The sequence below is a fragment of the Hippocampus zosterae genome, chromosome 14 (genome assembly GCF_025434085.1).
Source record: "Hippocampus zosterae strain Florida chromosome 14, ASM2543408v3, whole genome shotgun sequence".
NCBI classification, from domain to species: Eukaryota; Metazoa; Chordata; class Actinopteri; order Syngnathiformes; family Syngnathidae; genus Hippocampus; species Hippocampus zosterae.
Window position 1 is genome coordinate 115,901 of NC_067464.1, and position 131,371 is coordinate 247,271.

The 131,371-nt window shown below is 57.8% G+C and overlaps 14 protein-coding genes and 1 long non-coding RNA gene across 27 annotated transcripts; 4 read left to right on the forward strand and 11 right to left on the reverse strand.

Annotated features, from left to right (window-relative positions):
- Nucleotides 1-3,239: 3,239 nt before the first annotated feature.
- On the reverse strand, nucleotides 3,240-14,579 carry LOC127615019 (serine/threonine-protein phosphatase 2A 56 kDa regulatory subunit epsilon isoform). Of its 3 annotated transcripts, none has more exons than XM_052086518.1 (14): nucleotides 13,921-14,579; nucleotides 8,296-8,459; nucleotides 6,415-6,611; nucleotides 6,246-6,347; nucleotides 6,071-6,163; nucleotides 5,721-5,851; nucleotides 5,559-5,618; nucleotides 5,220-5,328; nucleotides 5,087-5,140; nucleotides 4,810-4,860; nucleotides 4,613-4,732; nucleotides 4,418-4,545; nucleotides 3,964-4,065; nucleotides 3,240-3,653 (listed from the first exon to the last, which is right to left on the reverse strand). In XM_052086518.1, exons 1-14 carry the CDS (start codon nucleotides 13,947-13,949, stop codon nucleotides 3,554-3,556), a joined length of 1,440 nt encoding a protein of 479 aa, XP_051942478.1. In that variant the 5' UTR covers nucleotides 13,950-14,579; the 3' UTR covers nucleotides 3,240-3,553. The 3 variants fall into 3 exon arrangements, with proteins under 3 accessions (XP_051942478.1, XP_051942477.1, XP_051942476.1); XM_052086517.1 differs by lacking the exon at nucleotides 13,921-14,579 and adding an exon at nucleotides 10,317-10,504 and having other exon boundaries at nucleotides 8,296-8,456; XM_052086516.1 differs by lacking the exon at nucleotides 13,921-14,579 and adding an exon at nucleotides 10,317-10,504.
- Nucleotides 14,580-15,587: 1,008 nt separating this feature from the next.
- wdr89 (WD repeat domain 89) lies at nucleotides 15,588-18,442 on the reverse strand. Its single transcript, XM_052086527.1, has 3 exons — nucleotides 18,300-18,442; nucleotides 17,018-17,408; nucleotides 15,588-16,888 (listed from the first exon to the last, which is right to left on the reverse strand). The coding sequence occupies exons 2-3, from the start codon at nucleotides 17,390-17,392 to the stop codon at nucleotides 16,181-16,183; spliced, it is 1,083 nt and encodes a 360-aa protein (XP_051942487.1). The 5' UTR covers nucleotides 17,393-17,408; nucleotides 18,300-18,442; the 3' UTR covers nucleotides 15,588-16,180.
- A 479-nt stretch (nucleotides 18,443-18,921) lies between these two features.
- Nucleotides 18,922-22,015, reverse strand: LOC127615023 (sphingosine-1-phosphate phosphatase 1-like). Of its 2 annotated transcripts, XM_052086525.1 has the most exons (3): nucleotides 21,060-22,006; nucleotides 20,366-20,455; nucleotides 19,067-20,185 (listed from the first exon to the last, which is right to left on the reverse strand). In XM_052086525.1, the coding sequence occupies exons 1-3, from the start codon at nucleotides 21,540-21,542 to the stop codon at nucleotides 19,628-19,630; spliced, it is 1,131 nt and encodes a 376-aa protein (XP_051942485.1). In that variant the 5' UTR covers nucleotides 21,543-22,006; the 3' UTR covers nucleotides 19,067-19,627. The 2 variants fall into 2 exon arrangements, with proteins under 2 accessions (XP_051942486.1, XP_051942485.1); XM_052086526.1 differs by lacking the exon at nucleotides 20,366-20,455 and having other exon boundaries at nucleotides 18,922-20,185; nucleotides 21,060-22,015.
- Nucleotides 22,016-22,365: 350 nt separating this feature from the next.
- Nucleotides 22,366-26,221, reverse strand: nubpl (nucleotide binding protein-like). Of its 5 annotated transcripts, XM_052086520.1 has the most exons (11): nucleotides 25,887-26,221; nucleotides 25,499-25,643; nucleotides 25,387-25,421; nucleotides 24,647-24,737; nucleotides 24,205-24,244; nucleotides 24,018-24,108; nucleotides 23,639-23,732; nucleotides 23,438-23,523; nucleotides 23,224-23,344; nucleotides 23,043-23,125; nucleotides 22,366-22,952 (listed from the first exon to the last, which is right to left on the reverse strand). In XM_052086520.1, the coding sequence occupies exons 1-11, from the start codon at nucleotides 26,013-26,015 to the stop codon at nucleotides 22,890-22,892; spliced, it is 978 nt and encodes a 325-aa protein (XP_051942480.1). In that variant the 5' UTR covers nucleotides 26,016-26,221; the 3' UTR covers nucleotides 22,366-22,889. The 5 variants fall into 5 exon arrangements, with proteins under 5 accessions (XP_051942480.1, XP_051942481.1, XP_051942482.1 ...); XM_052086521.1 differs by lacking the exon at nucleotides 25,387-25,421 and having other exon boundaries at nucleotides 25,887-26,216; XM_052086522.1 differs by lacking the exons at nucleotides 24,205-24,244; nucleotides 25,499-25,643; nucleotides 25,887-26,221 and having other exon boundaries at nucleotides 25,387-25,427.
- A 44-nt stretch (nucleotides 26,222-26,265) lies between these two features.
- Nucleotides 26,266-27,174, forward strand: dtd2 (D-aminoacyl-tRNA deacylase 2). The gene is made up of 3 exons (XM_052086530.1): nucleotides 26,266-26,442; nucleotides 26,685-26,754; nucleotides 26,833-27,174. The coding sequence occupies exons 1-3, from the start codon at nucleotides 26,326-26,328 to the stop codon at nucleotides 27,123-27,125; spliced, it is 480 nt and encodes a 159-aa protein (XP_051942490.1). The 5' UTR covers nucleotides 26,266-26,325; the 3' UTR covers nucleotides 27,126-27,174.
- A 194-nt stretch (nucleotides 27,175-27,368) lies between these two features.
- On the reverse strand, nucleotides 27,369-30,301 carry im:7136021 (uncharacterized). Its single transcript, XM_052086519.1, has 4 exons — nucleotides 29,327-30,301; nucleotides 28,919-29,119; nucleotides 28,376-28,586; nucleotides 27,369-28,059 (listed from the first exon to the last, which is right to left on the reverse strand). The coding sequence occupies exons 1-4, from the start codon at nucleotides 30,021-30,023 to the stop codon at nucleotides 27,807-27,809; spliced, it is 1,362 nt and encodes a 453-aa protein (XP_051942479.1). The 5' UTR covers nucleotides 30,024-30,301; the 3' UTR covers nucleotides 27,369-27,806.
- A 380-nt stretch (nucleotides 30,302-30,681) lies between these two features.
- On the reverse strand, nucleotides 30,682-32,054 carry yipf6 (Yip1 domain family, member 6). Its single transcript, XM_052086529.1, has 2 exons — nucleotides 31,494-32,054; nucleotides 30,682-31,380 (listed from the first exon to the last, which is right to left on the reverse strand). The coding sequence occupies exons 1-2, from the start codon at nucleotides 31,827-31,829 to the stop codon at nucleotides 31,033-31,035; spliced, it is 684 nt and encodes a 227-aa protein (XP_051942489.1). The 5' UTR covers nucleotides 31,830-32,054; the 3' UTR covers nucleotides 30,682-31,032.
- Nucleotides 32,055-32,444: 390 nt separating this feature from the next.
- On the reverse strand, nucleotides 32,445-37,770 carry syt16 (synaptotagmin XVI). 5 transcript variants are annotated; one of them, XM_052086511.1, is made up of 6 exons: nucleotides 37,562-37,770; nucleotides 35,564-35,803; nucleotides 34,822-35,004; nucleotides 34,152-34,369; nucleotides 33,095-33,848; nucleotides 32,445-32,924 (listed from the first exon to the last, which is right to left on the reverse strand). In XM_052086511.1, the coding sequence occupies exons 1-6, from the start codon at nucleotides 37,572-37,574 to the stop codon at nucleotides 32,611-32,613; spliced, it is 1,722 nt and encodes a 573-aa protein (XP_051942471.1). In that variant the 5' UTR covers nucleotides 37,575-37,770; the 3' UTR covers nucleotides 32,445-32,610. The 5 variants fall into 5 exon arrangements, with proteins under 5 accessions (XP_051942471.1, XP_051942473.1, XP_051942472.1 ...); XM_052086513.1 differs by having other exon boundaries at nucleotides 35,564-35,740; nucleotides 37,562-37,768; XM_052086512.1 differs by lacking the exon at nucleotides 37,562-37,770 and adding an exon at nucleotides 36,221-36,340 and having other exon boundaries at nucleotides 35,564-35,740.
- Nucleotides 37,771-38,163: 393 nt separating this feature from the next.
- Nucleotides 38,164-41,338, reverse strand: snapc1b (small nuclear RNA activating complex, polypeptide 1b). Its single transcript, XM_052086528.1, has 10 exons — nucleotides 41,025-41,338; nucleotides 40,443-40,599; nucleotides 40,221-40,361; nucleotides 39,633-39,737; nucleotides 39,404-39,565; nucleotides 39,262-39,315; nucleotides 38,920-38,982; nucleotides 38,698-38,833; nucleotides 38,438-38,512; nucleotides 38,164-38,368 (listed from the first exon to the last, which is right to left on the reverse strand). Exons 1-10 carry the CDS (start codon nucleotides 41,162-41,164, stop codon nucleotides 38,340-38,342), a joined length of 1,062 nt encoding a protein of 353 aa, XP_051942488.1. The 5' UTR covers nucleotides 41,165-41,338; the 3' UTR covers nucleotides 38,164-38,339.
- A 2,811-nt stretch (nucleotides 41,339-44,149) lies between these two features.
- Nucleotides 44,150-53,708, reverse strand: arhgap5 (Rho GTPase activating protein 5). Its single transcript, XM_052086509.1, has 7 exons — nucleotides 53,397-53,708; nucleotides 46,917-50,766; nucleotides 45,617-45,770; nucleotides 45,445-45,522; nucleotides 45,022-45,153; nucleotides 44,688-44,793; nucleotides 44,150-44,621 (listed from the first exon to the last, which is right to left on the reverse strand). Exons 2-7 carry the CDS (start codon nucleotides 50,640-50,642, stop codon nucleotides 44,297-44,299), a joined length of 4,521 nt encoding a protein of 1,506 aa, XP_051942469.1. The 5' UTR covers nucleotides 50,643-50,766; nucleotides 53,397-53,708; the 3' UTR covers nucleotides 44,150-44,296.
- A 1,676-nt stretch (nucleotides 53,709-55,384) lies between these two features.
- On the forward strand, nucleotides 55,385-82,693 carry akap6 (A kinase (PRKA) anchor protein 6). Its single transcript, XM_052086717.1, is given in 21 exon segments — nucleotides 55,385-55,669; nucleotides 59,128-59,326; nucleotides 59,531-59,708; nucleotides 62,072-62,181; nucleotides 62,269-62,422; nucleotides 62,514-63,095; nucleotides 63,179-63,378; nucleotides 63,381-63,564; nucleotides 63,642-64,097; nucleotides 64,694-64,816; nucleotides 66,252-66,354; nucleotides 66,665-66,816; nucleotides 71,348-71,445; nucleotides 71,590-71,647; nucleotides 74,062-74,250; nucleotides 76,491-76,574; nucleotides 76,657-76,797; nucleotides 77,238-79,169; nucleotides 79,461-80,333; nucleotides 81,277-81,345; nucleotides 82,227-82,693. Coding segments are annotated over 20 exon segments (5,865 nt in total). The 5' UTR covers nucleotides 55,385-55,669; nucleotides 59,128-59,189; the 3' UTR covers nucleotides 82,269-82,693.
- LOC127615030 (uncharacterized) lies at nucleotides 81,352-81,747 on the forward strand. Its single transcript, XR_007966787.1, has 2 exons — nucleotides 81,352-81,535; nucleotides 81,572-81,747. It is a non-coding gene; the product is annotated as an uncharacterized LOC127615030 (long non-coding RNA).
- A 3,567-nt stretch (nucleotides 82,694-86,260) lies between the features above and the next one.
- On the forward strand, nucleotides 86,261-119,287 carry LOC127614109 (neuronal PAS domain-containing protein 3). Of its 2 annotated transcripts, none has more exons than XM_052085257.1 (12): nucleotides 86,261-86,719; nucleotides 96,735-96,836; nucleotides 97,823-98,067; nucleotides 103,687-103,769; nucleotides 108,472-108,561; nucleotides 111,484-111,679; nucleotides 113,015-113,133; nucleotides 113,197-113,390; nucleotides 114,146-114,252; nucleotides 115,835-115,982; nucleotides 116,293-116,408; nucleotides 116,522-119,287. In XM_052085257.1, exons 1-12 carry the CDS (start codon nucleotides 86,550-86,552, stop codon nucleotides 117,823-117,825), a joined length of 2,874 nt encoding a protein of 957 aa, XP_051941217.1. In that variant the 5' UTR covers nucleotides 86,261-86,549; the 3' UTR covers nucleotides 117,826-119,287. The 2 variants fall into 2 exon arrangements, with proteins under 2 accessions (XP_051941217.1, XP_051941218.1); XM_052085258.1 differs by lacking the exon at nucleotides 86,261-86,719 and adding an exon at nucleotides 88,851-89,412.
- A 2,703-nt stretch (nucleotides 119,288-121,990) lies between these two features.
- sptssa (serine palmitoyltransferase, small subunit A) lies at nucleotides 121,991-123,053 on the reverse strand. The gene is made up of 2 exons (XM_052085261.1): nucleotides 122,873-123,053; nucleotides 121,991-122,386 (listed from the first exon to the last, which is right to left on the reverse strand). Exons 1-2 carry the CDS (start codon nucleotides 122,973-122,975, stop codon nucleotides 122,283-122,285), a joined length of 207 nt encoding a protein of 68 aa, XP_051941221.1. The 5' UTR covers nucleotides 122,976-123,053; the 3' UTR covers nucleotides 121,991-122,282.
- A 282-nt stretch (nucleotides 123,054-123,335) lies between these two features.
- Nucleotides 123,336-125,230, reverse strand: eapp (e2f-associated phosphoprotein). Its single transcript, XM_052085260.1, has 6 exons — nucleotides 125,058-125,230; nucleotides 124,651-124,832; nucleotides 124,468-124,569; nucleotides 124,246-124,345; nucleotides 124,045-124,170; nucleotides 123,336-123,976 (listed from the first exon to the last, which is right to left on the reverse strand). The coding sequence occupies exons 1-6, from the start codon at nucleotides 125,126-125,128 to the stop codon at nucleotides 123,709-123,711; spliced, it is 849 nt and encodes a 282-aa protein (XP_051941220.1). The 5' UTR covers nucleotides 125,129-125,230; the 3' UTR covers nucleotides 123,336-123,708.
- Between the last annotated feature and the right edge of the window lie 6,141 nt (nucleotides 125,231-131,371).

Below are 131,371 nucleotides of genomic sequence, written 5' to 3' on the forward strand. Positions count from 1 at the left end.
CGGGTGGCACTGCGCCTGCAGCTGCGCACCTGTTGCTCATTGCGTCGTGACTTGTCCGTATGAAAACGACTGCCGGTCATCGTCTGTTCTGTCGTGCTTCTGTTACTCTTAACTTTTTGCTTCACTCGTGGTTTTGGTTTGCTCTTTGGGTTGAGGATTTGGTTTTCTCTGTGTCCGAATACAATTTGTCAACTTGGCACCGCTCCTTCCTCACGCGCGCTTTTTTCTGGGCCCCCGCCCCACCTCCTCGGATCGGCGACGGCCGGTAGGCCGATGTCCAGCGGCGACCGCGCGACGCCCCGCCCAAGGAAAAGCGCTCCCATACTCACCGCGCCTTGCCTCGAGAGCGCCGCAGGTCCGACGGCGTCCCGTTTGCGAGGTGGCGTTGGAGCCCAAAAAGCAGGCAGGAGGGAGGAGCGGGGTGTACTTGAAGTGTCAAGTGAAGTGTCTTGAGAAAACAGAAGGAATCCCAAATAACAAACCAAAACCATGGCAGAAACGCAACGAAAAACTCTCAAGAAGCAAAACACGACAGTGGCCGAGAGCAACAATGAGCGCGGGGGCTGCGAGTCCTTTGAAAGCACTAATGAGCTCGTCGGCAACACGTGTGCAGCTGCAAGGGGAGCCCTGCAGCGCCACCTGCTGGTCCCCAAAGCCAATCACGACAGACGCCGGCGAACTCCTCCGGACGGACAAGTCGAGCGCAACGTCGGCGCGGCCCGTCTTTCCACAACGCGGTCGTCATGGCGGAAGTCCGCAACGGAAGCCACATTCGACACGCATGCAGGCACCCGAGCCGCTGGCGTTGTCGCGGTACGGCGAGCCGGCGCTCGGGGCCGGCCGGTACGGCCAACTGTCCGTCCCGATGCCGTTGCCGGCCTCGTCGATCGCCTCGTGGTCGCTGATGCGGCTTCCCACGCACACGCACGCACCCTGGGGGTGGGGGGGGGGGGCGACCGCTCTCTCCCGGAGAGAATGTTACATCACCTTTGAGTTGTTTTCGAGCCATGCCAGTGCACGTGTCTGTGTGGGCGTTGTTGCCATTTTTAAATAACCGCGTAGAGCAGGGCTGAAATGTCAGAAGGAAAAAAAACAAACCAAAAAAAGCCCAAGAAGAATCTCGCTAGTTCACGTCACGCCTCTCGTCGGCACGCGCGCACTTGGCAGGCGTTTTGGCAAAGGCTGCGGTGCCAAGCAGCTAAAAAGATTGCGGCGTGACCACGGGACGCCCTCCCCGCAACCACACGCAGACCGGAACAGATTTGACTTTGGAGTCTGGCGAGCGATCCTCCATCAAGCGTCTCCAGTTGGTCCAAAATGCTGCTGCCCACCTCCTAACTGGAGCTCGTAGGAGGGAGCGCGTCACTCCTGCTCTGGCTCATTGAACAGATCCTCCGATTTGTTTTCAAATCTTGAAATGAACTCGCCCCGACTTTGGCCTCTCAGAGCCCGTGCCCGCTGTCCGCGGCCTGCGAACCGGACACTATTCGGGTTAGCGAGCAGTAAACGCAGGCTCGGACAGGACGGAGCCTTTTCTTCTGCCGCTTCTCGGGCTAGTGTTGCGGCGTCTCGCGCGGTTGATCCGACAAAGACGGACGGGCGCGGCTGACCTATGTTTAAAATTCTTTCAAGGCGGCGACGAGCTACCGAGTGCCACTCCCTCCCGGTGGAAGCTCACTTGCAAACGGAACCGAAAAGCCAGAGAATCGCGCGGGGTGTCGTCGCAACGAGCGGGTCTTAAGAGGGGCCCACGAGCTCAAGGCTAACGCGATGGCCAAAATGCCAGTGAGGCACAAAGACAATCGACAGTTGCGATTTGACAACCTGCCAAGCAAGCGAGATCGTTGAAGGCGCCGCAGGCGGATAAAGTAGCCCGCCGGCCACCCGCTTCATCGTCATCCACCGAGCGGCAACGACGGCAAAGGTACCGCAAGCCGAACGTGCCCCGGCGTAGGCTCAAGGGAGCGGTGCCCCCTGCTGGCCGAGCGGCCGCACGCAGGGGATGGGAGAAGTGCTGCCGCTGACGTTCATTTCAGAGGGGAAGAGCCCATTTGAGATGCGCGGCGTGGACTTTTGGCTCCCTACGGCGCCGCGTGGCTTCGCCGTACGGGTGGCCAAAGGGAGAGCCGGACCGGGCGCCTGCTCGACCTTTTCCAAGGCGTTGATGATGTCGGAGGGCAGGCGGGAGAGCGGCTCGATGACGAACCAGGTCTTCGGGTCGTTGGCGCCGATGAGCCGGGGGTCGGAGAGCACCTGGCCGCCGGGCCCCGCCAAGGTGGTGTGGAAGTTGAGCACCGCGTCCGCCGGGAAGACGGCGTCCGGCCGGACACCCCCAAAAAAGAAATAAAGAGGCGGCAGTCCGCCGTGTCCAAACGGTACCGTGCACAATATAAGCCTGGAAGAACAACATTTTACGCTCTTATATTTGATTGTGAATGTCACGTCAGCCTCGTGCGGACTGCGCGAGCACGAAAATCACTCACAATTGTCGTGAACAAAAAAACGACAAGCGGACCGTCTTTCCTGGCGCCAACAACTTTGAATTCGACATTCGGCGTGTGAAAGGGAGACGCGGACTCACCGCCGGACCTTCTCCAGTAAAGTGTTCTGCGGCGCCACCAGACCTCGTTTGCCGCCGGCCACGCTGGCGTCCTCCGCTCGCGGTCCTTCTCGCTGCTCGGGAGCCTTCCCGGCGTCCAAGTTCGTGCGACGCGCGCATAATCAATAAGAGAGGGAGGGCGGGGGGGAGGAGCGAGCGAGCGAGCGCCTGACCTCCCGCTAGGCTCTCTGGCGACATCAAGAGGCCGACTCGAGCCAACCGAAGGCACGCAGAAAAACGGAGACGGCGAGATGAAGAAGTCCAAAGAGAGAGAGAGAGAGAGGAATCAAACAGCTCCACGTCCCGGCGTGAGTTGCGGGCGCCCTCGGGTGGACCAAACGGGTAGCGCACTTGGCATCCCCAAACTCATCATGTGGCGCCCAATTGAAGTGCCGCAGGGGAGGCCCGTGTGCAAGTGGAGAAACGGGAGGCTCGCAATAATTTTCTACAAGGGCCCCGTTCTTCTACAAGGGCACGGACGGGCCCTTTTCTCAGAAGAAGCCGTCAAAGAAGTTGAAGGAGTAGAAGCCGAGCGAGGTCCGGCCGAGGACGTCGCAAAGTGCGCCAAACGCAACAAAGGTCCAAATATTTGGCTTTGTTTCAAGTGCCGCCCCACGCCAGTCATTTTCTTTTTCTTTCATCTTTTTTTTTTATTGTTATTGTTTCGTTTTTTTTTCCCGTCCGTTTGTAATAATATCAGTTGAAGGGAAAAAGAAAAAAAAATATTTACAGTGTTGAAAGCATGAAAACAGACGTGATGATGAATCTATTGGAAAGTAATCGCACGAACACAAGGAAAAAAAAAAACATAAGAAAAAGAAAAACAATTTAAGAGACCAGCGGCGGCGTTCCCCATCCAAAGCGCGGACGCCGCCGGCCGGACTTTACCGGGGTGGGGGAGGGGTCGAATCTTAGGGGGCGTTTAGGGCCGATGTGAGGGCGTCGCGAGGAGCGTTAAGTGGGGATGACGCCGTCGCTCCGTAGGCCTCGCTTCAGCTCCAAGTCCTCCAGCTTCTTCCACAGCTCCTCGCGCTCCTTCTCCTTCTTCTTCTCCCTGCGGCACAACAAAGTGCAACGTCAGCGCTCGGCTTCCGAGCGGGCAAATGCGACGTCTCGTCGCACGCTTTGCGCGTCCTTCTCGCTTCAATTTCTGCGGAGGGAGGGAGGGAGGCCGGCCGGCGTGAAAACGCAGACGCGCCTCCAAAGCGTCACTTTGTATGGCGTCAAAGGAAGCCGTCACGGCTCCCTTTGACGCCATGGCTTTCGTAGCTTTGGACGACCGATCCATAAAACAGATGAGAAAAGCGACGGCTTCCCGCCCACCCGAATCCCAGGCGGGGACTTTCAAGGAGAAGGTTTCTTACCGCTGGCGGTCCGACTTGTACGTGGCGGTGAGTTCGTCGAACAAAGTACTGTTCATCTCCATGAAGGCTTTCAGCACGTTGTACACCAGCGCCACGATAGCCCTGAGGAACACCACACGGCGGTCAACGGCGGGAGTCTCCAGATGCTCGCGGTGCAAACGCAACAATCGCTAAGCCATCGTGGGGTGGGGGGGGGCAACTTCTGCAGAGCTGCTCTTTCAAATCGGTTGCGGAGGGAGAGCTCCGAAAGATGCGGGCGAGCGGCGCTCCGGGACCGGAATTTGCCAGCCCCCCGGCCTCGGCCGGCCTCGGGCAGAAAAAGGCTCGGCGGCCTTGCCCCCGTTTGCCCGGCGACTGCGAACTCGGCGACCGAGGAGGACGCGGCCTTCCGGTCGTTAGCGTTTCCGACGAGTTAGCGAGCGAGGGAGAAAAGAGGAGCGTGCGCTTGGCTCACGGGTTCCAGTGCTCTTTGGAGATGCGGTAGAGGCTGGCGAACATGATGGGCAGGATGACGCTGGAGTTCTCCTCAATCAGGCTCATGATGTACTCGTTGTTCCAGTAGTAGAGCGCCCGCTCGGCCACCTGCGCAAGAGCGGCGCCGTCACAACTCCCGAGCGCGCCGTCGTCCGCGTCCCCGGCGGCGGCGTACCTGGAAGTGCGGGCTGGACACGCATCTGGAAATCTGTTTGAAGAGCGGCTCCTGGATCTTGACGAACTGGGTGGGCTCGATCACGTCCAGGATCTCCTCCAGCTCGCCCAGAAACATCACCTGGCGCCGGGGGGGGGGCAAAGGCCTCAAGCGGCGGCGGCGACCACAACGAGCGAGAGAAGAAGCGTGCGGCTCACCTCTTTTTGACTGCAAGTTTTGGGCCAGAACTTGAGTAATCCTCGGATGACCTGAACAAACACAATTCCGTCAGGGTCGGTTCACCTTCCTCAAGTCTCGCGGAGGCGGGGGGGCACGAGTGCGCAAGGGAGGCGCCGGCGCGCTCAACATGGCTGACGTCGACAATCCGGCGATTCAAATGTGGCTAAAGGTTTGCAAACCTCCGATGTGACTTTGTAAAGCCGATTCGGATGCGTGTCAATTGGCCGAGAGGTCGACGGGAGGCGGCGTACTCACCGGTTCCGTTAAGGTGGGGTCTTTCTCCAGGAACTGTACAATGCAATACGCCAACTGCACAAAAGAAAGGAGACGAGCGCTGGAGTCGCGAGTCGGAAGACGAGGGCGGCCGGCCGCGGGGGCGGGCGCTCACCTGCGCGTGGAAGAGCGACAGGCTGCGGACCGTGTGGAGCGGGATCAACACTTTGACCAGGAACTGTTTATGCTCCGCCTTCAGCGGCAGGGCGAAACCATTGATTATACTGCGCGCACACACACACAAGCACAAAACAAAGCGCCGTTAATTTGGCTGATGATGGTGGCCCGTTGAAGACGCGTCAACACGAGGCACAGCGGAGAAAGACGGCCTTCAAGGCCCCCCCCCCCCTTTTGCGAAAAGGCAAGCCGACAGCACAAAGTCCGACAAAGCCGCTCTTGCCCGACTCGAAAAAGCGGTCCAAAAGCGGAGCTGAGCTTCTCTGCGTCCACGTACCTGCCCAGGATCTCCAGCAATTCCGCCACCCCGTTGAAGTGCTCCGTCTCATAAACAAAACTGCGGTGGGGGGGACAGAAAAGAAAAAGGGCGGGCTTCAAACGCCGACAACATTTCACGGCTGAAAGTCATCGAGTGCGACACACAAAAGCCGGCGCTGACCGTAGAAAAATATTATTGATCTGTTTTCGTATAAAAGCCCTCAGTCCCAGGAATTTGCCGTAGATTCTATGCAGAACCGTCTTCAGGTAGTCTCGCTCCCGAGGGTCCTCGCTGTCAAACAGCTCCAGGAGCTGGGGGGGGCAAAGGCAAACATTAGGCCGGCACGGCAAGTCAGCCTCCGAGCAAGCTTTTCTGCGCAGAAAGCAACGGCGGGCGTTCTTTTTGCAATTTCTGCAACTGTCATGGGCGTGACAACGCTCGACAAAGGCATCGGGAATTCTGGCTTCTCCCGTTGTGGTCACGAAAAAGTAGGCGAGGATGCGTGAGGGTGTGAAGGTGTGCGGGCGCACCTGCAGGACAAACTTCTGGTCTATGTACTTTTTGGCAATGCTGGGCTGGAACTCCTGACTTTCCAAGAAGCGAATGAAGAACTCGTACACCAACTGAGGACAAGGAGCAAGGACAAGGCCGACGGCCGTCAGCGGGAGACAAACGGCGGCTTCCCCCCCCCCCGTGAGCGCTCACCTGTAAGTGAGGCCAGGACGCCTCCAGCGTGGGCTCGTCCTCTTCGGGGTCAAACTCGTTGCTGTCGCTCGGCGGGAGGGTCCGAAAAATGTTGTGAGACACCTGAAGCCCAACGGGGAAAGGCGTGAGGCCCCCCGAGGCGCGGATGGGGGGTCGGCGGCGCACTCACCATCTTGACCACTTCGGGGTAGGCCTGCTCCGTCAGGTAGCCGCGGCTGACGGTGACGTAGTCCACCAGCTCGTTGAGCGTGGAGCGCTTGTACTCCTTCATTTTCAGGTCCGACAGCGTGTCCATGAAGTCGAAGACGGTGCAGCACTGCTGCAGCTTCTTCAGGAACAGCTCCGGCTGCTCCGGGGCCGGCACGTCTGCGCGCCCACAAAGCCGCCCATCAAGCAAAGCACTTCGTGGTCCCCTCGCCGTTTCTGCCGTCCTCGCTCGTCGCTCACAAACCCACTCGGCGCACACTAACCGCGGGCTCGTCGCCATACGGAAACGGGGGGGGCGCATCTTCATCGCTCAACTCGCCCGATATACGCCGACAGAAAAGCCAACGCTTACTCGTCTCATCACGCCAGCTAACGCGCGGGTAAAAGTCAGAAGAAAGGAAAAATCACAGACGACGATCAAAAGAATTGCGCGTTGCAGCCCGGGATAAAGCCTGACCTTTTCCTTCTCCTTTTCAAAAAGCGGAGCGGTCGGGGGGGGTTGGTGAGAAACGCTAAATGTCAACAAAGGGCCGTCGGGCGCTCCAAGCGCAGCGTCGGGCGCCGCCGGGGCTTGAGGACGCGTCGACGGGACCCATGCCCCGACCCCCCACCCCCGGTTGCCACGGAGACCGTGCCGCCGGCCAATCGAGTCGAGCGAAATCCTTCGATGGATTTCCATAGTTTGGGAAGGAGTGAGCGCCGCGCTTTCAAGAATTTGCCAAAGAGCCTTGCCGGATGGACGTCGGACTTGCGGGGGCGCCTCTTCTCCCGGAGCACCAAAAAAAAAACAAAAAAAAAAAACAAACTGTTCTCTCTCCCGTTGAGACGGCAGCCGCGAGCGAGGAAGCGTCTCGGTGCCGTTTGAAGGTTTACGAGCGACGGGCTAACTTTAACTTGCCCCGACAGCCACCTCCAGCCCCCGACGCCGTCGCTCCTCCGCCGGCACCGCCGGCACCGGCGGCGGAGAGGAAACGCGCGGGTGAGCGCGGCCGACGCGTTTGGCGGCGCGCCTCGCCGCGCCTTGTTTGGAGCAAGCGTCGTCGCCGGGAAAACGTAAAGCGACACCCCGCGGCTCGGGTTTCTCCCGGGGCGGGTGGTGGGCTCCGGCGGTCAAACGGGGCGGGCGTCTCGCCGGGGCTATTTTTGAGGGCCTCCGTTTGAACCCAATGACCGGGAAGCTCGGACGCAAGGCCGCCTCAAACGGGCGCCGTCGTCCTTCCACCGCGGAGCTGCCGGCAAAGGGAAAGCGAGGGGACGACGCTCCGCAACGTCTCGACGGAGTGCAATTCCGAGATGAGAGTTTTCGGGGGCGGGCAGGGGGAGTCGGCCGCCGAGCTCCCGGCCAGGCGGGGTCAATTGCACCCTTGTCGTTAGCTCTGCTTTTTCATTTGAGTTCCAGCAACGCCAAAAGTGCACCCGGGACTCGTTTCGGGGACGTTGGCTGCAACTTCCGAATCCATTTGCAGCGACGGACTTTTGGGAAGATTGTGAACGCGACGAGATCGGGCAGCCCGATCGGAGCGCTTCAAATAATCGGCCAAACGGCCATTTGTGGAGCCCGCCCGCTTACGGCTCTTTGTCACGCTAATCGCATCCCGTCTATTACGCACGTATCGGCATGATGTATCGCTATCAAATGATGAGAAGGTCATTTCTATTGGGCTGCTGTTCGGCCAAGCAAATCCTCATTTTTACAGGCAATGCAACTCGTCACCTTTGTCAATTTGAAAAGAACTTGAAAAAAAGGGGGCAAAAAAATTCTTATTGCATCCCTAAGCTTGCAGCGGTGCGAGGAGATGGCCCAGCAAGCCGCATACGTGCGGGGGCGGCGGCGGCGGCTTACCTTTGAGCAGCGGCAACGGCGTGAGCTCGATGGGTTTGCCCTGAGAGCGGAACTGGGACGAGCTCTGCGAGCGCTTCTGCTTGGCCTTCCTGACAGACTTGCGGGAAAATCCGTCCACTTTGTCCACGGATGGAGGCGCGGTGGCTGCCGAGGACATAGCCCTGCTGGGGGAAACAAGGGCCGCACGCGTCACCGGCATGCGCGGAGGCCACGCGCGCACACAAACGCCGCAACACAACACGACACGACACGAGCACGCATCCTCTTGTCGCGCCTCAAACCCAAACCGCCGAGTCATCCGACACCACGGCCCGACGGTCGCAACCGTGAAAGCTCTCCAGGAAGTCCACGAGCAAGGCCCACGGGGCGCCAGGAGCTTCAAAAGGGACCGGAACCTCACCGGAGGTCAACGGGCGCCAAGACGTGCCGACTTCAAACGGGTCGGCCGCACCCGGCCCGTTGCGAGGTCCCATGTCGGGAAGCAAACGGCAAAGGTGGCAGACGGAACGTCGTTCTGCTTCGCAACTGCCCGTGAAGACGCCATTGCTGAGAAGCTTTGCATTCACGCGAGCAAATGGTGCGCTCTCCCTCATTCGCGCACTCGCAAACGACAGCGACGCCTTCAAGAACGAAGAAGGTCACAACGAGCAGAGCGGCTGTGATTGGTGAGCTTGGTGGGAGCCCATTCGAGACGACAACAGCACCGGGGCTCAGTTCAAGGAATGCTCAACTCGACTCAAGGGTATTTCTAGAGCACTTTCAAACGGCCGTCGCTGCGAACAGAGTGCAGGTAGCACATCTGCAACAAGAAAGCACCAAAAGAGATCAAGTCTGTTCTGTGGTGCGTTTAGGATTTGACTTGATCCAGCTGCAGCTGTTGTGAAAGCGCTCCATCGATCAGCACGTTTTGAATTGTAAGTCACTTGTACGAGGCGCCCCGCCCCGGCAGTTGCGGGCGCGACCTCGACCAATCAGAGCACCGGCGGATTTATCCCGTCAGCCGATTGGCCGCGCATCATGGCAGCCTCACCCGGCAGTTTCTCGTCTTGCGTCTTGTCGCGTCGTTGATCGTCTCGTATACGATAGCTTCGTGTTGTGTTGCCAATCGCGGGTGGGTGGGGGGGGGGGGGGGTTTGACCTCGAACTTCTTTTGATGAGTTACAAGTCCACTCGTTTTTTAAAAATTTTTGGGGGGGGGTTGACGCGTTCACAGGAAGGAAAAGGAGACAAGCTGAACGGCATAGCGCGAGCCATCGCCGTGTTTTTCTCCAACGGAAAGAGCCGAGCGGCATCGTCGGCGCCTCCGGCACAAGGGTCTCCGGGTGAAGCTCGAGCCCGCCTTCTACGCCTCTCTCGAGAGAATGGTCGGGACGGTCTGTCCGAGGTTTGAGACCATTCGAGTCCAAATGTTGACAAAACGGCTGTCGGCTTCCCGTGCACCGAATGAGGTCAAAACGCGGAGCGGGAATGCGCAACGCACGCCTAGGGAGGATAATTCTCTCGGAAAAAGTCACCTACGTCGGGGGCGGTCCGGATGGTAGCCCCCGCAAACGGGGTCCCCGGATCGGCGCGTTTGGCTCAAGTCAGGCGGCGTTGCCGAGGAGGACGGCGCGTGTGACATCGCCTTCAATCTGGGATTAGCTGGCGAGGCGCCCGGCTGACGTCTTCCCAATCAAAGATCCAAACATAGCGGCCGCCCCAAGCGCCGCTAATCGGCGCGCGATGCGCGTCGCCGCGGTAACGGCGGGCCGCCACGCGCCGTTCTCCTTTCCCGCCCGCCCTCGTCTGACGCTCGGGAAAAACAAAGTGGCCCTCATCGATACAAACAAGATGCTGACTCATCAAAGACTGCCAATGATGTGGCGGCGGCAGCGACGACAATGGTGACGGCGGCGGCGGCCATTTTGCCACCCGTTCCAAAACACCCCGGGGGCTCGTCCGTCGGCCGGCGCGCACAAACGGGTCCCTCCCCGATCGTCCCGCTCAAGGCCACCGCGTCGTCCGCCGGGGCCCAGCCTCACCTGGGCGGCGGAGGGGCGGCGCCCTCCCCGTGTACGACCATCCGTCCCTCGCTGTCTCCCCGCCCAAATGGACAAGCGCGACACGGCAGAAGAAAGAAGAGCTAGACGGAGAGGACCGGCGCGGGACGATGCGGGCGGGAGCCTTCGCCTCCTCGGCCTCTTACATAAGCAGCCTGACTGACGACATCCGCGCAAGCTCGCTGCCGGCGGGAGGGGGGGAGGAGGAGGAGGGGCCGGGGAGGGATTACGCCGGGAGAGGAAGGGAGGGGAGGAGGCTCGTCCGTGTACGGAAAGAGAGCGAGGAAGGACAGAAAGGAAGGAGAGCGCAAGAGCGAGGAAGAGCGAGGGCCGCTCCAACGGGAAGTCGACGGCTGCACGCACAAATTCAAACGACGGCTGCAGCTAACGCTGATTGGAAGAACCGAACAACCTGGGGGCAAGCAGGGGGGGGATCACTAACTTCCATCCCAGAATGCATTTTTCCCCATTATAGTTGAATTTCTTGCTTTTTTTTTTAAATCAACAAACCAGTTGAAAATCGTTTTCAATTTTTTCTAAAAAACAGCCTGGTTTTCACCTGGTTTTGCAAATGACAACGCGGCCAAAAAGAAGTAAACTTATTTTAGGACCTTCAACGTTTGGACGAAAGGGACATTTGCACTTCATTGTGGACATTTTGTGACATTTGAGTCAAAGGCCCCGACCGACTGCGTGACCGTTGACGAGTGAGCGCGCTTGACTTCTTTATCCCCACAAATGCACATTTGGACGAGCGAATGGAGGTTTTCACGACGGTCGGACCACCGAACGCATTTTCACTTTCCATTATTTCCGACGGGAGGCGATGTCATTCGACTCGATGTATTTGATTGACAAACACTGGCGACGATGTCGCCAATGCCCCGTTTTCCGACACAGTCATATTCGGCAGTGAGTGAATTTTGGGGGGGTTTTAATCGAAGCGCAAAAGCACCGCGGTGCAGTTCCGAAGCGGACATTTGGAGCACAACGGCCTGTTTTGACCGACAATTGGAGAGCCAGTACACGTAGGGCAAGTTTGAAGAACAGCAAAACGCCCTGGTTTCAAATTTGCAGATTTTTCCGCTCACTGAAAAATGGTGACCCCCGCCTTCTTTGCATCTTAACTCACTCCGTCCGTGCCAGCCATTTTTAGGCCCACCTCGACTGGAACATTTGAAAAATCATAGAGCGGGGACTGAATGTCGACATGGGCGCCCGCGACGCACGCCCACTGCACTGATAAGCGGGCAGCAGTTAGTCATAAACGGCAAAGAGCGCAGAGACTTTGAATGTTCAACTCGCGTCGCCAGGCTGCTCCTCTGCCAACGCTCCAAAAGTCAAGCGCAAACTTTGACGCTGCGCCACACGTGATAGGGGTGTGCCCGCGCGCACACGGGAAATAGCCCCTTGGAGCCACGGTAGGCCGCTGCTGTCGTATGCAGACTGCCTCAGCGGCAGGCCTGTCGCCACAACGTATTTTTCCATTTGCTCAAAGAATCGATGCTCGCCATCAATGCCATCCTGGTCTTGATTTCCTCGAGACCGGACAAAAGTGGCCTTCATGAGAAAGCGTTCCTTAAGACGGAAACCAAAGGGAACAGATTCAGCGAGAACTGCAGATGCCCCGCAACCGAGCCCTGTGGAACACCGCACGACAGAGGGGAAGTTTGTGACTCAGAATGAGGACGGTACAACTTGCCGACTCTGCGGTTAGGGCGTGACCCGGTAAGCTAACCGTTTACAACACGGATCCAGGTGGCAGTTTTCAGATAGATTTTGGCTATCCGGCTTGATCAAAATGTCATCACTAAAATATCGGAGGACCGCTTCCTTCAAAATGTACCGAAAATGATGTCAAATCTCAGGGTGCCAATCGTCGTTGATGGACAGCTATCGGCCGGACACACGCGTCACAATATCGGCATCGTAGGCCGAGTTTGCTAGCGGTACGAAGGCCTTATGAAGCGATTATCCGTTTAGGTTTAAAAAAAGATCTTCCCGTTCAAACTTTTTAGCTATTTGTGGGACGCACTCAGTCGCCGAGCCGCGCTCTTCCCTGTGCACTTCGAGTGTCGACGTAAGCGCCGCGTTCCATCTGTAGCTGCGATGCGTGAAGCACCTCGGCACGTCCAAGCCGCGTCCTCTCACCGCGACTGAAATTCTCAAAAGAGTAAGTACGTGAGTTGCGATACTCGGAGGCCTCTGACAAAACTTCTCATTCTTCAAATCCATAAGCGCAGTTGTCTGACACACTTTGTCAAGCGAGTACAGAACTCCTTCTACTTCTACCAATCATAAGATGAGAAAACCTTTATTTGTCTCACAAAGGAGAAATACCCCATTTATAGCGCCAAACTTATGAAAAGGAGAAGTACAAAACGTATCGAAATAAATATAACATATAAGCGTACTAAAAATGGGCGAGTGGGGGAGAGTCCGGGTTTTCAGGTCTGTCTATTCATATTCAATAGCCTGATAGCAGTCGGCAGGAACGAGCGGGAGGAAGATTATGAAACCCCGATTCAAGCCTCCCCGCACCCCGCAAAACTAAATCGACCGCATCAAAACGGCGGCATGAAATTGGTGCATTTTCACATCTTTTACAGAGTCTTTCGGTGGCGGGCGCGTGTTCTGGAAGTGTGTTCTGCTCTTGGCTTTTGAGGGATGACATGAGATTTTGGCCTCGCGACGTCTGCTTTGGGACGGCCGGTGAACACCATTATTGTATTGACATGATTTGCGGCGCTCTACACGCACCGTGCGCCCAAAACGGTTGCGTGCATGGCTGACTTTTATCCCGTCACGTGTGGGCTCTGTAAGGGGTAAACAGTTTTCTTGGAAGATTGCTATCTCTTCCCTGTGTGTGTGCCAGGCCTGACTGCCAGAAGACATATTCCCAACGTCCCCTGGCTGCAATCTTCGATCGGTTTACTTTGACTAGTAATACTCGAGCTGCGTGCCAGGCCGAGCGCTCAACTTGCAACCATTTGCTTCGACAAGAACAAAATGTGTCAATGACGTCCCTTGCAACTGAAACAAAGGGTTCCAGAGTGAAAAGTGTAGACGAAGGACGTTGTACAGTACACGCTTGCACGTTTCCTGCTCCAAAATCCGGAATTGTTGTTGTCGAGTTTTCCACATGGATGAGCGGATTGCAGCCGCGTTCTTTTCGGCTCTTTCCGGCCCCTATCGGGCCTGCCGATGCTCCAACCCTCCAAATTTGACAGCTAGCCCTTAGCCACTGAGCACGGTTAGCCTCCCGTTTAGCCGCTTGACAGACCGGGCCTCCGTCGGCCACGAGCGAGTCGCTTTCCACGCGCGGACAAGACCTCCCCGTGGCGCCGGGAAGCTTTGACCACTAACAGTGACGGCCAATGTCATCCGAGTTGAAATTCGGCTGCTTTCTGGCAGCTAGACTAAGCGAATCTGAGCAGTTGGGTGCTTAGCTGGCTAGCTAGCCAGCCGTCATCAAGCTAGCACGCCGCGTTCCCCGGGCAAGAAAACGACAACAACATGAAAATACGGACCAACACATGAAATACAAATCAAGTCATTGAGGTTCTGCGGAGCCGAAACACTTTACCTGGGCGGGTTCGGACGGTCACCCATCATCCCAGACGTAAAAACCGAAGCGGAGCTAAGCTGCTAGCGATAGCTGACACACTGACGGAGGGTGTGGGGGTGGGGGGCGACTCAAGCCCAGGCTGGACGCGCCGTCCCGAGTCCTGACAAGCCGCCGTTAGCTCCACTGGGGGGCGAAGGTGGTGGTAGTGGTGTGGAGGGGGAGGAGGAGGAGGGGAGGTACTTTACCTTGATCCTCTGCGCTTCGCAACGGAGACGGCGACGAGGAGTTATCCTATGTTTGGGAATCTAGCGGGTGGGGGGGGCGGCTAAATTGCGGGGCTACCTCCAGCTCGATGCGAGCAGCCTTTCCCGAGCGGTGGAAGAGGAATGAGGCAGCTTGTCGGCCTGCGACGGCGGTTCTCCTTCCGAGCGAATAGCCCCCTCAAAGTGCCATGAAGAATATTGCTTTTACATTCCTCGTCCCTCCGCTGCCGACGATGATTATGGTCGTGGTGGGGTTATTCCAACTCCCGCTCCTGCTGTTGACGCTCACGTCCGGCTGCGGGTGTTCTTCTTCTCTGGAGTCGCAATCCTGGTTGCCTGCCTGCCTGCCTGCCTGCCTGCCAGCCTGCTATTGCTCCGCACCTATTGTCAACACCACCGCTCACACCACACAAGCACACGAACGTGCTCGGCAGCTCCCGCCGCGCCCATTGGTCACGCCGGGCGACAACCGCCATTGTGATTGGACGAAAAGCGCGTCAGTCAGATTGAGGGGCGGGGCCGGTCTGTGACGTCATTGGCTCAGCCGGGCTGCACTCACTGGTTGACTGACTGTTCTTTTTTTTGTATTTGTATTGATGACTACAATTGCTTATTATTTACTACTATTTTATCTTCTACATTTTGGAATTTTAAAAAATGGTTGCGACGGGCGATTGCGCAGATTCCGGTTGGATTTCGTCGTACGTCGGTCACACGAAGGCGTGGTCAGGTTGTGACGTCTCAATCCGGCGGAGAAACCAGCAGCAATGAAGACGGAAAAGCATTTTGACGCAAACGGAAAGGACGGTTCCTTTTCGCTCGACATTTGTCGCTCCGGAATGAGGACAAACCTGTCCGCGGCGGCCCTGCCCCGTGCCCTCGCCCAGCCGCCGTCCTTCTCGAGCCTCAGAGCTGCTAGCGTTAGCCGCCCGATTAAACGATCGCGTCAGTAACCCACATTGTATGTAATCGTACTTGCTGCAATGCTTTGGCGTGCATCATTCCCGCTGGCGAACTCGATTCTGCAGGTGTGCCACGGCCGCGGGCGTTCTCACTGGGTGGTTATGAAGGGAAAGCATCACTCGCTGGTCACTTCATTAGGAACACTATTCATCCTCCTGTCCGTCTGGGCAAAAGGCTGGCTGCCAGGGTGCTGCTTGACAAAAGACGTATTGCGATCGCGTTGCTGCACGGTCAGGACACTTGTTGCCGAACCACGACCAGACGCACTCGAGCATGTTAACACCTCTCCATTCATCACCAGAACTTATTGTTCATTTTAATCAGACCAATGGAATGCTCGCTGTTCATGCGAGTCATATTTTTAATCCGCTGCCAAGAGCCACTGATACGAGTTCCAGACCAATGAGCCGAGATGGGCATTGAGACATGTGGAGATGCATTTGAAAAAGATCCACTCGGTTCAAATTCAAACATTTTATTTTGTTGAGTCTGACTCGTTCCGTTTGTCAACGGCTTTCAAAACTTCAAAAGTTCAGTCGAGTCTGAATTTTGAGTTGAAGCTTCCTTTTCTGTGTAGCATTGCTCTCATTCCGGTCTTGGGGGAGCGCAAGTTTATTCCAGCAGACCTTTAAGCGCGAGACAGGGTACACCCTGGACCGGTTGCCAGCCAATGACCGTGGACAGCGGGCCAAAAAGCATTCACATGGATGGCCAAGAAAGAGTCTTCAATGACAACCAAAGTATTTTTCCGGTCAGAAAGGTGGAAAGAATCAGAAAAGCCCACTCGGGGATTCCTGACCACATCGAAATGAGAAAATGACACAAAGTCAACGTGATCGAAGGCAAGTGCCATGCGGAGTTCCTCACAGGTCAATCCTCAGGCCACTTCTACTCACTGCGTGGAAAAAAATATCAGCCAGTTATGCGTCACCGTGTGAACGTGCCCAATTTTCTCCACAGTTGAAACGTTTTAAAAGTTTGATCGAGTACTCGCAAGTTAAAATAGCATTTAAAAAGTAACCGAAGTACATTTATCTTGCGATGGTGGCCCATTAGTGGATTTGTACTTTTTCACGTGGCTTCCATTTGAGCTCTAAGCCAGGCGAATTATCGTTGTCCTCCTCCCGCCCCGGTTTCCACAGCAACAGCTGCGCATCCTCCCCGCCGGTGACCAGCGCCTCGCGGGCCTCGTCCCACACGAAGCACCTGACGGTGGCGGCGTGTCCCCCGCGGAGGACGGCCAGGAGACGCAGCCCATCGCCGTCGCACTCCATCAGCTGGACGTCGGCGGCTTTGTCCCCGCCCACCACCAGCAGCTTGCCCGCCGCCTCCAGCCAGGCTCCGCCCACCAGGTAATCCAAACCCCGGCCGCCCGGCATCGGCTCCAGGCCGCGCACGTCCGGGCAACTGAAGACGGCGAGCGGTCGCTCGGTGTCCAGCCGGCGCAGGTCCCACAGCCGCAGCCCCTCGTCATGGCCGACGCACAGGAGGCGGCTGCCGTCGGCCGCCGCCCAGCACACGGACGCCACCGACGAGTCGCCGTTGCAGGTGCAGAGCAGCGCCTCCTCCTCTGTGCCGCGGCGCAGGTCAAACACGTTGACCAGTCCGTCGGTGGAGCCCGACGCCAGACGGTCTTTGTCACGCGGGTGGAAGCGCACCTGCGTGATGTCGTCACTGTGCGACTCGGAGTAGGCGCCCAGCGGGGCCGCGCCTGGCTTCCTGCTGTCCCAGAACACCAACAGACTCTCTTCGTCATTCATCTGAGCCGCGTCGGCGGGCCGGAAACACAAGAGACCGGGAGAAAAATCAACCCGCAACGCAGCCAAGGCATTTTGCAAAAACTGCATTGGCACTCATTGGTACGCGGGACTGTCGGACCGTATACCGACCGAAGTCCCGGCGCAGAGCAGCGAGTCGTCGCAGCTCAGGTCGAAGCTGCAGAAGCTGTGCGTCGGGTCGGCACGGAACAGCTGGGCCGCGGCGCCGGGGCGACGGACGTCCCACGCCCGGACCGTCCCGTCCTCGGATGCCGAGTAGAGGAGGTTGGGCCGCGCGCGAGCGAAGGTCACCCCGCACATGCGGCCGCTGTGCCCGCGATACTCGCCCACCGGACGCAGCGTGACCCGGTCGCGGAGCCGCAGCGCCAGGTCGGAACACGACGCGGCCAAGGCGTCGCCGGCCGGGTGCAGCGCCACGTCCAGGACGTAGATGGGCTCGCCGGGAACGCCGCCGCATGGCGCCGGGCAGCCCGCAAACTTCTTCATGCTGGTCTCGTGGCTCCTGAAAGGCAAGACTTGAAAGCTGAGGCCGGGTTCACAATGGATTGGTCTCTTGTCGGCCGAATCAAAGGAAGGCAGCCCACAAAGGAAGAACGACGGGCAATAATGCACACAAACTCAAACAAATTGTCAACAAAGATCCACAAATGAAAACAAAAAAGACAACAAATATATGATTTTTTTTCAACAATGGATGAAACATTCACAGATTTGTTTCATATTCAACAACGGAAACTAAAGTTTGGTTGTCTTTTGACAACTGAACATGGAAGAAAGTACCAAAAAAAAAAAAATCGGGTAGTTCGATACCAGAGCAAGTATTGAACTCTTGAGTACTACCGATACCACTAAAGAAAAAATCCCCTCAAAATGTATGACAGATGTGTTCACAAGAGCATGGCATTTTCCCTTAAAATGGCATAAAAGCATGAGCCATTTTCGATTCTTCTCATTTCTACTTCCTGATAGTCGATACTAGTACACTACAGGCAGATTCCTGTACTAGTATCGACTGCCCTCTTGTGGCCGTTTTACAATCAGGAGCTACAAATTAGAAGTGCAGTATAGAAAAGTCTTCAATTTGTTCAATTTTAAGGAAAATGCGGAAAAGGAAATTTTATGCATCAACAACACGTATCGAAATTCAAAGATCAAACACTGCGGCGGGGGAAATGACAACAGAAAAAAAACAACCGAATTACGTATTCGAGTGACTCGGGTTTAAGAGTTCAGAGGTCAGGGTTCGTTCGCTTCGGCACTTAACGTTTTATTTTTGGAGTTCAACTTGAGGCCGAACAAAACGACACACTCGTGCCCAGTCGTTCATCGGTTCGCCTCGTCGACCCCTTCGACAAACGCAGATTGTTTCTCGCCCGCACAAACTCCAACCCACCTTGTGGTCTCTTGCACTCGTAAGAAGAAGAAGAAGAAACACCGACGACGAGAGCTCCAGCACAAACCAACCAAGAGGTGTTTTTCAAGGCGTAAAATGCGCACGGAGGGCGACGGTGTTTCTCATTAATCGGAAGTAAGGGAAACACGAACGTACAAAGGTTCCGCATGAGAAACAGCGTCAAAAATCAGAGGTGAGGTGATTTCAGTGCCGCGTTTGTTCGTAAATAGCTTGGAGAATGAAACGAAAAATCCGGAGGCGTTCCGCGCGATTTCATCCAGCGCCTGTACGCTTCGATTTCAAACGCGCGTCTTCATTTGGGGGATTTCAGCCTCAGCGTTGCTGGAAGCGATCACATTTCAAATTCGCTGGCGCTCGATGACGTCATTCCGTCCTCTGATTGGATCGGTCAGAGCAAAGCGAAACTGCTGAAAGATACAAATTCATTCATCCAGTAAAAAAGAAAGAGAAGCCAGGGTACATTTTCAACAAAAGTGGAAAAAAGGTCAAAATAAAAAGGTGCTGAAAGCAACATTTGCAATTACCGTCTTGTGTTTTGAATTTGATGTAGTTGTCACGTACTGTCTCTTTTCCGTCTCTTTTTCCGTCCACAGCGTGCACGCGCACGGCCAAGACGAGAGCTGAACCGGCTCGATGGGGATTTGGCGCGTCACAACCAGCCTGTGAGACGGCCTGCCTTCAAGTGCCTCTTTGTCAGCCTCGAGTAAGCGCGCGGCAAGACGGCAGAATGACACGTTGGGAACCAGACTCTTCCTTGCGCCACGTCCGAGGACATTTTTATTTCCGCTTGACATGCGACGGGCAACTCTCACGTCGCCGTTAACAATGAATCCAATTTGCAACCACAAAAGTGATCAAATGAATCCACAAATATTTGTGATCTTTGTTTCCAAATTGTCCGATTTCAGTCCGGCGCCAGCCATTTCTGTCGCGCTGCGCGAAGGCAGAGTGATGAGCGAGGCGCTCTTTCGAAAGAAGACGTTTTGCCAACTTCTCAAGCGACTTTGGAAAACATCCATCAAGGTGGTTGCCAACCGAGACGGAAGCGTGGAACTTTTCATTTGCTTACGCGATGAACCGCAAGAAATCACCGATTATGTGCCATCTCACGGGTGGTCCTTCACAGGAAAAAGTAAAGAGGCGGCTCAGTGGTGAGTCCCCCCCCCCCCTCGGCCATCCATCCAAACAAACAACAGACAAGGTGACTTGTGTCCGTTTCCGGCTCACATGCAAAGGGAAGGCGGGAGCCCCCCCGCAGGCGCGCAACGGAAGCGCATCTGAAGGAAGGCGGGCCGGGCCGGCGGACGTCAGGAGAGGCGCAGGAAGCGGAAGAGCAGCGGGGCCAGGAAGAGCACGTTGAAGCCCACGGCGGCGTAGACCACGTAGCGGTAGGGCAGCTCCAGCCGGGCGCCGCGGCGGGCGCGCCGCACCTCGCGCTCGGGCACGGCCCAGACGCGGCGCAGCGCCGGCGCCACCAGCGCCTTCATCAGCGCCCGCGTGGCCACCAGCACCAGCACGCCGGCCCCCCAGCGGAGGGCCGCCGCCGCCGCCGCCGGGCCGGCGGCCGCCAGCGGGGGCGGCGCCAGCGGCAGGCGCTCGGGCGGCGGGTCGGGCAGCAGGCCCAGCAGCCGGTTGACGCGCGAGCCCAGCGCCACGCCGGCGCCCGAGCCCAGGATCTGCGCCGTGTCGGCGCGCGACGTGCTCCAGCCGTCCAGCGCGAAGGACAGCAGGCCCAGGCCGGCCGGCAAGGCCGCCGCCGCCGCCGGCGCGTAGGCGCCCGTCAGCACAAACTCGTCCACGGCGTCTAAGGCCGGCAGCAGGAAGAGCAGGATCAGCGCGCTGTACAGCACGCCCGCCATCACGTCCTGCCCACAGCAGCGTCAAACGCGTCAGGAGGGACGCGCCGCGCCGCGCCGCGCTGCGCAGCGCCGCGCCACTTTTCTCCCGCCGGCCCGATTGTGGGCCATCATCGGATGCGGAATGTCGGCTCCGTTTGCGGCGATGCGGCCGTGCCTCGCGTGTAATGCGTGCGTGCGTCTTCTTACCAGAAGCGAGTGCATGCCCATGTAGATGCGGCTGACGCACACCAGCAGACACCAGCACACGGCCAACGCCAGGCCCAGACTCAGCGAGTACTGCCAAACACAACACAACACAACGCCGCGTGACTCGCCGACGTCAAACACGTGTACGCGCACGCCAAGCCACGCCACGCGCGCGGAAACGCCGGGACACACGTCGAGGTCGAAGTCGAGCGAGGAAGCGTCAGGGAGCTCAAAGTCTGACGCGCACGCGCCGTCACCTTGCGCCTCATCTCCCGCGAAGGCCAAAGGTCATCCCGCTGCTCGCGGTCGAGTCCAAGCGGGCCCCCGCGCCAAGAGCGAGTATGCGGGCTCCACGTTGCGCGAGTCAGTCGCTCGGCTTTGTGCCGCGTCTTGGGGCTCCTCGCGCGGGTGACGCCCCCCGGTCACCTGCTTTTGCGTCACGTGCGCCGCGCCGCTTCAAATGTTCAACGAGCAACAGCCGAAGCTTCTCGTGCCGCTTCGTGGCCGCGGGTGCCGATGAGCCGCCCGCAAAGCCGCCCGTGCGGGTCAGCCGGCGCGTAAATCTTGCCCGCGGATTTTGCTGAGCGGAAGATGAAAGTCCAAGTCACGCGCGCGAGTAAGTTGTGTTAGTTCGCACTTTGCGTCCGTTCGGTGTGCCATCGAGTTCGACTTCAGGTCGCGAGTCGCTCGTTACCTGCCAGCGGCCGCGGGTGAGGAAGAAGAGCGCGAAGGGGATGGCGGTGCCGGACATGGCGTGCGTGGAGGGCATGCCGTACTCGCAGTCGTAGAACATCTCCACCTTGACGACGGGCGGCGAGGCGGGTCGCGACCAGCGCAGCACGTCCTTGGTGCACTGGCCCAGGTACATGACGCACACCCACACCATGATCAGCCGCCGGCTCACCAGCGCGTCCACGTTCCACAGCAGGAAGGGGAAGAAGCTCAAGTAGAAGGGCTCGTTGCCCAGCTCCGCGCCCAGCGTGAACAAGTAGTAGAGGAAGCGGTTCTCCGCCACGAACTCCTGGCCCGCGTCGTCCGTCAGCGAGTTGCGGCGCAGCGGCCTGCGAGAAGCGCCCGAGAAGCCTCCGCGCACGCCGCAAAGGCGCTGGAAGCGGGCGACCAGGTGGGGGTCCCGCAGGAAGCGGAACAGCTCGGCCAGGCGGCCGCGGCTCCCCATGTCGCGCGGAGACGCGAGCCTCGGGCTAGTCTCGGCCTCGCTACTCGCAAAGTCCAAAAGTCCGCTTTCGCCGTCTCGGAAGGAAGAGACCAGCGCGTAAGTCGCAAATTTTTGGGATCAACTCGCTCGAGTGCGAGCCTCGAGGCCCCGCCCCCTCGCTTCCTTCCGCCTTTCTCGGACGCCTTCCAGGACCGCCGTCAAACACGAAGCTCTCGCTTCGCTCGGTCACCCGGGCGAGGAAAAACGTCCCACAAAATGGGAGGCCCGCACAAAGGCCACCGCGGTGCCTCACGTACACAAACACGACGCTCCGGTCGCACGACGGCCGCACTTTGCGGAACAAACGCTCGGAGCGAGTTACTCCATGTCCGTGAATGCAACGCGGGCTCCGCCCAGCGCTGACAAAGTCCGAATGCGGCGGCGGCCGGCGGCAGAATCCAAAGGTCAAAAGGGCATCGACTTACGACGCTCAGACGTGCGTGTAGTTTTGGCACCTTTGCCGTCCACGTCGGCTCGTAGCCGCCCTTACAAATGATTAGGATTCCCCTTACGAAGCAACAAAAACTCGTACGACGCCGCACATCACGCTTCATCGATCCCACCGTACGCAGCTACGAAAAAAACGATATACGATTGAGGATGACTTTTGCCGGTTTGCCGTGCCAGCCGTAGCGATCGACGGCGCCATTGTCGTTGGCTACCGGCAGGTGAGAGCATCTGGTGTTGAGCCAAAATGCTCTTTGCCAGAATGTTTTTTTCTTTCCGTATAAAAGTTGTCATACGCCTTACATGATTTCAAATGATTAAAAAAAAAAACGACAGGTATGTGATGATATGAGACGGCCCGATTCCAGTCAGCGCGCCCGGATTCTCCAAGGTGCTCTCGCCGCGCCGTCCCGCCTCGAAGCGCGGTAGCCACGAGTCGTTGCGCATTTGAGCAAAATAGCGAGGAAACGGGCAACAAAAAGTCTTCTGGAGCAGGAACAGGCTTTTCATGCTTTTATAGCGTACGGCATGTGACGCTTTCAAATCATCGACGAGCGAGTGCTGTTGCGTACCGACATCAAAAGCGTGGGAAGAATGACTTGCTGCATCCTCTCTCGCAGAAGAGGAAAGAACTAACACCTGGCTGGCAGGGGGGGAATGATTGGTCCTTGATGCTAAAAAGTCCTCAATGCTAATAGCATTGTTCAATGCCATCAGAAGTGACGGCGGCGTGCGACTTTGGAATTCTGGCAAGAAGTCACTTGGGCAGGCCGCAAAAATCCACGCGACGGCTCAAATGTGGCGCTCCCAAACGAGGACGCCATTTGGAGAAAAGCAGCGGGACGAGCCGCTCCGAGGCCGTCACGCGGCCAGCTCGTCCAGCCGGCGGACGACGGCGCTCGCCAGGTTCAAGTAGGACAGCGCCTGGACAAAGAGCCGGAGGAAATTACACAAAGGCTTCCAACAATGGCCGCCCCACGGCCGCGCGCAGGCAAAGAAAAGGAGAAGAAGCACCTGTGGGCTGCCGGGCGAAGACACGACGACGGGCTCGCCTCTGTCGGACGTTTGCCTGATCTGGACGTGAAGAGGGACGTCGCCTGAGAGCAGACGGGCACAGGCGCACCCGTTCATGTCCACGTTTCGCTCCAAACCAGATCCGCCGGCCGCGCCAGAGGTGGCAATGGATGGGCCGTACCTAATAAAGCGACCCCCAGCGAGTCCGCCAGGCGCCTGGCGCCGTCCGAGCCGAAGATGGCCGTCTGCTGGCCGCACTTGGGGCACTCGAACGTGCTCATGTTTTGCACCAGGCCCAGAACCTGCAGACACGCACGCGCGTAGCGTAGCGCATGCGTGACGAGCGACCCGCCGATGTTGCACAAAATGATCCCGCCCCCGCCCCGAGCTTTTACCGGCACGTTGACTTTGCGAAACATTTGGGCTCCTCTGCTAGCGTCCAGCAGGGCGACGTCCTGAGGCGTGGTCACGATCACGGCACCTGCGGGCGAGGCGCACGAAAAGCGGCGACGCGGCCCCGGCAGATTGGCGGGTCAGGAGGACGTGGCCCGGGGTGTGTAGACTTTTAAAAAGGAGAATTGCCGGGCCGTGCTAACCTGCTATGGGGATGCTCTGCGTGATGGTCAGCTGCACGTCGCCCGTGCCGGGAGGCATGTCGACCACCAGGTAGTCCAGAGAGCCCCACTCCACCTACACACCCCCCCCCCCCCCCAGGCGTGCTTAAAGTGCCTCTAAAACATGCACGCACACGTACTTGTGTGCACACCAGGGTTGGAAATGAAGGCCCAAAGCTCATGCGGGATATGAAAACAAAGAAAAAGCACTGGAATTTGACTCGGCGTTTGCCTTCTAAAATGTAAACAGTGCTTTGTTTTTTGAAAGCATTTTTTTCCCCGCTTGATCTCGGACGACCCCGGTGCGCACGCATGCGGTACACGGGCGCGCGCAGCCAGGAAGGAAGCGGCCCGCCGGAACCTGTCTGAGCAGCTTGTCCAAAGCCGACATGACCATGAGGCCCCTCCACACGATGGGGGCGTCGTCGTCCACCAGGAAGCCCATCGACATGCTGGCGGGACAGGAGAGCGCGTGAGAAACGCCACCGGCTCAATGGCAAAAGGTATGCAGAGCTGCGCTGGCGGCATATTTTCAATCAAATACTCACCAAGGAACGCCGTAGTTGGTCAGTGGGAGCATGCGATTGTCTGGACGTACAAAAGAAAACAAAAAAATCTAATAAAATCTCACGCGGGTTTTCGGACACGGATGAAAATGAAATCCCAATTTATGTGTATATGTCTGTGCGTGTGTGTGTATGGATAGACAGAGCGAGCTCGCTTGATCATTTGCAACAGTAGAGATTGAGAGCTTGCTGGATCCAGTAGCTAGCTAGCTCCACGGATGTATACAGAAGCTAGCTAGCTAGCTAGCTACATAGAGTCGGCTAGATCCAGGAGTTAGCTAGCTACATAGAGACGTAGGAAAATAGTTGGCTCGCTAGCTACATAGACAGACAGCTAGCTAGCTAGCGAGCCAAGACGGACAGACAAGATCGACGGCTCGCTAGATGGATGGCCGCGTCATTCTTCTTTGTGCCGCCGTATTACCTTCAGTGAGCTGCGGGTTTCCCTTCAGGTTCATCATCTTGGGAAGGGACGGCCCATAGACGTCAGCGTCCAGCAGCCCCACCGCCTTGGACTGAAAGTACAAAAGGCATCGAGGAGAACCGCGGGGAGCGCTTCTGCAACTCTTCCCCACTTGCGCAACATTTTCTGGGCTCCGCCTCGAAGGAACAATGTGCAAAAAGCAAATGACAGCGCTCACGCCACAATTGTACTCGTCTTGTGGCACGAGCATCGATAGCTTGCCGTGAACATCTCGGGTCGCGACTTGGAGCTTTCACTCCATGGCTCGTTTTCATCTCGTATCTGCCGTACGCGCCGGCAGCGCCGGAGTAGGAACGGCTTTGAAGGGCTTTGTCACGCGCGGATTCTAGCGACGGTACATTTGTTCCCTTCGCCCTTTTTTGACATTTTCCATCATCTGCCTTTTCCTTTTCCAATCTTTGCGCTGAAAATTGCTTGCTGTGGTCCAAAAATAGCCCACTGGGGCTTTTCCCATGAATAATTGGCATTTGGATTACGGCAGTGATCCGACGAATTCATTGTGATGATCATTTAGGACATCGGTGTATTGCTTATTTATGCATGTATTTTGTTCCAAAACACTTGATAGCGCCGCAGCGGGCATCAATTGTTTGCCGGCCGGCCGATCCGTGGCAAAGCGCGGCGGCGGTTTGCGTGTGGCGGCCAGAAGTCCCTTCAACTTGATGGGAGGGCTTCCTCACCGGCTGGTTGGCCATCAACGCCAGCGCCAGGTTGACTTTGGAGGAACAAGAGGAAGAGACGTCGGTGCGACGAAGGCGGCGCCCGGCCGCTGAAGATGCGGCGCTGGCGTACCTGCGGTGGTGGACTTCCCCACGCCGCCTTTGCCCGAAGCCACCAGAAGCACCTGGCGGACGCCCGCGATGGCCTTTCGCTTGGGGAGCCCTCGAGCCATCTGCTGCTTCTGACGCTGCGCCAGGGCCTCTGCGTCCAACGCCCTCTACCACGACAACAAGACCTCAGACAACCCCTTCGGGCGTAAGCGTAAAGACCGCGCAAAAGCGTCATTTGATCATTGCTCGTCAAACTAGCCGAGCGTCAACGGACAACCTATCGACCGTTACTTTGGGGTTTACATGGTGCCACTTCCGGCGTGGTCGTTATGAAAAACGGCGACTTGACGTCGCTCGGCAAACTGAACACAAAGCAAACGGCGTCTGAAGAGACGTCCCGAACTACTTACGTGCCGGCGTGTCAAGTGCAAACAGCGGGCAAAGGCGGCTTTCATTTGCGGCCCGCCTCGAAGAAGCACCGATGTGGCGGCGCGCGTTTCCAGGAAACAACAAAGTCCGCCGCGAGCGAAGAGCGCCATGTTTGAGGAGCTGCTCGGGTTGAGCCCTTGAGGCGCGTCAATGTTGCGCGAAACGCCAATTGCGACGCGTTTTCGACAAAACAAGAGACGCGCGGTTAGTTTTGGAACGATGACCGTGAAAAGAGGAAGCGGAGCAAGAATTTGAAGTATGCGGCCGACGGATATTTCACGCAGCAAAGATCCCGACGACGAAAGACGAGCGCAACTTTGAGCTTCTTCAACTTTGAGCATCCGCGGTGACGTCACAGGAAGGGCGCGAGCCCTCCAACGTTGTCAACATTTTCACTTCGCCGAAGCGGGTCCGCTTTCGATGGCCGACGGCGGCGGTTGTGCGACTCCGGTGGCCCGCGCGGTTCTGCAGCAATGTTTGCAGGCGAGGCTGCAGGTGAAGCCGCAGGACGAGCACCAGCAAGCTCAGTGGGTTCAGGTCAGCGCGACAATCCCCCTTCCTTGAGATCCGAAAAGCCTCTCTCAAAGTAAAGCGGCTTCCTTTTCATTGAAAACGAAAGTGACTCCCATTAACTTCCTCGGGGGGGGGGGGGGGGGGGGGGGCTTGGAAGGTGCCTTGCTCCACATACGCAGGCAGCCGTCCAACTTCCATTGGACATTCGGGAGGCTTTCCGGCGTGTCGGAAAACACGCCGACACATTTTGTGACGTGTGCTTGCAGATCGAAAGAGGCATGGTGCTCTACGTTTGTTTTTTGAAAGGCGCCACGGAAGACATCCTTCCCAAGATGGGTGAGTTGAGGCGGGGGAACCGCGGCACGTTTGCTCAACCGCCAACAACCGCTCAAAAGAATGTCTTTTTCGGTCAAGTTTCCGCGCTGCTGAACGTGCGCGTGTGCGAGGCTGCGTCCGGGAAGATGGTTTCGCTGGCCGAGCTCCCGGGCAGCCTCCTGGTGGTCCCTCAAGCCACGCTGGGGGGCAAAGCCAAGGGCAAGGCCATGCAGTACCACCACAACGTGGCCAAGGAGGACGGAATGCGACTCTACGAGCGCTTTGTGGATCTGTCGGCGGCCGGCGTCGCCGTGGAACACGGCACGTACGGCAACCGGCAGGTCCTCCACATCCAAACCAACGGACCGTACACGCACCTCATGGAGTTTTGAATGCCCCCCACCCCATTGTGTCACCCGATTAAAATGAATGAATCAACCAGATGCGCGTCACCGACTCTTTGCTTGACTCACGAGGTCGTCCGAGATGACCGCATGCCGACCATCATCAGTGGCCCGGTGGCGGCCCCGAGCGCCTGGGTTTAGGCACCCACGTGGACCCAACGAGCGGACCGAGACCCGCTTTTGCAGGCGGTCTCGGCGCTGTTGGCTGAAAAGGAAGCAGCGACCACAAAAATGCATCATCAACCGATTTCATTTGTTCGCAGCAACAACACCAACAGCTAAATTGTTCCACGTCGGCAGTTTCCATCCAAATTGTTCCATGTCGGCACCGCGCTTGCCTTCAGGAAGTTAGTTCAAGTGGCCCGCATCATGATTAGACACTTGACAGCAAGCACTTCCTCTGAAGGAATGTCAGGTTAACTCGTTCACTCCCAAAGACGTTTTTCAACGTCTTTTCAGACTTGGTCTAGAATCAAGTTAAGAGTCTTCACACTAGAAAGCGGAATCCGGCGTCCCGCCGCCCAATCGGCCGTCTCGACACGTCCTTCGGTGCGCCGTCCCGCCTCGTTTTGTCCGACCCGAACACCTTGGTCCCAGCCGGGCGCACGGCGCCTTGAGGTGTCGGGGGGAGCTCGGGTTAGCTTTGGGCAAAGTTCTGCCGAGCTCCCGTCAGTCCCCCTCCCAGACGCAGTTACACTCTCTGAGCGGGTTACGGCGGCGCATGGCCGTCACCACGGTGATGCGGTTGGCCGACAGGCGCACCAGCTGGTCGATGAGCTCCCGGACGCAGGGGCTGGGCCACGGGTGGCCGTTCAGGTAGTCCCTCAGGATGAAAGAGCGCTCCACCAGGAGCTCCAGCCGCTCCAGGTGACGAAGACGCTGCAGGCTCAGGAGGTCCTTCTCGGGCTCGCGGCGGAAGAACCTGGGTGGGGGGCGGGGGGAGGCGGCATCAGCATCATCGGCAGCATCGATCCTGTCCCCGACCTCGGTTTTCCCGCCCTACCTGCCGTTATTCCACGGTAGCCCGCCTTGCCATTTACTCGTCTCGGCTCTCCATCTTATCCTGCGCCGACCTCGCGGGCCCGCCTCGCATTATCCCGTCCCCTGTCTCGCCAGATCTTCCCGCCCGGCCTCGTCCTAGCCTACCTTCCCTCGTCCCTAACTTGTCTCGCGTCTTGACTTGTGTGCGTATGAGAGGCTGCGTCGCGAGTGGTCCTCCGCATGGGACCGGCACTCACCGTATGCGCAGCGTCCGCAGTTGAGGGAACAACATGGGGATGCGTCGGCACAGGCTTCCGCTGGAGCGGTTCTGCTCAATGTCCAGGTGCTCCAGGGCCAGAACTTTGGGCGCGATGGAGTCCAAATCCTTCAGCGTGATGGCCACGCGCAGCGTCAGCCGCGTGACGCTCGCCGGGATGCTGTTGGTGTACAGCGACAGGGAGTTGCCGCCTGCCCAGAGGACGGCGTTAGAGCGTATTATATGGCTCGCACCGAAAGAGTCCCGTTTGTGGCCGCCGAACAATATGACGGCTTGAAATCAAGTGATGCAATCTAACGCTTCGAGTTCATCCGTTTTTGTTTTGCTTTCACATGTAGGAGATTGAAAAAAAAATAAAAAATAGTCGGGTGGCTGTACACATGGACAGAAATGGAGACAGATTGATGAAAGGCGTGAAAAGACAAAAACGAACACTACAGTACGGTCCTTTTTTTTCACTTCAAGTTTTGGTCAAGTGCGATTTCTTGTCGAGAAGCAAGTTTTCCGTCGGCGGGGGACTCACCCACGATGCTGAGCGTCTCCAGGCGCATGAGCGGCGCCAGCCAGGACGCCAGGCGACAGTCCAGCCCGTCGCGGATGTAGCGGTAGTGCACCGTGAGCGAGCGCAGCGACGTCAAACTCCTCAGCGCGTCGTAGGGCAGGATGGTCTCGGGGTAGTCCACCAGCTCCAAACTGCTCAGGGCCGGACCCCCGTACTGAGAGCCTGAACGGGACGGACGGCCGCATAAGCAATTTACCCCCGCCGCCGCATTTCTACCGATCGGAGACGGGACGCCGATTTGGGCGTCCGGACGCGCTCGTCGCCAAGAGTTGAACGCGCGTTCGACGGCGAGGACGATTCCTTACGTCGGCCGCTCGGCATATGAAACGGCTCGAAAACGCAATCGTCCGAGAAATCGGCTCAACCTACTGGGGCGCCGCGGGTCCGGCGGGCTGAGGTAGTCGTCGGGCAGGGGCTCGCCCCTCATGCCCCACGAGAGGTGCGCCAGCTTGGGCAGGCCGGTCATCATGCGGTGGAAGTCGTCGCGGGGCACCGGGCGCGCCCGGTCCAGGCCGCAGCCCTCTCCCTGCTGGTGGAAGAGCAGGTAGCGCAGGTTGCCCAGGGCGGCCAGGCCGCGGACGAAGTCGGCGGCGGAGCGCAGGCGCACGTTGCACACGCTCAGGTGGGTGAGCCGGGCGCTCAGGTGCGCGCTCAGGCTCGGGCCCAGCATGGGCTCGGACCAGGCGGCGTCGCGCACGGCCAGCTCGCGCAAGTCGTCGAAGCGCAGCAGGTGGTCCAGGTACTTCTGCTTGTAGACGCGGCCGCCGTTGACGAAGGCCACGGCGCTGAGCGAAGGCAGGAACTTGACCAGGCGCCGCCACTCCTTGCGGCGCAGGTGGCGCACGGCCACGCGGGTCAGCTTGCGCCGGCGCAGCGTGTCCCAGAAGCCGAAGGTGTAGCGCCGCAGGTCGGACAGCGCCACCGCCCGGCCCCGCCACAGGTAAGGGTGGTCGGCCAGCAGGCGCAGGGCTCGGCACGAGCAGCGCACCGCCTGCATGTCGGCGGGGCCCAGGAAGTTCAGCACCGACACCCACAGCTCCGGAGGCAGCGGCGGGAGCTCCGACATGGCGGGCGGCCGAGGCGCGGTGCGGCGCGGCGGGCCGTCGGCTACGACCGCCGCATTCGCCGGCCGCTTAACACCGCCGACGGGTGGCCTCGGCGGGCGCCGCGCTCGTCTCCTGCCGCTCGGACGTCACCGCCGCCCTCGTCATTTTTGCTTTTCTTTTTTTTCTGAACGCTGGCTGTCGGCGTTGGAAGCGAACGCGACGTACGTACGCTACGATCGCTTTTGTCTTCCTTCTCCGCCCAGCGAGACGACGACGTGCGTCACTTCCGGCGACGCTGCCAATCATCAGGTGCCTTTTTTTCCTTCTTCTTCTTCTTCCTCAGCGAGAGCGGCGGTAAGCTCAACGAACGAGCGCATCAGCGCCCCTGGCGCCACCTGGTTAAATCGTACACTATTTTTTTTTAGTCCTTTCAAACAGCGGCAGCTGTAGCAAAGCGCTTAACAAAACAGTTAAGATAAAATAAAATAATAAACACAAAACACGGACAGTCGTGCAGTCCTAACCAGTTTTCCGTCACACGCTTTGTGTTTGAAGCAGTTTGAGATGAAAGAGGACAGAATCAAAGTGCTGGCACCAGTCCACAAAGTCCTCCCGCTCGTCCCCCGCTGTAATGACGGTGGCAGTTTGGAATAGGAGAATATTACTCAAAGTCTGACATCACATGTCCAGGTTTGTTTTAATCACACCAAAAATATGCTTCGATCGTAGACAAGAGAAGAAAAACAAGCAAAACGGACACCGTTGTCGTCCTCGATCCCACAAACACGTGGCGCTTAAAGCGCTTTCAGGGCAAACGTAGCCCTCGTGTTCACCTGCTGTCCGATGTGCTTTCTGGAACATACTCTTACAAAAAAAAACTCTTGGAGACACCCACGCACACGAGAGCAAAGGAGAAACGGCAGCTTTTCGTTTGCTGCTCGAGAAACAAACCCGAGTCTGGCAGAGGACGTTTGTCGTGTCCGACAAGCTTTTTGCGAGTAACAAACGATCAGCTTTGGCCCCCTTTCTCTACGCCGCCGGCGAGAAGGTGAGGATCATCCAGGCGATGACAAAGTAGAAGAGGAAGACGGGGTAGACCGCCAGGCCCTTGCGGTTGGGCGGCTGGCTGCCGGCCAGGAAGGCGGACGAGGCGAAGGCGGACCAGCCGAAGGAAGCCGCCACCGCCGTCAGGCGCGCGGCGAAGCCCGCGGCGCCCAACTTGCCCAGCAGGACCAGGCGGCACACCACCATGGCCGCCGTCAGCGGCAGGATGCAGTAGCCCAGCACGCACAGACTCTGGAAGAAGGAGATGGTGCCGCCCAGGAGCTTGGAGTTGAGCGTGATGACGATGGAGCCGAACCACGCGATGACGAACACCTGCCGAAAACATACGCGGCCGTCGTCAGCATCCCCGCGTCTCCCCCCCGCCAATACCCAGTTTGGCGTTGACCTAAGGGCCTAACAAGAGGCCGACGACGTTGCGGGCCTACCTCGGCGAACTGCGGCCCCCCTTGGTCGCCGGAGCGGGGCGCCGCGCCGCCCTGGAGGAGCAGCGCCAGGGTGACGCAGAGCAGCAGCGGGCCCCACAGGTCCCAGTCCCGAAGCAGCTCCGAATTCTGCTTGGGATACAGGACGTGCACGAACTTCTTGGCCACGGCGCGCAAGTCCCTCAGGATGGTCTCCTTCACCGGCTCGTCCAGCGTCGAGAGTTCGTCGTCGTCCGACGGCGTCGCGCGCACCGGCACGGAGATGTCGCCCTCCACGGGGGTGTCCTCCGGGACGGAGACCGACGCCAGGCCGGCGAACGGGCGGCTGGCGTCCGCCATTTTGCCGCGGGCGGAAAACGCCACAGGAGCGACTGCGACTCGACTCGATTCGCTCGGCTCTTCTTCTTCGCGTCGGGTTCAACGACGCAAAATGTCAAGCGACTGATATAGAATTCCAATACGAGCGACTTGTCCTACTCTCCGACGGCTCCACGTCAGCCGGAGATTGTTTACTTCCGCGTCCTGTTGAAAGCCCTTTCTTCTTCTTCTTTTTCCCTGTTTCATTTGAATGGCGCTCACGCGGAATACCGCCACCTAGCGGACTATAATGGGAGCCAGCGCGTCAACGTTGTTACGTGACCGAGCTGGATCTGTCAACACGAAATACATTCCGTCTTGACAAACGAATGTTGAACTAAATAAGCATAGAAACAGTGATATCGGTTCGCTGCCTCCACTGATTTATTTGACCTCCTTATTATTAGCGCCATTGAATACATCACAAAGACAAGAGATTGAACTTTCAAAGCGTATAAACGTGATTGTTTTTAGAAAATAAACATGAACTGAGTAGGCGTGAAAGCCACGGTCGCCGACGAGCGCCGCCATTTTCAAGCGCGCATCCGACGACATCGAGGTCCGGAGATGTGGCCGGGGTATCCCGGCGGAACCGGCAAAAGGAATCGAGCGGCCCTGCGATTCAGAGGAAAATCTCATTCGGATTCATTTTCATCACAACACGCGGCTGCTACCGACTTTCAAAAAAAAAAACAACAACAAAGAAAAACTGGATTCTCGTGAGAGAGCAAAGTTGCGGTTTGCGTCCGGAGCAAAGCCGGCGTCAGGCCTCCAGCAGGACGTGCCACCTGCACACTTGAGTCCCACGCGCCTCCTTCATGTCCCTCCAGTGGAGGCGCTCCTCCTCGCCGCTGCTGTTCTGGCCCAGGGCCGCCCAGCCGATCATCTCCTTGCGCTTGAGGCCGCGCCGGCCGTACACGCAGGCCACGAGCGTGACGTCCGACAGCTGGAAGAGGGCCACCTGGAAGACGAAGGTCTCCTTGTACACCGGGTTGGGCTGAGCGCGCCGCAGCGACGTCTTGCAGCGGGAGATCTCCCGCCCCACCGAGTTGAGCAGCGTCAGCCGGGCGTACGTGTCTGAGGCGCCGGCGGGCGAGGGGAACCACGTCGGAGACCGGGCCGCCGAAGGACATGGGGGGGGGGGGAAGGACAGGAGATGTGACGACGGGCGCCACGAAGAACGCCGGCACCGGGCACGGCCCGATCGTCGGCTCTTAACGGTGCGATTAGTTTGAGTAAGCGAGTACCCGGGGGTTTGCCGGCGGCCATGTTGCGGAAGCGGCTCCCCTTGACGATCTCCACTGACATCCTCCCGGTGGCGGCGCTGTAGGACAGGCCCATCAGGAGCTCGGGGGCGTCGGCGCCGCGCGCCAGCGAGGACGCGTCGTCGCCGGCCAGGCTGCGCTCCGAGTCGTCCGCGCTCTGGCGAGAACAAAAGTCGGGAGCCCGCGGGAACGCCGACGACGCGGAGCGAAGGCGACGAGAAGCGCCCGTCGCGCCGGCGACCATGACGTCGCCGCCGCCGGGCGCCAGCGCCAGAAGCACGTCGACGGATCCTCCGGCCCGGTCCACGCCGGCCAGGGGCAGAACCTTCTCGCCCATCATCCGGCGCCGGGACATCCTGCCCTCCAGGGCGTACATGCGGAAGCGCAGCGCCGACGCCGCCAGCCGGGAGGCCTCCACGCGCGTCAGGGTGAAGGTCTGGCCGAAGGCGAGCGCCGCCGCCGCCGCCGGCCCGCCGTCGGGACCCGGGCCCGGCCGCCTGAGCGAAGTCTTGTGTTTCTGCTTCTTGGCCGGCAGGAGGACCACGTGCACCTGCCAGGCGTCCGCCCCGCTGCGCCGCCGGTCGGGAAGATCTCGCGCCGACACCACGGTGACCAGGAGCTTCTCGCCGGCCGCCCGGTACTGCAGGGAGACCAGCAGGTCACAGCACTTGGAGACGGGGCGCAGAGCGAGCGGGCCGGTCGGCGGCGGGGGGGCGGCGTCGCTGGGGCGGGGCTCCTGGATCGGAGACAAAGATGGGAGGGAGGGCGGCGACGTTCTTCTTGGCTGGGCCCTTGCGTTATTTGTTGCCTTGCCTGAGTGCTCCTTTGATTGGACTATTAAACTTGGATTGACATTTAGGGTTTTTTTCTGATGAATTGAGTTAGACTGTAAAAAGACTGTAAAAAGTTTTTTTTTTGGGGGGGGGGTCTGATTTCGAAAATAGAAACGACTGACACGTATGGCAACAATATGGGCCCGGCCGAGCAGAAGACGGGATCGTTTCCCAGTTGAGGAAATCGAAGCGGAAGCACGCAGTACCTGAGACGTCCACGCGGGGGAGCCCACGCCATTTGGCAGGCGCCCCGCCTCCAGGTCCTCCGAGGCGACGCTCGTGATTGGCGGGAGGCCGACGGAGGGGGCGGGACTCTCTTGCGTGACCGCCCCCGAAGGCCGCTCCGGTGCCGAGGGCCCCTCCTCCGGCTCATTAGGGAGTTCGCGTCGATTGGTCGCCTCCGTGACTGCCGGCGGGAAATCGTCTGGAAGCAGATTTTCACCATTTTGTTGATGAGGCCATTCAGCTCAGTTACGTAATCCCTCCCACCCGGCAAGAGGAAGAGGAAGAGCTACGGACATCGGCACAACGCAATCACGGTTATTTGATGACAGTGGTGTGAAGTGTTTGCCCCAATGTACCTACAAAAAAATTGCGGGGGGGGGGGGCGGCGTCAAACTTAAATGACTAAATGAAGTCAAAGTCCTTCCTGCTGGAAAACTGCTCAATGTGGCTGAATGAGAACAATCGCGCAAGGAGGAGCGGGCCCAAATTCAACCGGCGGCGTGTGAAAGACTCGCTGCTAGTGATGGCGAACGCTCGATTGCAGTTGTTGCTGCCGAGGGCGGCGATTAGGTTTCGGGGGCAAAACGGTCCCTATTTGCGCCCAGATGCGGATCGGCGACCGGTCCGCGGCTCGTTCGGTCGCGGGCGTACCTTGGCGGTGGGACAGGCCAGCGCCGGGCGGCTTGTCGCGGCGGCGTCCCCCGGCGCCTCCGGGCGGCTGCTCCCCGCGCAAACTTTGCGCCCGCGACACCGAGATCTCGAACTGCTTCATCACCCGGTTGTCGCTGTCCGAGGAAGATGGGCCGCCGTCGTCCTCCGCGCCGCGGCTCCTGACTGGACGCGCACAAAACACGCGCTAAAAATGAGGGCGCCCGGCCGTCGATCCGCTTCCGATCCGGCACCCGGAGGACGTCGCGTCCCTTTCAAACGTTTGGCGAGCCAAACAAAGTTTTGTTTGTTTAAGCGGCTCATGAGCTAACAGCTCGCGTCTTGTTTGAGGTGCGACCGGAGCGGCGTGTTTGCTTCCAACTCTCGGTTGACTTTTTCAACGTATTCGGGGCGGCTCCCACGCCCGCTTTTCCACGGCAACGAAGGGCCTTCAAAATGGGCCAAAACTTCCTTTCAATTTTCACCAAAGGGCACATTGGCGCAGCGGGGCCAAGTGCACGATTGGGAGTCGGGACCTAACACGATTTTGGGCCCGACGTATGATCGGCCACCTGGGGCCGTCCGGTGCGGCGCCCCCAAAGTGACCCCTCGCGAGTCCATGGGGGTCAGCGCACCCGGTAATCATCCGGTCTCTGGAGAGTTGCCGGGCAAGGCACGAAGAGCTACTAGCATCGCAGAAGCCAAACGATGGCTACTCCGTGGATGTGCGGAGGGGTGGTCTCACCGAGGCCCTGCCGGAGCCCCGGCGAGCGCCGGTTCCGGGAGCGCCGGCTCCGCTCCAGACACGGAGCTCCGCCCACTCTGGAGAAGCACAGCATCTTGTTGATGAAGAGGAAGACCAGCGCCAGGGCAGCGATGAACACGCCCACCGCCGACAGGAAGCCCACCGCCTCCGCCGAGACTGCTCGCGGGAGGAAGAGGGGGCACACAAGCACGCACCGATCAGACCACACCAACGGACAACCTACACACAAACGCCACCACGACAACAGCAACAACAAACGCTCGGTAAGTGTCGGACTTGAAAAGGGGCAGGCAGGGGGGGGACAGAAAAACTTTTTCAGCTCGGAAAAAAAAGTCCAAGTCGCGAAAACCGGAAAAAAACAAGAAGAAGAAGCGAGAAGGTGAAATCGGAACCTCGGCAAATCGCGAGCCGCGTGAACAAACGCTATTGGCGCACGCGCTGGCCACTTGGGGGCAGCGCAGTGTCACGAGCGCACGGCTCCCGCAACTCGAATGAGAACCGAAGAAAGTCAAAGGGGATTCCACAGCGACTTTGGCGATGTTTCGAAAAACGATTCTTGCCTTGGCAAAATGTCCCCACCGACTTTGAGCGCGGGCGGAGATTCGGAAGGTCACGTGATCATCAGGCTCCACCTACTTGTGAAATCTGATGCCGTGGTGGAATTGGGCGCCGCGCCCATGTCTCCTCCTCCTCCTCCTTCACAACTTTTGTTGTGAAGAACAACAAAAGTTGCCTCCTGGTCTTCAAGTTCTCCTCCTTTTCCTCAACTTCTCCCTGGCGGACTCGGGCTCCTTCTCCTCTTCTCCGGCTGCTCATCTGTCGTCTGCCGCGCGGCCGAGGAGGAGGGCGTGGCCGGCGGGCGCCCGTACGTCACTCGCCGCAGGCCGCTTCGTGAGCAAACAGGAGCCGAGAAGGACTTGAAACCAGCGAGCGCAGAACAAACAGGAGCGCGCCCGAAGCCTTTTTCCTATGGGCCAGACAGGAAGCGGCTCCGGAAAGAGCCAATCAGACGGCGGAGGAGGAAGCCGAGGAGGTGCGGGAGCTTGGGCGGGAAGGCGCTCCCAAGCCTTTGCGCGCCTCATTTGGGACACGTCCCGGCCATGACCACTTTGTCACCTTCGTCGATCCCTGGCACAGAACGGTTTGGACGGAGGATGATAAGTTTTTTGAGGGGGGGGGGACAGATTAAGTCGAGAACGGAAGTGGGTTTTCGTCCGTCCCTTTCATCGCCCCTCAGCGGCCCAAGTCTGTGGCGTCGGGAGGCAACGTAACAAGGCCGCGGTGGAGCACCACTGCCACCCTGTGTACAGTCACAGAACATCACAAAGTGCCTACCGACGCCCATTTTGCCAACGAGCAATCCAGCCGCTAAAGAAAGCCGGCCGTGCGGTACCTCGCCGGACTCAAGAAGGCGGGCTCTGTATATGTCACTTCGACAGGAGACGACGCTTTTTTTCTGAACACAAATGGGGACGCAAGCGCTACACGCGGGCAAGACGCTCACTGCTCACGGGCACATTTGCTTTATCCACTGCGAAGAGCAGCTCATATGACTGCGGCATCGCACGTCACTTGCAGTCGTCGTCGTCGTCCAATTGTTTTTCTCGCTGCGCTCTTTATCTTGCTTCTTGCAGAGCAGCCGGGGGACATCCGAAACACGGGCGAAAAGCGCAATCCTCAAACGGCCATTTTCTTCCGTTTGGAGTTGGGAAACCAATCGCACGGCTGCGTGCGGCTGCAGCCAAAATGAACGGTTGGACAGATTGCACGGAGAAGACGACTCTCTGGGCAATCACGAAACACGTGGCTGTCGAGTCCATCTCTTTTTGGCATGTCAGTCGCCTGGCGATTGAGGCGCTCTTCGGAGCCTCCAAACAATCAAACGCTCAAGCGGGTGCGCGTCAACGTCGCGGCCGTCGAGAGGCCCGGCGGAGACGAGCGCGGCTCCTTCCCGCTGCTCGGCGGCTGGCTACTTACTGTCGGGGGCCATGGCGGCGACGGGCGAGCGGGCGGGCGAGAGGCTGCGACTCCGGTCTCCCCGGGTCACACTCCTCGGGAGAGAAGCGACATCCGGGACTTTCCGGCGCGGGCCGCACACCCGGAAGTGTCGAGCAACCGCGACGCCTTCACGGGCCCTGGAAAAGGACAGCTTCCCAGCCTTCACCTGAGAAGTCCAAACAGCCGCTGCTTCGAGCGCCGCAGCCCCCCCACCCCACCAAAAAAAATAAAAGCTTGCGGTGTGATACGGTATCACAATACATGCGAAACACAGCGCAATAACGCTCTGTTTGTCGCCGTGTTTTCCACAACAAGTGACGTTTAACATGGTTCGCAATGCAAGTTGAAAAAAAAAAGTGACAAGTGGGGCTTGGCTTCCTTCCCACTTTGTGACGGTGTGGCGGGAGTGGTTGCGGCGTGCGCGGTCGGAGTGTCGTCTGCCTTCGGCCCAAAGTCGACGAGGACAGGCGAGGACGGAGCGCCTGGAGCATCATCAGGCCATCTGAAAAGGAAACGAGGAGCTCGCTGCCACAATGGATCAGGCCCTAATGGGGGCCTTCACATGCTCTTGCCCTGTTGGGTTTTGTCCAGCGGCCTTTTTAATGTACGAGAAACAGGACAAAACACAACGGCTGCGGCTCAAGGAATCATTCAAATGCTTCCGTCAGAGAGAAAAGCGGACGACGGAGGGCGATTTTCAGGCCGGAAGCTCGTCACCGGCGGCCGCGTGTCTTCAAACACGGGCCGGGCGGCAAAGTCACTCTCCCGCGCTCTCGTCTTTCGGGGCTGAAAAGACAAGCGAGGTGCGTCAGAGGACGGACGCCGAGGCCAGGGCGAGCGAGACGGCGGCCATACCTCGCCGCCCGCCGCGATCCAGCGCCGTCAGATGGTGGATGCGAGTGGACATGGCGGCTTCTTTGCTCATGTCACCTGATGGGACGGAGCAGCCAGACGGAGCGTCAGACAAAGCCTCCAGGACGCGCCGTGCTTTGGCACCCCGAGGTCGGCCCTTCGCGGACTTTGTAAAAAAGCTCTTTGGCCGGCCGCCGCACGATTGCATTTTCTACATCGGATGCGAGTGATCGATTGGTTGGTTGCTAGGGGGCGGGGCTTACCTAGGATGCAAAGATTCTCAGCGGTCCTGGCTTTCAGCGACGCTTTGCCGGACTTGCCGCGTGCTTTTGAGAGGGCGGGGCCCGACTCCTCGCCGGCGTTCACTTCCACCTGCCGATGGCGGCGAGACTTGGGCGTCTCCCCGCGCAAACACCACGGGAGCCATTATTCAAACGCAGCCAGTTGAAAAACGCCAAAAGGGGACGACGAAGGCCGCGACATACCTCGGCGGCTTGACCGTACGCTTTGGACTTGATGGACGACAGCAGCTGAGCTCTGGCGGAACTCTGAACACATCGACGACACAAAAGTCAAATTATGGCGAGAGAGCGCGGCGCGGCGCCGCCCCGAGATCCGAGCGACCCCACCTTTCCGGTCAACGGCGCTTGCCCGAAGGAAGCCTCGGCCGCGGCTCTCCTTCAAGCCAACGGCGCCGCACTCGCTAAAGTACGTGTGGCCGAAACGTTTCAGCCGGGAGCGGCGCCGACTTTGGTTTGCTCCACCGTCGGGTCGCTCGTATCCGACGGCGACGGCGCCGGCAAGTCAACAAACATCAGGTGGCCCACCTCTGCGCGTGAAGACGTTCCCTCGCCGTGGCCCTGGTCCTCATCGCTCTCTTCCTGACAAAACCCCCCCGCAACCAGTTAGGGCGCAATGGAAAGGATGGACACGTCCCGTCCTCCGCCCACGCGCGTCGGTCGGGACAACCTGTCGCTTCCTCTTCTGCCAGCCGTGGAAATTGGCCAGGTGCCCTCGAAGCTGCGCCGGCAGGTTGCGGCGGATCAGGGCCACGCCCAGGCGCTCGCGCTGCGCTTCCGAGTAGACGGAAGACTTGAGCTTGCCGTACAGGTGGTGGATGTTGGACAGCTCCTGAAACCGGAGCAGAGCTTTGGACGCCGTCACGCCAAAAGCGGGCCGCCGCGGGAGCGCCGCTCACCTCCACGGCGTCTCGGCCCACCAGCTCCTGGGGGCCGCGCGCCCTGGCCACGAAGCGCTTGCACAGCCGAGAACGGGCCTCCTCCTTGCTCCTCTTGAACGTCAGCTGCCGGCGCAAAGAGCAAATGCAAAGGCGTCAGACGCTTGAAGAGCCGCCGGGCGGGCCGCTCCAACTCGGCGCTTAGCTTTCGCCAAGGGGAGGACAGAAAAAAAGAAAAAACGCCATGTCTTTTGCTGGCGTCTCCGAAACGCTTTTCCCCGTTCATAAGTGGACGTCGTCAACGCTGGGCTTGTGAAGCCCTTTGAGAGAAAGCGATTCAATTGGACTCGACTCCAAAAGGCCCAGCGAGAATTCAACGCAAGACGGAGCCGGATGACGGACGGCAACGCACTCCACTTTGGAGTCCGCCGATCCTCCATCAAGCGTCTCCAGTTGGCCCCAAACGCCGCCTCTCGACCGCCTCACTCCTACCCTGGCTCAATTTAGAGTCCTTCTGAAGGTTCTCCCATTCGTTTTCACATCTTGAAACGGCCGGCCCGGTGCCTCGGGTTTGCGGACTTTGGAAGCGCTCTCTTGCGTTGCGCTCACCAATGATGGCATGGCGGTGAAGTGGAAGGCTTTGCGGAAGAGCAGCTGACGCAGGAGGAAGACGGCGTCCAGATGCTGTGCTCCCACGGCGTCCTTCTCAAAGGCCAGCACGTCCTCCCAGTCCTTCAGCGCCATGCGGATCTGAAACAGTCAGAAATAAAACCCCCAAGTTTTCCACCTCAAGCGTGTGTGTGTGAGCCGGGTCGGGCCGGCGACGCTCACCGGCACGCGCGGCGAGGCCGTCTGGCAGTGGTAGAGGCCGTGGAGCAGGTAAAGTCCTCCCGCTCGGATCTGGAAGCTGAACGGGGGAAGGAAGTAGACGGCGGCCGCGTCCAACGCCGCCCGGCTGAAGGCTCGCTTCTCGCGACCTGCGGTGCCGCTGAAACGCCACTCGATCAATCAATTGGCCTCAACAACATCAAAGCCCAAAACAGGACCCCGTTTCAATATTGACGCTCCAGATATTGATTCTGTTTCGGGTCAAATCCGTCCAAATCTGTCCAGTATTGTATTCCGAGGTAAAAGCAAACACTTGCAAATGTCTTCCAGTGAAGAAAAAAAACCACGATGATAATCAGAGGACGAATCGGGGTAGATTTGCCGGCGAGACGTCGAAATCGGACGAGTTGGACAAAATGCGGTTTTGAAACGATTAAGCGGTTCTCAAAACATTTGTCCGTGAACTTGATTGGAGATGAGCGAGTAGCAATACCGCATCGCTATCAGTGAACAAACGTTGCTTAACGCCCGGACGACGTTTGGACGCGAGATGACCCGTCCGCGTGCTTTTAAGAGTGAACTTACAAACAGATCTGTCCAAACTTCATTTCCCTCCAGATTTGGGAGAAAACTTCAAAGCGAACCGAGTCCGTTTGTTGGAAGCGAGCGAGCAGCTCTTCGCAATCCGAGCGAACGTGTTGGTTCCACGACGATTTCGTCTTCATATTGCAACTAAAAAAAGTCACCCGACTATGTAACTATGTCCTCGAGGGTGGATTCTTTTCTGGATCCCTCTTTAAGATCGCTTGTTTCTTTGCGGCGCTCTGCGACGTTGACTCAACGACACACGCCAGGGCGTCCCTTTTCTATGACGTCACCGGCAGGCTGCGCGGAGTCGTTCGCGGCGCTCGGAAAACACAGCTTTCCTCGATGCGTCAACAGTCTGCGAGCGCGTTTGCCCCGACGTCAATGCTTCCGCGCAAAGAACAATCAATCACGTGACACCATTTGAGCCGCGTCGGATTCGTTCCTTGAAGGACGACGGAGAAATCTCAAGTCAAGTACGACTTTATGTTGAAAATTCATCCATCTCAACCAGACGTGACGTTGTTTCCCACCAGTTTGTGACTGGGTCAAAATCCGACTCATTGTGCCTAACGGCAGATTTATTCAGAACCGCAGAGCAAACTTCAACTCCTCTTTGTTGCCGTTCGTTCTTCGTTGCAGGGTCACTCTCTGCGGGGGTGATAAAGAATATGCGCACCGGCTGTAGGTGATCTCTGCTAGCGCGCAGCACTCCGATATCAAATTTGCACTCAGTTGGAAAACTCCAGAGCGGAGTCATGGTACAGTATTTCAAGCCACCGGCGGATTCGGAACGTCGTCGCGGAAATCGCTTCATGTTGCAGAAGAACAACTTGGGGAGGGCAACAAACAACAGTGGTCGTGTTCTGAAAACAAGTTTATTTGGAAAGAGGATAAACCTTTTGGGAGTTTCCAGCATTTTGTCTGCCGGCTGAAAATAGAAAGCGGGTGGCGCGAGGCGACCCGACTGGCAAGTAGACGAGCCTTTTTTGTTTTGTTTGTTTCCCGGTTGAGCGGCCGCTAAAAGTTGATTGGCCGACGTCCCAGAAGCTCACGGCCACAATCCAGTCGCCAAGGTTTTGTCCCTCGAATGCCTTTGGAAGAAAAGGGCCGCGCTCATCGACGCCCAACAAAGTTTGCTTGGTGAAGCAGCGAGCTTTATTCCTGCGCACATTGCTACATGTTCCCTTTGCTTCCAGTTGTCCACTCCGTCCATTCAAGAGTGCGTTGGTTTGGTTCCAGGTGCCAGCAGCTTGCTCGCACGACGCCAAGACGTCACCGAGGTGGCGCGGACGCGCGTCCGGACCGCCGACGTTCGCTCGTTCGTCACCCGCTCGCAAACATTCCGCGCTTTGACGCAAGCGCCGACTTCACTCCGAGTCTCGGCTCGCTCACACGCACGCATGCGCTCGGGGCGGACCGCAAGCAGGCGCCCGTCCACATTTGAGTTCGGGTTTGGCTTGCGCCCAAACTCCCAACATCGGCGTCCACAAAGTGCTCGTTGCCGACGGCCGGCGCGCGGCACCCCCCCGCCCCGAAACCCAAATTCTCTCCGCAATTGAGGAGATGCACGCGCTTTCACATTTCGATACGGTCGGCGGATATATTGGGAACGGATCGCCGCGCAGGCCCGCTTCCGATTCAGGTAGAATTGAGTCCCTCCGATTGAGTTTCCGCTGGGCCCCCCGACTCGCCTTCCGCAGCTGCACCGACCTCGCCAGCGATTCTCTGATAAACACGCATTTGCTCTATTTGGAAAAGAAACCAAAAGCTACTTCAGCAGGGGAAAAAGAAACAAGAACTTCCCCAAGAACTGAATTCCCGGCGAGAACGCTATCGAACGCTCCTTTTGTTTTTTTTGTTTTTTGTTGTCGTCGTCGTTCACGAGGAGACATGCAGACGTCGTGTGCGGGTGCGGTTTGTCCGTTTGTCCCTTTTCCCGGGCGGGATGTCGCGTTTCCCCTCGCAAATCCGCAGACGGGCACGCGCGCTCGAAATGAAGACGGCAAGAGAGAAAAGCCGTGGAAAAGCCGCCCGGCCGCTCCGAGTGACGATGAGGCAGATGAGGCTTCTGTGCAGAAATGTGACGACCTTGAGGAAGACGGGCTGGCTTTTTTTTTTTCCTTTTTCTTTTCCCCCAACCATCGAAGTGGGCGGACGTCGCCGGATGACAAGTCACATAGTTGACCCTTGACCCGAGTCCAAAAAAGAGGCGTTTGGCATCGTTCTCCTCAATGAAGCGCCTTGGCAACATTTTCCATCAGCAGTCCAACCCACCCCCCAAAAAGGGAACTCATTTTCTTGGTTAAAAAAAAAAAAAAAGTAATTTTCAAATTTTAGCTGCGGAAAAAAGGGAATTGAAAAGCAGGCCACAGGAATGATTTGCCGTGAAACATTTCATTGGTGTCGGGGTGCAACGGCGAACGGACGATCATGTGAACCGGCATCGACTTTGTTTGAGATGTCCAAATGTCAGCATCGCAGCCTCTCAATGGTCAAGCTGCCATTTTTGCAATCATCCGTGAAAGCGTTAAAGGCCCCCCATCCCTAAAAACCGCAAAACCCAAGAACTGCATCTGAATTTGTGATTTTGTTCAAGCGCGCTCCCTGCCAGAGTGCATTTGACGTTTGCCGACCTCCTCACATGGTCAAGGACGGCTTCTTTGATGGCGCTACGTTTGGCTCTTCACTGAACATTCATCGGGCAAGCCGCCTCAAAACGCGCTCGTAATCTTTGGCATTCGACTCGGCACCACTCGGATTTGTTCTTGGTTTGGCCGATCGCTGGGTGCTTACGATCGTCTTTCTTACCGACTTGCTTGACTCTTTGTTGTACATGTTCATTGCTCCATGTACTTTGTATACGCTCGAGTTATTCTTGATCTTTGATTTGAAATGTACTTTTTTATTTTCCCAACGTCTGAGAATATGAAACGCACTCGTTCCGAATGGAGGCCAGGCCTCCTTGAAAACACCCGGCCGGGGCCCGCTACGCTATTTCAATCAAAAAAAAAATTCCAGGATGTCAAAAGTTGTGCGGTGATGATTGCATAATTTTTGGGGGGGGGAACAAATTCACATTTTTGGGTCGCAAAACTAACCGAGTGCCCTTTTGTGACGCGGAGCGAGTCGAGGAGCCCGATTTTTGCAAAAGTAGGACTTTGTGGCCATTTTTGGGCATCACTCCCGCAGCCTGTTGTTCAATATGCAGCAAAAAAGGAAACGCGGCCGACTTTTCGGGCGGCCTTTGTGGGGGCGGAGGAGGGCGCGGCTCAAACCAGAGGCTCGGGCGGCAGCGCGCGCTGGATCTGTTGCGGCTGCAGGGGGGGCGGCAGCTGCAGGGGCAGCAGGGCCTCCACCATGTCGCGGCAGGGGTGCGGCGGGGGCCCGCCGGCGCCGGCGCCGTCGTGGCGGACGGCGTCGCCGCCGTGGAAGAAGAAGTCGCTCTGCACGATGAAGGTCTCCACCACGGCCTGGTTGAGCTTGGTGCTGGACAGCGTGTCTTTGTTCTCAAAGTCGGGCCGCATCAGGGTGGGCCAGAAGCAGATGGACAAGTTGTCGGCCGTCATCAGCGTGCTCTTGCTGTGCTGGCTCACCCTGCCAACGAGCCGCCGTCAGCCGTCGGGGCGCTCGTCCCGCCCGCGCGTGCGTTTTGCGCCTTACCTGTTGAGGTGCGTGATGATGTACTTGAAGACGTGATAGTTGACGGAGGGAAACTTGTTGACGATTTCCTTCAGCACGTGCAGACGCTCGGCGTAGTCCGCCAGTCCTGCGGCCAAACACGCCAAAGTCACGTTAGCATTAGCACTCGTTGACCCCCCCCCCCCCCCCGCCCCCACCAAACAAAAAAATTAACGAGTTTCGCCAACCACGCCAAAACTCCCTGACAAAACTGTTCAAACACTTCAAATTCAAAAAACATTTGACGATAAAAAAAAAAAAAACCCAACAAGTCAAACTTGGGAGATGTCGGGTAAAAGTTTGGCTGCGTTCTTACTTGCGGCCTGGACGAGTTCGGGATGGAGCGCGTAGGGGATGAGCGGGTCGGGCAGGTCGGCAAAGAAAGCCTTGAGAGCGCCGGCCGCCGCGTTGATGGCCACGTCCAGCGCCAGCAGGTCCACGCTGGGGTCTGCGCACGCAAAGGCGCCGCGTCAACGCAAAGGACGCTTGGCGGGCCACACGCGTACGAGGACGGACTCCGAGAGCAGACGCTTGCGCGCCACCGGAGGTTTGGATAGGTCCAGAGCGGGGGTGGGGGGGGGGCGGATGCCGGGAAAGGGAGCGGGTGGAAGAGTGTCAAGGGAAGACGACTTTTCCGGGGAGTGAAAGGAGGCAAACGAGAAGACAAAAGGGAAGCAGAGCGCGCGCACGGCGGGACAGGCGCGAGCCCCCCCCCTCCAAAGGCGCATGCGCGTGTCACCTTGGTCAAACTGCTTCTGGATGTTGTCCTGGTCCGTCTTGTTGCCACTGACGCGGTACAGGCCTTCCGTGGTCAAACCTGCCGACACACGCGCGGCGGCAAACGTGAAGCGCGAGCCACGCACATCTCAGTGGCAAAAAGGGAAAAAGGTCCGGTGGCGGGGGGGGCTCACCTGTGCGCTCGATGTAGTCGACGCACTTCTCGATGAAGAGCGGGATGGGCCGCTCGGGGCAGACCAAGTTGTGCAGCGGCACGCCAAAGTAGTTGCTCTCCCACGTTCGCCGCGTGGGCGGGTACAGCGGCTTGGGCGCCTTCGACGATTTGGCCTGCACGCCAACGACAAGGAAAAAGCTGCTGTGAGTGACGGCGCCTCTCGGTGGCGCTCGGTGGCACTGCCAATCTGATGAAATGAACCACAAGTGACGACGCCGTCACGTTTGGGTGGCCTTCCTTGCAACAAGTGCCTGGAGCCTTTCAATGTATTGGGTTCGGGTCCGCTGACTAAGACCCCCCCCCCCCGCCTCAATCAAGTCCTGTGTTGTTTTGGCTCATTCATTGGCTTGTGGCTTCGATGCGGCTTCGCCTGATGAGCACAGACTTCACTCGGCTGCCAAGACTTATCGTGACCGACGGGAGCAAAGGAGGAAGGCGAAGGAGCGAAGGCAATGACGTCAAGCCCACTTGGAATGTGGGACCAAGAAAAAAAAAAGAAGAAGGGCGGCACGGGGGAGGAAACGTTTGGGAAGAGGCGCATCAAAGGAAAGCAAGAAAAGATTGAAGACACCGAGGAATGCTCAAAACGTTGGAGGAGGACGACGACGATGGCAGCGGAGAGAAAGAGCAAAGCAAACCGGGAGCGGATCCCCCCCCGCCAACTCTTTGCTAACGCCCACAACGCAAGACATCTTTGATGGCGGGCACCCCGACATTTTTCGGAGCGATTCTTCAATCAATGATTTGACCGACGAGTCCAATGATCATTACACGCATAAATTCCGCATTGGAGTTGAGATGAAAATCCGACTTATTGGAAGCCGCTTCACGCCGGTTCCAAACTCGGGCTGCAAATAGCAATTATTTCAATCGTCTCTTGATGATTTTTTCCCCCCCCAATTTTGGATATTCAAAAAAATAAATATATATATATATATATATATTTTAATTGACAGTTACCCGGCGACACGCCTTGCCCCAGCTTTTGTGTCCAAGTGTCCGTTGGAAATTGCAACTGCGGACGCCAAGCGTCCGTTAGCGCGCCACGACTGCGCTAGCATTGCGATTCGGAGAGCGGCGGAAGCGACCGCGGCAACGGCCGACGCGGCGCTAAAGCGGTCTCGCTTGACGCGAGCAGAGCGGGTTTCCCCGCAATGCTGCTCATTCACGGCGCGCCTCATCTCGCCGACCTTTGTCCTATTCGCCGATCCCGAGATCAGCAGCCGGAAAAGGCGAGCGACGGTACGCCGGGGACTCACCTTCTTGGGTTCCTTGGGCGTCTTGGGCGTCTTCTTCTTCTTCATCTTCTTGTCTTCCTGCTCGGGGTCGGAGGTGACGGCGGGGTTGTCGATGCCGCCCTTCCAAGGGTCGGCGGGGGACAGCAGGGGGTCCTCCTCGCCGCCCCGATGGGCCCGCCCCTTCTTCTTCTTCTGCAGGGCGGGGCCGCTCTCCTCGCCGTCGCTGTCCGAGTGGAAGCGCCTTTGGTAGGCCTTGGTCTTGCTGAAGAGGATTTTGGAGCGGTGCTTGTACTTGGTGGGCCTGGGCGCGGTCCGGGCCTTGCGCTCGTATCCGTTCTCGTCCTCCGCTCCCCCGCCCGGGCCCGACGAGTCGCGGAACTTGAGCGGGCGGTCGCGCGCGTCGTCCGGCTCGGCGTAAACGTCGTCGGGCCGGAAGGCCCCGCTCCTGAGCAAGGCGTCGGCGGGGTCGGCGTAGCCGTCCGAAGCCTCGGCGTCGTCGGCGTGCCCGCGCGGCGGCACCGGCCGCCGGTTGCCCCGCATTCCGGCCTCGATGGTTTTCAGCAGGTTGGGGTCCAGCTTTTTCACGCCGGGCCTGGGGAGCGCCGGCTTGGGCCGAACGGGCGGCGGCACTTTGTGGTTGCGCTCGTGGTCGGCGGCGGGCGCGCCGCCGTGGAGCGGGTACTCGTTGCCCTCGGGGTCCACGCGGTACTTGGCGCGCTCGCTGGGCGCGGGAAGGAGCCGAACGTCGTCGCCGATGGGGCTGTACGGCGGCGGCGCTTCGTTGTCGTCGTCCGACTCCGGGTAGTAGGCGTCGTAGGCCGGAGAGCGGGCGAGCGGGGAGCTGCGCGAAAGCTCCGGGCCGGCCCCCGCCCGCTCCCTGGACGCGCCGTCCGACCAGAAGGCGCTCTCCACGTCGGCCTTCTTCTCCAGCGCTTCGTTGAAGAAGGGCGTGAAGACCTCCGTCTGCCGGTGGTACTGCGACAGCGAGTAGAGCGCCGTGAATTTGGCGGCGATCTCGGTGGCGATGCGCTCGCCTTCCGTCATCAGCTCCTTGACGCCGTCGTCTTCAAAGAAGTCGGCCTGGCTGTCGGTGACGGCCACCATCTGCACGGGGATCACGTCCCGCACCTCGGCCAGGAAGGCGCGAAGCGTGGCCAGGGAGGCCTTGCGCTTGGCCGAGTAGACCAGGATGTAGCCGTGCACCAGCTCGTCCCTGCGCACGCCGATGGCCGAGTGGTAGGAGAGGACGCTGACCCGGATCCGCCGGCGGCCGGCTCCCACCATCTTGTCCAGGAGCAGCGCGTTGGGCCGGCCCGGCCCGTCGGCGCCGCAGCGGCGCGACTCCAGGAAGGGCGAGAGGATGAGCTCGGCGCCGAAGGGGTCCCAGCACACGGCGCACATGACCACGCGCAGGTCGGCCTCCGACGAGGCGTCCCTGACGAAGGGCGGCGGCGGCGGCGCGGCGGGAGCGTCCGAATTCTGCCGCGGCCCGTCCAGGACGGCCCGCAGGCCCTGCTTGACCTGCGCCTCGCTGAACTTGCGCGCAAAGGCGGCCGAGGGCGCGTCCACGTAGGTGCACTGCAGCTTGTTGGCCAGCCGCTGGCCCTGGTGCCGCAGGATGGGCACGTTCTTGCACACGCCGTCCCTCTGGTTGGCCAGGATGAGGACGAAGGGGAGGGGGGGGGCAAACGTCTCCCCCCGGCCCTGGGCCATCTCGGCCCGGATCCTGCCCACGCAGTCGCCCACGCAGTTGAGCGACTCGCTGGAGTCGAAGACGCAGAAGCAGCCGTGCGGCTTGAAGGTGGCCAGCCAGGTGTGGCTGAAGAGCAGCGTGGAGTTGACGTCCACGGCCAGAAGCTCCAGCTCGTAGATGCTGCCGTCCAGGGCGTACTCGTCGTCGGTGGACTGCGCCCGGATCTCGTTGGCCAGTTCCTGCGGGAGGCCCTCCCTCCCCAGGAGGCAGAGGTTGACCTTGTCCACGTCGGCGCCGCCGTAGCGCCGGAGCTCGGGCTCCCGCCGGAGCAGCCGGTCGGCCAGGACCTGCTCCACCTTCAGGTCCACGCAGTCCTGGCCGCTCAGGCAGGTCTCCTTGGTGGGATGGTAGACGAAGCCGATGTGCTTGAGGAGGAGGGACTCGCGGTCCGGCGCCAGTCTCTGCAGCGCCCGGTAGCGGGGCTCCTCGCTCAGCACGCCGTGGATTTCGCTCATCTTGTCGCAGCTGGGCGTGGCGTTCAGGTCCAAGTCGTAGAAGAGCTCGGCGTGCTCGAAGAGCATTTCCTGGAAGTCCTCCTTGGCCCGCTCCACCATCTCCCGCTGGTGCCGCGCGTACACGTCCCGCCGGTCCGCCTCGCCCGGGACGCCGTGGGCCTCGTCCTCGGGCAGCAGGCAGGCCACCTCCTCCCAAGGCTGCCCGGCGCCGATGAAGTGAAGGCGCTCCAGCGTTTTCTTGAAGCGCTCCTTGGCGTCCAGCCGCCGCTTCTCCGACTGCAGGTGCCGCACGTGGTCGCGGAAAACGCGCTCGCCGTCGGCCGTGGCCAGCAGGTCAAAGGGGATGCGGCGGTCGCTGCCGTCGGCGTGCTCCGAGGCGTCCCAGGGCGTCCGCTCCAGCACCACGAACCAGCAGTGGAAATCGGGGCGCCGGCGGATCAGGCTCTGCGCCTCGGCCCAGGTCAGGTGCTCCACCTCGTCCAAGCGGCTCAGGAGGTTGTTGAGGGTCTTGGGCAGGGTGGCCAGGTACTCCTCCCGCCTCCTGGCCACGTGCTCCTGCTTGAGCTGCGCCATGTGCTTGGTCAGCATGCCGCGGGCCTTCCTGGAGCCCTCCAGGGCCACAAAGTCCTCGTAGTCGGGGTTGCCCCTCATGCCGGCCAGCGCCCCTTTGCAGGTGGCGCGGTGGTCTCTCACCAGCTGCGCCGTGAGCTTCTCGAAGCGCTCCGTCGCCGAGGCCACCAGCTGCCTCTGGACTTTGCAGGCCTCGGCGTAGGGGAGCATCTTGGGCTTGGCCCGGCTTTTGTCCAGCTGCTGCAGGAGGGCGTTGAAGCAGAGCTCCACGTTGACGTTGGCGCGCGCCGAGGTCTCGGCCAGGACCAGGTTCTTCTTGCCGGCCACGAAGGCGTGCAGGTCCCTCAGGTGCTGCTCCACCGGGTCGTCGCACTTGGTGGCGGCGACCACCACGGGCTTCTTGGACTTGGCGATTTGCGAGTAGAGCCCGTTGACGAACTTCATCTGGTCGTCAAACTTGCGGTTGCAGCCCTTGCCGACGTCCACGCACAGCACGAAGGCGTCCACGTTCAGCTTGCCGTCGGGCATCTGCTTCTGCTCAAAGTCCTGCTCCAGGCCCAGCTGGTCGGTGCAGATGTACATGAGCTTCTCGGCCGACTGCAGCTTGGCGCTGGCCGCCCGCTTGGCGTACTGCTGCATGTTGGTGCTGCGGTGCGCCTGGAAGGTCTGGTCGTCGATGAACTCCGTCTGCTCCACCACTTGCACTTTGCAGTCGGCTCCCTCGTCCCCTCGGTGGGGGACTTCGCCCCAGTACAGGAAGTGGTCGTTGTTGACCACGCGGCCCCCAAAGTCGATGGTGCTCAGCACCGACGTGTGCTCCGAGTAGTAGTCGTCGGCGTGCGGTCGCACGTAGCGGTTGCAAAGGCACGACTTGCCCACGCCGCAGTTGCCCTTGTCTTTCTCCGTCCCGGAGAGGCCCACCACGCTGACGGCGAACGTCGGCGGCCGCGCGTCCTTGTTCTTGGCCATGGTCTTAGATCCCGGCGCTCATCGCCCACTCGCTCGCTGCCGGGAGATCATTGCCGGCGCCCGCTCCCTCCTTCCTGTCCGATCTCGCGGGAGGCGGCCGACGATTCCCCCTCCTATCACCTGCCTGCAAGACAAAGCGCGCACCGTTACGCTCGCAAACAATTAGCCGCTTGCGCCGCTAGCCGGCAAGACCGGCGCCTTTTCCAGCCAATCGTGGCCCCTTCCTGTCCCCGGTGGGATGTTCCAAACGGCTGTTTGATGAGCTCATCAAACACCCATTTTTTTTTGGGGGGGGGCATCCGTCCCAGCTTTTTTGGAGCATGTTGAAGCCACAAAATCGGACGTTCCTGATGATTTGCTTTTGCTCAAAACAATCACGTTTGTCCGTTTGAACACCTTGTCTGTGTAAATCCATTAAAAAAAAAGCCCTCTTTTCAAATATTGATTTTTACATATCCGAAATTGCATTTAACCCTTTCAGCAAATGTCCTTGTAAGGAGGGGGGAGGGGAAAGAAGAGAATTGCATCAAGGCAAAGAGAGTGACTCGCACCGGGTCAAATTCCCCCGCCGCCGCGTCGAAAAAGAAGCGCTTTGGAGGCAGATAAAAATGGCAGGCAAATGCGGCCCTTGGACAATCGCCGACCTAGAAACCATTTTGCTCGGCTGCCAGCATCAAAGGCAGAAACAGGCGGACGGCTCCGCTTGCCGCAACGTAAAGCGCATCAAGCGCACGTTCTGGCAACAAATGGTCACACTCCCCAAAATGAGGCCCTTTGCATCCGTCGGGGTGCGGCGGGCGAGAGGCGCCCGTGTGTGCAAAATCGCCACTCGCAGGCGCAGGAAATGAGAGCTTTCCAAAGGGGGACCATGGGCACCTTCCAAAGCGCCCCCATTTCCGGCGAAGCTCTTGAAAGGGCAGAGGGCCAACAAGTTCCCGTCTTCTCAATCTTAGGGTGGGCTTCACTACGCGATATAGACATCATCGCAATATTTGATCATGTCCATTTCAAATATGAAGAATGAATAATATCAAAGAACTGAAGAACCAAAGCCGCACCCGTTTTTTGGGCTGAAGATACACAACAAGGTGCAGCAAAGGTGCCTGGCATTTGCATTTGAACCGTGTCGCCGGCAAACGGTCCGGCGGGTTTGCAAAAACAAACTCCCGGGCTTTCGCCTCGCCGACGACGCCGTTCATGGCGGCAGGTATTTGTTTCGTTCTTTCCACGGGCGTGTCGTTGACTTTGGCTCCAGCCAGCCAGCCGCATGCGCCAACACGTCGCTCATTCATTTCCCCGCCGAGCGGCTCCTCGGAGCGAACAAAAATGCCGACGACGAGAAAATGACGGCGCCTATGGTTTCTGGTCCGGTATGAGGCCGCGACATTCCTGTAGCGTGGCGACCGGCGGCGCATTCCCGACTCTGGGGATGCGCTTCGTTCGCGGACGTCATCCAAACTTCTTGGCCGCATCGGGCCCAAAGACGTGTCGGCGGCCTCACCCGCCCGCCATCCGGACTACTCTCTAAAATCCGGATCTGCACGGCGGTCAAAACCAAATTTGCAAGACTGTGCTGTCAAGAGGATGCGACGCCTCCAACGTCGTACGCGACACTTGACGTCCCCACCGGGCCCCCGCCCGCGGCTCGCAACTTCCAACTGTTGACCGAGGCCGGATACACGCTGTACACGGGGGACTATCGGGCCGCTTTTGTGCCCCGTCCCGACCGAGGACGCCAAACGGCCGACGATATCGTGTCTCATAAGATGAACCCGATGTCGGTGACTTGGACGCTTCGACGGCATTTGAGCGCCTGACGTGGACCGAATCGAGCTCGCCAAGGCACACGTTGGCTTTGTATCCGGGTTCTCCATATCGGAATTCACTCATTCCGATAAAATTCCGCAAGCTGCCCTCGGAAGGGACACTTTCATGCGGCCACGGGCAAACCGGCAGTGCCGGAGGGGGCAGTCGGTATTAAGACGAATCTTAATACACGTGTGGCCCCGCGCTGCAACCAGCAAGTCCTCTTTGTGGCCCTGCCTTTGCGGCTTGGATCTCCCGGTTCAAAGTGGAAGTGACCAAAGGTCCACTTTCCTGGAATGCAGCATTCCTTGCGGTTCCAGTTGCGGCGTCCGTCCACCTAACGAAGGGCAGTGGCTGCGAATAGCCCACAAAGCCAACGGTGGACGGGGGGGACTCTGTGCGAGGTCGCCGACGTGCAGAACAAAGTTTGCCGAGCGACTGCCACGATATTTTGGAATGCTGGTCGAGGTGTGCCAATGTGGGGAGTTGCTAAACTCGAGCAGCCGATAATGCGTCAAAGCCCCGCGGACGAGCTTCCACGTCCCGCTTCGCTTGGTTGCCAAAGGCAGGAAGAAGCAGAAAACGCCACCCAAACCCTTTCCCTCGCCAAGTTGGGAAAACAAACCAGGGGCAGGCGGGCTCCTTCCCAAGCGTTGGCGACCGGCTAACGTTAGCGAGGCGCGAGCTGCTAGCCTCGTTAGCTTAGCCGAAGCCCAGGCAGCGACGGCCAGCTCGTCGGGGCTCGTTTCGTCGCATTTCGGCGAGCCCGACGCGACCGCCGCCGCCGCCGCCGCGACGACCACGACCACCTCGGCGGCGACGCGCGGACGACGTCGAGCCGCTCCTCGCGAAGCCTCCTCTCGGTCATTTTCGGGAGGTTCGTCGGGGAGCTCGGAGCTTTCTGAGCATAATTCCAGCCCGGAGACGTTCCCGCGGTTCCGTACCCACCTAGCAGGAAGAACAACATGGTCGCTCCAGCGTCCTCCTCGTCGGGAGCGTCTCCGCCTTGAAAAGCACAAAAGACGAGAGTGGCAAAACTCCGCGAGGAAACGCGTCCACGGGCCACTCGATCCACGTCCGGCGCTGCCCACCCGGGGGCAATGACGTGTGTCGGGGGCAGCTCTCGCTCGCTTTCTCGCTCGACCGGCCCGGCTCTTGCTGTTGCTGCGACTGGCCTCGAAAGATAACACGGGGGACGTGCGAGACGTCAACGGGGCTCCCTCGACGCAGCAGTAATGGCGACTCTCTCTCTCTCTCTCTCTCTCTCTCTCTCTCTCTCTTTCTCTCCCTCCCCCTCCCTCCCTCTCTGTCCTTCACGTCCCCTCCCCTTTTCCTTTCTCTCGTTTCTCTTTCAATGTTTCTCATTCCCTGACTCTTTCCTTCTATCTTCTGAATCAGTCTTTCTCTCTCGCCCCTCTCCCTCCTCTCACTTTCTCATCCCCTCTCCTCTTACTTTCTGTCTATCATTCTTTTTTTCTCTCTCCCCTTCCCCCCCTGCCTTTGATTCTTTCTCACATTCTCCCTCTGTTCTCTCACGCTCCTTTTCTCATTTCCTCCTTTCCTTATCACCGTTTCTCTGCGACTCAGTCTTACGGCTCGCTGAGGGGCTCTTCAAAAACTTGGAAACACGCACTCGACAATCATCACCCATTTTTATCTCGAATCACATTTCCAATGGCTGCAGTGCAAAAAAATAAATAAAAATGGTCATGTTAAAATAGATGAAACTGTCATTTATGTTGCTTGTCGTCCTCCATGTTTGTTATTTTCTAAACCCTATGAAACAGGAGCCTCATGTAAGTTCCAGACTGGCATCAAATCTCCACTTTGAGGCGGTTTGAACATGTCGGGGGAAATGGACCAATGTAGAGGCCAAGTTTCATATTTGAAGCGAGTTGACACACTGTGGGAGTTGCTAGACCAGGGAAGGCCAACTTGCAGGCGGGCTGCACTTTGAGTGGCACTTCGATTACCCCCCCCCCCCCCCATGACCAGCTTGGCGGTGGGCGTGCTGCGCTTGATGTCAAGAACCTTCGCCATTGGCAAGATTGTTTGATGAAGCTCCCCGTGCAGCGAAATGATGCAAGCACAAACCAGCGGCCCTCGCTCACTTCCTGTCATGGAATTATGTTTGCCCCCCCCCCCTCCCTGCTGGAAATGTGTTAATGATGTCAAATGGGACTGGATTTCAAAGGGGGGAATTTTGCTCACCGGGGAATCGAAGAAGGAGACACTTGTTTGCGCACTCCCGCGCCTGCCAATCGTGATGAAAGGAACGAGAATTTGAAAAACAAAAACAAAGCGCGATGGAAAAACATCCTTTGTCTTTCTTTGGTTTGTGATTATTTACTTTATAATTAAATCCACAAATGAATTATGATTTCATTATTAACAACTAATTAAGATAAGAAAACCTTTATTAGTCTCGCGATGGAGAAATTCCCAATTCACAGCAGCAAAGTTATGAAAGGAAGAAGGAGAAGAAGAAAATCTAGGAGCTGCTGGAAAGGCAGCCACTCTGGCGGCGCCATTTTCAAGTCAAAAGAACACGACACATAGGACACAGACAGTCGTGCAATCGTCACCAATTTTCTGCAAATTCTACACACAGATAAAGTAAAAAGGAATGTTATTGTTTTGCGTCATAGCCCCCCCCCCCCCCACCGTGCCATGCCACGTTTGTTCTTTTTCAAAATACAAACGTGGCCAAAAAGTTTCTGTAGATGTCATGTTGTGCAGTAGCAGTGGCAGCTGCGGCAGGGGGCGCTACTCTTGTCCAAGATGAAGGAGGAGGATGATGGGTCCTGTTCTGTACCGCACCCCCAGCTCCCTCCTCCCCACGGAGTGGCACGCCGCACCCTGCCAGCCAATCAGAGCGCGGTCCCGCCCTCTCCATCCCATCCTCTTGGGTTACCGAGGCAACGGGCGCCCCCGTCTCTCCCCCCGCCTCCCCGCTGGTGTTTTCCATCCTGAAGGTGCCGCATCATTGCTAAGTGTAGCGTTAGCATAAGCGTCGCGGCCGGTGGCGCCGCAGTTGGACTGACCCGATCGCCAAGGGAGGCGCCTCCCTCCTCCTCCTCCTCCTCCTCCTCCTCCTCCGTCCGTCCGTCCGTCCCTCCTTCCTTCACCCTCCATCCATCTCATCCTTGCGTCCCACCGCAGACGAGCGTTACTTGACTTCTGGGTGAACGGCGAAGAGCGAGGAGCCGACAGCAGATGCGGTACGTACGCGTCGTCCGGCGTATTGCCGCGTGCGCGATGGTGCCTTCAGGAGCTGGAGGAAAAAGCGCAAATCAAGCTTGCGACGGCGGTCGGGGCAAAAGCGACGGCAGGCCAAGGGTGGGGTGACGCGCTCCCTTTTTCTTCCGCCGGCTTTGTTCCGGGCCGACGCCTGGTGGGTGCGGCCCGATCCTTTGCAAAAGTTTTGCCCGCGTGCCTCCCGGCAACGCCCCGGCTCCTCCCCCGAGGCCGGATGGCGTCCGTCGCTCCGAGCGGCCTCCAAATCCTTCGGAGCGTGTCGGGATCAGGTTAGGTTGGTCGACTGGGCGAAGGGTGGGGTCGAGGGCTCCGGAGCGAGGTTCTCACACTCGACAAAAAGCAACCGGATGCCCGCGACCCAAATTGAAAGCACACTTTTCTTGACCGAACTGAACCCCGACGAAAAACAATGTGCTTTAAAAATGAAAGGGCATAGCCCGACCCCCGCCGCCAGGTGCCCCAAAAGCGCTCGGGAATCCTCACGTTGCCGAGACTGCGTCGTGCGTTTCTAAAACCACCGACAGCTGCAAAAAGCAAAACCTTTGTTTTCATCTTTGCCGATTCATTTCCTCCATTCGAAAGGCGGCGATTTCGGGGTCGCGTTACGTCCGTACGGAAGAGGGATGAGGGTTGTCTTTTGTGCCTCACCCGAAAACCCGACTGAAAGGATACGAAAACCAAAATCAATTGCGCCGAGAACAAATTCAAAGCGAGGATGCTGCATTCGTGTCACTTCCTAAGAAAATGGGGCGGGATGAGATTCCAAGTGGTATTGAGAGCACTCAATTGGGAAAGCCGAGCGGTGTCGCGACTCCATGTGAGCGGGGGGCCTTTGGGGTTGACCTGGGACTGCTCACCAGGCATCACCTCACCTCACCTCAACTCAGGTGTATTTGTCGTGCACTTTAGAACAACCTCCCGCTGTACACAAAGTGCTGTACACGAAGCAAATAACAACAAGACAACAATAAACAAATGACAAAGACGGCAGAAAGCACAAAAACAGTCACACTAAGATCAAGTCTGAGTCATGCTGAGTCGTGGAATACAAATGAGCTTTGAGATGACGACGCCCCCGAGTGTTCGCCGGTCACGCCCACAGAGCTGCCGAAATCATTCGATGTGATTGAAGTCGATTTTGAACGTGTCAGGAAAATGGACAAAACGAAAGCTAGCGCGCTGTAAATAGCCCAAACGATGACCCCGCTCGTCCGGAAAGGAAAGCAGTGCGGCGGCCAAGAATTGGATGGCGTCGTGGCACGACTAAGCCGAGCCTCCGCCGCCACTTACGTTTCAGCTCATTCTCCCATAGGCTAGGATGCTAGTTAGCCTAGCCTGGTCCAGCATCAGTCTTTTGTTTTGGTAACACTGCTCGCAACAAATGTTGCTTGGAAACTCATTTGGTTGCTCTGAATGTTGCTGCTGGTGACTTTCAGCGCGGTCCCCATCAGTCGGGGGGCGCCCGACGTTTGGTCGTGTTCCGTCGTTGAAATCTGTGTTGCCATTGAAGAGAAAATTAGCGGTTGGCCTAAAAGCGCAAACAAAAAGCCACCTGATATGACAAAGGTCTAATAACAGACCGGCGCCTTTCAATCCCCGAGCTCAATGCTAATTAGCAACAATGTGGTGGCGCGTCAACCCTTTCGGCAGCGGACCGCAAACAGAACACGTAGAGCAGACACCAAAAGAGTACTTGGTCACTCTGCGTTGAACGACAAATTTTGTGGCGGACCGATGAGCCCGGACAGGCGTCGGTATGAATCAGTCGCTTCGGTTTTAGGGGTGCGCAGTAGCCAATCATATTGGAGCGGCTGAGATGGGGCGCGGGGGTTCCCGAGATTCATAACAGGCTGCACTGCCCCCACGCGGCCAAGATGAGCGCGGCACAAGGAGCAGCATTCCATGACATTCTATTGATTTGACGTCATTCCTACGCTGTTTTTATCTAGCGCAATTTGATGGGGGGGGGGGGGGGGGGCGCGCCCTAAGACAAATGCAACAATCATTCTTGTCGTCTTTGAAAACGTATTCCCGGTGTTTGGAATAGATTCGCTCTCTCCGGGCGTGTTGAGACACATCATCCCGACATGATTACGGGCATCCTTCGTGGCCGTCGTTGTTGCATTATTCACCGTGTGAATAATGCAGTCTTGCTTCTCGCACGTGTGAACGTGCGGAAGCACCGATGACGCAACCGTTGTTTGGAGTGCGTCATGGAACCATGCAGATGAGACTTGAACCAATAATGAGGATGGCAAAAGCAAGACTATATTGACAATAGCCATGAGAAAAGGTGCCAAATGACATCCAAGTGGAGGTCAGCCGCCGGCGGGCGTGTCCGAGACAAAACGGCAAGTTCAGTGGAGCAAAGGTCAAGACGGAGGACACAAAATGGCTGCCGTCACTCTGTTTACTTGCCGCTGCGTTGGAAACTGCCGAGTAGAGAAGCAAGTGTCTTCCACGACACGGATTGATAGAAGTCACGTTTGTCTCCGCCGCATTGGAGCGAAAATGGCCATTTCGAGGTCCAGTGTTTTCTGTGAAGTGAGGGCCATCTAGTGGCGAAGCGATAGAGTGCAACGCCTTGGGCTCCGAGCGCCCGCGCGCCAAATGAGCGGCAACGTTTGAGCCTGACTGCAGGCAAAATGTCCTCCCAAAGCTTTTCTCCGAGTGGCTCGAGCGACGGGCTCGGCGGAGGGCGGTCAATTTACGCAGGCCACAGACATCACGTTGAGGTACGGCGGTCATCAAGTTTGTCGTCTTCGACTATCCGTAGCAGAAACATGGCGGCGCAACGTGGCGGCCTGTCCTCGGGCAGGCAGGCATTCAGGCAGGATCGCCCTTTGTCTTGTCGTTCGCCATCACTTCGCCTCCAATTGCATGACAGGAACATGACGTCGATGTGATCAAACATTTTTGAACTGGACAGGGAGTGTTGGAAAGAAGAAAGCAACCGATTCTGACACCCTCCCTTTATCCATCAGCGCTCAATATTCTCGCCAATGTGGTGTGATGCTCTTTTGGGAGGAAACTTGACTTCGTCGTTGCTGCATTCTTCCCAAAGTACGACCCCACAGTTGTGAAGGCTCAAGTTAGGTCGTCACTCCACGGCCATATTCAAGCTCGAGGGAAACCTGTGTTGTTTTCCCGAGTGTGTGTGTGTGTGTGTGTGTGTGTGTGTGTGTGTGTGGACTATTGTCTTTTGTTGTTTTGCGATGAGGTCACGGCGATGTCATGCTGTGTCCTGAGCCTGGGGGGTGACAAGAAGGCTTCTTTTTCACTCATTTGAGTGAGCTGACATGGAAAGGTACGACCCGATGTGTCCACCATGTCGTCGTGCCTCGTCATGCCTTGCCTTGCTCGGGGGGGGTCTGCCCTACTTGTCACGCTGACTCACCATTGCTCATTTGTGTCGGCGCAGGCCCCGCCCATGAGCGCCAGCCACCGCTGCCAGTCACCAGTCACCGCTTCCTCTCTGTCACCATGAGTGCCATGGCCTTGTCTCCATTGAGCCCCGAGCCGCCGTGCCCCGCGCCCGATCTGGAGCAGGGGGTGGCGCCGTTAGCGAGACCTGCAAAGAGAAGAATGACGACGCCGGCGGCCGACGACGTCGCCCACAGGTGAACAAAACGAAAGGATGGCGATGATGTGGTGATGACGATAAAATGGGAGGCGATGATGATGAAAATGAAGACGATGTAGCGATGAAGATGATGAGCATGACAATGACGATGCAGATGAAGGTGGAGGTCGTGCCTCGCGCGGCGGGATGCGGTTGTAGGTCGTGACGACGATGCCGCTGACCCCGCCCCTTTCTTCCCCAGGGCCAACGAGAGGCGCCCGCCGCCGGTGCAGGCGTGCGCCGACTGGCAGGTGCTGCTCCACCTGCCGCAAACGGAGGCGTGGCTTCGCGCCAGCGGCGCCCGGGTGACGCGACTGACGAGCTCGGTGGCCCAGGACGCCGACAACAGACACGTGGACACGCACTTGTTGCAGCTCAAGGTAAACCACTGAAGCGCCGCTCAGTGGCATATCCAGCCCGTTCGGAAATGCTTTGTCCATTCTAGCCATTCCTTCCTTTTTTTGGTCGTTTTTCCGGAACGTTCGTCCCATTCGTCGTTTTTGGAGACGACAAATCGAAACGCCTTCTCGACAGTCACTCGCCATTCAGTGTGCAAATGATTCGCGGCCAATTTCCCAGCATGCCTCGCTCCACTCGGGGCCATCCTTTCATGTCCGTCGGTCCGTCTGCGGCATTTCTTTCGCTCGCCTCCGTTGTTCAAGGTCCGTCGCCTTCGATTTGAGGGCGATTCGTGGAGAAATGACTCGGTGTGGAGAGGAAATCATCGGCGGGACGCGTCCCAATCCAAACGGTCCCATTGAAAGTGACCGTTTGCTGCCTCCTGGTGGCGAAAAGTCAGAAATGAGCATGGCATTTTATTTGGCTTCTGCGCTCCCTATTCTTGGATAACATGGTTGTTTGATTCCTACGTTGCTGTGGTGGCCTTCTTTTTGTTGAGTTGCTTAAGATTCATCCATTGCGCCGCCCGGTGGTCATTTGCTGAAATTACAACGGAGAGGCATTTTTCAACATGGAAGCCAAGCTCACGGAGTTTGAACCCCACTTTACTCGTGCGTGGGTCCAAGTGCTTAGGACAAAGTCAAAAGCGCGCTGAGCCGAACGGAGCGCCCCCCCCCCCCCCGGGTTGTTTTTGTCCTCATCGCACCCGGTGCACGTCGTCGGGCATCCGTCGACGTGTATGCGTGCCGAAGGAAGATGGCGGGGCGCTCTTTCGTGTGGCATCTTGCCTCTTTGTGACCTTCACTGCTGTGTGTGTGTGTGTGCGTGCGCGCCGGAATGCGTTGGGCAGTTCTAACAGCTGCGCGAGGAAAGTCGCGACTGCTCGAGGGCGAGGCCGCGATGATGTCACTGCGGCCGCCACGTCCGGAATGCACCACGTGACACCCAAACGGCAAGGAATGGCTTCTGGCCTTCACTTCCTCACCTTGCCTTCCTCACAACTCACCAAAATCGGCAAGCGCGTGCGCGTGTGCGTTTGTCTGAGTGTGAGAGAAATTCACAGTGGTGTGCTCCAACAAAGTGTGTGCGTGTGTGTTTGTGTGTTGTTGCAAAGTGTTTGTTTGCATGCGTGAGGGGTGCTCGGGTGAGACGGGTCCCAAAATAACTCGCAACTGTTGCCCCCCCCCCCCCCCCCCCCAACCCCCCACCACCACACGCACCCAATGGAAACGGAGTAAGCAGGTCAACGTGCACGCGCACGCACACACCGCCACACATCGGTTGACATAGTCCGAGCGGGTGTGCGGCGGCTGTGTGGAACTTTGCGACGTCGCGGCAGCTTCTCGTTTTTGAAGACGCTCAAAGAAACGCGCTCGAGGTAAGAAGTTCGACGTCGCGCGCGTGAGACCGCAACATTGTTGACCCAGTTGGAAGGGACGTGTTGACCTGGCCTTGTTGCTATGATGTCACGGGAGCGCGGTTGCTATGGTTACGCTGCCTTTAGGGAGCGTGGTTGCAAAGACCGATGCCGTTGGCCTTGATTGACCCCACAAACTTTTGGAAATTGCGAGACACAACATGATTTGTGTTGATTCCATTGCTTCTTGTGTGTGTGTGTGGGGGGGGGGGATCTGCCCGACACCCCTCACAATCACATTGGGACCAGTCTGCGGGCCGCCGGTCGACTTGAACGTCGCCGCCTCTTGTTTCAGAAAGGCGATCCGACGGATGGCAGGACTTTGAAGCTTATTGGCCGAAATGGCCGCCGTGCCCGCCGTGCCCGCCGTGCGAATGAGAGTGCGTGCGTGTGGATGCAAATGGTAGAGAACGTGCCAGAGTGCAAGTGTGGGAGACGCCAGGGGCGTGTGTGTGTGTGTGTGTGTGTGTGTGCGCCCGTGCGCAGCTAGCGTCCGTCAGATGTAAGCTCCTCCAAATGAGTTGCGATGGCAAAGGCCGCCTCGCTGCTCCTTGGATGGGATGCGTGTTGATTTGCATATGAAAGTGGTCTGCGCGCCGGCAAGGATCAGAAAGACGCCACGTCGCCGTTTGATGACCCAACCGCGTCATTCCCGACTCCCCGTCGGGCGCTCGCAGACGTCCCAGCGGGTCCTTATTGCCGTTTGGTCTCCGCCGCATTGACGTGAAAGAGTGGGGGGGGGGGGGGTCGATTCCCTGGGGGCGGAAGACGCACAAGGCTTTGATGCGACAGGTCGCAAGTCACTCGGCGCTTCCGTTTGATGCCGGCAGAACTTCCAAAGTCGTCCATTCAGGACAAATACCCCCCCCCCCCCCTAAAAGGTGGTGCAACATTTAGCAAGACTTTGGCGTTTGCGCGCTCCCTCAGGACATCTGCGAGGACATCTCGGACCACGTGGAGCAGATCCACGCTCTTCTGGAGACGGAGTTGTCCCTCAAGCTTCTGTCCTACTCGGTCAACGTCATCGTGGACATCAGGTGAGCGACGGCACCCGAAGGCCTCTCCTCTCCCCTTGCCCCCCCCCCCGCGCCTTTTCGACCGTGCGCGTGTGTTTGCCCGCTCAGGACGGTGCAGCTCCTGTGGCACCAGCTGAGGGTTTCGGTCCTGGTTCTGAAGGAGCGTCTCCTTCGCGGCCTGCAGGACCCCAACGGAAATTTCACCGGGCGGACCGACATCCTGCAGGCCTTCACCCGGGACCCGGACCCGGACCCAAACCAGGTAGAAGCCAAATTCCGAGGAGGCGGCTAGCCAGCTTCCGCCGCAGCTTCCTCCCAACTCAGCGCCCCGCCCACTTGCTCTCGTCCTTCAGACTCGCCGACTGGACACCCTGACCGAAGTGGACGAGCGCGGCCGGCTGACCATTCGCTGCAGTCGGGACTATTTCTCTCTGGACTGCGGCATCACCGCCTACGAACTGAGCGACTACAGTCCCGGCGAGGAGCCAGAGACCGGGGGAAATCGCGACGCCCCGACGGCGGACTCGCAAGGGAAGCGGGAATCGCGAGAAGGCCGGCGCGCCGTCCTGTCCGAAGGCCGTCCCGACTCGGGAGACGGCCCGGCGACCAATCAAAACGAGCTGGCAAAGCGTTCTCTGTCGGCCGACGGCCGCGACGTGGCGCCGTCGCTCCCGAAGAGAGTCGCTCTGATCTCGGACCACGAGGCGGAGGACAACCGGGGGGTCTCTGATCTGCCAATCCGGGCCCGACCCAACCGCAGCCGCCCCGCCGACCTGGTCCACCCCCTCGCGGAGGATCTTCTCATGGAAGATCCTCTCATGGGGGATCCTCCGGCGGAGGGTCATCTCGCGGGCCCTGCGTACCGCTCCAATTTCTGGTTGGAGCTGGACTCCCTTTGCCCGGAAAACACTTCAGAAGCCATCCGCGAGCGGAAGGTTGGTCCGGCGTCCACGGTGAAGCCTGCGCTCGCGTTTGTGATTGGAAGCCAAGCGCCCCCTTTGCGTTGATCTCCGTCCAGCAGGTCGCGAACGCCGGCAACGTCCCAGAAGGTCCCGCCGTGGCAAGCGGGAGTCCTTTCGGCGACGGGGACTCTGACTCGTCGGCGGCGTCCCCCGCCGGATATGGGGGCCCGTCCTCAGACCCGGATGCCAGCGGGGAGGATTCGGACCCCCGACCGGCCGCCGGCAAGGGCAAGATGCTCTCCTGGCCCGGGAAGCAGAAAGCGCAGGAGGTGAGCGATGGTTTGTTTTGGCCCGGGCCCTTCTTCTGACATCCTCTCCTTGGCGGCAGGCCGGCCCGGAGCGGCAGCGCTGGTACGGCTCGGAGGACTTCCTGGCGCTCCCCGCTCAGATCCGCGAGAGCGAGTCTTTGGCCATCAACCTGGAGAGTCTGGCTCGGGCGCTGGTGGGTGGACTTTGCTGTCTCGTTGCAGCCCTCCGTGGGCTCTTTCCCATCCTCGGCTTATGTTCTCCTCGTCGCAGCGACCCGGCGGGGAGGACCTTTGCCCCGAGGCTTTGCAGGACGTGGATGACTGGGATCTGACTGAGCTCAACCAGGACAACTGGGATTCTGCGGAGAGCGGGGACGACGCGCCGGTAGGTTTCTCTTGCTTTGAGCCGCTCGCCGCTGCGCGCAAACGAAACAAAATTGGTTCCGGGAAGCGATGGCAACCCCCCCCCCCCCATCTCCTCCAGGTTCCAATGGGGCGGGACCCCCCGGGCCGCCTCAGCCCCGCCTCCTCCGGCGACGCAGCCCGCTCGTCGGATGAAAGTATCGAGTGCGGCCGGCTGAGCGAGCCGCTGTCCGAAGAAGCGGCGCAGGGCCTCCCGGAGCCCGCGGCGCCCCCGCTGGACAGATGCGGCAGTGCCACTCTGCTGCGGCAGCTTCTGGAGGACTTTGACCAGGACAAAGATCCCGATGTGTGGAGCAAGTTGGAGGTAAAAACACAACCGGGGTGGGCTCACGTACTCTGTGTTTTGTCGTAATCCACGTTGTGTTTCTATTTTTCATATTTTTGTCTTTTTGGAAGCATAGTTTTTCCATTGAGGGCAAAAATCAGGATTGACGAACAGAACACAGAAATCCGTTTTGAAATGTTGATCTTTGAAGCCGCTTCTAAAGAGCAAATGGAAGGCAAAGCATTGGGATGGAAATCAAACAAGGCAAACAAATCAAGCTCCTTGGCATCCGTTCCAATTTTCAAGTCTGCCAGCAGGTGGCACTGTGTCTCCATGGCCTCTTCTCTTTGGCGGCTTTCCTTCAGGCGTCAAATGGCAAAGTGCTTTTTTTTTTGTTGCCGACGGCCCGATGCTTCTGGATTGGCTCGCTCTTGATCTTTTCTAGCAGTGTTCATCCAACAGCAACTTTTGGTTCACTTTGAATTGAGTTTTTTTTTTCCCCTTGAGTCCACTCGGAGCTCCAAATGGGCCCTCGCTGTCCCGCTGAGCGCAGCGGCCGGCTTGTCCTTTGCGAGCGTCGGCGAATGGGACGCTTGGAAATTTCGCGTTGACGTTTGCGCTTTGGCCGCTCGCAGAAGTTGGTGGGGCAGCTGGACGGATTCATCGGCTGGCTGCAGGGGGCGCTGGAGAGCACCGGCGACTGGACGCCGCCCGAGGCCAACTTGGACGCGCTCAAGCTGTACCTGGACACCCACCTGGTCAGTCCGCACGCACGCACGCACGCACGCGCCAAAATTGGATTCATTTCTCTCCAAATGCGATCATGTTTACAATTTGTATGCCGCGCTTGTTTTTGGGCGTGCGCTCATCTTCCAATTGCGCTTTCCTTCTCGTTCTCTTTGTCGTGACCTTTTCTCCATCTTGCCTTTCTTCCTTTTTTTCATCTCGTCATCTTTTCCCTCCTTTGCTTGCATTTGCTAATCGCTTCTTTCCCCTCCACTTTTCTTCTCGGCCCGTCACGTTCCTTCGCCTTCTGTTGTTTTTTTAATGGCACGTTTGATCCGCCTCTTTATATACCGCCTCAACCGCCTTCCCCACGCGAACACCGCGCACTGCTGTCTCTCTCGATTTCACTCTGTCCTCATTTGTCGGGGAAAAAAAAGAAAATAAATCAAACAACAATCAGCTGCGAGCATATGGCCGCTCATGGCCCCCCCGAACGCACGCGCACCCAAGGTGCAGTGAGACGCGACATCAACATGCACCATTGTAAACACTCGCACGCGCACCGAAAAACAGATTGGATTTGCATTCTTTAGAGAAAATATATACAAGCCGGCCCTGTTTTAAGCACACACACACGCACGCACGCAGGGCTATTATCATATATTTGCATGTTCCTGGACAGACTTTGAAATGAGCATCTCTATCTCCCAACAGAACATCACCCCCCACCCCACATCTTATTTAGCCGTGTGTGTGTGTGCGCATGTGTTTTTCCCTGCCGCGCACGAGCGTTTGCCGCGCGCGCCCAGGTAAGGCCGAGTCGGAAGTCGTCCCTCGCCCGCCAAGAAAGGCGGAGGATGAAAGAGCGTAGCGTAGCATAGCGTAGCGCGAGCAGGCTAAAGGCGCTTTGGAGCAGTTTGCTCCCCGACCCCGGCTGCGCGCGTGTGCGTGTGCGCGTCTGATAGTCACACTTGTACTTTGTAGTCATTAGCCGGCGCCGGCCCGCTTAATTGCGTGTCGGCTGACGGATGCGCACTTGTCGAGCGGGGGCCTTTCATGGCGCGCCGATTGCTTTCCCCTCCCGTCGCGCTCGTCTTGATGCCGATCGCGACTTCCTCTCGATGATTTTGAATTGCCTCTGTTCAAAGTGCAGCGCACCGAAGCGCCACGATATCGGCGTGCCCGGACAGCGACGGGAAGTACGCGCCGCTGGGGTCGACCAGAACGGAATCTTCCCACGCGGCGGCCCGATTCCGACGGAGGCGTTCATCCGAAAAACTTGAACGGAAAGGCCTTCGCTCCAAACACTTTGATGGAATTTGTCCATGCTAACATGCTCACGCTAAAGGCTAAAGCACGGGCGGCCCCATGCTTCTCGTCCGTCCCGGGGGCCGCAGGCCGTTGCGCTTTGTCGAGCTGTCATTGCAGACGGCGCAAGCCCTGACCACGCGTGCGCTTGTGTTGCAGGCGTTCAAACTCAACGTGGAGCGCCACAACGCGCTGAAAGAGAGCATCGTGGAGGACGCAACGGCGCTCCTCGCCATGGTGCCCGCCCACGCCCAGCAATCAGGTACGCCCGCTCGCAACCACCAGCGCTGTTTTGGTGAACGAGGTGACCTTGATGGCGTTTGGCGGTCGAACGAACGCCATGGAACGCGTTTGAGCTCGGACAGTGACAGCGCGGACGTTTCATTGGGCCGGACGCGCCCGTTGTTGCGCGGCGTTGAAGTCGGACAGGGAAAGCAGAAATGGGATGGGCCGCAAATATGAGCAGGAAAACAAAAAGTCGGCCCGCACGTGCCGACTTTGCTCCTGACTTCCTCCGTGGCCCGCATGGACTTTCGATCCGCTGTTGACGCGTTGGCGCTTGTCGCCTTCAGGACTGCGCGACATCCTCCGGATGGTCTCGGGCCAGTGGGAGCAACTGCGGCTTCAGATCCGCCGCCAGCACGCGTGGATGCTGCGCGCCCTGCGCCTCATCCGCGCGCGCCTCCTCCTGCCCGCCGAGGGGCCTCCGCCGGAGCGCCCGCAGGTAAGAAGGCCGTCGCCTTCCTGCCGCTCGCCATTCCGGAATGTCCCTTGCCATGCCGCTTCCACGACCCGCGCGCCTAATTAGCGCCTGCGCGAGGGCTTGAACGCGGCCGGAGCTGTAACGGCTCACGCGAGGAGCAGCGGCCTCCATTCCTTGGAGTTCCTCGCCGCCGTCCGTCCGCAGAAAGTAGCGACGCATCCGATTTGCTCGGTGGGTTCCTCCCTCGATCCGCAGCTCGCCTTTGAGCTTCCCTCGTCTTCCTCCCGGCGCCGTCGGTCGCGCGGAGGGCCCATTCATGTAAATGTCAGGAAATATCACAGCCGGGGTTGCGGGATTAGCCGGCGACGAGGAGACGCGGCAAATACAACGCTCTGACAAGACCCCCGGCGCGGGGATTAGGCGGGATGCGCGCACGCACGCGCACACCTTGCGCCGTCGCGAGGCGCGGCGCCGCACGCTGAAGATTTGCTGCGCCCGTGCCAGGATTGCCAAGCGACGCGCGTCTCGTGTTTTGCGGGCAAAGGTTGCCGGGAGCCGCGCCAAGACCGGCGTCGTCGCCCGCTGTCATATTTAGCGGCTTAGCGGGATTTGAAGGAGCTCCGGTTTGCCCGGGCTCATCGACGCCGGGAAAAGGGCGGCGGGCGCCGTTCTGAACGTGGCCAATGTCCCGCCGACGCCGCGCTCTGAAAACACGCGCCCTTTGCCTTCCCAGCATCCTCGACAGCTTTTGGGGAAAAAAAAAAAAGGTTCACGCGCCCAAGTAATGGCCGCCTCGCCTTTATGACGGTCGAGACGGAATCCGGAGACTCGCATCAAAGTTTGGACAAAACTATTTCAAAAACAAGTCGCGCGTGATGGAGCGCACGTTTAGTTGTTGCGAATCTTCCACAAAAAAAACCAACAAAGAAACTGTTCGGACACAGACATTTTGGAGGCGGAGCAACCCGACGGCAAAGGTGACGCTGCAACACGACGTGCTTGCGATGGAAAAGGCTTGCATCCTATTTCCTTCTTACCGGTTGCCACTCTCATGAAACACGCGCGCGCTTCTCATGTGATTTTCTGCAAGGGAGCAACCTCCCCCAGGGAAAGAAAGAGGGCGGGCGGCCTCGGCTCTTGGCGAGCGCACCTCACGTCACGCGTGGTGCCGCCGTCGAGCGTGGCGCCCATTCGGGGCCTCTTTTTCCACGCCGGCGTTTGCAGGGGGAGGAGGAAGGGAAATTTGGAGGTAAAAGCCGATAAGTCGGCCCCCGCCGGGCGCCGCGCCGAGTGCTTCTTATCGGGGCGGCTGCCGGAGACAGCTTGTTGGCCTCGGGCTTCCATTTCACCCCACGGACCGCGGCGAGCGCCGCCTCCCAGAGACGGACGGCGAAAGAGGGGAGAGAGACGGGAAGGAAGCGCCGCCGCTTGTTGGCAAAAAACAAAAAGAAGAGGAAAGGCAAGCTTTGATTCCAGTCCCCCCCCCCCCACTCAACTGTAAATATATATATATAATGTACAGTTGAGTGAAGTATCCACCTGAAAGTTGACTTTGTAGTGAGGATGAGGAGGAAAGAGCATAAACAGTCTTTCCATGTCGCTGGGCCTGCGACTCATTTAAATAATGTCCCGAGGTTATTACAATCTATTAAAAACGAGAAAAAAAAGCCCCGTTGGACGCCCGCCTGATACCCGCAACCACCAATCACACACCGGCACCTGACTTTCCATAATTTAAGATTAAAAGCGCAGCTCGGCGTTGCCGTTAATCCGCGTTGAAGTCGCGGTCATTTGGCGCCGCGCGTGCGGCCGCCGCCGGCGCACGCCATGCATTAAACATCATGTTCAAAGCATGTCGCGCAAACAAACTTGCCAGTTTGGGGGAAGCGCCTTTTTCCGCTTGACTCTTTCCCTGCAAACTCTCAAAAAGTCCTTGAGTTGACTTGTCATCTCCGCAGATGCAAAACTCAACCAATCATTGAGATTTGTTGACCCCCCTCCCTTCCTCCCACCTCAGACGGAATCTGCGGTTTGACTTCTATTGGGCTGACGGAACCTTTTGTGTTAGCCTCGCATGCTCCGAGTCGCCGCCCGCCCCGCTGTCGCGTGGTGTTCCGCAGGGCTCAATTGCGGGGCCTCTGCTGTTCTCCGCGAGAGGATAAAGCGGATCAAAAAATGGGCGGATCAATGGATGGATATCGATCATACGAGTAAATCAATTGCAAACAAACTTGTCAGCCGAAATGTCACTTTTGTGACATTTGTTCTTGATTGAATGTTCCCCCCCCCCCCCAACTATTTGGGCCGTAAAGGGACTAAATGAGAAATGCAAATGTGGCGATGGGAAATAATGAGGGCCGCGTGCCGCCGGCAGGTATTAGCATGCCGCGGCTCTCCCGAAGCTCAGCCGCAAAGTCAATTTCTTGAATCGACTGTACGTACATTTCAATCTAAAGTTGCGAGGGAGCGCGCGTTTGCCGACGGCGGCGTGACGCGCTCAATTTTCTGATGGGCGGGAGTCTTTGCTCTTTTGGTGTTGTCACATTTTTCCTCAAATTTAATTACGTGGATTTTCTCCCCCTGCGATGTGTCGCTCCGACTCATTAAAACATGTCGCACTTTGATGAAAGTTGCCAAGCTCAGTCCACAAATGAAGTTTACTCCCCCCCCCCTAATCAAACGCCGCCAAAATGTTTCGTTTAAACCAAAGTCCGGGCACTCTGACTGAAATGAAAATTCAAGAAGAAGCGGCTTGAGCTCCAGCTCGCGCAGAGGCGCTTCCCCGACGGATAAATAAACGGCGCTGCCAAAAGATGAGACCTTTCTCCTTTCTGACATCGACTTCAAGAACCGAGCCGTACTTGCCGGGGTCGTTTTGATCGGACGTACTTTCGGCTCGGCCCGGAGAAAATGTCGCCGGTGCTCCTCGATTCGGAGCATAGTCATTTATTTGGGGGGTGGGGGGGCGAGTCGCAGCCGTTGCGCGGTAGCATCTCAAGCGGTGCTCATCGGGGCTCTGACCGGGGGCCGACCTCTGCGCTTATGAGCCCGGCAGAAGCATCGTTAGCGTGGAGCTAGCTTAGCGTCTGTAAAGATGCTTTGCGATGGGCCCCGGGCGACCTCTCCTGCTCCTTTTCAATGTCACCGGCGCGGCAGATATCCGCCGAGCGTGGCGATAGCGAACGCGCCAGCCACTTTATTTACTGTTTATTCTGCACTTCATCAGCGGCAATCGGCCGCGAGCGCAACGCACCGCTGACCACGCCGCCGGTGTGTGCGCGCCTGCGACGGGGGACCGTGTCTGTGCCTCTGTCGGAAACCTCGTTAAATATTCATTGACAATTATTCCGCTTTGACCGGAGCGTTTGATGAGGAAGATGAGCAAGACGCCGCCGCCGAGGACGTGAACAAGAAAGAGCAGATGACAAACAAGAAGCCGGGACCTCGGTCTGGAAATTTGGATGAGCGACCAAAGGTCCAAAGTAATGGCCGGGGAGGGGGGAGGAAAAAAAAGCATTTGCCTCCTCTGTCGCACCGATGGAAGCTTGAAGGACAGATGGGCCACCAATTAAGAATGGATGAATGATGCTCCGATGAATTTTGGTGAAAGGCTCCATCGCATTTCCGCTACAAATCCTTCACCCCCCCCCCCTCACACACACACACAGTGAGTTTTGTGTGTGTGTCCTCATTATTTCCTAATTAGCCTGCATGTTAATTAGCATGGTGGCTAATGTTAATTAGCTCCATTAATGGGAGGCGCCGCAGCACCTGAAAACCCCCACCGACGCCACCTCGCCCACTCCCGACACGTCTTCATCTCAAACGCGGTGCGGCAGCTAGCCTAGCGTCCAGCAAACGACGTCGTCACGCGCTAGACGCCGCTCGCGGCGTTTCGCGGCCGGGCGCGGCCTTTTATTTCCAACGCGCCTCCGAGCGTTGCGCTTGGACGTCCGCCGAACCAATGTATGCGGGCGCGCGTTTCAAGCACGCGAGCGAGTGTTTTCCTTGCAGGGCACGCCCGTCCGCAAATGATTGCGCCTCGGCGTTTTGTTTATTAGCTCCCTGATTGAGGCGCTCTGTCTCCAGCAGATTGGATGACCTTTCCGCCGACGCCGCTAAGTAGACGAGACGGCCGAGCGCTTTTAGCCGCGCGCCGTTTGTACCCGCAAGCCTCATCTGCATACAGTTTGGACGCAATTACGCGCGAGCGGCGCCGAGTGGCCCGGGTACCATCGCGAGACGCGGCGTGAGGCGCGTGAAGGAGAGCGCCGCTCGCTCTGACCCCATTTCTTCCGCGGAATGCGATTGGTGCGAAAGGTGCGGGAGAGGGGCGGGACTGGGCCGGAGTGCGGCATTCACGCTTCATCTCCAATAAGCTCATCGCCGGCGTTGGTGCCCCCCGCCCCCGCAGTAGAAAAGCTTCCAAATAGGCTTGCGATCACCCTCTGGCGCCCGCAAGTGGCGCCGCGACGGGGTGTGTGTGGGGGGGGGGGGTGAGGTCACCCGTCACCGTGGCCCCGCTCACAAACTCTGCCGCGCTCCCCCGCAGGCGGAGCCCCCGTCCAGTCTCTGGGACGCCTGTCAAGACGCCCTCCAGGAGATGGCCGCCGAGCTGGGCGGCCTGCGCGACCTCTCGCCCGCCGACAGGTAGGACCGCCCGTCGCCGGCCACGCCATTTGGGCTTGTGAAGAAGTGAAGAAGTCACTGAGTGAGTGAGTGAGTGAGTGAGTGTGCGCGGTGTTTGATGTCGTCGTGCGCACTGACATTCCCGACTTTTGGTCCCGCCTTCAGGCCACGGGACTTTGAGCCAGCGCCCGAGGAGACGATCGGCTGGGAACGGCAACCCCGGGTAAGAGCGCCCTCCTCCGCTCGCCCCCGCCCGCCGCCTTTGCGCATTTGAACGGCCGACGAGATGGCGCGCGACGACAACGCAAGTCCACACTCGCCTTTGCGTCCATTTGTCCGCGTTGTTTTCCGTTCCTTGCGGGGGCACGGCCGCGCCGGCGCGGTGACTAATTCCCGGCGCGACACGCTCACCTGGCCTGCGAATTATTGATAAGTGTAAAGATGAAGCTAATTTCTCCAAAGGAGCCTCGCTCAAATATTCATCCGCGTATGAATATTCACCAGGCCCATCAATTTTCCATGAGGGGGGAATCGCGCGTCTCCGTCTTCCTCGTCTTCTCTGGCCCCCTTTTTCGATGCGTTTGCCGCGCCGTAAAATATTGATGGGGCCCGAGGTCGCCCATCTCGCCTTCGCGGCGGCCGGCGGCGCCGTCGCTCCATCGCCGCCGGCGTCTGGCGGGAAAAGGGTTTGCGGCGCCGCTCCTCGGGAAAGGAAGCCTCTGTCCGGCTCGGGAGGTCGGCCCTTTGGGGGGGGGCGACGCCGTTCCCCCTTCTGGTCATTTGGAATGTCGACAAAGAGCCTCCGAAGACGTCGGAGGTACATCGACATCGTGAACGTCGGCCACCCGGAAGTGCGGCCGTACGCGTCCGTCGGCGAGCCTTCGCTCGTTGCCTTGACTACGTCCTGAAGTGAGCTAACGGGGGGGGGGGGCACGCATGGACTGTTGGCGATTGGCATCTCCTTTATTGACCCGCAGGCTTTCCCTCTCTGTGTGTGCGCGTGCGTGCGTCTTTTGTGAGTGCTGCGTGCGCGTTTGCGTGTGAGCGGAAAAGAACCTGGCAGTGTTGCGCTGAAATGCTGGGGGGGAGACTCGCCCCCGTAACCATAGCAACGGTGCCAGCCAACAAAACTTTGTGCGCCTCTTGGCAGTCTTGGGCTCTACTGTTTATTGTGGCCTTCCGCTTTTCAACTGTGGAGGGTCGGGGGAAGAAGGGGGTGGGGGCGCACACGAGTGCGGGTGTGCGTGTGGACACCGGCGACTTTGTGGTTCGTGAACGGTGGTGTAAATCTCGGCCCGGTTCAATGGAGTAAAGAGGCCGAAAGGGAAAAAAGTGCCTTGTGGGAGAACGAGTGAGGAAGAAGAAGATATGAAAAAGATGGCCGTTCTTGGGCTTTTCGAGATTTGCTTGCATTGTGTCCCCGCTTGATGAAATTGGACGGAAGTAAACGAAGACGACCTGCAAAACGCTTTCAAGACAAATCAAGGAGTGGCGGCCTGGAGAGAGTTTAGTGTCCAAAGGGCAAAGGCTTCGGAGCGGCTGGCAAAAGCCAGGAGCAGCGCCGCCGACGCCTTTTGAGCGGCAAATTGACCTTTGTTGGGCCAGCGGTTTGCAAAAAAGAGCGTGTCCCCTCGCTTCATCATGGCGCCACCTTTGACTGGCCCGCTCGGCGTCCTCGCCTTCCGCTCGCCGGCATATGGCGGCGGTGCCGGCGCTCGTTTGTTTCACCGAGTCCCTAACGATGTCTGATGACGCTCGTCCAGATGCCGAGAGGCAGCGTTGACGCGTGATGAGGCGCCTCGTGCCTCAGGGGTGGGGGTGGGGGGGAACCTCTGGCCTTGCGCTCGTACCTTCTCACCGCGACGCAGGGGGTCGGCCTGCACGGACAGTGGCCGGATCGCGTCAGGAGGGCCGCTGTTAGCATCGGCCGTTAACGTCGACCGTTAGCGTCGGCCGTCGCGCAGCGTACTTGAGCGAGGTGAGGCTCGAGCGGCAAAGTGTGCTTCCAGGCGTTTGTCTGCCGCTAAGGCGCTGGTCCCCGAGGGCGGAGACGAGACGCGCGCAGATGGCGTTTGCCACGGTGGCTCTGGCGGAGACTCGCCGTTTGTTTCGTCTCAGGAACAAAGCGCGCAGGAACAAATTGGTGACTTGTACCCTCCCGCGTCACGATTGGCAGCCCCCCTCATTTCCTCTAACCCACTGGCTCGCACGCTCCGGAACGGGCACGAGACGTACTTTCTGGTCCGCCGTGACCGACCCCAGCGGCGCACGGACGCACACGTCGCCGGGCCACTTTCAGGATCCTTTTTTGGGGTTTTTGATCACACGAAATGTGGCTGGAGCTTCTCAAAGATGACAACTTTGTTGACAGACAGCAAGTGGTCAGGACGCCTCCTCCCTCCTTTGGGCTGTTTTGACCCTCAACCGAAACCCGCGCTTGAGGGCGTCGCCCGACTTTTGTTTCATCCTGAAAGCCCCAAATTGGACTTTTCAACTGTTTCTCCGCCGCCTTTGAGCGGTCCAAACACGAGCTCCGAGCTTGAGGCCGTACCCGCAAATGGAAACGAAGTCCAAAGTGATGTGGCGATTTTGCAAAACGCCGTGTTCTTTTGCCGTCGTCGCGCGTCTGATGATTGACCGGCGCCGCCGCCGGCATCTCTCCGCACGCAGGACGGCGCCGTGCCGCCAAGCGGGGACGTCCCCGAGCGCCTGCGGGCCGGCGTGGAGGAGCTGAAGGCGTGGCTGCGACGCACCGAGCTCCTCATCCACGACGCGTGCCTGCGACGGCCGCGTCGCGACTCCCGCCGGCAGCTGGCCAGCTTCAAGGTAGGCGCGGCCTTCCTCGCGACCTCACTTCCCTCCCTCACTTACGGCACGCGTCCGGTCGCCACCCCCTTCGTACGATCCCCGAGAAACCTTTTGCGCTCCTGCTACAGTCATCCTCCATATCCACGGACGCGATATGGAGGATCCTTGACATGGATTGCGGGCTTGAACAGCCAACAAAGCGCCGCAAGGCAAACAAACTTTGACGTCTGGAGCTCGTCGACACTAAATCATCAATAAAGCCGCGCGGCGGCGACGGCGTGCTGAGCATCCGACGAACACGGGCGAAGGACGTACGGAGGCAGGAAGGAAGGAAGGAAGGAAGGAAGGAGCGTCGCCGCGGGGCGCTAACGGGGTTTTAATCAGCTGGCGCCGAACAACGGCTAGCGCCCCTGATTAGCCGCTCAAGCCGATGAATGCAAATGAGCAAGCAAATGCGCCACAAATGCGCGTCACACAACAAACGGGCAAGTCAGAAACGAGTCCCTCGCTGGGGCGACGAGGGAAAGGCCCAAAGTGGCGACACCCCGGATGCTCCCGCGCACGTTGCCTCGTAACATTTGAAGAAAACAGCATCGCTCACTCTTCTGCGTCACCTGCTCAACGGGAAAACTTTTTTTTCTCATTTCCTCTGGAAGATGCCCTCTCACACACACAACCACGCTAGCCCCCTCCCCCCAGGCCCCTCTGCTAGCTTTTAATTGAATTAGCGCTCAGATAGCATGTTACCACGCCACGCTCCTCCGGTGGGCCCCGGGCATCCCGCGACTCCAAATACTGTGTGCGTATGTGGTGGGGGCACACAGCCAAAATTAAGCCATTCTCTCACACTCTGTCTCACACACACACTCAAGCGCATAGACAGCAAGTGGATCTTTCTGGAAGATTGAACTTTGCTTCGTTTGCAAGAAGTGTGACAGCAAACTGTGTGTTTGCAAAATGGTGCTTCCACATTGATTTCGTGTCCTTTCTGCCTTTCCTCCATTTTGCCTTTGATTCAGTCCTTCCTTCCTTCCTTCCTTCCTTCCTTCTTTTCTTCGTTCGTTCCTTCCTTCCTTCCTTCCTGCCTGCCTGCCTGCCTGCCTGCCTGCCTGCCTGCCTGCCTTCCTTCCTTCCTCCCTTCCTTCCCTCCTCCCTCCGTGCCTTCCTTCCTTCCTTCCTTCCTTCCTTCCTTCCTTCCTTCCTTCCTTCCTTCCTTCCTTCCTGCCTTCCTTCCTTCCTCCCTTCCTTCCCTCCTCCCTCCGTGCCTTCCTTCCTTCCTTCCTTCCTTCCTTCCTTCCTTCCTTCCTTCCTTCCTTCCTTCCTTCCTTCCTTCCTTCCTTCCTCCCTCCCTCCCTCCCTCCCTCCCTCCCTTCCTTCCCTCCTCCCTCCGTGCCTTCCTTCCTTCCTTCCTTCCTTCCTTCCTTCCTCCCTTCCTCCCTCCCTCCCTCCCTCCCTCCCTCCCTTCCTTCCCTCCTCCCTCCGTGCCTTCCTTCCTTCCTTCCTTCCTTCCTTCCCTCCCTCCCTTCCTTCCTTCCTTCCTTCCTTCCTTCCTTCCTTCCTTCCTTCCTTCCTCCCTCCCTCCCTCCCTCCCTCCCTTCCATCCTTCCTTCTTTTTTCCTTCGTTCCTTCTTTTCTTCTTTCTTTTCTTCCTTCGTTCCTTCCTCCTTCCCTCCCTTCCTTCCTTCCTGCCTGCCTTCCTTCCTTCCTTCCTTCCTTCATCCCTCCCTGCCTTCCTTCCTTCCTTCCTTGCTTCTTTTTTCCTTCCTTCCTTCTTTTCTTCCTTCGTTCCTTCCTCCTTCCCTCCCTTCCTTCCTTCCTTCCTTCCTCCCTCCCTGCCTGCCCGCCTTCCTTCCTTCCTTCCTTCCTTCCTTCCTTCCTTCATCCCTCCCTTCCTTCCTTCCTTCCTTCCTTCCTTCCTTCCTTCCTTCCTTCCTTCCTTCCTTCCTCCCTTCCCTCCTTCCTTCCTGCCTGCCTTCCTCCCTTCCTTCCTCCCTCCCTGCCTGCCTGCCTGCCTTCCTTCCTTCCTCCCTCCCTGCCTTCCTTCCTTCCTTCCTTCCTTCCTTCCTTTGCCTTGATTTTCCCGCGGGCAGCCTTGCTTGCCCGGCGTTTGCCGCTGCCGATGCCGCTCGCGCGGAACCTTCGGTGCGGTTGCGACGGTCAAGCGATGAGCGTTGGGCCCGTCGCGCGGCGCTTTTCCGAAAAGGGAGCACGGGGCAAGGGGGGGGCGGAGTAACCGTGTCGCCGTCTTGCGTCCGCAGACTTTGTGCTCGGACGTGCGGGCCCGGCGCCGCGGCGTCTCCCGGCTTCTGAAACTTTGCCGGCGGCTCCTCCGGCAGAAGCAGGTGGGGGAGCCCCGAGTCGGGACGGGTTAGTCGACCCGGCGCCGACCCGTCCGACGCTGACGCGCGTTTGTTTTGAGTGCAGCCGGGCCCCGGGGCGGAGCCGGAGCCGGACGGCGAGGACCTGCGGCTGCTCTCCATCAACCTGGAGCGGAGGTGGGAGGCCGTGCTCATGCAGACGCTGCACTGGCGCAACAGACTCAAGAGGGAGCTGGGAGAGCGCACGGTGGGCCCCCCGTTTGTCCTCAATCACCACCGCAAAACAGTTTGCAATTTTCGCTAACACCTAAGCACATTCTCGGAAGGTTTTCGCCACATCGCGCCTTTGCATCCGCGCGGAACAATTCATCGGCTTGGAATGGCGCCACGCCCCTTTGGTCTTGTCCGCGCCATGTCGCGGCACTTCACAAAAACAAACTCTGAAATGGCCGTTGCCGTTTGGTGCGTGACGTCCGCCTCGCGGAATGACGTCCCACCGAGCTGCGGGGGAAATCCAGACATTTCGCTAGACATGATTGAGCGCTCGTGGGGATTTCGTTCTTCTCCGGCCCGTTCGAGCCGTGTCACGCGCCGATGCCGGCCGGCTGAGTTGGGGGGGACGACGGAATGAAAGCAAACAGCGGCGGCGGAGCGAACCGAAAGGAAACGCTTTTGTCTCGTCCGCAGGCCGCGGGGAACTTTGCGCCGTCGGGCCGGCGGCGCCCCGAGCGTGCGAGCCCCGTCCCAGCTCCCTCGACGACCTCGCCTCCGGATGACTGCTGGGAATGGGACGAGACCGACATGACTCCGGCGGAAGAGCCCCCGCCCGACCTGACGCACGACCTCCCCTGCTCCGTCGACCCAGCGTACGCCGCCCATCACGCCCTCCGGTCGCACGGCGCTCCGGAGCTTCCCCGGCCGACCGAGAGGAAGCGGCGCGCCCTGCGGAAAAGTCCCAGTCGGGACTCCACCTTCTCCTCCGCCGAGTCCCTCCCGGACCTCCTGGGCGGGCTGACGGAGGGGCCGCCCCGGCGGCGGGGGGGCGGCGGCGGACGTCGCTCCGGGAGCGAAAGCGGAATCGTGAGCGACGCCGGAGATGGCGACGCGATACCGCGCCGCGGGAGGCGCGCCGACGAAGGGGAGGGGGCGGAGCCTGTCCCACCCATCCGACAAGGCGCAGAGGAAGAAGGGGAGCCGTTGAGCCCGGAGGAAGCCGGCGCAGAGAGGCCGGAGATCTCTGAGAAGGATCAGGACGACCGCGCGGACGTCCGTCCGGCCGGCTTTCTTGTCCGCCGGCCTTGGGATCACGTCGCCGGCCCCGCCCCCGGCCCCGTCTCGTCCCCGGGCTCTTCTCTGGAGTCACTCCTGTCGCCGGGCCGCGAGCTGTTCTCCTTCCCGGCCGTCGGCCGCGACCCGCTCAGCCCGCCGGAGCCACGCCGGGGTGCGGGGTCGCGAGGAGAGCTGAGCACCAGAACCCTGGATCTCCTCAAGCGTCTGGAGAACATTCGGAGCCCCCCGGCCTCCGAGATGACTCGCAGTCTCTCCGACAGCACGCTTCGCGGCGGATCTCCCCTCCGCCCGGGCGGCGCCCAAGACTCGTCGGCGGGTTCCGAAGACCCGGCCGGGCTCCCGAAGCGCGGGAAACTGCCAGCGGGCGGCGGCGGGCGCCAAGACGAGGCGGACGGCGTCAGCTTGAGCATGGTGGTCAACGTCTCCCGCGCTTCCGCCTGCACCGACGACGAGGACGACAGCGACCTGCTGTCCTCCTCCACCCTCACCCTCAGCGAGGAGGAGATGGGAGTCCGGGAGGAGGACGAGGAGTTTTGCGTGCCGCCTTTGGACCCCATGAAGGAGGAGCCCCGGGCCCGGGCGCCGCATCCTCGCACCTCCAGGACCCCAGTGGGACTCTGGGACGAACTGCGGTGCGGGAGCGACCCCGAGCGAGGACGCCTCCTCCACTCCAGCCCGCAAGGCCACGAGGAGGAAGAGGAGGAAGAGGAGGAGAGCTTCATCGGCCGGTTTGCGGACGACCTGGAGAACGGAAATGCGGAGCCGAGCGGCTCGAGAGATGCGGACGACGAGCTCCTGCGAGAGGAGTCGGCCGTGTTGGCCGAGAGGGGAGAGCCCCGAGCTCTCGGCAACAAAGGACTTGGGGACTCCTTTGACTTCACGGCGGCCGAGGAGGACGTCGAGCCGCTTGCGTCTCGGGCGCCGACCGCCGCCTCCTCCTTAGTGGGGCAGCTTCAAGGCGAGTTACCCTGCCGGGGTGCCTCGCCCTCCGGCGGCAGGAAGGCCATCACCGTCCGGGAGAGCTTCAAGTTCTCCTCGCTGGTGACGGAAGAGAGCAGGAGCAAACTGCGGGACAAACGTTCCTGCCTGCCCGGCAAAAAGTGGAAGGGCTCCCACGCTTCCCCGTGCCGGCACCGCCAGCCCCCCTCCGCCCCCTCGCCCCCCTCGCCTCAGGCCAAGGAGGCCGTGCATGACTTTGTGATGGAAATCCTGGACTTGACCGCCGAGGCCCGCCGGAGCAAAGAGATTCCCGGACCGGAGCCCCCGTCGGGCAGCGGGAGGTCCGACGCCCAGCGAGGCCCCGCCTCCTTCCGGCATATCAGAGCGAAGGTAGCGTGCTCGCGAGCACCCGCGCGTGCGTACACAAAAATATCCACCGCATATCCAATCGAAGAAAAATCTGGCTTCCTAAAACTTGCCAATAAACGCTCGCCTTGGAACAAATGATCAACGGCCAAACGAGCCATCCTACAAATCGGCGATATTTTCAATTAGCGGCTACAAAGTTTTGCTTGCCGCGTGGGTGGGGGGGGCAGCAGCAGGTGGGCCATTTCCTCGAATCAAATGGAGGGCGTCTGATGGCGAATACGTGAGCTTTGTGTCCTTTTGTGCCGTCTGCAGGTGGCGCAACATTCCCATCAGCCCTTGCACCTGCGCAAAGGCGACTTCTACGCCTACTTGTCCCTCTCGTCCCACGACAGCGACTGCGGCGAAGTCGCTCGCTGCGCCGAGGACAAGAGCGCCGCGCCGGCGCCGTACCTCCTCCCCGCCGCCGCCGCCGCCCGCGCCCCGCCTTTGGAATCGGCCGACCCCGCCCCCTCGCTCAGCCCGGACGTCCGGGACGAGGAGACGCTCTTCCCCGCCTGCGCGGAGGAGGTCTACCCGGGGCCCCCGCTGCGCTACGGCCTGCCGCCCGCCCGGTACGCCTTCTCCAAAGCCCTCCCGGAGAAGGGGGCCCGGCTCCCAGACCCCGAGGAGGTCCCGAGCGTCACGTCGGCCCGAGACGAAGCCGAGGTCCCCGAAGTGGAGGGCCCGCCACCCGTCCGCGGGGCGGCCTCGGCCGTCCGGGAGCCTCCCCGCGGCTCCGTCGAAGGCGAGGCCGCGGGCCGGCGCCTCGGGGGCTGCGCTGCGCCGGGGGGGCGGGAGGAGGCGCGCGGTCTTGAGGCTCCCTCTTATCTTAATCCCCGGCCGCGCGTCGCCTTGATAGACTCCTCGCCGGCTCAATGTTTGGCAGATACGAAAACGCCGCCATCCAATATTGCCGCCGTAATGACCAAGATAAGTGGCGGCGGCGGCGCCACAAATCCCTCAAAAGAGCCGCCCGCCTTCGCCGCCTCCGCCGCACGGATGAATCCCCAAATGAACCGCGGGCCGATCAAAGAGGCCGATAGGGCGCCGGGCGTGGCGCGTGGCGCCAAGCGGCCCGAAGGCGGGCCGGCGGCGGGGCCGCGGCCACGGGAAGCCAAGAGGAGCGCGCCGGCAAGGAAGAAGCAGGTTGGTGCCCCCCACCCCCCCCCCCCCCCCCCGCCCCCGCGGAGCCGTTTTCAAGCCGCCCAAATCTCCCCTCGTTCGAACGCGACATGTTAAAGGGGCCTTTGAAGGTTCGCCGTGGGCCGACCCCGATGGCTTGTTGCCCATTTCCGAGCGGAGGCCGCCTCGTTTCTTTGGGCAAATGTAACTCGGCAAAGACGCGACACCTCAAGGATTGCCACTCGAGCACTTTTGCTGACTGCCACGTGCGCCGTCGCCCCTTGGACGCTTCCAAATCACGTCCAATCCAATCGAGCTGCGACACGGACGTGTCCGCACAGCGTGCAGGTTTACGGCCATTTTGGGGCTCGGCATTTGACCCCGCGGGCCTCCGTCCGACGCAAATTCTTGCTCTTTGTGGGGCCGACCCACAAAGAGCAAAATTCTGCTGGATCCACTGAATTCTTACCATGACTTTTATTCAAGCCTCGTATCCCCCCCGCAACCCACACCGACACCCGCCAACCCCCTGAGGTGTGAATGCAAGGTGGGATTTGCAGACGTCTCACTTTCGGGTCCAGGGAACAACATCAGCATAATTACTATCAGTCGCATTTGATTAGGATTCATCAGCCTTGAATTAGCGCGTTTGCCCCCCCCCCCCCCACTTTTTCTATTTCCTCATGCAAATCAGCGCGCAGCCTTGCTAGCGCCGCGCTTTAGCCACTTTTAGCACTTTTGACTCCAGTCGCGCGCGGCGCCGCATAGCAATGAGCCGCTCCTTCGAGCTTCCGGCTTTCGGTCGCGGTGCCGGAACGCAAAGACGACAAAAGGACGCTTGCGCCACAAAGAAAGCCATGGCGAGGCCGCATCGACGTCGGCGTGTTCTTCGACGGCCCGAATAATTGCCGCCTTTGGAAAAGTCACTTTGCAGTTGAGTTGGGAACGATTTGTCTTTGTCTGGCAGGCGACGGCCGTCGATCCAAACGACAAGGCGGCGCGGGGGCACAGCCGCGTCTCGCTCCGGCCAATGAGGGTAGGTCTTCCGTCACGCTCGTCTTGGGATGGCGGGAGGCGGGCGACGCCCCCAACCGGTCGCCGGTCAAAGGCCGAGCAGACAATTCCGTATTTGTCATCGCGCTCTTAGTCCACTCTGTTTTTCGTCACCGCAAATGAAATACAACAACCCTGTGTGTGTGTGTGTGAGTGTGTGTGTGTGTGTGTGTGTGCGTGCGCGTGTGCGTGCGCATGCGCACTCGTAGCTGGCCTATGGGCTCCTCCAGGGCGATGCAAACCTTCGTGCCCCCACGCTAGACACGCACACGCACAGCCCTCAGGGCAGGGCATACCAGTCCTGATGACGCTCTGACAGCCCAACAGCTGCAGCCTGTTGTTGTTTCAACACACACACACACACACACACACACGCCGCCATGACGACACATGGATGCCTAGATCCGGTGCTGACCCCCACGGGGCATCCCGCTGCGGCCCACCTGTTCGCGCACACTCGCAGGCTCAATTAAAGCGATGGGCAAAGCAGCTCGCGATGTGCTCTGTGACCCACACAGCAAAAGGTCCACGGGCGTGAGCAGAAAAAGCATACACACACACACACACACACACGCAGCGGAGAGAAGGCGGAGGTCCGCTTACTTGATGCTCTCACAGGCCAGTGGAAGTAGCGCCAAGGTCACAGCGCACGCAGACAGGCATAGATTCTTTATCCTCTGCGAAGAAAGGCCTTCTCTTCAATGCCGTTCCCACTGGACGTTTGCATGGTGTCCGAGATTTGCAAAAAACAAACAAACCGGTGAGCAGAGTGGGCGAGCGGCATGGGGAAAACCTCCCGAAGCGGGGGCCTCTCCCCAGTCAGGGTGGCGCCGCATTCACTTCTTCCTTTCTTGTCCCCTCCAGACGGGGCCCGCGGGAGCCGCCGCCATCCGGGTCCATCCGTGAGGGAAGGTCGCCGTCGTCGTGGTCGCGAGAAACGGCCGACGGACCGCCGCGTGGCTGCTGAACGAGAAGAAGAAGAAAGGCAGAGAAGAGACGTGACAAAAGTGGAAGAAGAAGAAGATGAATGAAGTCGAATGAGGAGGAAAGTCGACCCAGCCGGATGTCAGTTTGCTTGGAACAAAAAGAAAAGAAAAAGACGCTGTTGTTGTCGCCATCTTATCCCGGGAGAGGCTCGCTTGGCTATGCAAATCCTTGAGAACCATTCAGAAGTCTTGTTGCCTGCTCTTTGTTGTTGTTGTTGTTGTTTTTTGGGGATGGAGGGTGCAGGGGGGGGGGCGCCCCGTCATGGAGCGCGCATGCTCGGCTTTGTTTTCATGTGGAAAGTCAAGCTAGGCTCATGTCACCATGGAAATAAATCAATGCCAATATTTGTTCGTGTGTGTGGTGGTGTTGCATTAGCGCTAAGCTTTATAAAACCAAAACGGTCTTCTTGTTGGTTTTTTGTTTTCAATTTGAGAATGTAGGCTACAGTCCGCATGAAAACGCGGCGAGATCTTTGCGACTTTGGCGAGGAGTCAACAGAGTGTTCACGTTTGACTTGATTCTAATTACGGGAGTCAGTCAGAAATGTTTGCGTCTCGTCCACGTTGCCGCCTCCTCGATTGGAGTGCAAACGGATTTTGCCCCCGTCGTCCGCCATGATGACGTCGTCCACAAATAGGATGAAAATGCTCGCGGAAAAGATTGAAAAGACATCTTTTGACGGGCTCTTCGTGCTGATTGAAGGAGCGACCAAAAGCGACGCTTCCTTCCGCAAATGATCCATCAAACCTGAGAAGAAGACAATCGCGGCATCATCGGCCATCTTTTCAGATGCTGTTTTGTTGTGTCATCACACACACACACACACACACAAAGGCATTTCTTTCCAAACATAGATTGGCTGGCTGTTGTCTTTTCCGCAGGTGATTGGCTCAAAAATACTGCGGACAGACCGGCAGATGAAAGATATAAAGATATAAATAAAGGAAGGGTTGTCCCAGCGGGGCGCAAACAGGAAGTGACTGGAAAGCAGGTGAAGCTTGGGTCTTGTTTCCTCCCTTTTTTTTAAACAACTTCCTGTGCGAGCGCCGCTCGTCCTTCAACCTGGTGGAAGTCCAATGGGCACAATCCCAAGTTTTGCAAGTTTTCAAGAACGCGCTTAGCGTTGAGCGCCGGTATTCACGTCTGTTGGCAACAACTTGCTCATGCACTTTATGAGGACCGTCGACGGTGTTTGGCTGAGTCCAGCTAGTGTTAGGCGAGAGTTAGCTTCGCATTAGCATTAGCATTAGCAATAGCCTGAGGTTGTTCATATCTGCCGGCATTGCTAAGAGCAGCTACGCAGAAGACAGACAAAACCAAAAGTCAAGAAGCTCCGTTAGCTGTCGGCGTTTGGACCGTTTCCTCGCCGACGGACCAAGCGACACACCCGCAACCTCCAGACTCTGCCGGACAGAAGGTCAGAGTTCACCTTCTTGGCGCGCGCGTGTGTTTTGAGCGCTCCGAGGGAGGCCTACGGTGAACGCGGCGGTGGCCGTTGTTGTTGTTGTGTCGGGATCAAAGTGGGAGGCGGGCCGCGTCTGGGCGTTTTTGCGCGCGTGCCCCGAATGGAAAGGCGGCGCCCTGGCGGGTAACGACCTCCCGCAGGCGCCGTGAAAATCCTTCCCCCCGCGTGATGAATGCTGAAAGCGCTCGCTGGCTATTTGATTGTGATTCGGGGCGCTTCATGAAGGCCCCCAAAATGAAAGGCCACCACGACTCCCGAAGCGGCGTCCGATTTTCCAAATGGGCAAATGGGCCCGCGGGTGGCTTCCGCGTCAACAACCCAAAAATCCGGTTGGCCCGGTCGCGTCCTTGCCCGGGTCATCGAAAAAGAAATTCAGCGAGTGGCCTCCAATCGGCTTGGATCGCCGACCGTGACTCGCCGCATCTACGTTGAAAGTTCTCTGATGGAGGGGGTCCAAAGCCTCGGCCCCAACGCCGCATTTGGCTCATGGCTTTTTGCGGGTGCTCCGACGCATCGCGGGCACCGTAATTAAGCCGGCCGATCGGAGCGTCGGCGGCGGCCGTCCCGAGACATTTCAAAAGCAATTTGACATCCCCGCGGAAAAGCGCCGCGTCCGGAAGGTCCCGAAAAGCGGCAAGTGGAGATGACGGCGCCGTCCCAGCCGCCATCAATCATCGCGAGCGGGACAGACGCGCGCGGGGAGACAAACACGCCGCTTGATGTCTATTATCAATCACTGGCATATTGAGGGGGGGCCGCGCCGCCGACGAAGACGCCGATTTGCGTGCGCGGGTGCGGCGCTCGGATAAGAGACGGCACCTCAGCCGTCGCCGCGCCTAATTCCCGGGAGCACTTCATTCATCACTCGCGGCCGAGGAGGCGTCGGCGGCCGGGCCTCCGCTCCCGTCCCAACTTTGACCTCCGACCTCATCCGTCAAGCCGCCAAATCTTCAGCCAATTTGGACGCCGCGCTCGGGCCGGCGTTTGATTTGCAGCTCGTCCCGCGCTCGCCCTCGTCGTCACGGTAACGCCACCGGACATCTTCATCGTTGTCAGCGGCAGAAATGGAATACTCACAGGGGGGGGGGGGAGGAGGGGCAACGTGTTGGAGCACAGTCAGTCGCTTGTGTGACTGACGGCGGTTGCGACTGAATTGAAGCGCTGGGTGAATGCGACGTTGGGAGCACCTTGAGTTTGCGGGCGTCGTCCGATTGGCCGCTCGCCGAATCGGTTACGATGTCATCCATCAAGTTGGATGGGCGCGGAACACTTTGGGACTTGGCGTTCGCGCGCTTCCTTCACGTTTGGGAGCTCAGACGATATTTTTCCCGAGCCATACCAGGACGACTGTTCCTCTTTGAGCGGTCGCCGATACCAGCCGTCCTCTCTCACTCATGTGGTTTCCCTCAACTTGCACGAAACGAATGTGAATGGTCTCTTTCCAAATGCCGCAAGCGTGCCGATAGCGATAGCGATAGCGTGGCCTTCTTCTGCGGTATCGGTAGTGGCGACGGCGGGAGCAGCTTTTGTGGCCCTTTCAGGATCAGGAAGGTCACGGAAAGCGAGGATGGGCCGGGCGGGGCGACGTCGTGACATCATTTGCTTTGGGACCAACAGGTGGCACTGTAGGGCTCGCCCCCCACCCTCCCCGCAGCTGCACACCTGTCGGTCGTTATCTCATTAGGAGTTGTAGAAAAGGACTCCCGCCCGACCACTCGGCGTCGGTTCATTGTTTGTGCTTTGCCGCTGTTGTTGGAATGCTACGGGCATGTTTTGGTCATGTTAGTTTTTCTTGCCTTTGGTTTTGTGTTTTAATACAATTCATCAAGTACAAGCTGCTTTTTGGGCTCCACCATCACCTCGCAACGTGACACGTCAGCCCGTTACAAAGTGAGTACTCGACAGCAACTGCCCCCAAAAAAACAACCTACCTTTGCCATGTGTAGCACAAAGGTCACGCGACATCTCATGACTTGCATACGTCGCAAGTCCCCCCCCCACACCCCCACAATGTGATTTCCACCCCTCTTCCTCAAAGACGGGAGCTGGTCTCGAAATGACCGGGCCCAAAATGCAATTTGGGCCTGCAGCATGAGCCCAAATGTTGCTTTGCAAAGTCAAAGCGGATGTCTTATTTTGAAAAGATGCGTCATGGCCCCGCTCTCTGGGGCGACCGGACCTTTACTTTTGACAGAGCAATTTGTGACCAATTGGGGGAGGGGCAGGTTGAGTGGTTTGATGCGTCACAACTCGCCGACCATGCGACTCGCGTCCGTCGGTTCTGACCAGAAAGGATTTTGTCTCGCCCGGACGCAGTCCTCGCCGTTGCGATCTTGCGGCCCTTTCAAAATAAGAGCAGAGCTCTGAATTCAATCTCGACGTCGAGCGCGACCGGCGCTGCGTCGGACGCGCGCTTCCGCGCGCGTTCCCGGCGACATTCCTCCACTGGCGCGCGCCGCGGAGACTCGCGGCTGGCAGGCGGACCGGCGGCCACTCGGCGGGGGGAGGATGGCCGCGCACGAGGCGCTCCGGTCCAAAGAGCATCCGCGCCTCGTTGCTCCTTTCTCGGCCGGCCACTCCGCGAGGCACTTTTGCTTTGGCTTCGGCGCTCGTTCTCGGACCGAGAGCGCGGTCCGGACTTCCGGAGCTCCATCGGAAGGTTAACGAGGAGGAGGAGGAGGAAGAAGCGGCAGCAAAACGAGAGAGGAGGAGAGGAAGAAGGAGGCGGCGGCGCCATGATCCGGATCTTCCCGGACTTCAGCGTGCAGGTGACGGCGTCGGCTGCCGGCGGGGCAGGGGCGGCGATGCTGAGCGGAGCCCCGCCGGGGCGCGCGCCGGTCCCGGGGGCGACCGACGCGAGCCCGCAGAGCGCGCAGGGACTTGGACTCGCGGGCTACCAGCAAAGGTAAGGGCGCGCGGCGCTATGGCGACCTGTGGCTCCAACGCTCCAAGTCCACTCCGCTTTCGGAGAGCAACTTGCGGACGAGCCCGTCCTCGTCCTCCTTCCTTCTCCGGGCAGAGACGCACCCGCGGAGAGCGCAGGTGGCCGCGGCCGTTTGGCAAATGTGAGGGTGACGCGAAATCCTGGGACGTCGCGCGTCACTCGGGTCCTATCGGCGGCGGGGGGTGGGGGGTGGTAAAGGTGCCAGCGCGACCGATCCAAGTCCGCGACTGCAATGGGGTGGCGCGGCAGCGGCGTGTCCCGCGCGAAGAGCGACTCGGACTCGCTCTTTGCGCCTTGGCAAGCGCAAGCGGCAGACTGACCGTGTCCCTTCTCTCCTTTGGTCTTGGCTTTGTGCTCCTACCCCCCCTCCCCCGCCGGATGCGGCACTTCCATCCTTCGACACTCGCTCGCCCCTCGCGTGCTGCCAGTGGTTGCTTGGAGGGGCCCGGGGTTCGTTGTTCTCTTTTTTGGGGTGACGCACGAGCACCCGCGCACGCGGCCACACTCGCTGAGGTAGTCCCAAGACGAGAGTGTCTCTCTCATCAAGTGCAACAGCTTGTTTTTTTTTTTCAGCGGGGGCGCTGTCATTATTTCATTGCCTCAAAGCGGAGCAGTTTTGCCGCTTGGCGAGTCCCGTGCGATGGAGCACCCCCCCCCCCCCCTCATTGAGCTCGGGTCCTTTCGCAAAGACCAGCAAGCTTGAGGGTCCCGCGCATTCTCCTCGCTGTTCCCAGCACTGCACTTTGGTGGACCGAGATGTCCCATGTTGTTGCTGAGATGTGTTGTGACCACTCATCTCGTTTGGGGGGGTCGCTGCCCAGAGTGCTGCGACCAGCGCAGGCACAACTGTTGCCTTTGCAGCTCCTCTCTCTCTCTCTCGTGTTCCTTCTTTCTGATATTTTTGATATCCTTTGCTCCTTCTCCATCTTGTGGGTGCCGCGCCATCTCAGGGAGGCGTTTCCCATTTTGACCTTGGGGTTTCCCAACAGATGTTTCGCTCGACGACACCCGTCACCCGCTTACGGCCTTCCCTGTAACCCGTGTGGCTTTTCTCCCGGTACTGCGCTTTCCTCCCACGTGGAGCGGTCGGGGACGTCTGGTTTGGACATGCGGCACCAATGATCAATGATGTCCTTTTATTGAAAAAGTCCTACTGAGCGTTTTAGACTCCATTTTCCATTTCAGTCCAAACGTCATTGCATTAAAAGAATAAAATCGGGAGCGCTCGATTCATCGTCTCGGGGAGCGACGTCAATCATGTTTCGGGGATGACAAATTAATGGATCGTTTCATCCGCGTCAACGCCGTCGCCGATTGGGTAGAAGGCGACGAGGGAGCGCTCGATGTCCATGTCGGATGACGCGTTTGGTCGCGACTGGGCAGTTGGCGGCGAGGGAAGGAATCCCAACGTCGTCGCTCGATTCTTCGTTCCAAAATCATGATTCACCAGCCACGAGACGGCGGTGGGGGGGTTGTTTGTTGGCGGTCGAGTTTGGCCTGCTTTCCGCTTTCTGTTTTCGTATTTGTTTAGGCGGCGTGCCTTTGACCTTGAGGGGTCATTGGGCGAAAGAGCCGGCGGAAGCCTCTTCGTGACGCTAGGCTAGGCTACGCTAACAATGAGATGACGCGTTTACCGACGAGCGCTCGCCACAAAGGCGTTTTTCAACGGGAGAGGCCTGAGCTCGGCAGCCATTTTCCTTGGCAAATGAACTGAAGCAGAATTCACAAGATGGAGCATCTTCACCGTTTTGTTTGCGGCGAATCGCCCTTTGACGCCGGAGCAAAAAAGCCAAGCGTGCCGCTCGCTCGTCGTCCAAACGTCATTTGAGCTCACCAACAGCTTGGAGAGGAAAACTTCGGGAGTCGTGCGCGTGCGCGTGAGATTGACGAGGTGGTGAGTGGCCCATGCGCGCCCCCGCCCCCATTCCCGATTCCCCCCCCAACCCCCCCACCTCGTGCCGACATCGGATGCAACCTGGAAGACGCGACCGGGAGGGAATTCGACACGAGGCGCTCAGCCACGCACGCGCATTGCACATGCATTGAGGCGGTTTGTCATTTTTTTTATTTTTGCGCGCGCGCGCGCAGCGGCGTGTGTGCTGCACGCAGGCGGGAGAGAAAATACGCCGCCGCCGCCGCCGGAGGAGGAGGAGGAGGAGGACACCGAGGCGGACACGCCGCTGCCCGACTGCCCACCGGGGGTGTCGTCCTCTCGGACGCCTTTTCTTCTTCTTCTTCTCCTCCTTTTTCGGAGAGGGGCGGGGGAGGGAGGTGTTGTTTTTTTTTCCTTGATCGTTCTCGTCGTCCGGATTGCAGCGCGTGGGAGGAGTCGAGGCGAGCTCGGAGCTCCGCCGCGGCCGGCATCGAGGAGGCGCCTCGCGGACGTCGGAGGCGCCTGGCGGGGGTCCCCCCCGGTCGCGTTCGGCATGCGGCCCGCCGAACGTCCCCTTTGGAGCGCGCGCGCGCGCGCCCGGACGTGGCTTTGTCTCGCGCGGCCGCCGCCGTGACGCATTGGCGCTGCCGCCGACGCCTGAGAGGAGAAGCTTGAGCGGCCAGAGCCCCCTTTTGCTCCAGCCGCCCCCCCCCCCCCCCCGCCGCGGGAACATGGCGCCCACCAAGGCCAGCATCCAGCACGAGCACGCGCGCAAACAACGGTAAGCCGCGCGCGTGGCGGCGGTGTTTCGACGTGACGCTCGCTTGAGCCGAGCGACGGTGTCGCGCGGACGCGCCCGCGCGCCCTCGCTCAATCATGCGTAAAGTTTGAGGGCGGCCCTCGTCGCCGCCTTGTCAATTGGAAACAAGTGCGGCCGCCGCCCCCGCCGCTCCGACTTGTCACTTGTTGCTGCCGCCTTAAGGTGACGCTCATGACGCTTCTCGTTCTTCAAGCGCCTGTTGACGTCACAACGAGACTCGGAAAGGCGCTTCGACGGCCAATTGCACCGCGCTGACTCGCCATTACTTTGGGCCGGCCCAAAGTAATCGGGCCTTTCACTTCCTTTTTCAAACTGTGTTTGAGAACAAGTCCCTTCTTTCCAAGGGGAGCGCGCCGAACGGATGACGTCGGCCAAAAACGTCCATCGTTGAAGAGAAAAGGCGCCGTTTGCCGACCTTGTCACGCAGAGAATCGGCCAAACGTAGCGCTTAGAGAGCCTTGTGTGCTTCGCCGCTCGGGTCTCAGTCATGGTCAAAGTCATCGTTCTTGAGCACGCGTGTTGAAGTGATGCGCGTCAACTGTTGCCACGGCTTTGTGCGGCAAGGACTTCAGCTCGGCTTGCCTTGTTAGCTCGAGACCGCTCTTGGTTTTGTTTCTCGCTTTGCAAAGCTGCATTTAGCTTAGCGTAGCTAGCCAGATGCTAAACGGCATACGTAGCTGTTAGCGGCAGACGCCCTTCGTGCGGAGGGGTGCCGATCTGACTTGACTTGGTGCGCGTTGGCAAGCCAAAAGTCTTTCTTCGGTTTGGCTCCGAGATCGTGCCCACTGTTTTTGTGTTTTCCGCGTTTGTTTGTTTAGATTCGGGCTGCGTTAGCCTAGCCTAGCGCAGCCGAGTGGTTGATTTGGTCAAAGATTTTTGAAAACTTGCGCGGCAACCCCAAGGCGGCCTGACAACCCGTTTTCGCCAAGTTGGAATTCCGTCTCGACTCTTTGGATCAAATTGCGGGCGTCCATATTTTCCCGTTTTCATTCTTCCGGAAGCCGCGAGCGCGCACGCTGTTAATTGGAGCGGGAGGTCCGTGACGGCGCCGCATCGGCGGCTCGTCGGCCACATTAATGAGAATGATAGTGGCTTTAAAAAGAAGTCGCGAGTCCGTTCCGCACTCTGACCAAAATCATTCACGGGCGCTTCCTCCCCATTCTTCCGAGTGGCCCCGCCCCCTCACGATTGGATCATTTCTACCCCCAACCGGTTGAACATTTCCGCATTTGGGTGGGTGCTTTTGCTGCTTTCTCTTTCTCACGTCATTCTTTTTTCATTCCTTTAGGGCGCACGCACAATTGCCCCCCCCCCCCAGCGCGCTAAATTAAATGTAGAGTTGCCCCCATCCGCATGACAAACGACGTTTGATCATGGTTTTAGCGCTGATAGCGGGCCCGGCCTCCGGTCACACCCACGCGCGCACAAATATCATCTGTGACTTGTTTTGTTTGGCTGCGTTTGTCCTTCGTTCAGTCAACATCTCGCCTCATACGTCAGCAAAACGGCCGTCTAGCGTATGTGGCAGAATGTTTTGCTGCGCGTTTGTTTGCGTCTTCGCATGGGTGCAGTTCCCGGTGTGCACGCAAGCGCTTATTGGTCTTGTTTGCAGGAGTAACGCGTCCCTTTCCGTGCCATTTCCACTTTCACGTCCATATTCAACTTCCATTGCTTGTTTTGCGGGTGTACCCACGCTGGCGTGTGTCGTCTGAGCGGTGGCGGAGAAAAAAACAAAACCAAAGTCTCTTCTCCGGGAGTAGATAAGAGCCCCGTGTAAGTTTGCTGGCTGTTTATTTCCATTTTAATAAGGTTCATCTTTCATACGTCCTGTCAAGATGGCCGACGCGCCACTCGCCGGCCGGCTGGCTTTCTTGGAAGCTAGCGGGCGGCTTAACGTCACGTTGGGCCAAAATGTGCACATGGTGGCTTTTCTCCAACGTGGCCTCGTTGTGGACCGTCAGCTCGCATGCGAAGCGCCGCGGCCAAGAGAACACGAAGGCCCGAACGCAAACGCGGCGTATCGGAGAGGACGCCTGTGAGCGCGAGTGCAACCATAACGTCGCCATGACAAACGGGCCACTTTCCTCAAAGCTGACGGCCGAGCGCTTTTTGTTTGGGAGCTCGACATTTCCCGTGTTTCGGAGCTAGCATTAGCCTTTCTACTTCCAGTCTGGTTGTGTGAAATGTCCCATTTGTCAGTTTTTGTCCGTTTGTGGCGTCACTGCGGACGACCGAGTGATGATGAGCTTCCTTTTCAGAGGTCTGACATTTTGTTTTTGTCAGTTTTATTTTTTAATGGATTTGACATCAGTCTGGCGTGCCAGTTAGCATGCTAACGTTGGTCTTGGTCATGCTGTTCAGCGTGTACCTAATCGAGCGGCCGATGTCACGGGTGCGACGGAACCTCCTCCGAGAGACGCAATCGTCGCGCCTTCTCCTCCTTTTACCGACAAAAGGCGTCTCTGGAGATTGGCGAGACTTCGGGGTTGCCGACGCAGCCGTTCTTCCGGCCTTGCTCTCGTACTCTGCGGAGAGCCCCGAGCGGGATTTCCCAATGCTGTCACGTGTGTGTGTGTGTGTGTGAGAACGTAACGCCCCGATGCCCCCTGGGTGACCTCCACTTGTCCTCTGCCTTTGTCCTTGCGCCGTCTAATTGGTGCTTGTTTAGAAAAGGCAAAGGTGTTCGGTGGCTGCCATTCCCAGACTGCTTCTTTATTTGCGAGCTATTCATGAAGAGAAAAGGGAGGTGGGGCACCTCATGTTATGCGCGAGTGTGTGTTTTCTTGCGATGAAACAAATGTGTGTGTGTGTGTTGTGGGAAAGCGTGCGTGATTGCTGAAAAGGAACGAGTGCTGTTAGCTTTAGCCATTAGCATTGCTAGCATATGCAGCCGACACGACGGGGCGTGTCTTATTCAGTCTCAAGTTTGTCTGCCAAGCGAGTCTTGAGCTCAATGGGATTGGAAGCAACGTAGCCATGACGTTGAGCGTTTCATCACGGGGGGGGGGCTGAACTGCACTCAACTTGTTTGAAGTGGGACTTGCTTCTTCCTGGCTGCCAGCCTGCCTTCCTTGCTTCCGATCTTTCTTCCTTTCCTCTGCGCGTTTCTTCTTCTTTGTCCGGTCCCTCGCCTTCTCGTCTCCTTTCCATTCTGCGCCCGGCCTCCTCGTTTGGGCCTCCTTTGCGGGCCGGGCGCTAAAAAAGCCCCCCCCCTGGGCCCGACCGCCGCCGTCCTGGTGTCTCCTGGCGACACGCTGGAGTCTGCTGGCGATTGCGCGTGTGTGAAATGCGTGAAGCGCGGCCCCTTGTGCCACAGGTGGAATTGGCAAGGCGTCATCCGCACTTGTTGGCCCAAAATGCATTTCTTGCCGTCTCTCTTTGGCGCCGCCCGCCGCCTCTCTCGCTCTGCGGCCGTCGCCGCCACCGCCGTCCTAATCTGGGCGCCATCGCGGCGTCGTCCGGCCGACAAATCCCCCGTTATTTGAACAGATGCTCGGGAATCCATTGTGCTGATAAGTTGCCTCTAGTTAGCATTTAGATTACCCGCAAAAATGGAGCAATTTACGAGTCTCCCTCCCAGCATCAAAGCCCCTTCGCCGCCGCCGCCGTCATTTTCTCCTCCCGCCCCCAACACCCTTGGAGTGCGTGTCACGCTTTGTGCTCCGCCGCTCTGCTAGCAATTACACTGACGACTCTGTTAGGACGCGAGCAGGGTGGGGGGGGGCGGTGGTCTTTCTTAGCTGGCCGGAAGCAAATGGCGGGAAAATGCACCCTCGCAAGCTGCGGGATGAACACGGCTCGCTCTCTTCATTCGCCAACCGCCAAAACGTTGGTCAGCGCCAATGGAAAATGCCAGCAGTTCGCACTTTGAGAAGCAAAACTATGAAAGGTGGGGGGGGGCGGCAACCTCGGGTCCTTGATTAGCTGGGACCAAATCGAATCCGCCGCTCGGCATTTCTCCGCTCAACGCGCTCCGTTCAGAAGCCGATCGGACATTTTGCGCTTTTGCCCGCCACCGAACGCTTTGGTGTGAGTTTGACCTTGAAGTGTTTTGTCTTGACCCCCAATAGGATCTTGTGATGCTTGTGTTGCCGTCGCGGCCGTTGGGCCGCGCCGAAGAAGGAGAGGGCGGGCGGGCGGGCGGGTGGGCGCGCCCTTTGGTGTCGTCCGGCTAATTTGCAGCGCCACGCGTGTTCACGCCTCCTCCTCCTCGCCGCCGCCGCCTTTGTCCTCCCCGCTTCCTGTCCCTCCTTAACGCCGCCGCGCTCGCAATCCTTCACACTCGCCCAACAGGAAATTAAAGGAGCCCTGAGCCGGCGGCGACACTTTTTGATTTGTGGCGGGCGCTATCGCGAATGAAAATCACCAAAGACACTTGTGGAGCGAGCGCACGGCCACGCAATAACGCCACCGGCAGACGGATGCGCAAGCGTTGCTGCCTTTGCCCGCCCGAATGGCCAAAGAGTCGCCGTGAAATTCGGCGCGGACGGGAACGCTGGAACGCTTTGATGACGCCCTCCAGCCCCGTCGGCGCCCATTTGGGCCCTGCCGCCTTCGTCCCAGCGCTCGGCCCGCAGGCCGTGTCTTCATCAGGACGCTACTTTAAAAATAAAAATGGTCTTTTTGCACCCGCGCACCCCCTACGTACACTGCCACTGTGCTTAGTTCAGGAAGTAGCGTTAGCGTTAGCATTAGCGTGAGTTGAGCGCTCGCCGATTTGGAAGCCGTCGTTGTGTTTCGAAAGCCGAAAGGTATCGCCGGGCTAATTAGCTTAGCGGACGATTGTAGCCGATGCGCCGTGACACGATAGCACGCCTCCCGCGTCTCGCGGCCTGACTTTCTACCTCTGGCAACTCGCGTGGGATGGCGGGTTATTGGCGGCGGCGGCGGCGGCGCTCGCTACGTTCAGTGGCTGCGCCGCAAACGACCTTGACGGTGGCGGCTCCAGAGTTTTTCTTTGTGCCCGTTTGAGTGTTTTACTTGTAATGAAATGCGCACGTCGTGCGCTGAAGGCGTGATTAGCATATATATTGTATTGACACACGCTTGCGCTTTTCTTTTTTCTTTTTCTTTCAAGTGTGGCAGTTTTTTTTTTTTTTTGGATCTGCGCCGCCGCAGCGGTCGGCCATTATTTACACTTCACCTCAACAAGGAATTAGCGGCAAAAGCGGGACGTGTCCTCCGTTCTGTTTTTGCTCTCTGTGTACGTTCGCGTCGCTTCTTGATGATGTCATCTTGGCACGTTGACTGTCAAAACTCACTAAGAAGAAAACGATGCGGCGTCTTCGGTTCATCTTTTGGGACGCATCCATCCTTCCTTCCATCCGACGTTCTCTCCTTCCTTTCCGCCTGGGGGGGCCATTGCGGCTGTCGCGATTGGTCCAAAATTTAGTCTTTGCTTTCCTTGCCCCTTTTTTCCTCCTCTCCTTCCTCGCCTTGACCATTTCCGTCCTTCGCACTTTTCTTTGTCTTTGTTTTTCTTCCCGCCTTCCCCGTGGCAATCGTTGTTGTTGTTTTTGCACCCGGGAAGGAAAGAACAATGAAAGCCAAGGGGATTGTGAAATCCTCCCTTCTGTGGCGCGCCGGCTCGCCCCCTCCCCCACCCGCAATCTCTTTGACACCCCCCCGCCCCCACCTGCTCCTCTCACCCCCCTGCACAAATCAGATATGACAGGAAATATTGTCCTTGTAATGGAGACTCAGGGCACTCTGCCTCAACGTGCGCCGCTAAATAGGCCCCATATACATACACACACACACACACACACACACACACACACACACACAGACGCTCACGCGTGCCCGCGCGCTTGCGTGTGCGCACAGAGTGAAGCCAAGTGAATTATGGGTCTGCAGTGTGACGGTCATCTGGGCCTGTTGCGGGCGCGCAAAGCTTTTATATGGCTGGCCGCTAATTGGACGGCGCTTGATTAAAAAAAGGGCGACGCGCATGCCGAGGTCGTTGTGACACGCTTGGCCAGGGCCTTGCCGTTTTCACCATCATGGAGAGGCAATATGTGCTTTCAATAGATGGTTTGGAACCTGGTGACGGGATGACACCTCCCCCTCAAGCCCCCCTCCCCAAAACAAACTAACTAAACTTCAGGCGATTGACCGCGAGTGGCGTTTCATTTTGCGGGAGGCGGGCAGTTGGATTGATATGGCAAAGTCCTCAAAACCAAAGCAAAGTACCACAGACCCTCCTTCTCCTTCTTCTGCCATTTAGTGCCCCCCCCCACACCCCCAAAAAAGTGCGACCTAAGTGGCGTACTCGATCTTCCCCCGCATTACAGTTTGGTGAGCTAGCCGGCAGGGACAGGTGAAGCAATTTTTTTTCTCTCCCCCCCCCCCCGCCCCCCCGCCTTCTTCCTCCTCTTCTTCGCCTCCTAACCTTCGGCGCAGACATGAGGAGCGTTTGATTGACTCGATCTGGCAGCCGACACGCTCGCTCTCACGCTGTTCTCCAGGCGCCGAGCGGGACGCCGCCGACATCAAACGCACTGCCGGCGCTTTAAAGGCTTCTTCGGACGACCCCCCGCCCGTCCATCCTCGCACCCTCTCCCCCGCCACCGCCATCATTTACTCAGCCTGCCCCCACTCCCCCCCACTCCACATCGAAAGTGAGCTCCAAGAAAGACAAGTGGCTCCTTCTGGAAAAGAGTGTCCAAATCTCGGATGATTTTGTCCGTGTGATGTCATGATGACATCATCAATCCTCATTGTGACACGATTCCGCTCGATCCGGACGTCCCCGTAAAAATAGCGTCACGGTCGCAGGTGCGGTCGAATGATGGCCTTGAGCGGTTTGGACATTCCTCAGCATCCCCCGTTTTGATTACGATGACCATGATGACGGCCATCAACGGGCAGCGCGGCGGCCGAGCGCGTTTGTGTTTGTGACCAACAGGTGGCACTGTAGGGCTCCCCCTGCACCGGCGCACCCGCCGCTCATCGTTTGGTTCGCGTGCGCTTGAAAGGACCCCCCGGCCCAACAGTGCACGTGTCGTCTTTAGTTTTTGCTCCTTTGATTTCTTGGCCTTTCCTGGACTTTCTTTGAGTGCGTTTTTGGACTCGGTTTCTCCTGCGTGCGGATTTTGCGTGTTGGCTTTTCTCGGGTACATTCCAAAAACAGGCGCGGCGGGCCGATTGAGCGCTCCGAATTTGGTCCCGCGCCGCGAGTGTGAGCGCGGACGCTTGTCGCTCTTCGTGTGCCCTGCGATTGACGATCGGAAGATGGACGGCTGATTCTGAATCGTGTCTTTTTTGCTGTGTGTGTTCTGCAGCGACCCCTACTGGGAGCGTCCGGCCAACGCGGGGGGCTGCTCCGCCGCCCGGCCCAAGACCCTTCACCTGGCGGGAGGACAGCAGCATACCTCGTCGCCATGGTAACCGCCTCTCTCGATCGTCTGCCGCCTTCTCTCCTCTTGCGGGGCGCCGAGGTCTTTGTCGCAGAGAAAAGGGATTTGGAGTATCATGAAACGAAAGGAGGATTTGTGTGGAGTCGGCCGCAGCTCAAAGAACGCCACGACGGTTATTAGCTCATTACAGGACCGGCTTAGCGTCTGCGTTTTTGCGCGGCGCGACACCCGCGGCCGCCGTTCGGCCCGACTTCTCGCCTTTGATGGCGGCGCGCCAACGCGACTTCCCGCTGCCGGTTTGCCGCCTTCGCGCTTGCCGAAAGCAAGTTTGCCTTCCTCTTTTTGTTCCACTTCCACTTTGGGGCCCATTTTGACTTGGAACCTCGTCGGCGCCATTTTTTTTTTTTTTTTTACTTCCTCATTTTTGGGGGCCGCCGTCACCTGAGCCGCTCGACACCCGGAGGTCGAAGCTGCGACCCGCCCGCCGACCTTCCCGGCATGCTCGCTGCCACAAAGCGCACATCTTACTTCCTGGCTGACAAGTGCGACGCAGCTCGCTGCACTTTACAACGAATGTACACACACACACACACACACACACACACACACACACACACACACAGACTGTGTGTCAAGCTCTTTAAAACCCCATCAAGTCACCAGGCCGGACTTTACGACGTACTTCCCGTTGGCGTTTTTAATGCGCACATGCGCACAGGAAGCGGTTGACATCCGCGCGCCGTCGCCAGATAACCGCACGGCCGCATCGGCCATGATGAGGACGAGCGTCGCGTTCGCTCCTCCGACGCGCCGCCGTAAATCCGTCCCATCGAGTCAAAGTCAAACACGCCTCCTCACGCGCGCACGGAGAAAATCAAAGAGCGGAAGCCGTATGGCGTGGCGCGGGTCGTACGACGGCCGGCCGAGGACGTGGCCGTTGGAGGATAAAGAAGGTACGCGGCGCAATCTTCTCGGGAGCTCCGCCTCGTCTCACACGTGTCGTCGCCCGGCAGGCTGCAGGCTCTGCGCAAGGAGAAGTCCCGGGACGCGGCCCGGTCGCGGCGCGGGAAGGAGAACTTTGAGTTCTACGAGCTGGCCAAGATGCTGCCGCTGCCCGGCGCCATCACCAGCCAGCTGGACAAGGCCTCCGTCATCCGCCTCACCATCAGCTACCTGAAGATGAGGGACTTTGCCAACCAGGGCGACCCCCCGTGGAACCTGCGCGCCGACGCGCCGCCCCCCAACACCTCCGTCAAAGGTACGAGCGCCGGCTCGCGTGTTCAAATGAATGGAAGGGGGGCGGGGGGGCTGGAAGAGATTCGATTGAAATGGATTTCCGTCACGCGGTTGATCGGATGCGCGCGCTCCGTCTTTGGATATGAACTCGGAAGACAGGCTGGCGCCGCGTCCGCAATAATAAAAAGGGGCCGGACTTGTCAAGCCACGGAGGAAGTCAAAGTCCGGTCCAAGTTGTTGTGCGCGGGGACGGACGCCTCGTTAGCCGCTGCGCTAATGCGGCTTTGACAAAGGTGCGCCGAAGAAGCCGAGCGCACGTTACCTTTGAAATCGACATTTGCGGCAACCGCCATCTCCAAAGGAAGACGGCGCATACGGCGGGCTGGCCGCGGCAGATGGCCTCATTGTTGTCGGCGCTTTGAAGAGCCGCGTGCATTTCAATAAAACCAAGCCGCACGCGCACCTGTGGCAGATTTCCAGGTGTCAGATAAGGAGACACTTTGAGCCTTTTCCCCCGTCCTTTTGTCCAAGAAAGGATCGGCGCTACTTTATGTGCCCCCCCCCCCCCCACCGACCCAAAAGTCCCGTCCGGGGCCTCGTTGCTGTGCTCCCGCAACGACGGCAGCATTTCCAAACTTTCTGCCACGCAACTCGTGAGCAATATGAGCAGCAAGTCCATCTTTTGCTCCCCCCCCGCCCCGCTTGCCCTTTGTGTTAATTGAGCCATCAGTTGCTCTTCTGCAGTTTAGTGTTGCAGCTTTTGACTCGCCGTCATGCGCTCTCCACATCTGCTGCGCCACACAAACAAGGCTGACCTTTTGCAGCATCCCGACCCGTGCGCGCGTGCCAGACGGAGGTGGGGGGGGGGCTGCTTGGGCTTTACAGCGAGAGCAACCTTAGCAAAACGGACGCGTGCATGCGTGTGTGTGTGTGTTTCAGCCAATGTGTTGCGAGTGTGCGCGCGTGTGACACCTGCTCATTCATTATGCATGCCGAGTGCAGCAGACACCAAAATGTGACACTTTGACACACACCACAAAATCAACACACACACACACACACACACAGCATTTCATTGGGATGATTGTTGACTTGCATATTTTGTCCATGGAAGTCATTTTCTTCCAAGGGGAGGAAAGGCGTCGGCGAGTCGGGTTTTGGCGTGGCCGTTGTTTCTTTGTGTTCTTTTCCTCGGGGCTTGTCTCCTGTTTATGGATGCCACGCACGCTCGCGCGCGTCTGTGGATGTCATCGCCTTTCTTTTCACTGATGGTGGATCATTCCCCCCCCCCCCCCCCCCGAGATATGTTGCCGTGCCACGTGTCGCGTACGTGCGCCTTGCCAGCGTATCCTTGTTTTTCCTTTGCGCTCATATTCTCAACAAGCGCGCTTGATGGCGCCTCCGGATTAGCGTGCGCGCGAGCGTGGCGACACAGCGGCTTGCCACCGAGTCGAGATGCGTTTCATCCAAATGAAACCATGCCAGGGCCACGGGACAAAGACGGAAAAGACGGCACACGCTCGATGAGGGCGCCGTGGCGTCTCGTGGCTTTCGGATGCCGAACGCTTTTGCGTCTTTGAACCGTCCCGCCCGAAAAGGCCGTCGCAGCTGCATCGCAGATGACACCTGGCAAAATGCCGTCCGTCGCTCCATCACCGTCGGCACTCTGAAATCGCTCCGCCGAGCCATCGCCGCACTCAAGAAACAATCTTTGCAGGTGGGCTTCTCCGACCCGGGAGCGTCTCCTTTCCCCCTAGTGGCCGCGCTTCAAGGTCACCTTCAGACACAAAGTTCACGGAGACACGACGCCACCCCCCCCATCCTCCCACCTCATTTCTGCCCCCCTCCATCACAACAACATGTCATCACATTTGAGGCTGAGTGAACGTCACTCCGTGGCTGCACTCGGATGACCTTCACGATGACCTTCACCGACCATGCCGGCTTGAAACGCTTCTCACCTGCTCGCACACGCGCGCCCCCCCCCTGCACCCCCAAAAAGAAGAAGGAATTCTTTTCATGTCTTTGTAAAAAGCCAGCAGGAGAGTTGGAGGACACAAAGATGAATGAATCAGACCAGATCAACTGGAGGCAGAGGAAGAGGGATGGGGGGGGGGGGGGGGCGAGGGGGGGGCATGTTGACTGAACTGTGAAGTTCCGCCGCCATTTGAAGACTCGCTTAGCAGCCATCCCATTCGCTAATAACGCTCGGAAGGCTCCTCCTCCCCGTCCGCCCGCTGCCGCCGCCGCCACATCAGCTCTTGTTGGATCTTTCCGGATCAAACGAGCCCCCCCCCCCCCCCCCCCCCCGAGAAATGACTTTGATGTTCTTGAAAAGACGACAAAGCGGTTCTCCCGCGCGGAGGAGGACGGACGACGCCAAATGAACGCCGAGCGGTTTCCGTCTCTCGTCGCGGCCTTGCGTCACTTCGGATCGCACGTGCGCATTGCAGGCGCGCGTGAGGAGGTGCTCCAAAGCCTGCGCCTGCGCCTGCGCCTGCGCCTGCACGTGCGCGTGCACGCGTCAACTTCCCTCCGTGTTCTCTCTCTGGCCCTTTTAAGCCTTTGCCCGCGTGCACGCTGAATTGGGTTGTGTTTTGCCTTTGATTGCGCTCTTATCAACTCCGCATCACTTGTGTGTGTGTGTGTGTGTTTCCCATATGAGCTGTGCCTAAGCCCGGGGATGAGCATCATACATCATCGTTCTACTGTACCAGATAGCTTATCACACACACACACACACACGCTCACTGGGAGTTATTATTGTTGGTGTTTTTTTTCATTTGGCACTGCGAGATAAAAAAAAAAAGGTTTGGGTGGGACGACCCGGCAGCTTGTTTATCATCTCACGCGTTAACAAGCACGCACGTGCGCACGTCGGCTCAATTTCAAGAACTATCCCGCTTTCTTCATAGATGCCGAGAAAGAGCGACAACTCGTTCGTTTGCAAACAGCAGATTGAAATTCCTCCGTTGTCCTCTGGGGGGCCGGGGAGGGAAAAAAGTTTGGGAGATTTTCTCTCACCAAGAAGATAAATCTTTTTAAGAAATGGGATCTTTTTCAAAGTGTTGAATATCATCGAAACAAAGTCAGATCTTATCGAGGAAAAAACAAATCGCTTTTTGTGAAAAAAATTTTTCCAGATATTCTTGAGAAAACAAAAAGTTTGCTATGCTTTTTGAATGAGTTTTGGGGGGGGGGGGGTTTGAGTGTCCGACATCAAAGATTTTTCTTTGTCTTTTTGAAGTTGCATTTGTGACGTGCATTTCCCAAAAAAAGATTCGATTGGTGATGTTTTGTGCTTTTGGACATGCGTTTGCTTTTGTCTGGAAGCAAAATGTCCGGGCATTTTCTTCATTTCACGGCAGCGGGCGCGCGGCTTGTCAAGCCGGCGCGCTAATCGATTGACGGCAACGCGTGCGGAGCAGCGGCAGCGGCGCATTAGTCAACGTCGCCGGCTGCCGCGGTGAGCGAAAGATGGAGGCGGGCCCCCGAGCCGCCGACGGGAAAGCGGCGGCGGCGCTCGGGATCCTTGTTTCCGTGGCGACGCATCGCCGCGTCGCGCGCTTGTCCTTGCGCCGCCGCCGACGACTTCCGGTTAGCTGGAGGTGAAGCTGGCGTGCGCGTCCTCGTCCCCTCGCATGGCTTGCGTCACAGGTCCCGGAGGGCCGCCGGCCGTTCAATGTCGGGCTTGCGCAGAGCTTGCTGATGAGCTGATCATTTGAATCGGCTGCGTTGCGACGGGGAGACGCGGAAAACATATTTTCGGCGTATTAGCATGTTCCCGCGTCGCTCCCGTCCCCGTGTGGGTCGCCGAGACGTGTTCACTTCACCGCTGGTGCGTATTGGCCCCCACCTCATTATTCATGTGTGTGTGTGTGGTTCAGGAGGCTGATTCCTAATGACTTGTCTGCGCCCTCCGTACCCCCCACCCCCCACCTCCCGCAAGAGCTTCCTGCCTCACTGAACCCTCACCGTGTGCTTGTCCATCAACCGTCGGCATTATTTTCAGTGGGAGGAGACATTTTGGATGTCAAAGGTCACATTGCTGCATCATTGGCACGTTGCACCGGCACAGGTGGAACAAAAGTGTTCTTGGGTATTTTTTTTTTGGGGGGGGGGGTGCGATATTCTGTCAATCCTGTCCCCCCACCAAAAAAAAAAACAAAGGGTGGCCGGGGCTCGTGGCTTTTCTGAGTGTCCTGCGGTCTCCTCCCACGAACGTGTTAGCACGTTAGCATGTTAGCTTTATTGAAGAACAAAAACTGTTGCGGGATAGTCGGATAGTTTTCGAGGCGGGGGCTGGGGAGGGGGTGCGATGGGGAGCTTGGGAGATTTTACGCGGCTTGTCGACGAGCGCCTTCGGGTGGCGTTTCTTCACAAAGCGATCGAGGGGGCTCATCTCATTTGGTGTTTTTGATGACCAAACGTAGGTTCGGCGGTGGGCGGGGCGCATGGTCAGTCAGCCGCAGCCTGGTAACCGGCGTGCGTGGATTATTAATGTGAACGCTGGTCAAATTTGAAACGTGCTTTTAAAAGTCGGCTCATTAAAATGAAATCAATTCAAACGCCTGCGGCGCCGCTAATCACTTTTTAAGCAGCTCGGGGAGTGCGCCTGCGCCTGCACGTGCGCTCACGTGAGCGTTAGTTGGCACCGCAAACATCCTCTGCTCATCACTTCCGGTCCGTGTCTGGTACGTGTGTGTGTGTGTGTGTGCGCTCATATTGTAAATGATGCTGCGCTAATGCTCGCAGCCATTTAGCCAAGAGATGCCGGCACCATGTTTTACTTTGAAATGCAACTTTTCATTGACTTGATGACGCATGCACGCACACGCGCATGCGCACACACACACACACGATTCCTTTGTCATGCTAACAGTCTTTTTTTGACTGTTTGTTTATTTAGCACCTAGCACGCAAGCAGGCATACACACACTCACACACACACACACACATCCATGCACGCACGCAGGCGCAGAGCTCTCTGTGCCCCAATGCACACAGGCGCGCACTTGCAGCGAAGCGCTGAGAGCGTGGCCGCGGGGCTTTTATCATTTGCCGACTTTTTCTTCTTTTATTTGGTTGTTTTGAAGTCTCGGCGGTCCTCTTAGCACACCTTTTTCTTTCGGATGAAGGTGATGATGATGAAGATGAAGCGTGCGCGGAATCGTCGGACGCGAGCCGCCCGATGACAACCTCGATGGCGCAACATCATGAGTTGTTTCCACCGATGCTGAGAACGCGCGCGGTCGAAATGCAGCGTGCCAAATCTCTTGTCACTTTTCCACCCGCTGATGATGATGATGATGATGATGAGGAGGAGCTGCGGTCAGCCCAGCGTCGCATTAGCGTAGCCCCCGCGCAGGCCGCTCGGTACGCGGGAAACGGCCTCGGCGGTTCCTCTTGTCCCGTGCAATGTGTGTTTGTCACGGCAGGCTGGCTCAACGTGCGTGTGTGTGCGTGTGTGTGTGTTTTGGCGTCCACGGCTTTGCTCGTTTCAATGTGTCCGAGTCTCACCAGTCTCCTTCTGTCCTGTCCTGTGCTTTCTCTCTCTCCTCGTGTGTACGTGCGTGCGCTCGTGTGGGCGTGTGTGTCTGTGTGTGTGTGTGCGTGTGTGTGTGCGCGTGCGCACATGCAGCTATCGGCGGCCAGAGGAGGAGGAGCCCCGGCGCCTTGGCCTCGGACGTCTTTGACCCGCACCTGGGCAGCCACATCCTGCAGGTAGGCTCCATTGAAGAGGGCCGGCCCCCCCGCCCCGCCCCGCCCCGCCCCGCGCCTTTGCCGTCTGCGTCTGCCGCGCTCCCTTCATTTTCCGGGGCCGATGTCGTATTGGAAGCTTTTCTTCCCGGAAGGTGAACGACTCCTTTTATTTTGGCGGGCTGCCGTCAACATTTGTTTTATTTCTTTTTATTTTTTTCTGGCATTTTCTTTTGCCTTCTTCTTCCCGCATTTTCGCTCCCCGATTCGCATCCGATTTTCAAAATCATTCCGGTTTGTTTTGATGACTTTAAAGGATTGTCGGAGCGTTTCCATTTATTGGCATAAGCTTGATATCGGATTTCACGCGTGGCACTGGAGTCCGCTTCCTCTCGCCGCAAGAAACGCTGGTTGAGTGTCGCGTTAGCATCCGCCGCCGCCGCCGCGCAGCCGCAGAGGCTCGGCGGCCCGCGGGCTTAATCTCCCCCTCGCTCGGCGTCGCGCGGCCGCGTCGCTAAGTGAGCGTCTGGCATTCATTAGCGCGCCGCTCGGCGGCGATCAATCACGTCGCCTCCCTCGCTCGCCTTCTTCAAATGTCACCCGCATACTTCTCGCAATCAATTAGGCCGACGATTAATGAGGCCAATTCGCAGACGCGGCCGCCGCGGCCCCGCCCGCCGAAAGGTTAATCTATGGACGCTTACGTTTCCGTGGAGGTGATGGCGGAGGGGGCGGAGCCACGCGCGGCGCTCCACCCCAATGGCGTGACGGGCGCCGACACGAGACCATTCTCATGTCGCGCCAAGTTCGGCTTTTTGTCCGGGGAGAGAATGTTTTTTTTTTGTCTCGCTATTTGCGGCATTTCTGTTTTGCAGCCCTTTATTAATTTTTTTTAACCCGATGCCAATTAGAGTGAGCAAAAATTGTTAGCGGCTTCCCACCCAGTCAATTCTCCTTCTATGGGTAATGGTTTTTTTTTCATGATTCATATATTCGAGGATTTTTTTTTGTTTGTTTTTCCAGAATTGCATTTTTAAAATTCCATTTTCCTCACGCCGATGATATTCATTGAGAGAATTTGACTCTTTGCAACTGGTTTCCTTCTGATGGCCGAGTCCTTTTCCCAAAGTCTTGCTCATCCACGCTCGAGAAAGCCGCTTAGCGGGATCATTGGATGAGAAGGTTGCGAGCAAGCGCATGAGAGCTTCAACTGTCACGCGGAAGACGACGGGGGAATTTGTGTGTGTGTGTGTGTGCGCATGTGTGTGTATCCCCCCCCCCCCCTTGAAGAAAAGCCACCTCCGTCGTGTTTCCCGCTTCTCTGTCTGTCTCCCTCCCGCTTTGTGTCGTTCCAGTCATGTGCGCCGGCCTTGATTCTTCCCGAGCGGCGGCGGCTCCCTCTCATCGTGTCACGTTGTCCCCCGCCACCGTTCTTCATGAGGGGAGGCAGGGAAGGGGGGGGGGGTTTGACGGACGGCGCAGCAGCTGGCAAGGGCGCTCCCCGGAGGCATTGCGGCTCGGGCGGGAAGGTTATGGCTGCCGTCCCATCGGCAATCTGTTGCCCGCGTCAATCCTATTTGTGGCCGTCCGGCTCCTCCTTGACGTTCCCGCGTTGTTTGTGTCGTCCTTGGCCGGCGCCCCGGCCGGGCGGGGCTTCCCTCGGATCGGCGCCGTCCACGCCCGAGCGCTTTTGGGGCGACCGCGAGAAAAGGCTCGCAAAATGACACTTTTTCAACCCCTCGTCGCTTCGCAAGCGAGGCGAATCCGTTCGGACCCGATGAGCGCAGGACAGGTTTTCAAATGGGAAGTCGAGATTTGAGGCTTTCCAAGAAGCGTTGGGGTGGCCGTCCCGAGCGAAGCGGGTCTCCACTTTCAAGCTCAAGCAGGCCCTTGCAAGCCTTTCAAGTCGACTCGTCCTTGTTTTTGTCATTTTGGGCGCTTCGGGGCGACCCCGCGTGGCGTCCTTGCTCCAGAGAAGACTTGCTGAACATTGGCGAGTCTGCCCGCGGAGCTTTTTTGGGAGTTAAGCACAGAAGCGGCGCCGGAAGAGGGCGAAGCCGGCAGGCGCAGAAGATGAGGAAATCCGCGGGGGCCGCCTCAAAGAATCTTGGCCGTCCCGCTTCAAAGGCTCCGCCCTCTTCCCAACAAACCACTGTAGGTCTGCGCACATCACGAGGTCGCTTCGAGAGCGTCGGCGGATCCCGGCCGGAGCGTTCGCAGTTCTGCAGAGGATGCGGCGGACATCCCGGAGCACTTGAGCTCCGCGTTCAACGCCGTCATGGCCTCCAAACTTCTCCGGCTCGGCGCGTCCCCCCCGACGTGGATCGCTCATGTCTCACGCCGCTCCCCTAACGTGAGGGAATGTCATTCCATATTTGGACGTCACGGCTTCCCGTTGCGCCCCCCGGCACCATACGTCCCATTTGACTCGCTGGCTCCTTTCTTTGCTCTTCCCTCCCGAGGCGCGGCTTCCGCTCGCTACGTTTCCCGGCCGCTCGGCTCGTCAAAAGGCGCCAAGGCCGTGGGGCCAAATGAAGACAAATGGAGGACGGCGCCGCTTTGGAGTCATTAGCCGTCCGGCGACGCCCCTGCGCCGCCTCCTCCAACCCCCCGCCGCCTGCGCCTCCGCCTTCCCGCGACAACTCAATTCGGACGCCGACTCGACAGCGCCGCCCGTCCACAATAATGGCGCCTCGCGTGCCTCGTGTCATCTGCTAAGCTAGGCTAGGCTGACGCCGTGTCAAAGCGTTTGACTCGCTCACTAATCATCATCATCATCATCATCATCATCATCATCAGAAGGAGACCTCAGGTCACCAACAATTAGGGCGGGGCCCCGACACACGACTTGACTAGCAAGGTGCTCAGTCGCTACTCAGTCGCTACATGCTACGCTAACGTGCCAAGGCTCGTCGGACGTCCTTGTCGACAACGTTTGGAAGCGTACGGCGAGGTTAAGCCTCATCCATCTGGAGAGCATTTAACGGCTCCGTCCTTGAGTTTGCGCCTTTTTTGCCGTCCGGTCGCCACGGCGACGCCTTTGACAAGCCACCGGGCGTCACGTGACCCGTCGGCATGGCAAAACGCTGCTTCCTCTTCTCCGCGCCGATCGTCATCGACAAACGAGGAAATCAGCCGCACCGGAAAGGGAGCGGTCGCCAGCCGAGGTCTTTCTTCTTTGACGACGGCGCGTCCGTTGGCTTGTCATCGACGGCCTTGCCTCTTTTCCCTCATCGATGACGTCATTTCCCGTCTTGGCGGCGACTCCGCGGGATTTCAGGCCAATTGATTGCGGCGTCTTCATCCTGCCGATGAGGAGGACGATTATTGATGAAGGTCTCGTTCCCTCGCTCGCCGCGTCAACGTGCGCAGCATCTGCCCCCCCCCCTCGAGCATCTGGGCACGATCGACGCGTTGACCTTTTCCGACTCCCCCGTGCTCTCACCTCGCTCACCCCTCCCCGCCGGCCCCCACCCGACGATCGATGACTTCATCCCGATCGCCCCGTCGCCAATCAGCGGCGAGTTGCCCTTTCGGACTCGGCGGCGACGGGGGCGAGAGTCGACCTTTGCGGCCCGAATGTCAGCCGGTCCGCCGGGCCGGCGGCGCGGCGGATGGACGGGAAGTACACGGCCCGGATCTCGACCCAACAGGAAGTCGAGGCCTTGCCTTGACAACCGTCAACCGACCGAGACGGGCACCAAGGCAAAGACGCGAAGGCTGAACGCCGCCTCGGCTTTGACCGGCCGTTTGTTGCTCTGCGACGCGCTTTTTCCATTTGTCGCTGCGAGGCGGCTCGACGGGAACATTTAGAGAGCGTCTCCTCCGAATGCTTAAAGGACGGCCTCCTCTTGGTGGCGATGGAGTTGGCGACGAGGCTTTTGTGTCTGCAGAAGTGACGGAAGCTTTTTCAACATTTTCATTCTGCCTAATAGGACAAAGCAATTTATTGTGACACGCCGGCGCGCTATTGACGCAGCACCAGCAGTCCGCACCTCACACACACACACACATACACATAATAAGGAAATAAATGTGGAATGGAAATTGCAATTACCTGCGCAATTTGTGAAGGGTAAACAAATGGGCGGCGCCCAGCGTGGGCGGCCTTAGCCTTCTCGTTAGCATGCTGAAATGAATACAGTTGGATCCAAAGCAATTTCCTTTTATTTATCTTAGCAGCCGTGCATAAATAAAGGCAAGGGCATCCAGGCAATTAGCATAATTACTTGTAGGCGGTCAGAGCCTCTGTGATTTCTCTCTCTCTCTGGCGCGCGTGCGTGCGGGCGTGCGTGCACGACGCCCAGGGGCGGGCGGGTGGCGCCAGACGATCCGATGTGTGCGACGTTGCTCTTTGTTGTTGTTTGCTTTTTAACTTGTGTGTGTGTGTTAGTGGCCATCTCCTCTGGTCCATTGCTTTTACACACACACACACACACACACGCCTCGAGGCCCAGTGCGCGTGTGTGCATGTTATTAATATGCAAATAGAGTGGAGGTGGTTGGGGGGGGGACAAGCGGCGGGCCTTGGAAACAATATCCCGTCTGACAGTCGAGGTCAGCGGATTCGCTGGCGTCCGATTGGTCCGCCGAGCCGCCGCGCGGACAACTCCAACTTTTTGTTTTCTCTTTCAGAAAAAAGGGTGTTCAAAGCCCCCCCTAAAAAAAAATGACGCCTCGTGGACGGGATCCGCTCGTGATCTTTGTGTTTGTTTTTGTTTCTCAGTCCCTGGACGGTTTCGTCTTTGCGCTGAACAAGGAAGGCCGCTTCCTGTACATCTCGGAGACCGTCTCCATCTACCTGGGACTCTCGCAGGTCAGTCCACGCCGTCCGCCGCCGGCAAAAGAAGCGCACTTTTGTGCCATTTTTGCTCCGTCGGGGGGGGGGGATATTTTCTTTCCGTCCTCAACTCTCTGCAGCTGCGAAGAAAGTCGCCTAGCCAAGGCTCGGTCACAGCTCAGGTGCTCAAACGCCAAACGCAATACGGGCATTGAACCAAAGCGCGCGGGCTCGAGCTTTTCAGCGTCCACTGGCTTCTCGCTAACACGCAAAAGCAGCGTCGCCTCGCGGTGAAGCTCCTCAACGGCCGAGCGACTTCCGTTTGAAGTCGAGCACTGAAGAGACCAAGAGAAGATCGTCAATAAGGGGGGGGGGCTCGGCTCTGTACCATGGGAGTGTTATACCGCCCCCTGGTGGCCAAGTCAGCTCCATCCGCGCTTGCTTACTTTTCCACGATGACGTTTCCAACGTGCTTTTGCCCATCAACGCCATTTGTCCGCTCTCGGCTCTCTCTTTTGGTTGTCATCTGGGAGGGGGAGGGGGGGCAATTGTCACCAAACGAGCTTCATCCGCACTCTCAGCTCGCTAACGAGCCGTGCGTCCCCGTCGCTTCGCTCTCCGCTGACTGGCTTTAATGGAAGCCCCAAGGTCAGCGCTTTGACCTTGGCCAGGTCTTTAGTGACGAGCCAACCGCCGCACGCTCCACGCAATGGACTTTTCCTCTTTTTTGAGCAATTTGTTTGCACGCGCCCCCCCTCGGGAAATCCCTCACGTTAATGCCGCCGCCATGAAGTCGTGCACCAATCGGCGATGAACAAGATGGAGGGTGAGGAAGGGTGCGATTGAAGACCACACGTGAAAACGGCAAAGCGCTGGCGCGATAAAAGCCAAAGAACAAGATAAGGTGGGCTTGCGCGGGGGACCCGCCTGACAATTCGTCAATTATTTGATAGACATCATCAATCAATGCCGGAGGCGGAATTAATCCAGGGAGGCCAAAAGCGCCAGCCTTTGCTCTCCAATGATCGGTCGCCGAGGTCTGCGCCGCGCCCGACGGCCACGTGACGGCTGCGAGCGGCTTTCCGACGGCGAGCCGAGCGACGTTGCTTGTTTGCCAAGAAAAATGGCTTGACTCCTCCTCCCCCTGAACGAGGCGGCGAAAAACAGCAGCGGGCGCGTCGCCCACCCGCATGCCCGCTGAAAAGGTTTTGCCATTCGCTCTTCAAACTTTGAAGGGGTCTTCTTTTTCATTCCTTTCTGGTCCTCGTCGGGGGCGGGGGGGGGCTCGTGTCGGGAGGTCGCCATTTACATGAGGTGGCGCGGGCGAGGAGGCCGACGATGACGAGGAAGGTCAGGCTTAATTGAGCCCCCCCTGCAGGCGAAGCGTCTCGCTCGCCGCATTCATATTTGATGACTGCCGAGCGGGCGTGTTGCTCCAATCAAATTCCATCTTGAGGAGCGACTTCGCGGCCGCCATTTTCCTCTCGGCCGTACTGTGCGTGCGTCTTCCTTTTCCACTTCCCGAGTGAGAGTGCATGCCTTCTTTCAAATGGAGGGGGGGGTCGCGTTTCACGTGCCTGACGCGGAGGCCAAGGGGCGGGGGGGGGGGGGGGGGGGTCGCTCGCGCCCCGGCAATCTTGGCGAGGGGAGAGAGAGATGCGGCCGGCGGCGGGTCGCGCCGCTTCTGACCCGCTCGCCGCCGGCGCCTGACCTTGACGACGTGGCGCGCATTTCAATCGGGCTTTTGAAATTCTCCAAACTCGGAGCCGCTCAAAGTCAAACGGCCCGCCGCCTTTTTCCGGTGGCCGTCGAGGCGGCGGCGCTGTGGCCCTCGTCAAAAATGAAGAGCGGGCGGCGAATGCTAATGAAGCGCGTGGGATGCCAATGAAGGCGATCATTTTTATAGACGCCACGGATCGATGAGCGGCAGAAGGTCAACGGCGCCCCCTGGAGACACGCGCGCCCGCTTTCAATCAAAACCCCGAAGGAGGTCACGTGCGTCCTTCACAATGTGCCTGCGCCTGCGCCTGCGTGCGCGTTCTGTATTTTGGATTTGAAGTCAAGCAGCAACCTTGAGCAACTTGTGGCAAAGCCGAAGTGTTCCAAAATGTGCTTTGACGCCAGCGCCCCGAGCGGGAAGGAATCGAGTCGTTGGCGCTTCTTGTCGTGGCCGCTTTCCTTTCTCTTTGGCAAATTCGATCAAGATGATTGGGATTCGGATTGTGGAGGACGACGGCAATTTAGAATAGTTTGGTTTGGCTTGAAGCTGGAAATGGAAATCGGAACATTGAAGAAAAAAAGCAAAAAGAAATTCTTCAATCGTTGCAACTTAGTCATTGACGCTGGCTGAGTGTTGGATGAATGGCCGCAGCGCCTTTAGAAACCGCCAAAGAATTCCGCCCCCGACCCGGCGTGGCTCAGACGTTTGTGCCGGCAGGCGACGCCTCAAAGCATTTGCACTTAGATGGCGACTTGAGCGCGGCTGTCGGCGGCGACCGCGTGACCTCTGCCCTCTTCTTCTTCGCCCGAAGTCAAGCGCGAAGGGAGAGAAAAACGCAACGTGCAAACCTTTCCCATGCGTTCCGTGTCCCTTTGCGCTTCTGTCGTCCAATCGTCAAGATGAAAATCCAAAAAAGAAAGAGCTCGATGAAGTCTTCAAGCGCGGGACCGCCACATCGACCCCCCCCCCCCCCCCCCCCTTGCGTGAACCTTTTTGGGAAAAGCAAAATGAAACGACGGCCACTTGAAAGATTTGTCCCAATGGGATCAAGAAGAGTCGCGCTGGACTCGGCCGGGCCCGGCCGGGCCCGGCCACCGGGGGGCAGTATAAGCCCTCGGCCAGCCGGATGCCACGCCGCACGTTTCTTCACGCTCCGGAACGTTGTTTTCCCCGCGATTGTGGGATTAGTCGTCGAGGTGGAAATGAAAGAGGGCGTAACGAGCCGCGGCTTCCCGCAGGTGGAGCTGACGGGCAGCAGCGTCTTCGACTACGTGCACCCGGGCGACCACGCCGAGATGGCGGAGCAGCTGGGCACCGCGGCCCCGCCGGGACGGGGGGCGTCGTCGCTGTGCCGGGCCGCCGCCAACGAGGACGCCGCCTCGTCGGCGTCCTCGCCGTCGCCGACGTCGCCGCGCCCCGAGACGCCCGAGCCAGGTAAGCGCCGTCGCCGAGCGGAAATTCCCCCGAGCGGCCCCTTGCGTCGCCCATTAGCATTCCTGGCGGCGCGCGGTGGCCGCCGCCAGACTTTTCACCTGGCAAAGCTTCTCGCGCCGCCGACGCTAATTTGAGAATTAGAGCGAAATCCATTTGTAAATTCAACAAAGCGACTTGATCTGGGCGCGGGACGTCGCTTCATCAGGACGTTCAAACACGCCGCAGATTGCCTCGCTGGCGGCGGCGCTCCGCCGAGACGCCGCGCTAATTACATCTGCCGCTCTTTGCCGCTGCCGCTTGACGGCTGGGGAGACGCGCGCCCCCCCCCCCACCCCCAGCCTCCACACACACACACACACATACACTTTTTTTTTCTCTTTGACTTTGGGCAAGCGGCTCAAGATGGCCGACGCCTGTCACCGCAAGGCGGGAAAAACAAACCCGTTGATGCTAATCTGTGATGGAAAGGGGTCGCGCGGCTTTTTCTTCCGATCTTTCTTAAACGAGGCGCGACCGAGTCAAAATGTCTTCCTCTGAGCGACGTTCACGACAACTTCCCATTTTCCAGGGGCGCAAAAGTCTTTTGGACAAGTTTTTGCAACCACTTTTCAACGACGCTTGAGGCGTCAGCGCAAAAGGCAAAAGTGCGAGGGTGAAAAGCGGCGGCACTTTGCTGACGTGGTTGTCCGTCGGCCTTGCGCTCAAGGAAATCATCTTGAAAGGCGCATGATGCAACTGGACTCTTCAGCAGGCGCTTGTGGCCAAACGCTTGCGCCGCCGCCGCCGCCATTGCCGCCGCCCTCCCCAACCACCTGGAGAGTGACCGAGGCTTCCGTTTGCCCTTGAGCGCAACGGCGTTAGAAAATGTTTCACCTGTCAGCTAGCTGCCCGCTCCCGAAATAGCGCGCGGCGCCATTAGCATACGAATGGGGTGCGAGTTCTTTGAAGAAAAACGGACTTTGTCTTTGAGGGACTCGGGCGTTTATTGTCACAGAGTCACGTCGGCCCCTTTTATCGGCGCGCCACAACGAGGCCTCGCCGTGTTTTGGCTTGACAAAGGCGACGGCGGCCCGCGGGGACCCGGCGCCGCGGATGGCTTTTGTCCGCACCCGTGGCTGCTTTTCGTCCTTCAAACTTTGACGGCGCGTATGAGCCTCGGATGAAATCTACGTTTGCTAATCATCAGCTCTCGAGTCGGGCGGCGTTACCTGCTGCCGATCAGGCTAATCTTTGTCTTGGAGGTTTTGCCACCTAGGGGCGGGGGCGGGGCTCCTCTCGCAAGCAGCCCATTTCTTGACATTTCTTCACGTTTCTGAGCTCCCGTTGCGTTTTCAGGGGAATCGGGCGGCCCCGGCGTCCCGTCGCCCGACTACTGCCTGGAGCGTTCCTTCTTCATCCGAATGAAGTCCACGCTCACCAAGAGGGGCGTCCACATCAAGTCGTCGGGATACAAGGTGACCCCACCGGGCGTTTGTGGTCGTGACCTCAAATTTGACGGGCATGCCTTTGTCCCTCAGGTGATCCACGCGACCGGCCGCCTGCGCACCCGCATGGCCCCCACGCACGGCAGCTCGGCGCCCGAGCACATCATGGGCATGGTGGTGGTGGCGCACGCCCTGCCCCCGCCCACCATCAACGAGGTGCGCATCGACTGTCAAATGTTCGTCACGCGCGTCAACATGGACCTCAAGATCGTCTACTGCGAGAACAGGTCAGCTTCAAACACACACGCGCACCTCTTAGCTCGCTAATGCTAGCCGCTAGATGAATTGGCTGTAACAGCTTAGCGGCGTTGCTCGCGTGACAAAGCCACGGAAAGGTTTGACCAAAACATTTCTTTCTTCGGCTCGTGTGCACGGCGGCGTCTTTTAAGATTCCCGATGTGACGCCGCGTCCGTCTGTCCGCCGTCGCAAGCGGCACATTTTTATTCATGAGCCCATCGCGCGGCGTTAAGCCCGATGGATCTATCTTGCTCGCCGCCGTCCAGATAAAAGCGATAGCATCTCGCCGGCGACTTAACCGGCTGACCGGCGAGATTCTATCAGGCTCGACGGCGCACAAAGAGAGGAGAAAGCGGCGCCTTTTATTGCGGGAAAAGGGAAAAAAAAGTCCAGGCTCGTACGGATTCTTTTTGCGGCGGCTGCGAGCGACACAATGACGAGCGCCGGCCGCCTCCATTAGAAGAGGAAGAAGAGGAAATGTCTTTTAGGAGGAACCAGACGCGCTCTTATCTTTCCGCCGGATGTTGGAGCGCCCCCGCCCAATTTGACACCCGCCTCCAAACATCAAATGCATCAAATCGAGGCGGACATGGCAAAGTGCGCTTTCTGTCGCCGAAGAGATGACGCCGAGTGACAAATGAAGTGATCGAGTCGTCGGATGACAACAATGCAGAATTTTCTTGGCCACTTTTGGGAGCGGACGGTTGACCGAGCGGCTTTCGGGCGCTTTTGTTGTGCCGGCAGGATCAGCGACTACATGGACGTGTCCGCCGCCGACATCGTGGGCAAACGCTGCTACCAGCTGATCCACGCCGAGGACGTGGACGCCATCAGGCAAAGTCACGTCGACTGTGAGTATCTCCGCGCCAAAGTCAGACTTGCTGGGAAGTTGCTTCCTCACAAAAAATAACCCCCCCCCCAAAAAAAAAAGAGTGAACTGAAACCTACATTGGCCGTCGTCGTCCCGCCTCCCGATGATGCGTCACGCGTGAGCTTATACGGGACAAACACGTGACGTCTGTTTGAGGTCACGTGGCATCCAACAAGGGGGGGCGGGGGGGGAGGGAATAAAGATGACCTTGGTGACGGGGGTCAGCAAGACTTCACCGTTGGTCCTCAGCTTTTTGTATTTTGGGTTTGCCTCCGGAAAAGATGCAAATCTTCCTCTTGAGCCTCCTCATCAGCACCTCTCTCTCCTGGGCAGTCGGCCCCCGTCAGGGACTTGCCCCCCCTCCCGGGTCCCACACCCGGCACGAAACCCGTTGGTGTCTCGCAAGGTTCCCCGCCAACATTTCCTTCCCACACCTCCCGCAAGCTACCCTTCTCCCTCCGCGCCCCCCCTCCCCATTCGCCCTTCGCCCCTCCCCTGCCCTCCCTTCACACGCCAAACCCGCTCCCTCCCCTCTCCCTCACCTTCCTCATCCTCATCCTCCTCCTCCTCCTCCTCGGCGACGATCTCAATCAGATGTCTAATTCCTTCGTTTGACGGCCACGTAGCTGACGAGGTGCGCTTTTCAAAGACGGCCGGGGACGCCGCTCCAAAAGACGGATCGGAGCGTCCAAATGGACGATTGGCCAAAAACGGAGGCAGTGGGCGAGCCAGAAGGGAGAGAGAGAGAGAGAGAGAGAGAGAGAGAGAGAGAGAGAGAGCGAGCGAGCGAGCGTTTGCCACGGAGCTCAGCGTTGAAGCCCGCAGGCGCTTTAGCTCTCTGCGGACCCCCCGCCACCTTTAATCAACACACACGCACGTCTCAAAGGCCTGTCATCCACTTGCGCGCGCACATACACACCTGTGCACGCAGGTACCACACAAAGTCACTTGAATGTCAAAGGCATCCAAGTGTGTTTGACTTGCCGGTGGCGCCGATTCAATGTCGCCATCGGCAGCCGTGCTAGTCTTGACACTTTGCTTTTCGATGCGACAATCACAGCGCACTCTCTTAGCATGAGCGCCTGACGTGTCAAAGTCCGCTCCTGGAGGGCCGCCTGCTGGCCTGCCTGCCTGCTTGCCTGCTTTTGGAGGGGGAAAGACTCGCGGCGCCATCTAGTGGACAAAGACGCTCACTGCAAAGCTCCGCAGTTCATCCAAAGCCTTGGTAGAAAAGAATGCCGTTGGTTTTGTGAAGGAAAAAACGCCTTACTAGACATGGTTGGTGTCAAACTCATTTAACATGTTTAATTTGTAACACGGTTACAAACTAAGGAGAGTGCTATTGATCGCGTCTACTGTGTTGGGTCTGTCTCAGTGATGGACTGAGGCTGCTGTTGTCTTCTTCTCTGGTCAAAATGCCGTCCCCTAGCGGATACTCCATGAATTGCACCTTATTAAGAATTTGACTTCTGTCTTTTATGCATTTTTTAAATTATCCTGCGGGCCTGATTGAACCTTGCGCGCGGGCGTGTGTGTGTGTGTGTGTGCGCGTGCGAGCACAGTGATGAACAAAGGCCAGTGCGTGACCAAGTACTACCGCTGGATCCAGAGGAGTGCCGGCTACATCTGGATCCAGTCCAGCGCCACCATCGCCGTCAATGCCAAGAACGCCAGCGACAAGAACATCATCTGGATCAACTACGTGCTCAGGTTTGATCTCATCGCAACTTTTTCCCATTTTTATTTGCTGTTTATGTTTCATTCATAATTGCGGGATCAGTATCATTCAAGACTGTATCGTCTAACAATGACGGGAAAAAAAGGAGCAAGTCCTCCTCGGCTGCAGGTGGCGCCGTATCGCGGTAGTTTGACAGCGGCGGCAGCCCCGTGCCGTCTCAGATGGCGGCGGTATCTGACGTTTGCGTGCAGAACTTCTTTTCCTCCTTTGAGCATCGGTTGCGTTTCTCACAAGGTGTCTTTTCTGTTTCTCGGCATCACCTTTGCGCCCGTGCGTCCGCAGTAATCACGAATACAAGGACACGCCCATCGACTTTGGCCAGATGCCGAGCCTTCCGCAAAAGAATTCCGATTCCTCCGAATCGTCTGACTCGGACTGCGAGTCCAAAGAAAACTCCGGTGAGTCGGACTCATCCCGAATGGCACATTTGGAGGGAACGGCGCATCCCGTTGTGGGGGTTGTCGTCACGAGCGGCATTCCATTTTGAATTTTTTTCCGTTTGCCTCACCAGGAAACGAGAAGGCGGCGCGAAAGCACGGCCGATCGGAACGCGGCGAGGACGCGGAGGCGGAGTCCCGGCGGCCGTCGCAGCGCCGTTGCGGCCGTTCGCGGCGCTCGTCCGAGCGAGAAGCCAAGCGGCGAGAGGAGCCCGAAACGTCCGACAGTCCGGACGGCGCCGACAGCCTGGACGCTTCCGACGGCGAGCCCGATGACGGCGGGGGGGCGGCCGGGACGGGCGGCGTCCCGGGCGGCCTTCGGATCAAAGTGGAGCATTACGGCGAGGCGGACGAGCGTCTGCGGCCCTCGCGGTCGTCCTCGTCGGACGAGGGGGAAGACGACGACGATGACGACGAGGAAGAAGAAGAAGACGGCGGCGCGGCGAGCGCAGGCGCGGAAAAGCTCCTGCGCCGCAAGAGGCGGAAAGTGCAGAAGTGGGACCGGACGCGCAGCAGGAAGTTGCGCCCGTCCTCGACGGCGACCAGTCCGGTCCCGCTGCTGGACGCGGCCCCCGACGCCTCCTCGCACCTTCTCGCCGCCGGCCCGCCGGGCGAGGCCTCGCTGGCGGCCGCCGCGGCGGCGGTCCTGAAGATCAAGACGGAAATGTCGGAGCCCGTCAACTTTGACAACGACAGCAGCATCTGGAACTTTCCGCCCAACCGGGAGATTTCCCGCAACGAGTCGCCGTACAGCATGACGGCCAAGCCGGCCCCCCCGGGTGCCCTCAAGCGGGCCGGCTGCCTCCACGTCTCCATCCCCGACGGCGTGCTCACGCCGCCCGCCACCGAGGGCGGGGCGGCGGCCAGGAAGCCCCCCTACAACGGAAGCTCCGCCCCGTCGGCTTCGGCGCCGCCCTCCGGCGGCTCCTCGGCGGACCCCCTGTCGCCGCCCCTTTCGGCGTCGCCGCGCGACGGGCGGCAGGGCACGCCCACCGCCGCCTCGTCCTCGTCGTCTTCGCTGCTGCGCTCGGGCGGGAGCTCGCCGCCCCGCGTGTACACCGGCGGGACCATCCGCTACGCGCCGGCCGACGTCACGCTGGCCGTGGCCCCGGGGGGCCTGCTGCCCAACGCCCCGGGATTCGCTCTGGACCCCAAGACCCCCATGGAGATGCTGTACCACCACGTGCATCGCCTCAACATGTCAGCCGCCGCCGCCGCCGCCACGGGGCCCTTTGCGGGCTCTCCGGGGGCCGCCGCGGGAACGGCGCAGATGCCCGTCGCCGGCGGCAACGTGTTTACGACGGCCGACGGGATCTTCTCGGCGCTGCCGTTTCCCGTCTACACAAACGGCATCCAGGCCGACAAGAAGGACGAGTAGCGGGGGCCGGCCCAGACCGGCCCCCCACCGCAGACCGGCTTACTGTGCTTTCCGACTCTATACTGTGTCGCCAGGGGTGACGGGCGAGGGATTGGGGGGGGACCGAAGGAAGCGTGAAAAGAAGGGCGAGGGAGGGAAAAAAGGAAGCATGCAAGGGAAGGAGAGAAGGAAGGAAGGAAGGAGGAAGGCTTCAACAAAGGACGGAGGGAAGTCAAGATGGAAGGATCGTCCGAAGGATGGAAGGCGGGAGCGCCACGCCCTGCGGAGCAGCTTTTTTTTCACCCCTCACGCCTTCTTGCCGCCATTTTGCTCCACCGCCAATCGATCGGAAGAATGTTGACATGGCCGCTTCTTGTTTGTCGTCGCTTCCTGTTGTCGCTGGCGAGGATCAAAAACAACTCCAATCTCACACACACACACACAAAAGCGACTCGAGAATGTGAAACTACTTCCCGTTGCGTCCATCTTGGGAGTTTGGAGGACGACACACCCGTGGTGCTATGACAAGATGGCCGCCATCATCTCAGTCCTACTGAGGCTAAGCAGCTAGCATTGAATTGAAACTTGATGCTAGTCAGATGGCGTTCATTCCGATGACCTAGCACTAAGGTTATCGGCTAGCATCGTTGCGCATCAGCTAGCATTGCTGTTTACAGGTTAACGTCGAGGCTAATAGGTTAGCATGGGCGCTCCCGACAGCTCACGTCTGCTAATCGAAGAGCATTGAGGCCAATTGACTTTGTGTTCATCACTTAATGCCAATCAGCCAGCATCGATATGAATTGGTTAGCAAGGCCGCTCGTCATTTAGCATCCCCGCTATCATCGGTTAACTTTTCTTAAGTGACTAGCACTGAAGTGAATAGGCTACATTGAGGCTTACTGACTAGCTTCGATGCTTGTCGGTGGACCTTGATGTTGTTTAGCGCCGCCGCCACAATCGCCGTTCATCGGGCGGCCTCCACGTTAATCGGTTAGACTTGATGCAACTAAGCTAGCAACGCTTCCGTCATTGGGTCACGCCAACTGGCTAGCATTGAAGCCAATCAGCGTCTGAAATGGATGCTGGGCAGCGAGTCTAGATTTTAATCAGGTAGCATTGATGGTGGTCGCTCAGCAACGAGAGCCAATCAGCTGGCATTTACGGCCAACGTGAAAAATGAATGTCTCGGACCCTGACCGCTCGCTGTATGATTTGACGCGTTTGTTTTCCGCAGTTCTTCTTCTTCTTCCTCCGGAATCTCCTCCGCCAACTGCGGGGAAGACAATCCGCCGACTTCCGTCGCATCGCAGGACTCTGGAAAACCGACCGCGCATACGCCGGACGCCTCCTTGTCCCCCAAATTTGAGGTGGGCGGGGGGAGGGACAAACAAACAAACAAACAAAAAACAAACAAACGTGTGCACTGTGAATCGACCTCATTTGTATTTTTTGCTAAGAAGAAGGAAAAAAAGTGATCCCGCTCAAGTGTTCTCGGCGCGTCAAAGTGGTGTTTTTTTGTGCCCTTCCCCAGCATGTTTTTTGGCCGTAAGCCACTTCCTGTTGCTGTGCGTGTTGCTCTGTGTCGTGTGCGCGCTGTGGCTACCGCCGCCGCCGCCGCTGCTGTCGCTGTCGTCGTCGTCGTGTCTTCTCTGTGCTCTCGTGTGAGCCCCAAAACGAGCCAGGGAGCTTTGGGAGGTTGCTGTGCTGCAGGAAATGACAAAAAAAGAGAAAATATTTGTACTTTCTTCTTCTTCTTCATTTTTTGTCATCCTTTCTTCTTCTGCGCTTTGCTTTTGTGCCGTCGTCTTGTTGATAAAACTGCCTGGAGGCTCGGCGTGAGCGACGCACAGCATTCTGGGACGCCGCGGCTCCTTTCGCGCTGCCGTTTTGACGGAGCCTCTGCGGCTTCTCGCATTCGGATAGTCAGATGACGGCCAGCCGGTTTCAAATCCGGTTGGAGCACCGAACCTACCAAAAGAGGGGGGGGGGGGAACAATCATGAGTCTGTTTCGAGCATTTCCCGTTCTTTCCAAAAGTCCGTAAGCGAGGCACGGGGTCAATAACGGTGTCCTTTCCTCCCAGAAAGAAAAAGAAAAAAATATCCCCAAATATTCAAATCCGCAGGCGCCAACTCACGAAAAAGAAATAACAAAATAGAAATGCGCCGAGCGCGACGTCGACTGGAGATGAATGTCGGTCGTCATCTTGGCGGAGGGCCGCGTTCGACCGCCGGCGCGGAACGTTTTCAAGAGTCAAATGGGCCTCGTGGAAAATCAACGCCAGACGCCAACGTGGGAAACGTGGCTGACGGCGGCCACAAGGGCTTTTCCCCGCACCCCTCTCGTACTATTGCCGGTGTTGCCGGGCGGCACGAAAGGGGCTGAAAAGCAGCGTTTTGGGACAGACGCGCCAAAGAGCCCCTTTCGCGCCGCCCGCCGGTCTTAATCGGCGAGGCGGACGGCGGGTCGACGCCTCCACCGGCATTCATCGGCCTGTGCCTTTCACACGCAAAGTCGAAGCGCGTTTGAGAAAGTGGAAAGAGGCGGCCGCGTGAGGAGCGGACTTGAGCCCCGCTCAATCTCCACGACGGCCGGGGGGGGACGCTCCACCTTGGGGAAAAGCCCACAAAACTTGCCGTGTTCACCGTCAAAGTTGCCCCGACATCACACGCGACCTGTCCGGGGGAGGGGGGGGTCTCCTTTCCCAGAATGCTGGGCGGCTCGCCGCGCGCGTCGCGTGCATTTCCTTGGTTGGGAAGAAAAACAAAAAAAAGAGACATTAGAATTCTTTGGAAAGGAAGCGCCAAAGCGTACAATTTGGCAAATTCCAAGAAAAAAGCAAACCAAGGTCTTTTTCTAGCACTTTTGGACGAGTCCACTCGGCCAACTGCAGGCGCAAAGCGCCTCGCGGATTGGCGAGTGGTCGCACGCCCTTTGTTTGCGGGCAGCCGAGCAATGCGCGCAACGCACGCGCGCACTCGTGGCGAAAAAAAAACAGCAACGCGTCTCCTTTGTCGCCGGTCTTTCTTCTTCTTCTGGGTTCCGTGTTTGTGTGTGGAGACTTGAAAACGGCGGCTGCTGTCCCCATCATTTCGCTGTGAACAAAAACTGTGTCTGTGTTTTGGAAATTCTTCTTCTTCTTCTTCTGCAAATTCTTTTTTTCAAAGAGACCATGAGAAGAAGACGACGGGCTCTTCTCTTACTATCAATGTTAACGGTGTTCTTCAAGAGTTTAAAAAAAATGATGATGAAAAGAGTTTTAAAAAAAAAGGAAATCAGCTCCGGTACATTTCTATTTTTTTGCCTCGCAGAAGAGGAGAAACATGAACGCGATGCTAACGGATGCCAACTTTGAGTGCCTGCCTTTCTTTTCCTTTTTTCTGTGGCTTCTCGCTGTCGTGCTGTTCATTTTTTTTTTGTTGTTGTCGTTTGACCATGGAAAATGCTGCAAACCGAGCGTGTGCAAACCTCATTTTTATAACGGTTCTTCTTTTCTACGTTTACTAAGTTGGCGTCACGACGACATCTGGCAAGGAGACATTTTCACAATAAAAACCTTTTGTCTTCAACTCGCCTGCCGAGCGTTCCGCATGTCTCATCTTTACGCCCTCCGAGCGGCCTCTCTCTTTTTTTTTTAAAATAAATAATATTCATCATAATAATAATAAGGCGCCGAGGTCGGCGGGCGTCTGCGAGCACTTTAAATATTTCACGGCCTGCAAAATGAGCCGTCATGAATTATAGATGGGAGCCAACCTCGACCTGCGTCCGGCCTCGTCCTGCGGGTGCCTCGAAGGAGTCGAGATGTTGGCGGACTCCGCAAATTTTGCGCCCGCGTGCTCCCGGGGCCAAACGACAGGGAGGGGGCGCGGTTTCCCCGCGGACGCGCGATGTCATTTTGGGGGAGGTGCCGCCAAAAACCACAGACGTCATTTTCTTTCCAATCAAAAGCAGAACTTCTCCAATTGTCCCATTTATCTTGTCGCTACACAGAGCGAGTACTTGTATTCCTCAAGTAAATCAACCAATCGGGACGCGTTTTGTTTTTTCACTCGGGTACTTGCGCCACCTGCGGAAGGCCTGAAAGCAACCCCAACACAAACGAAACGAGCGACTGTCAAAAATGAAACTGTCATCTTGCCAATGACCACCGGAGGGAGACAAAGGAGCTCGGCCCCCGCCACTTTGACAAAACACTTGACATTTTTAATTCATATCGTCCCTCCCGAAAGGAGATGACGCGACACTTATTTGTGATACAACCCCCCCCCCCAAAAAAAAATAAAAAATAAAATGTGGATGTCACATGACAGCCGCAAACAGTGTTGACTTCAGACAAAGAAAAAAAAACTGACAAACGTAAAAAGGAATGAGCGATTGTTCTGTCCATTTTAAGAAGGCGGCAAGCGTGCGGGAACACGCGCAGAATGGCAGTCCAAATCTCGGTCCACGCGCGGAACCGCATCGTCCTCGCAGTCACTGGACCATCTGGAAGTAGCGCAGGATGGCCATGATGTGCTGCGGCATGAAGACGTAGCCCGTGTACACCGCCATGCCCGCCACGCTGACCAGCAGCGAGTCTGACGCGCCGGCGGTTAACGACAACAACACACAGCAAGGCGGCAAGGACAAGGGCACGTTTCAAAAAAGCCGACGGACCTCGGCGGCTGAGCGCGCGCGCGCATGACGGCATCGAGAACTCGCCAAGATGATCCGCGTCTTCATATCCGTAAAGATCGTTTGTTATGAATAACAACAAACTCTGGAGCCGATTTGAGCAACGTCGTTGTTTCGGAATCGCACGACTCGGTAGCCAAGAAGGAGCCGTCACTTTCCAAAAAGTTGGCGACTCCCGATTTCGAACGTCACATTGCGCCTCACCTGAAACTCGGCTCCAAATCGGGAGGGCGACGCCTCGTGCGTCAACTCGCCAACGACGCGACGCGTCCAGTTCCGAACACTCGGCGGACGCGCGGACTTAACGCCGACCCGAGGCCCAATTCGTCGTTCCGGAAACGCGGAAGAAGAGCTCGCGCGGGGCCCGTCCGGGACCGCGAAAAGGATACTGAAGACTGTCCTCTCCCACGGCTCCAGCATGTAGAGAGCCGTCACCAGAAGGTACTGGCGGTAGAACCACGACAAGTTCTTCCAGCAGTCGCCGAGAGCCATGTTACGAACTTGTGCGAGTGGCGAGCCGAGCTGGCGCTTGCGAGCTTCCCTTCCTCGCTCCCTTCCGGATTGCCGGGTGACGCCATCACGCTTTCGCGCGTCAACCAATCAAAACACGCAATCGTGATATAGCAGGCTTGCCCGATGCGGCCATACGTAAGCCTGCCCCGCCATTTTGGATGTGGCGGATCTTACCGGCTGACAAACGGAAGTAAAAGGACACAAACACTTTTTCTTGTTAGAAACGGCGACAAAACATATATTTCAACATTAACGGCGTCAGTGATTCCTATGTATACTCGGCTGCAAAACGTGAGAAAAGTACATGTTTTTGTTGGTTGTATGATATCTGGGCGACAGTTTTTGTTTTGTATTAGCAGTGAGTAAGCAGCAAATACGTTTGGACTTTTCATATTGTGAGAATGCTGCACTGATCTGTGACTCAATGGACTTCAAACCTTTCCATTAAATATGTACAAAGTAAAAAAAAAAAACAAATTCTTGACTAAAATCTTGTGAGCAGAAAGTGCGCTGCCGTTTCTTTTAAGAACAAAAAAAAAAAAAAACAACAACAACAAGGAAAAGTGTCACCTCACCCCACAAGTTTTGATACACACGATGATGGCGGATTCTGAAGAAACCATGCGCACAAAGATGTGGGGGCGATAGCAGAAGCTTTCGAGCTGCTGCCGAACAGTCCGAAAGCGACAGTCCTCCCGAGATGCTCTCCAACTCAGCAGTGGCTGGACAGAATGTTGAAGAAGTGGTAGACGTCGTCCTCGTCCAGCACGGCCACCTCCGTGGAGCACTCGGAGCACCGCACCGGATAGTAGACCTCGTCGGCGTCCATCCCGGCGGGCGCCGCCGCCGCCTCATCTTTCCTGCGTTTCCTCTTGCGCGACGTCCTGTCCGCTTGCTTCTTGTAGCGCAGAACTTGCTCCTTGTTCACGCTGCAGTTCATGACGAACATTGCGCGGTACTGCGTGCGGTACTTCTCATGTCTGCGTGGAGACCCGTGCATCAAAATCTGCCCGTGCGTGCGTACATAGATGTGTGCGTGCGCTCTCACCGCTGACAGTCAAGACAAAGCGTGGTCATGCACGCGGGACAGTTGAGGACGGCGTCGCTAGTGGGAAGACTCTTGGGTTGCGAGCTCCGCGGGTGAGCGAGCGTCGTCGGGCGCTTCCTGCGGTACCTGCGGGTGGGCGGGCACAGCCGGCGTGACCACAAACGCGTTCAAAGCCAAGGCGACGGGGCCACACGCTCTTACCCGCGCCGCCTGGCGTCTACCCAGGCCTGATCCCGCTCGTCGGCGTCGGGGTCGTACAGCAGCTCGTCGTTGGTCAGCATGCGCCGCCCGGCGGAACCGCCTGTGCACAGTCTTGTGTTTGCTAGCGGGCAAATTGATGCTCCCAAAGTATTTTTTTAAAATATACGCAGAGTATCGATATTTGTTGGAGAATGTGCCCAAAACACGGCTCGCTGCGCTTACCGGGCTTGTCGTCTTCATCTTCGTCAGAGTCAAAGTAGATCTTGTCGTACGTCTCGGGCTCGGCACGCGTTGAGCCGTCGGCCGCGCTTCCGGAACCTTCCGCTGGATTAAACGTGGATCGGGGGTGTAAGAAACAGAAGCAAACAAGGGAACGTCGCGCGCATTCGATATTCCGACGCGGACCTGCGCGAGCAGGCGCCCAGGTGTTCTCCATGGTCCTGAGGGTGGAGCTGAGCTCGGCCTCCATCTCCTTCTCAAAGTCATCGTCGCTGGACGACTCGCTCTCGCCCGTCAGGTACTCTCGGATCAGCTTCTTCTTCTGCTCCGGGGTGCCGCTCAGCAGCACGTCCAGCTCGTCCTCCGAACTACCGCAACAAATAAAAGAGATCAATGAAAGCGTCAGACGTTTCGCTGCTTGAAAAGGGGAGCTGACATTTGGACATGTACACCGGATTTCGACATCTTGGAGCCAATGGCGGCGCTAGTCGAAATCCCGAAAGCGCCTTGCTTGTTTACATGTTAGCCGGCGGCTAGTTTAGCGCTCGGCTAAGCGACGACTAACAAAAAGGCGAGACGAGTTGGCGAATAACCTGCTCGCCGCTCTCTCCTCGTCGCTCGGCTCCTCGATTTCATACGAGTCGACATCGCTGCAGTTGTTCATGTTGCTACTCGTTACAACGAGATGTTCAGAGACGCATTCGCGTTAAGCCGCAAAACGAACGACGACCACTTCCGCCCTTTTCTTCTTCTACTACGAAATGCGGCGGCCGCGGCGACTCCAACTACGGTACTACTCCCCCTGCAGTACCACCTACTACTACGACTACTACTACGACTTCTTCTTCTCCTTCTTTATAAAACAATTTCTAGTTTAAAAAGTGATCGAATTTTCATTTCGACGTGCATGAAATTGGCATGAATTCAAATGACAGTTTCAATTTAGGCGTGTAATACAGCACACACTTTTGACCAGATCATTACATCAATTGTAATTGTAATTGTTGGATGCAAAAACCATTATTGAAAAATGAAAAGCAGAAGTCATGAATAAAACAAACAAAAAAACGTTAGATGAATGAATAATGACTTTCTTGCAGTTCTCGCAGATGGCCACCAGATAGCGCCAAAATACAAGACTTGAACTTAAGTCTTGCCGCAGGGGTCAAGCAGAGGTCATTACTACGTGAAGACCGTTTGTCGCGTTCACCTTACATTTTAATAATTATGATGATGTAAAATTATTTGAGTCGTTTTGATCACAATAACGATATAGAAGTTACAATATTTCAGAAGAATTAAAATGCCATCATTACAGTCAAAATAGCCGTGTTTGTGGGGCGTGGGGGCTTTTGGTCTTGACGTGTGTTGTTTGCACATCTTTTTGTCCTCGAACATGTCTCGGCAGGTGCGGATTGGCGCTCGTCGCCGTCGTCGCGCAACAAGCGGTGCAGAGCGCCCACGTCCATCGCAGCCTCCGCGTCCACCTCTGCCGCTGTTGCGACAAACTCATTCAGGCAATTAGGCGCAGGTGTGATGTTAATTAGCCAGGCGGTGTGCGGAGGAGGAGGGAAAAATATCTCAATCCCGCACATCTGGACAGGCGCAGCCGGCCTGTCTGTCTCTCACACTGGGTGACACACCGACGCACCGAGAGAGAGAGAGAGAGAGAGAGAGAGAGAGAGAGAGACGCCATGCTCTCCTTCCGCTGACTTGTTTCAATCTGGAAGAAAAACACATTCAGCGTGAGTCCTAATTCCCTCATTTGTTTGTTGACACTCGCACACACACACACACACACACACACACACACACACACACACACACACACATACTCCCTCTATGCCACAGTGGAGGAGTGTAAAGCAGTCCCATTTTGTCCACAGAGTAGGCCTATTTGAGGAAGTGGCAGTGAGACTTGTTTCAATCCTTGGAAATCACATGACTGTAAACATAGATTGCGATTGGCCGGCCGCTTCAGCTCATGGATGGGAAAATACATTCCTCAATACAATCGTCGTTTCGACCGTATGTTGGTCTCTCCGGCGTTGCTGTGTTGGCATGATGCTCGTGGATGAACAAGAAATCGTTTCGGTGTTTACAATTACCCAAACATCAATGCTAATTTTTGCTCGCTTTGCATTATATGTTAGCATTAAGCTAGTGGCCGAAAAATATTTTGGGGAGAACATGTCCCGCAAAGTACGGCGGAATACTTCTGTCCTTCCACAACATTTGCATGCCTTTTTTTTTCATCTGCGCACGTATGGCAGTCCGCTTGTTCCGTGAAGACGTGCATGTCGGAGAACATGTGTGACATGTAACATGTCCTCAGCTAGGTGAGGGAGAAGGAGGACAGCACCCCCCCGCCCCCCCCCCCCACACACCCCTCCACCTGTTGGCCTGCTGAGAGAAGTGCACTTTCATTATCTTCTGCCACCTCACACGTCACATGTCAGCACACAAACACACATGCATGATGGGCGCCATCTCCTCCTTCACCGAGATCTGTGTGGACGTTATTATCGGATCGGTCGGCAGCGGACTGCGCTCGATCACACACGTGTGCGTGTGTGTGTGTGCGCGCGCGTTCACCATGGTCACAGGCCATATTAATCATGCCAAGACAGTAACTGACCTTTTTCAAGATATCTTGTTTTCTTTTTTTTTTTTAACACGGCACTAGACTCCTACCCAATTGAAGAATTTGGAAAGCCGTTAGCTTAATTTAACCCTCGTAGCCTTTGTCGTCATTGTGGATATCAAAAGGCTTCTTTGGCTCCAGGTGATTTTGGGGGGGGATGGGGTGAGGGTGGGGGGCTGACGGGGGTTGCCTTTATATAGGCGAGCATCTGAAAGGTCACCAGACAGTGGCAGCGCATGTGGAGAAAAGCAACGCCTTGGTCACCGGTAATTGTAAAGGCACATATGCATAGGCAAACAATGGACTGGTCGCTCGTCAATGTCAGCACACTTAGATGGACAAAAAAAGAAAAAAGATTGGTCTCAGACATTGTATTATTTTGTCATTTTATGTTAGGTGCTCTTTTGATGGCGGCTCGGGCACCCGCAGCGGCTCCTCTTCCAGTCTGTTGTCTGTTTAGGACATTTCAACCAACGGATTGGACGCCGGTGCAAGTATGCTCCATAAAACGACCCGCTCGCAAGAATATTGGAACGAAGCGGGGACCGGTCGCCCTCCAACTCCGCGGCTCATTCGTGAACGTACTTGTGGCATTTTTCGGTGGTCTTTTGCGCTCGCCGACAAGTTCCGACGGGACCATTTTCATGTCCTCGGCGGGAAACGTGTCCCCCAACACAACATCTTGTCGATGTCCTCGCCCGTCTTCTGCTTGCTCTTCCTAAGGACAACTCGGTCTCTTTTGTTGTGTGCGTGTGTGTGAGCGTACACGCGCGCGCGTTATTTCTCCTCAACGCGCGCGCACACACGCGCAAGTTGAAAGCTGTGAGAACATTTTCTTTTGGCCTCAAGGTGTGCGATCAAACCACCAACATCTCATTACGACCCTTCCCACTGCACGGGGAGTGTACGTGTGTGTGTGTGTGTGTGTGTGTGTGCGTGTGCGTGTGTGTATTCGCGCGCGCGCGCGGTGCGAACAGCTCCCCAGTGTGTGCTGGTGTATAATGGCTTTTGGAAGAGACTGTCGCTTTGTAAAGACATTTGATTGACACCTCCTGATGTCTCGGTCCAATTAGAGAGCTCCTTTGTTAGTGTACACCAGTCGCCGAGTGTGTGTGTGTGTGTGTGTGTGTGTGTGTGTGTGTGTGCGTGTGTGTGCGTGTGTCGCAGTGAGCTGCAGGAATGAATGAATAATAATAATAATATGCCAATTGTGTGTCTTGCTCACACACTCGGGCACTTAAAATGGTCGATTAATTAGCTGACTAAATTGCTACTGCTTGTCAATGCAAAAAAAAACAAAAAAACGACGACGACGATGATGATGATGATGATGATGAGGGACGAAGGCGGTTTACCGTGTTTACAGTTTCAGTGTCGGGACGTTTTTGTGTTGCGACACCTCACAGCTTGATTTAAACATTCCGCAAACAAAACAAACGTGGATTCTGTCGCAGAATTGCAGAATTTTACAGGTTGTCGTCAAATGTGACATGGGAATGGGGGGGGGGGGGGGGGAATAAATCGTAAGAGTCAAGTCGCAATACAACAACAGAGACGCGCTCGAACGCGTCATGAAATGCTTTGAAGGATGAGCATTCCGAAAATCCACCAAACTGTTTTTTTTTTAAATATTTCAAATTCTTAGCTTGTTATTTATCATTTTCATCTTGGTCTTTCACAACAAATACTTTACCATCAACACCCAAGAGCGCAAATTAATTATGACAATACACATTTGAAAAACAAATGTCCACGTGTGTGTGTGTATATATATTAATATATATATACATATATATATATTTTATATATACACACACACACACACACACACATATATATATATATACTGTATATATAATCCAATCAAATTGGGGAAATTGTGCTTTATTGAATAGCACAATTTACAAATGTTGATTTTAATCTCTAAATGGTAGTATCGTCCTATAAATATAAATCTAAATCTGCGTTAGTATATGTAGGAATAAATTTTTAAAAAACGATGGAAATTACAAAGCGTTACAAATACAAATGTGTTCTGCAGGGTTGAAAAAAAATATCAATTGATATTCGGTCATGCCGAGTCTGTTTTTGTATGGGGCATCTTTACAATTCTTGTCTTTTTGCCAAACCGAAAAGAGCGAGCCTGCAGAAATGATTTATATATTTGTTGATGTGTCAAATAAAGCAAACGTAGATCATCACATTACCTCTGTATAAGAATGATCTGTTCAAATTTATCTGCAAGCATTCGTCGGCCCGGGCCAAAATATATTCATGAAGGAAAATGTGGAGAAAAAAATGTCAAACGGTTCTTTTCTCAAGAATTATTATTCATATTTGAAGAGAATTTTATTTGTTTCCTGTGTCGGGGCGACTCAACAAAGCTTCTGCCAGCGGGTGACAGTGTGTGTGTGTGTGTGTGTGTCCAATACGAGCACGTTAACGAGCGGCCTGTCACTCTGCTGCTCTCAAGGCAGACCTCTGTGTCATTAACTACGCGGCCTGGGCGTGCGCGCGCGCGCGCGTGACACGGGTATGAATGTAATAATCTCCCAGCAGGCCAGAAAAAACATTGAGTCTCTTTTGGCGCCACAATGTCAAGATTTCAATGGCGGCTGTCTCCGAATCTGAAGTGTGCATGTGCGTGCGTGCGTGCCACGTCATGGAACAAAAAGTAGAGCTATAGCATATACTGTGTATATATAGAGAGATATAAATTATAAATTGTTATACATTTTGTAAATGTCCCCAGTGTGGGATCAATAAAGGATATCTAGACAGCTAGATATGTATGAGGGAGAGAGAGCTCAAATCCTAGCCTGTAAAATCACGTCCAAATGTCAAATCACGCCGGCGTCGCGTCAGCTCAGGAAATGTAAAAAGCACAAAAAGCACAAAAAGCACAAAGATTCTTGCTCACGTCGGGAGGAACTCGCGCAACAATGGAATCAAGTAGTCACAACGTATTGCTCTCCTCATTTGACAATGCTGCGTCAAGGGGTGCAAGAAAGAAATGAAACGAAGCCCCCCCGGAGCAATTGCGTCAAACCTTGTCATCGTGCAATAAAGCGACGTCAAATATGGCGCGGCTCGAGCCACATCAACGTCAAGTGACGCGATTCACAAGACGTCGCGGGCGCCGAAACACAAAGCGCCGCCGTCGTCGCGCGGCGTCTTCACGGCGGTCAGGTGGGGTCGCGTCACGTCATGACGCTCACATGCAAAAAAAAACAAAACCCAAAGCCACAGAGACAGGTGTGATGCCGCCAGGTCACGTGACGTGGGAATTGCAAACAGGTTTGGTGAACACATGAATATCGACCTTTTCTGCTCTGACAGGTACGAAGGCGAAAAGGAGACGCAACGCCCATTCCAACGAATCCGCGCATTCCAACAACCGACGCTCGACTCGTGACGTGTACTGACGTCGTTTGGGTCCAACAGGTCGAGGAGGACAAGGGCGAAATGACGACAAAAAGCCCTCCTCCAAACTCACTCGTGTTCTTTGCCATGTTCAATGGCTCCACGTCCAGCACTTTGTATGCGGCGATGGCGGACGAAAACACGCATCTTGTGTCCTCAAAACAGACGAGCACGAGTCACCCACAAAGTAGCGAGCGCCTTTGCGTCTTAGCATGTTAGCATGTTAGCACGGGCAGAAAAAAAAACGCCAGCAAAGAGCAAACAGGAAGTTGACGATTTCACAATAAAAAAACAGAGACATTCCTTTTCTCCCGCTCCTCCTCCGCTTCTTCGTCTGGCTTGTTCGTCCTTTTCACCCCCCCCCCCCCCCACCGGGCCCCTTGCTCGTCTTCGTCTCCATTTCTAGAGCTTCTTTACCTCCTCGATCGGCTGGCCTTTGCCTTCCCGTCTTGTTCTTCCCGCTGCTCGCCTTCGTCCTTTCGTCCCCCTTCCCCCCCCCCCCTTCCCTTCCTTTCGCCTCTTCCTCCCCGAAGCCACCCCGCCTCCCCCTCTGGTAGTTTGCGTGACTTTTTCGTTGTGTTTTCATCGCTGTCGAGACCTTGCTAGCAAACAACACTGCCTGCGCTCCAATTCACACGCGCGCGCGCGCGCTCAAATACACACAAACACGCCGAGAGAGCAGGCGGACATTTCATATCTCTCTCGCTCTCTCACACGCAAACTTGAATTGTTGTTCTGCAGCAAGACGCGCGTGTCATCTCCCCGTCGCACAGACGCGCAAACTTTTCACGTTTCATCGCACGCACGCGCGCGCGCACACGGGCGGCGAAGCCCACATCG

Bases quoted from the DNA above. Each gene is read 5' to 3' on its own strand.
- arhgap5 (XM_052086509.1), bottom strand. From the start codon at position 50,642: ATGGCCAAGAACAAGGACGCGCGGCCGCCGACGTTCGCCGTCAGCGTG. The intron at 44,794-45,021 runs GTAAGAACGCAG...GTTTGGCCGCAG, and splicing joins CGAACTCGTCCAGGCCGCAA to GACTGGCGGACTACGCCGAG. The intron at 44,622-44,687 runs GTAAGGCGCAAA...GCTCGTTGGCAG, and splicing joins ATCATCACGCACCTCAACAG to GGTGAGCCAGCACAGCAAGA.
- LOC127614109 (XM_052085257.1), top strand. From the start codon at position 86,550: ATGATCCGGATCTTCCCGGACTTCAGCGTGCAGGTGACGGCGTCGGCT. The intron at 113,391-114,145 runs GTCAGCTTCAAA...TTGTGCCGGCAG, and splicing joins ATCGTCTACTGCGAGAACAG to GATCAGCGACTACATGGACG. The intron at 115,983-116,292 runs GTTTGATCTCAT...GTGCGTCCGCAG, and splicing joins TGGATCAACTACGTGCTCAG to TAATCACGAATACAAGGACA.
- yipf6 (XM_052086529.1), bottom strand. From the start codon at position 31,829: ATGGCGGACGCCAGCCGCCCGTTCGCCGGCCTGGCGTCGGTCTCCGTC. The intron at 31,381-31,493 runs GTAGGCCCGCAA...TGTTTTCGGCAG, and splicing joins GGGGGCCGCAGTTCGCCGAG to GTGTTCGTCATCGCGTGGTT.
- snapc1b (XM_052086528.1), bottom strand. From the start codon at position 41,164: ATGAAGACGAAATCGTCGTGGAACCAACACGTTCGCTCGGATTGCGAA. The intron at 38,513-38,697 runs GTAAGCCCCGCC...CCGTCCCATCAG, and splicing joins TGAGAATCTTTGCATCCTAG to GTGACATGAGCAAAGAAGCC. The intron at 38,369-38,437 runs GTATGGCCGCCG...TTGTCTTTTCAG, and splicing joins GGATCGCGGCGGGCGGCGAG to CCCCGAAAGACGAGAGCGCG.
- syt16 (XM_052086510.1), bottom strand. From the start codon at position 36,263: ATGGGCGCGGCGCCCAATTCCACCACGGCATCAGATTTCACAA. The intron at 33,849-34,151 runs GTACTGCGTGCT...TCTCCGATCCAG, and splicing joins CCCCCGCGTGGACGTCTCAG to GAGCCCCGCCCCAGCGACGC. The intron at 32,925-33,094 runs GTACTCGCTTAC...CCGGCGCCTCAG, and splicing joins GGCCGCCGGCAAACCCCCGG to ACACGTACGCCCGGCTGACG.
- eapp (XM_052085260.1), bottom strand. From the start codon at position 125,128: ATGAACAACTGCAGCGATGTCGACTCGTATGAAATCGAGGAGCCGAGC. The intron at 124,833-125,057 runs GTTATTCGCCAA...TTGTTGCGGTAG, and splicing joins GAGGAGAGAGCGGCGAGCAG to TTCGGAGGACGAGCTGGACG. The intron at 124,346-124,467 runs GTAAGCGCAGCG...GACTGTGCACAG, and splicing joins AGATGAAGACGACAAGCCCG to GCGGTTCCGCCGGGCGGCGC.
- im:7136021 (XM_052086519.1), bottom strand. From the start codon at position 30,023: ATGTCGGAGCTCCCGCCGCTGCCTCCGGAGCTGTGGGTGTCGGTGCTG. The intron at 29,120-29,326 runs GTAGGTTGAGCC...CGTCCCGTTCAG, and splicing joins GCCGGACCCGCGGCGCCCCA to GCTCTCAGTACGGGGGTCCG. The intron at 28,587-28,918 runs GTGAGTCCCCCG...TCCTCTGGGCAG, and splicing joins GGAGACGCTCAGCATCGTGG to GCGGCAACTCCCTGTCGCTG.
- dtd2 (XM_052086530.1), top strand. From the start codon at position 26,326: ATGGCCGACGGCGGCGGTTGTGCGACTCCGGTGGCCCGCGCGGTTCTG. The intron at 26,443-26,684 runs GTCAGCGCGACA...GTGTGCTTGCAG, and splicing joins AGCAAGCTCAGTGGGTTCAG to ATCGAAAGAGGCATGGTGCT. The intron at 26,755-26,832 runs GTGAGTTGAGGC...TTTTCGGTCAAG, and splicing joins AGACATCCTTCCCAAGATGG to TTTCCGCGCTGCTGAACGTG.
- LOC127615023 (XM_052086525.1), bottom strand. From the start codon at position 21,542: ATGGGGAGCCGCGGCCGCCTGGCCGAGCTGTTCCGCTTCCTGCGGGAC. The intron at 20,456-21,059 runs GTAACGAGCGAC...TGTGTTTGGCAG, and splicing joins TCACCCGCGGCCGCTGGCAG to TACTCGCTGAGTCTGGGCCT. The intron at 20,186-20,365 runs GTAAGAAGACGC...TGCTGTGGGCAG, and splicing joins TGGGCATGCACTCGCTTCTG to GACGTGATGGCGGGCGTGCT.
- sptssa (XM_052085261.1), bottom strand. From the start codon at position 122,975: ATGGCTCTCGGCGACTGCTGGAAGAACTTGTCGTGGTTCTACCGCCAG. The intron at 122,387-122,872 runs GTATCCTTTTCG...CCGGCGCGTCAG, and splicing joins GTGGGAGAGGACAGTCTTCA to ACTCGCTGCTGGTCAGCGTG.
- LOC127615019 (XM_052086516.1), bottom strand. From the start codon at position 10,357: ATGGTCGTACACGGGGAGGGCGCCGCCCCTCCGCCGCCCAG. The intron at 6,164-6,245 runs GTGAGCGCTCAC...CCTTGTCCTCAG, and splicing joins CGTCCTGGCCTCACTTACAG to TTGGTGTACGAGTTCTTCAT. The intron at 5,329-5,558 runs GTACGTGGACGC...GTGTGCGCGCAG, and splicing joins TTGCTGGAGATCCTGGGCAG to TATAATCAATGGTTTCGCCC.
- nubpl (XM_052086520.1), bottom strand. From the start codon at position 26,015: ATGGCGCTCTTCGCTCGCGGCGGACTTTGTTGTTTCCTGGAAACGCGC. The intron at 25,644-25,886 runs GTAAGTAGTTCG...TTGTCGTGGTAG, and splicing joins TGCACTTGACACGCCGGCAC to AGGGCGTTGGACGCAGAGGC. The intron at 24,245-24,646 runs GTAATACGGCGG...TTGTACGTCCAG, and splicing joins AAACCCGCAGCTCACTGAAG to ACAATCGCATGCTCCCACTG.
- wdr89 (XM_052086527.1), bottom strand. From the start codon at position 17,392: ATGAAGAAGTTTGCGGGCTGCCCGGCGCCATGCGGCGGCGTTCCCGGC. The intron at 16,889-17,017 runs GTCGGTATACGG...GACGCGGCTCAG, and splicing joins TGCTCTGCGCCGGGACTTCG to ATGAATGACGAAGAGAGTCT.